Source organism: Eubalaena glacialis, chromosome 2 (genome assembly GCF_028564815.1).
Source record: "Eubalaena glacialis isolate mEubGla1 chromosome 2, mEubGla1.1.hap2.+ XY, whole genome shotgun sequence".
Taxonomy (NCBI): Eukaryota; Metazoa; Chordata; class Mammalia; order Artiodactyla; family Balaenidae; genus Eubalaena; species Eubalaena glacialis.
The window spans coordinates 183,822,904-183,951,801 of record NC_083717.1 but is presented as its reverse complement, the minus strand read 5'-3'; the positions used below and the strand labels follow the sequence as shown (position 1 = coordinate 183,951,801).

Below are 128,898 nucleotides of genomic sequence, written 5' to 3'. Positions count from 1 at the left end.
ATCTAAGCTCCTCTGAGGGCACAGGCTGCCTGCCTTGCCTTTGTTTCCCTTGGCCCAGTGTCCCACATGGGGTGGTACTCACCGTGGGTTTGTGAAAGACATTTAAAAGTAGCACTCTCTCCATGTAGTGGAATATTATGCGGCCACATAAAGGATGAAGCACTGTTACAGCTCCAGCATTTAGCCAAGGGAAAGAAGCCAGTCACACAAGACCCTGTATTATACGATTCGACTTGTATCTAATGTCCAGAATAAGCAAATCTATAGAAACAGAAAGTGGATGAGTGATGCCGGGAACCAGGGAGAGAGGGAAATAGGGAAATAGTGACTGCTAATGGGCATGAGGATTCTTTTGGGGCTGATGAAAATGTTCGGAAACCGATCATGATGATGGTTGTAAAACTCTGAATGTACTAAATAAAACCCAGTGACTTGTACACATCAAATGGAATTATGTAGTTTGCTAATTATGTTTCAGTAACGTTCTTTTTAAAAATAAGCCATATACCTAGATGACTGTTTAAATAGAGAGCAAAGAAAAAAGGAACACTAAACCACGACACTTGTGACCACCTGTCTTTATGTAGTGAAACCTGTCTTTTTTAGCAGTGGTTGACGCCTTTAAAGTTTGGAGGTACGGACTGGAAGTTGAGATACTGGCAAAGAGGGTTATTTATATCTGTGACAGATTCAAGGGTGATACTTTTGTTTCTAATGGGCCCATTTTTAATCAGTTTATCCTTTCTCCATGAGGTTGTCCTAATACATCCAATCACGTGACCAGGATAAAGAACTCTTATTGTCCTACAGATCTGGGAGAGCTTTAGGGATTTAAGTAACAAGTACAAGAAGCGTAAGAATGGGCAGCCCTGAGGGCCGGCTGATGTTCAACGAAATGCAAATACTGACAAGTAGAATATTTAAAAGGAGTCTCTTAAAAGGCCTCAATGTTCAGGTGGTAAAAATTCTGTTCTTCTGTTTTCTAGAACTGTTAATTAACTACTTTGTGACCCTGCTTCTCTCATTATTTGTCCTCCCTGTAGAACAAAAATATCCTTAACTATTTAACAAGTGCAGTAACTTGAATGTTCATGGTTCTAAAGGTTAAAAGCAGCTTGTTCATTTCTCAAATAAATGACAGTTTCATAAGTAAGTCACACTGCCTTGACTTTTCTTTCTCCTCATGTGGTTCATAGGCCCCCAGCAGACATGGCTTTCCATCCCTCGTATTAAGCCATTTTCTATTAGATTTCTGATAAGGGTGACCTTTCTATGTGTATCACAACTAGGACCAGCATTTTTTCCCTAGTTATAGCCAAAATGTACAGACATGTTCTGTCATAAGAGGTACATAGTACAGAAACTTTCAGAGTAAAACGTGGCCAACCCTTTTCTTCCCCAGAAATCCCAAATGTCAGTTTGTGTTCATCATTAGAATGCCCTTTCTACATATTTACATACCTATATACAAATAATACTTTTTTGCCTTTTCATTATAAAGTAAAAACAGATATAGAAAACCATACAAAACAAGTGTAATGCTTAGTGAATTATAAGATGAACATCCTTGTGACTACCACCCAAGTCAAGAAATAGAACTTTACCAGATGTATTAGTCAAGATTCTCCTGAGAAATAGAACCAGTTGGATGTGTATACATATAGAGAGAGACATTGATCTGAAGGAATCAGCTCACATGATTGCGGACACCTGGTGAGTCCAAAATTGCAAGCCGGAGACCCAGGGGAGGAATTGCAATCCAGGCCAAAGGCCACCTGCTAGCAGAATCCCTTCTTGCTCAGGGAAGGTCAGTCTTTGCTCTCCTAAGGCCTTCAGCTGATTGGATGGGGTCCACCCACATTGTGGAGGGTCATCTGCTTTGCTCAGAGTCTACTCATTTAAATGTTAACATCATCCAAAAAGTCCACAACATCCAGAATAATATTTGACTAAGTAAGCACCGTGGCCCAAACGGACACATAAAATTAACCATCACACCAGCCACCCTGGAAGCCCGTGCTTGTGCTCTATCCCAGTCACAGAACCCCCGCAGCCAACCCCCCACAAAAAGTAACCACTCTCCTTGTGTTCTTTGTGGTTTTATCACAAGTGTGTATCCCTAGACACTCGTTTTAGTCTTTATTCTGCAGGTTTCCTCATCCTTTTTTTTCCTTCCAATTTCTGTTGAAGAGTCCAGGCTGTGGATCGGTAGAGTTTCTCAGTCTGGACTTTGCTGATTGCATATTCAAGCTGCTGTTCAGCACGTTTTTCTGACGTCCAGCTCTCTGACAGATCAGCAGCAGGATCCAGAGGCCTTGTACGTGTCTAATGGGTTTCAATCCATTGTACTTCTGTACTGAAGCTCAAATTGTCCATTTTTGGCTGATGGAATCTTAAAGGTGGGCTCCCAAGCCCTTTTGACATGACCCTAGGAAATTTCCATAGCTTCCTTCGTATCTGGTGTATCAAGATGTTTCATTCTACATTTCCTGTCCCAAAGCTGAGATCAGCTATTTCTCCAGGAAAAGCTGGTTTCTTTTCATGAGACATAGTCTTTCAAGACAGCAGTCTGACTGCTAGGAGTGCTCACTGCTCCTGCCTCCAGGCTGGCCCCCTCCAGTTCTGTTCTACGTGGGTGGAGAATTTCCAGACTCCCTGTGCTGCCAAACAGGGCCATTCAAGGACCTGGCCAGCTGCCCCTCATCCTCACCTTCCACTACTCTTTGCCTCAGGCTTTATGTACAAGCGATCTGGAAATGACTGGTGACCCTGCATACAGCACACTCCTATTTCATTTTTCTGTGATTTTTCACTTTCTTTGATCTTCCTTGTCAGAAACTGTCAAGAGCCAGAGATTTTACCCCACTTGCACGTTAACAAGGTCACCTGCCACAGTTTCACAGGTGCTGGCAGGAGACTCCTGGGACCATGACAAGGGACTTCATCACCCCTGGCAACCAGGCGCACGTGCTTCATATTTGCTTCGACTCCTCTTGCCTGCCGAGTGCCCTGAGGGGGATGTGGAGGTGGGCCCTGGTAGAGGCTATGCACACAGTAAGTCTGGGTCAGGCTGAGAAAACTCGAGCTGAGGAAGAAGGCTGTGAGCAGACCTGTGCCGCTTTTACCCTGCGGGGAGACACTCTCTTCCAAAGTGAGAGACATTATTTTATCATCTTGGTCAGGAAAAAAAAATCTGCCCTCTTCCCAGAAGGGAGAAACTATCTTTATCCTCCAAGGCTAGTCAAATACTCTTAAGAAGATAGTCTTGGGCTTCCCTGGTGGCGCAGTGGTTAAGAATCCGCCTGCCAATGCAGGGGACACGGGTTCGAGCCCTGGTCCGGGAAGATCCCACATGCCGCGGAGCAACTAAGCCCGTGCGCCACAACTACCGAGCCTGTGTGCCACAACTACAGAGCCCGTGCGCCTAGAGCCCTTGCTCCACAACAAGAGAAGCCACTGTGATGAAAAGCCCGCGCACCACAACACAGAGCAGCCCCCGCTCGCCGCAACTAGAGAAAAAGCCCACGCGCAGAAACAGAGACCCAATGCAGCCAAAAATAAATAAATAAGTAAATTTTAAAAATTAAAAAAAAAAAAAGAAAAAAAGAAGATAGTCTGGAATAAAAGCTGTCAGTGAGTCTTCACCAGACATGCAAGAGATCCGTGGAGAATTCCAGCAATCTTCAGGTGTTCTTCAATTCCCTTCTGCTTTTGGCCAACTCTTTATCCTTCAAGACCGAGCTCAGGCATCCCTGTCTGCAGGGAAGCCCTCTGCTTCCTCCAGGTGGGTTACATGCCCTCCCCTCCCTCAGGACCCCATCACATCCCGTGCTGACTGTTGTCATCACACTGCTCACATTAAACTGAAAATATGTGCATGGCTCGGTAGCCCCCAGGCTTGAGTTCACCTGGACTCCCCATAGACTATTTAATGCCATCATGTGGAAAAGGTGTCCCTTTCTCTGGGTGGACACAGTCCTGTGCCAGGGTGACAAGTGGAGCCCAGACTGGATTTCAACCCCACTTGTCCCCTCAGCCGTGCAGCCTTGGCCGTGAACGACTTCCCTGCCCTCATGTGCTAGCTCTGAATTTATTTCCCTTTTCTGAAAGATCTAAGGCTTTGCTTGCCCCAACCCGGGAGCTTGTCTGATCCCCGCGACAAGCCTGGGAGATCAGGGCATAAGCATTCTTAAGAATGGGGACACTGAGGCACAGAGATGTTGAGCATCTTGCCGAGGGCTCGCAGCTGGCCTGGAGCCCAGGTCTCCTGACTACGAGTGGAGTTCTTCCCACCTTCCAGCTGAGCAGTTTCTCCGACTTTGAAGCCAGATTTCAGAGTTCCCTTTTGGTTGAGGGCTGCGTCAGCAGCAAAGAGGTTTCCTGGAGGGCATTCCTGGGAAACTGCTGTCTTGCAGCAAATAGCTGACAGCTGGGGAAGAGGAAAAGCCGCAGCCACTGTGAATCAGCGCTTTTCTCCCCGAAGCCCTGCTCCACGTGACCTTCCTGCGAAGGAAGGGCCCAGTTCCTGCCCCAGCTGCTCCCCCGCTTCCCCGCCCCAGATGACCCTGCAGAGCAGGGGGTGGCCAGTTCCTGGATTCCGGCCAGCTGAGTGCACACACAGCGACCGCATCTGCAAACAGGTGCCGTGCCTTCCAGATACAGCCTCAGCCGCCAAGTGGGGATGACAGGCTGGTCTGTGGGTGGGGGAGGGAGGCGTCTCCACTGCACCCAGAGGACCCTCCCCTCCTCCCTCTGTCCCTCCTCCCACTCAGGGCCTCTGCTCTTCTCTGCCCACCTCCCTTGCAGGTCCATCCCTTGTCCCCCAGCAGAAACTTGCTCATACTAGGGAGACCTGGATTCAACACATTAAGGTGTTGTGAGGCCATCGTGGGCCAGGTGTCTGCAGGGGCAGTTTGGGACTTCTCATGATGGGCAGGGCTTTGCACCCAGCTGTCACTGGTAGGCCCCGGGGACGGAGGAGCAGCAGGGCCTGGGCATGCCCTGGTCTCTTCAGAAGCCCTCGTAGCTTCTCCCAGCACCGCTGGCTCCAGTCCCAGCCTCAGGCCAGGGGGCGGGGGAGGGGGCCAGTGAAAGCAGAGGGAAGGAGGGAGCCAGCCGGCCAAGGGGGGAGGGGACAAACGCTAGGGAGGACACACAGCCGAGCCCCGGTCCTACGTCCCAGCCTGTGGCCCCATCACCCTTGGACACAATGACCCCCTGCTCGGGGCCTGTGGGGAATCCAGGCCGCTTCACTTGCGTCTTGGGCCTCTGGATCAGGTCAGCCCTGCGATGCTCACCACGGCCTCAGGCAAGTTCACCCAGAGCGGGCCTGGCGGGCAAGGCTCATCTGACTTTGGTTTCCTACCAACAGGTCACTTGGGATGCTGCACCCGGTAGAAAAGAGAGCCCTGAATTTGGGGGTAGGTTAGCCCTGAGTTCAAACCTCACTTTGGCCTCTAACCAGCTGTGTGACCTTGGGCAAGTCATCCCTTGTTACGGGCCGAGTTGTGATCCCTCCAAGTTCATGTGTTGAAGCCCTAACCTCTAGCATCTCAGAATGTGACTGTGTTTGGAGACAGGGCCTTAAAGGGTTAATTAAGGTAGAATGAGGTCATATGGCTGCGCCCTAATCCAATAGGACCTGTGTTCTCAGAAGAGGAGGAGACCAGGGCTGCTCAGGCCCAGAGAAAAGGCTGTGTGAGGACACAGCGGGAAGGCAGCCGTCTGCAAGCCAAGGAGAAACCAGCCCTGATCTGTGACTTCCAGCCTCCAGAACTGTGAGAAAATAAATGTCTGTTGTCTAAGCTGCCCCATCAGTGGTATTTTGTTAAGGCCGCCCAAGTAGACTAACTAATTCTCCCCCTTCCTTTGAGCCTCCGCGTCCTCATCCATAAATACCTCCCACAAGGGGCTGGTGTGTGGATTAAATAAAATCACACAGGGCAGCCACTAACCAGCGCCAGGCACCCCCGAGAGGGCTCAGTACATGCGAGGATGTTTCTGCGCCCTGAATCGGGCCCCTGCATCTCCCCGGGGGGAGAAGGCATCCAGAAGACAGGGGTCCAGGTAACCCCACCCCTCCTGCTCTCTGGCCTCTCCTGATGGGAGAGGCCCCAGGACGGTGGGCCCAGTACATATGCTTGTGCACACACACGCACGCACACACACACACACACACACACACACAGTGCTCTTACAGTGGTCCCCGGTCCAGATCACTGGCTGGACAGAAGACTCCCAGGGCTGGGCTGGCGTCTGATCCAAGCTCTGAATTCCAACCCCACCCCAAGTTTGGGCCCCACTTGGCCAAGAGGGTGCTTGGGTAAATGGACCCGCCTCTGACGTTCCCCACCAGCCTCAGGCCTAGTGGGAGGCGGTGGGCACTTTGCCGTACAGCTGTGGGCACGAGGCTGTATGGCCAGCTCAGCTCAGGGCTGCAGGGAGCATTGGAAGCTCAGGAAGGGAACAGTGTCTGCACTGGGTGGTGGGTAGGGGGATGGGGAAGGAAAGGGCAACCTGGGATCAGAACCGGCTACCCTCAGCTTCTGATCTGAGGGTAGCCTCAGATCAGAAGCTGTTTGCCTGTTTTGTCATGTCTGTTATACTGAGCCCCGGCCTGGAAAGTCCTCCAGGGCTGGCTGGCTGCATCCTGGAGCAATCCCTGCATCTCACACAGGGCTGGCCTGGAGCCAGAGTTCGACAGATGTTTGTTGACTGGCTGAATGAGCTGGTTGCTGCCCAGGAGTATAATCCAGGTAAGTCCAGCCGACCTGCCCTGGGTGCACCACTCACTGCTGTTCACACTGGGGCTCCACGTGAACTTCGTCTGTTTTGTTCTCTGCTGTTTCCCAGGGCCTAGAAGAGTGCTGACATTTAACAGGCACTCAACAAACACATATTTTAATCAATGCTGAGGACACAGACATGAAGGGTCCAAATGTGGTGGAGAAAGCAGAAATATCAACAGACAAATGCAATTTGATGAGCTATCTCTTGTGAGAGAGATGATCCGAGGGGGCTGGGGGACATAGACAAGGACTATCTGGCCAGCCTAGGAAGTCAGAGAAGGCTGACTTCCTCCAGGGGGAGGAGACGGGCTTTGAAGGATAAAGAGGAGTTTGACCGTGCAAAGACTATATGGAACGGTATTCCTGGGCTAGGCGGCAGAGGCAGGAATGATGGGAACCATGGTGGGGGAGGAGACAGTAGATGACCAGGCTGAGGGGCAGACAGGGGCCAGGGCCCTACGGGTTGAGAGTATGCTGCAGATTCTGTCAAAACATAGGGCCCTCGGTGGAAAGGAGGTGGTCTTCTGTACTCCACCTGGGAAGGGGATTAGGCTGTTAATGGGGGGCCTGGCTGGCTGAGCAGAGCTCTAGCCCGAGAAAAGGAGACGCCTTTTCAAAAGGGCTTTTATTAAACACTCCCCACACAGTGCCTCTTGCCACAGGTGCCACAGCCCTGGGGTGCCCCCCAAGGCAACGGCCCTGTCAATGTCCCCCGTGGCCGAGGCTGGGCTCACCCACGTAGCCATGGAGCTGGCTTCACTTGGAGGTCCCAGTGCATGTCTGGCTGCTCCTGGAGGGGCTTGGGAGCTGCAGCGGGGCTGTGGGTGCTGAGAGCCGAGCGCAGGCTCTTATGCAGGGGTCGGGGGAGGGCTGTCTCCTCACACACCCTGAGATGCTCCTGAGATGCTGGGAGGGTCCAGAGCATCCCAGCTCCATCCTGTGGGAAGAGGGGCGTGGGAGCAGCTGGGGCCAGGCCACTCCTCCTGAGGACAGTCCTGGGGAAACGGGAAGCCCTCCCCGGGAAAGACTGAGGATCGGGTGGGCATGGGGGGCAGGGGCAAAGGGACTGGCCTGAGGGGCTGTGTGTGAACAGGGGCCGGGCTTGGGCTCTGTTTGCTTCAGGGGGCTGGAGAGTCCCTTCTCTCTCTGAGCCTGTTTCCCTTTCTGCCTAATGAAGAACGTGGCCTCTAGGGGGCTATGACTCTCCTTCAGGAAGCACGCTGGGGGCCACTGATCACGTTGCTTAAGTGCCACGTTGGTCTACGCGCGCTCAGTGGGTTGCGAGCACGTGTGACGTGTGGGCATCCCTGTTGGGAGAGTGTGTGCGTGTGTGTGTGTGTGTGCGCGCGTGTGTGGTTGCGGCTGAGTGTGAGTGTGTGGGGTGAGGGCGCGGGCCGGGTCTTCTGACGGCTTCGCCGCCTGGGTGAACACTGCCTTTGGAGGGGCTGCCGCCCCGGCCTCACAGGAAGTTGGGCTCCCGCACCACGAGGCAGGGCGGGCCCCCGCTGCCACCGCCGCCGTCCAGGGGCCGGTACACGAAGTGGAAGTCGCGCTTGGGCTCGCTCCGCAGCAGGTAGCCCTTGATGCGGTGCGGCAGCGCCTCGTCGGCCAGCTGGAAGCAGCGCCCGTCCACCAGCACGAAGAGCCGGTGGTCCTGGGGCTGCACCACCTCGAACTTCTCCGCGCACTGAGCGCACAGCGCCTCGGCCAGTGTGTCCGCCCGCGACGCCAGCGTCCGCGACTGCTGCTCGGGCTCCAGGTATGACACGCAGATGAAGTCCTACGGGGCGAGATGGAGGGGGCGTGGGTCACCGGCGGGGCCAGGCCGGCGTCGGGTCTCACCCCCGACCCGATGCTGGGAGCTTGGACAGGAGTGAGGAGCTGCGTGGTCTTGAACAAGTCCTTTGTCCTCTCTGTAGAGAGCGGATGGATGGCAGGAGGGGTCGTGAGGCTGGCAGTCGGGGCACCTGCAGCTGACCCTGCTGTGTGATCTCAGGCAAGGGCCTTCCCTCTCTGAGCCTCAGCTCTCGATGGGGCCGACCATTCCAGGTCAGTCGGTTGGCTTGCAGTCTCGGCAATGAGTGACAGCGCCCGCCCCCTGGTGGCCAGTCCACGGGCTCCCCATCATTTACTCATCTGTCACTCTCTCATCTCTTTTTCCCTGAGCCCCTCATCGTCCCAGGCGCTATGCTGGGCACGCAGGGCAGCATAAATAAAACCAGAGGTTCAGACCCACCCCCAGCATCCCATGGCTCAGCTGGGGCAGCTAAGGCAGGCAGAACAGTTCAGGCCTTAGGGCTGGAAGAGCCTGGGGGTGAGAAGCGTGGTGTTCTGAGGGGGAGCAGGCAGGCAGGGAAGGGCGGGGGAGAAGACTTAGGGGAAAGGGACTGGGGAGCTGGGCCTGAAGGATGGGGGCTTTAGGACAGGTGGAGGAGTTGCACCTCATAAGCTATGTGGGCAAGGGTGAGGCGACGCCTGCGAGGCTGGGGATGGGAGCTTTCGCACAGAACAGCACACTCACACCTTCCTCCACTAGAGAGGGTGGAAGGAGTCCCTGCCTGGCTTTGAATCTGCTCCCCCTGTGTGACCTACACCTCTCTGAGTCTCCATGTCCTCAACTGTAAACTGGGGATAAAACCAGTCCTTACTCCGTGGCTGTGAGGAAGCACATAAAACTTGCTCAGGCTTCCCTGGTGGCGCAGTGGTTGAGAGTCTGCCTGCCAATGCAGGGGACATGGGTTCGAGCCCTGGTCTGGGAGGATCCCACATGCCGCGGAGCAACTGGGCCCGTGAGCCACAATTGCTGAGCCTGCGCGTCTGGAGCCTGTGCTCCGCAACAAGAGAGGCCTCGATAGTGAGAGGCCCGCGCACCGCGATGAAGAGTGGCCCCCACTTGCCGCAACTAGAGAAAGCCCTCGCACAGAAACGAAGACCCAACACAGCCATAAATAAATAAAAAAAAAAAAAAAAAAAAAAACTAGCTCAGAGCCTGGAAGAGTCCCCTCTCCCCCAAGGACCCAGAGAACGGGTAGGAAGTGGTGTGTGCAGGGTTGCCCCCTTGTGGAAGGATGGTGACAGTACAGCCGTCTCCTGATGAGGAGGAGGATGACGACTATGAGGGCGATGACCACTTCAGAATGGTGGTAATTATGGCTGCAGAGCAGTGAGTGCATGTGAAGGGCAGGCTCTGTGTCAAGGGTCCCTGGGATCACTCCTTTCTTCCGGGAGAGGAAAGCCCACCCACTTCCTTGGGTCTCAGTGGCTGCCTGTGCTCTCCTTGTCCCCCATTAGGCCTCGCAAGGGCCCTTTACACCTGATGACTGTCAAGCTCTGGGCTTTCACTCCCAGGGGAGGGATTTAGGGCATGGGGTGCAGAGGAGGCACTGGGGGAGAAGGAAGGGGGTGGTGACCTACCCATACCCCAGAAAGAGTGCTGAGAAGACTCCTCATCCCAAGCCTCTTCCTGAGCTTTGCCTCCCTAAGTGGGAGGCACTGATGCTCTGCCTGGCTCAGCGCTGGGAATCCACAGGGCGGAAGCAAGAAGTAAGGAATGCCCGGCTCAGGCTTGGACCAAGAGTGTCCATATTCCAAGATCTGGTGGAGGGACAGCTGTCCCAGGAGGCGGTGGGGAGTGGTGGTGTGCTGGAGCTGGCACTTGCCAACTCATGCTGGCTCATACCCGCTTCCCAACTCCAAGTTCAGTGATGCCAAGATAGTAGCTTGAAATCAGCCATGGTGGGAGCATTTATACCATGGAAATCGACAGAAGCTGAGATCAGAGGGTTTTTCTTTTTTTTCCTCCCCAGAGAACCAGTTACTAAACATTATCAAGATACCATTGATTAGAGGAGGGGGGACATCAGCTTGGCCGCCTAGAACAGGTACTGGGGAGGCAGAGCTCAAATAGTCCAGAGTCCCCCTGTGCTGACAGGAAAACTGAGTCCCAGAGAGGGCAGACACTGCTCGGGGTCACACAGCAAGCTAGTACAGAGCTGGGTCCATACCTTGAGCCTCTTGCCTCCCAGGCCTGGGCTCTGCTGGTTACAGAAGGGCCATCTGGAAAGCCAGGCGTGGGGTTCAGGTCCAGTGAGCTCTGGGTGCCAGGTAAGTGAGTCTGTAGAGCTATTTACAGCTCTGGATTGCAGCCTGGCTCACTGTCCTAACTCTGGCCATTCTGCATGCACCCCAGTCTCACTCTGTCCCAGGCCCTGGGCTTGGGATCCCTAAGACACGTGAGCAATGGGCCCTGCTCTCTCAGGGTGATAGCTTCACGCATAGATGGTTACAATACAGTATCTATGTGCTGTAAAGGGCGAAGGAGCCCCAGGAAGCACAGAGGAGGGCATCTAACCCAGGCCATAGGGAATGAGGGGCCGGAGGGGGTGTCAGGGAAGGCTTCTCAGAGGAGGGGCTATTGGAGAAACTGAGGATGGGCAGTGGCAGCCGGTGAAGAAGGGGAGATGGACCAGTATGGGCAGAGGCTAAGCCCGAGGGAGTTGAGCACAGTGTGTTCAGGGAATTAGACGTAGCTGATTTGATGCAGCCTGGGGGTGTGTGGGATAATGGGGGGGGGGAGGAGTCTGGCCACCAATGGCTTGAATACTGAGTTTGTATAGAGAGAGGTGGGGAAGGACGGGTGGCTGGATTGGAGGGGGCAGGCTTGGAGCAGGGGGACCCCTGGCAGCTGCTGCATTTGTCCAGGCACAAGGGGGCAAGGCTGTAGATCAGCTCGTGGGCTTCTCACTGGGACGACTTACTGTTCACATCTCCAGCCCTAACAGCCTGCTGGGACATCATAGGTGCTAAGGAAGAGTGGATAAATGTCTCATATCCCTACCATGTTTGCCCACCGAGGCCTGCTGATACTTTTGTAGTCTCCACCCCTTAACTTCCACTCCCATCCCCCAACCGCCACTGGGCTGGGCACACGCTGGCAGGCGAGAGCCGGTGCCTTTGCCTCCCACGTGAACGCCCCTGGGGGCTGGGCTGGCTGGCCAGAGCAGCCAGTCGGCGTCAGGCTTGTTAGCCGGCGGGCAGTAGGGATGGTCTGGGGACAAGGTCCGCCGGCCCCCTCCCACCCTCGGTCCCAGGCGTCACCTGCACGGAGGAGCGGGAGGCCCGGGCCTTGTTGAGCGTGCGCCGGCGCTCCCAGCGGTGGATGGAGTCCTGCACCTCCACGCTCAGCTGCCGGGTCACCGTGACCTTGTCGTAGTTCTTCATGTGCTCCAGGGCCCCGTAGGTGGTGGTCAGATAGTAGGAACCTGCGAGGGGAAAAGGATGTGGAGGCTGAGCCAGGACCGCCTCCGCCCACCCCCAAAGGGAGGGGGCTGGTCCCAGCTCGGCCCGCCCCGCCCACCTCTCTAAGCCCCACCCATAGCCGCTGCCAGGAGGCGCCTGCCGCCCCGTTGGTCACCGGCCCAACTTCAGCTCTGTGCCCACCGCAGCCTCACAAGCTCCCTCAAGTCCAGCCCTGATCTGTACGCCCCTGATCAGAGCTTGTTCCTTTTGGGACGTAACTCTTGCTTATATTTAAGTGATGTTTTAAAATGAGTTTTTAGTTTTACAATGAGTTTTACAATGTAAAGATACACAAGAACCACGGATGTCTTTAGGGTGGGGAAAGGGGTGCCTTGGAGACATGGGTGGGTGGGAGACTCCTCATTGTATGTGTCATATATACCCTATTTTACAAAACGACTTAAAAATATGTGGAGAAAATTTTAATTACGGTCATACTATCACACACTATTTTTTAAAGATTTAAAGAAAGTAAAAACTTTGATTCGTTTATTTCTCCATTTCTTTTTACCTTAAGTTAATTCACACATATTCCTAATACCTAATGTTTCCTAATTTAAGCTTTGAAATAGTTCAGACTACAAAAGTTACATGAAGTTTTCAGATAAAAGATAATAATTTGCACAGATGCTTACAAGTTTACTCTCCTTGGCTTGTTGGAGGCTTTGGTTAAAATGTTTGAGAAGCACTAGCCTTGTTTCACCCCTCACTCTAGAGGGGGCAGGGTGACTTGGCCAAGGTCTTGCAGTGCTTCCCTGGGCCTCCTTCCCACTCACCAAGCCTCTCCCCAGCCCTTTGGGTACCAGGGCAATGAGTTTTGACATGAGGCCCATCTGCTAGTGAGCCACCCAAATCCCATCTTCTCTTTCTTCCTAATTAACTGAACTCTACTTTTGTGGGGTAAAGCAACACTCAACTGAAAATGCTCACTTCCTAGATTCTCTTGTAGTTCAGGGTACAGGGCAGGAGACCCCGTTCTGGCTACTTAGATGTAAGTGGAAGTCCCTGAGTGGCGCTTCCAGGAAAGCCTTTTGCAAGGGACAGACTCAGTGTATCCCGTCTGGTTTTTGCCTGTCCCCCTTCCTCTTTTCTGGAACACAGAGGTGAGCCTGGAGGCACAGCAGCTGTTTGTGATCAGAGGTGATAGGCACAAAGACAAAAGTTCACATCCTAAAGAGCAATGGAAAGAGCTGGGTCTACGATTTCCTGATGGTGGGGCTAAAAACTGCCATCATTATCAGCTGCTTACCCCAGGACTTCTTGATGCAAGAGACAAACCAGTCCCTCACTCTGATTTAAACCATTATTAGTTACATCGTGAATTATTTGCAGCCCAAAGCATTCCTAACTGCTCCATTGGATGAAGCTGTCTACATATTCCTACAAATTTCACAACCAGTATGGGAAAAGTTCACACCCTGACTGGGTTGGGTGGGGGATGAGATAAAGGGGTTTATTGCCACAGGATCACTCGCCCTTTCATGGCAGTGTAGGAAGGAGACAGTTTTTGAAATAGGTATATCAAGGCCAACATGGAACTTGGCTTGGTGTCCCTTATCAGAGAAGGGCCAGCAGACCTCTCATGGGTCTCCTTTTCCAGCCCAGCTCAAAGCCTGTGTGTGCAAGAAGCCTTCCTTGGTGCCTCCAGCCCTCGCTGGCAGAGAGCCCTGTCCTCTAGTTGGCATTCCCCCGTGGTCCTGTTTGCCATCGTGATCACAGCCCCCTGGGTGGGAAGGGAGGAGCTGAGTGCAGTGCGCTGACTGAGAATGGTCAATTTTGGAGTCAGAGAGCAGGGTTTAGGTCTCAGCCTTCGGCAGAGAGCCCTGTGCTCTCAGGTGAGTTAGTGTCCTCTATGCTTCCGTTTCCTCATCTGCAAAATCCATAATGTTGTGGAAAGTAAATGGGATGAATACACATAAAGTGCAGTGCTCGGTAACATGTGAGTATTGCACGGTGGTTAGGTGACCTAAGGGAGCTGCTCTGGAGGTTCCCCACCCTCTTGGGCAAAGGAGAGGAACTCTAAGCCCTGCCACTGCACTCCTGCCTGCTCAAGCCCTGCTTTTTTTACAGCCTCCTGGCTCTCCCAGTAGACTTCCCTTGGACTTGGGTCCTGCAGTTCCTGCCATGACCACTAGGTGGCAGGCAACTCCTCGCACTGTGAGTTTTGGAGTCGAGGGTTCTCTTCAGGGAGAGTGTGCTGTCCATTGCTGGGAAAACCTCATTACCTCTCTTAAGATATTACTAGCCCAGGATGGCCAGCTGTCAGCCAGGGTGCAGAGGGGATGTGGGTAAAGGAATCTATGAGGGTGCTTCTGGAGAGGTTTGTATTTTGAGCTGGCTCCAGCCAGGTGCCCAGCAGCTGCCTGGGTCTCCCATCTGCCCTGTAATTGCCCAGAGTGGTGGGAGCTGCAGAGAGAGGGGTAGAAAGGGGTCAGGGTCCCATCAGCCCAGTGTTCAGGTCCTCTCTACTTCTTACAGGAAGTCCCTGATCGCTCACTCTCCAGAAGCCTGCTGCAAAAAAGTGGGACCCAGTCACAATCTTTGCCAAATTCCAGCACGTGGAACCAGTTGAAAGAATGTGACGGTCTTGCAGGCTTTTTGGTGAATGCAGATCTGTTTGTTCAGACTGTGAAACACAAGAAGGCAGAGGCCCACTCAAGCTCTCAACTTTCCCCCAGCTGCCTCTGCAGAAGGTACCCAGATGGTCTGAAAACCCCAAATCTAGCCCAATGCCTTCCCTGTTCCAAGCCAGAGAGGTTAAGTGACTTGCCCAAGGTCTCCAGCCAATCAGAGGCAGAACTGGGACCAAATCCAGCCTCCAAACTGCTCTTTTTTCTACACCCTGTGTTAATTCTCCTCTTAGGATGGAGTAACTTAAGTTCTCAAGAGCAGGGACTCCCCAGGGGCCTGCCCTTGTCCCGGGCATGTCTGACTCTGCAGAGCACCAGGGGCGGGGACTGGCCAGCAGGGGCTCTGCTTCTCCCCCCCCCAACCCCCACCTCCCAGGCAAGCCCCTCTTTTCACTGCACCTCAGAGGCTTTGGTGACGGAGCACCCTGTGGGCCACCACCCAGCAGAGACAGGAGGGTGAAGCTGGGGAAACTGAGGAACACTGCCCCCCTGGTGCTCTGTCCTCCTGCTCTTGGGCCCAGATAGGTCTAGATGGAGGTCTACCAGCTGGCAGACTTGGGTGGAAGCTCCTGCCCATGCTGGAGACCCCCAAGTCATCCTTCTGTCGGAGTCCAACGCCTGTGAGGCTGGGCTGTCCCGGCCGCTGTGACCTCCCACCCTGGCTGTGGGTGCAGGAAGAGAGAGAGGCGCCCGTGCCACCCAGCCCACCTGCTGGTGAGTGCAGCATGGTCCTCAGAGCTGCCCTGGGCAGGGTCTGCTGGGAGGGGCGGTATGTGGTGGCATGTGAGGCTCTGCCCTGCCATCTTTTCTTCCAGCAAACACCCCATAGATTCCTTAGAAATTTCCCCACAGGTCCAGAGGTGGGGCGGGGGCTCTGACCCTTAAGTCTAAAAGGGGTAGGCTGCAGGGTATTCAGGCAGCTTTGGGTCAGAAAGTGTGAAATGTTTAAGATCTTTATGTATTCATTTGTACTTGGCTTGCCTCAAAAATACTTATGTAGCCCTACACATAAAATAGATAGGCAACAAGGATTTACTGTGTAGCACAGGGAACTATATTCAATATCTTGTAATAACCTATAATGGAAAATAATCTGAAAAACATATATATATAACTGAATCACTTTGCTGTCCACCTGAAACTAACACAATCTTGTAAATCAACCATACTTCAATTTTAAAAAATACTTAATGTAGCCCCCAACAGACTAGCTCTCCTGCCTGCAGGACCTCAGCTTTCCCACCCGAACCCCCTGTGGGTTTCGGGAACAGGAAGAAGGATCGCAGGAGGTTATGGCAGATTTGGGGTGGGGGGCTTCAGGTCCATAAGGAGAGGGTAGTTGGGCCAAGGATGTCCCTGTCCTGTCCCTATTCGCCACTGCGCCTGGCCTGGAGTCCCGTCTGGCAGCAAGGATGCAGGCTGTGGATGGAACAGGAGCCACGGCGGTCAGGGCAGGGCTGACCACTGCCAGAGAGCCGGCCAGTGCTGAGATCAAGTGCAGAGCCCCACAGCCTCGCTCCATCCTTCCACCCGCCAAAGGGCTTTTTCCCTGACACTCTCTATGACCCTACAACAATCCACGGGGGCGGGCCAGTCCTGCATGGCTTTACACGCTCCCCTGAGCTTCCAAGAACTCACAGAACCAGCCACGTCATACTGTCCCCCCCAGAGACCGACACAGTCTAAAAATGCAAACAGATGCAAAGAGGGCCAGCTTATCTCAAGAACCACAAAGCCCAAAGGGGCCACTGGGGGCCTAAGAGTCTCTCCACCCTTTTGGGGGTAGTGTCTCAGAGGGAGCCTGGGGCTCCCTCAGAACCGCTATCTGGGCTGGCTGCACCTCAGGGATTCTTGGAGGAGGGGTGGCCGAGGCTAAGTGTATGGGACGAAGTGGTAGGAAGGAGGAAAGGGAAGGGAAGATGAGGGTGGGACAAATTACACCCCTGCCATCATCTTACAGGAGAGTGCATGGCCTCTTGCCCACACCACAGCATGACCCTCCTCCCACTGACGGGTACCTGGCCCAGATCTGGATGAGCAGGGGGCTGAGTCCCCAGGGCCACCCCTAAGAGCTGACCATTGTTCCCTTATCCTGTACACTGCCAGCAACTGCTGTTCCCTCTGCAAAGACTGCCTCTCCCCCTTCTTTATCTGACTGGCCCCTATTTATCCTTCAATGCCCAGCTCAGGCATCATCTCCTCCAGGAAGCCTTCCCTGATTGCACAGCCTGAGTAACGTGCTCTGGTACTCTCTGGGCCTCCCTTGTCTAGCATAGGTGACAAGGTCTCTTTACTGGCCCAGCTGCCCTGCTAGTCTTTGAGTCCCCCAGGACAGGGGCTGTGTCAGGTACTGTTGTGTCCCAGGGCTTAGTGGAGTCTGGCATCCAGGAGGTGCTTGCTGGGCCCTCCAGCGAGCCCTTGGTGTGGCTGGGTCGTGAGTGGGCGATGGGCCCCAGGGTTCCGGAGATGAGCCTGGGGTGGTGACTCACCCTCCCCCAGCTGCAGGGCAGGGTCCATGAGCTCCATCATGTACTCCACGTTGAGAAGCATCTCCGTGAGATTGCTGCGGGCCAGCACGTACATCAGCACCGGCAAGAAGTCGTCTGCCCCGTAGGACTTCCCTGGGAGAGGAAGGAGGCAGAAGGTGGTGAGTGCGAGGCTCTCCTTGTGAGCCGCTCCCTGCCCAGGGCAAGGGGACAGTGGTTTGCTGGGTCGGGGGTGGTCACCCCTGGAAGAGGAACCTTCCTGTTTTCTCCTGACTCTCATGATAGGGGGCGACCCTGGGATCAGCCTGGTCGGGAGGCCTGAGACACAGTCTGGGTTTAGGAAGAAGGAACCGAGAAAAGTGCCCTCTGCTGGGTGGGCAAGACCCAGCCCCTTCCCCTTTCCCAGCTCTTCCCCTGCAACACCTTCAGGCAAGTTCACGTCACACTTATTCATGGACCCAGAAGCAGCTGTCTGTCTAACACTGACATCTTTTGGGAACAACACATCTCTCTCTCCACTTGCAAAAGTGAAGCCCTCCCTCGACCAGATGCTACCAGGCCTAAAGTTTCCCCTCCAACCTTCATTCTTTTGGGTCAAGCAGTGCCCTTTCCCTAGGGTTTCTTCTAAAACGTAAATACCTCTGAAAGGAATAACTTATCACTACTGCTTTTGTGGGAGATGTTCCCGGGGCTCAGAGCCTCTTGACAGTAATAGATACCTTGGGGAAGGAGGGGGGTGGAGGTGGGCCTAAAAGATGCCCTGACGGCCTTTCACGGTTTTTGAGAGAATGAAATGAGAAAAAGAATACGAAAGTGATTCGGTACCCATGGAGTGCAATGGAAAAGTGAGCTATTATTGACATCTCCGTTCTGCTTTTTCAGGCAGCCTCAGTTTTTCCACCAGTAAAATGAATCAGCTGATGGGGTTGGTAACACACAGCACTGAAAAGCAGAGTCAGACCCGGACTCCTTACCAGCTATAAGACCGTGGGCTAAGTGTTCTACCTCTCTGAGCCTGCATTTCTAGACACATGTGAACTGACACAGATAGCATGACATCCTATGGGGTTTTGGTGAGAATTCTAGGAAATGATTTACAGCGGAGTGCTCCTATACCGCCTCCACGGAAATGCCCACTAAGGAAGGACGTCGTTCCTCTTACTCCAGCTCTGTGTTCTGAGCTCTCTGATCATTTCTTTCAAGGTTCTTGTGCCTCTGTGCACAGAATTAGTCAGTTTTGGAGAACATCTTCCATAAACCTTTATGAGCCTGAGACACGACTAAAGAGCCCCTGGGGAAAGATTATTTTGTGCCTGCAGTTGTCTTCCATGTTGATAATTTAATCTTTAGAATTCTGGCACACGGGAGATTCTTTTCTTGTTTGATTTATGAATTAGGGAACAAGGCATGTCCGGCAGCATGGATGTGAAACAGTTCTGTGCCTTTTGGAATTCACCTATAACTCATGCATTGGTTAAGAGCTGATTGAATTTTTACTCCGCCTCCAAGAATACCAATTTTTTCTTGGTATTGTATTAATAGCTCACCCAAAAATACAATCAGGCAAGTTCATTTGCTTTTGAGCAGTAGTTCTCAACTAGGGTGATTTTGCCCTTTGGGGGCCATTTGGCAACGTCTGGAATTGCTTTTGCTACTGGCATACAGGCCAGGGATGCTGCCAAACATCCTGCAGCGCACAGGACAGCCCTCCATAAAGATGAATTACTCAGTCCCCACACGTCTGTAGTGCTAAGGTGAGAAACCCTGCTTGAAGGGACAGTGACGTTCAGCCAGAAGGATGTCCAGCTCCAGCCCAAGGTCTGAGGACTTAGAGAGATGGGGAAGGAAGCCCTCTGGACTGCGGCTCTGTGCGCGGTGGGGATGGAAAGTGCTTTGCCCTTTTCTTCTTCTCCCCAAGCCCTTCTTGAGAATCTCGGCTGATTCTCAGGAAGGGCTTTGGGGCCCATCTCCTTGGTTCCATGACACTGCGTTCAGCTAGCCCACTGCAGGGGACTCCTTCGACCTCATGTCTGTCCCTCCAACTACCGGTGAGCACTTCCTCTCCGTCTCCCCAGTACACAGAGCACGCACGGCAGAGGTGGTGCTGGGTGAGGGAATGAATGAATGCTGAGCTCCCAGCAAGAGCTCAGAGCCCGGGCCTGGCGCTGACTCGGATGGGCCTCTACACAGACTCCAGGAGTCCTTCCCCCATTAGGGGGAACTCAGAACGACAACTTCCAACTCAGAATGGCCTCACTTTTCTTATCTGCAAACCAGAGGTAATAACAAAACTCAGTCTGTTACTCAGAGCCCTTGTGAGCGTCGAACAAGTGGCTGGATTAAAAATAAAGTTTTGTCTTCTAGGAAGCATTTTCTACAAGAGGGGTTGGCAAATTTTTTCCGTAAAGGGCTGGATAGTAAATATTTTTAGTTTCATGGGCCACATGGTCTCTGTCCCAACTATTCGACTCAGCCATTGTACAAAAGCAGCCAGAGACACTGTGTAAATGAATGAACGTGGCTGTTTCAATAAAAATTTATTTACGAAATCAGGTGGCAGGCCAGAGTTGGCCTGCAGACCCCGATCTAGAGGAAAGAATCTATCATCTTATCATAACTGCCCCTTGGAATGTGCTGACTGGGCTCTTACTGAAAGTGGGTGTGGCTGGTGCAACGATCCTGGGGCAGCACATGGCTCACGACTGTGATCTGCTTTGGCCCTAATGCTCCGCCACGATTCCCACCTGAAGCCACTTCCTTCCTGCAGGAAGTTTTAACCCAAGACCCCCACTCCCCACCAGCTAGGTTCAGCGCCCTTGTAACGGGTTTCCCTGGGCTTGTCATTGAAGAATGGAAAAACAAATACATGTTAACTCAGAGAGGCCTCCCCTGACCTCCCAACCCAGAACAGCAAACTCCTTCACACTCCCCAGACCGCTTAGCCTGTTTTATTCATTCTAGTGGCCTGTTTCAGCATCTGATGATATATTTTGTATTTCTGTTTCCTTGTTTATTAGCTGTCTCTCCCCAGGTAATGAAAGCTTTATGAGGGCAGGGACTTTATCGTGCTCACTGTTTATATCCAATGCCTCAACACTAGTAGGTGTTTAATAAATATACTTGCTAAATGAATGAATGAATACCATTTATCTCACTGCAGGGTTGTCGCCTGTTGAATGCTCTGTTTTTCCACTTGAATTGTGACCATCCTAAAAACAGGGGCTGGGTTTTTCTGTTAACATCCATACTGTCAATAAATGTTTGTTGAACTGTTGAATGAACGAACTTATCTGATAAAAACACAGGATGGCAAGAAGTAGAAAGCCTCTAGAACAGGAGGTTTTAAATTGACTTTTGCAGTGGAATCCTTTCGTTAAGGGGTATCTGATACAGAACTTGGCTGCTCTGGTTGATCAGAGTCGGACAGCAGGGCTGGTTTGCTGTTTCCCCTCCTCCCCCCTTCCCCTTGCAAGATGTCCCCAGTCCCTCGAGAGTTCTCTGGGAGCAGTTGGAAAACCACTAGTCTAGTTTGAACTCCCAGCTGCACAGATGAAAGAGCTGGAGCCCGAGGGAGGGAGGTTCCCTGTAGTCTGTGGCTGATGTGAGACGAGAAGCCAGCCTCTCTCCCACTGAGCTTCCCAAAGTGACCCTGTTGGGTTGTTTGTGCTTTTTGCAGATGCTGCTTAAGTCTCAGTTCTGCTTTGAGCAACACTGGATCCCTGAGGAAATCACTCCAGCTCCCTGGGTTCCTCTTCGGAGAGCTCAGCCCACAAGCCAGTCAGCCACACAGGCTGTGGGTGCAGAGACCAGAAGCCAAAAGTCCCAGCCTGGCTGGAAAACGTGTGAAGCCACTGTGATCGGGCCTGGCCTCCCTGAGGTCATCTCTGACCCCAGGGTACCCTAGAGAGGCAGGAGAACACAGCAATCCAGCACAGGACCTGGATCCAAGTCCCAGGGCCACCATTCACCTGCTCAGGTGTGACCCTGAGCTTGCTGCTTCACCTTGCCAAGCCTCAGTTTCCTTGGCTGTAAAATGGGGATAACAACAGTGTCCACACCTCGTGGGGGTGGTTGTGATGTTTCAGTGACGAGACAGATAGAAAGTGATTAACATGGTGGCTTCTGGGTTATTGGACTGTGAGAAATGTTACAGATGGTTATTATGCAAGACAGGAGGGTAACGTGGCTTCTAATCCTCAGAACATGACATCTTAGAGGTCCTGAACCCCATTTCTGTTGTGGGCATAAAAACAAGGTTATGCTTTGCTTCCAGGCCTGGCACATATGTTCTCTGTCTGTCTCTCTCTGTCACCTGCATGTCAATGCCCAGGGGGACTTAGAAAGCCTCCCTCAGCCTGGATCCCTGGATGACTATATAGAGCAGAGCCCACTCCCCGCTCCCCAACCCTCCTCCATCCAATTGGACTTACATGCGTGAGAAATAAATTTGTACTGAGTTAGAGACTGCAGGGTTTATCTGTTATAGCAGAAAGTATTTCCTTAACTAAGTAGCTATTTACCTACCTATGTCTATTTCAAAGAGACCAGATAGAAATCTACCACAATACTAATCATCTTTTTCTACAATAAACATTAGTGACTTTTGTCATCAGAAATCAGTTTAGATTTTTTAACATCGATTTTTAGAAAACAACAGACTGACCTCCCTCTCTGTCCTGTCTACCCTCAGTCAATGTCATAGGCCTGTCGATCCCTGCACCTGGGGTCTCCCAACCCCCGCCTCTGCCCCTGCCTGAGCCAGCTACACAGACTCTGGAAGGAAGAGAAGAAAGCAGCCCGCTGGCCTTCACTGCCCTCTCGGATGTTGCCTGCTCTTTATTCTTTTAGAAAGAGTCCCACATTTGCGTGAGCTGCATTCTTCTTTCCTTCCCCCAACTCCTATCTTATGGAGGAGTTCTTGGGCTTGAAGCTATTTCTCCCCAACAGCAGGGCCAGCCCTGAATGCTGGGTCTTAGACACTGAAGAGGTGGCAATAGCTTGTTTGTCAAAGTAATGGGAGAGATGATTCTAGAAGTTCTAACTGCTCTCACCGAGCCTCATGCGGTCTGCTCATCCAGTCTGCTCCTGGCTGCAGGACAGAGGGCCAGGTCTATCCAAAGCCATTTGTCTCCGTGAACTCCCCACTGTACCTGACACAGGCCCCTAAACCTGCTATAGAGGAGGAAGCACTTGATCAGGATTCGGGAACTTTGGGATCTGTTCCCAGGCTGGCTGCTTGGTACAGTGATGGAAGCACAGGCTCTGGAGTAAGGATATCCTAGCTTTGAATCCTGGCCCATCTGTATCATGGGCATTAACAGCAACTACCTTTCTGGAAAAGATAGCCTGGCCCGTTACCTCAGGCTTTGTGTCTCCAAGTTCTGCCTTTCCCACTGTCCCGGCCGGTGTCGCCAGCAGCCAGGCCGTGTGGATACCAGTTACTATTGCCAGCATCGTGCAATGGGAGAGACGGGCCGGTGGAGCTTCTTTCCTGGACTTGAGGGGCTGGGGCAGGGCGGGTGGGGGGGAAGGGCAGTTTTCTGCGTCGAGTGGGTCAGCGGTGGAGGCCGACGGCAGCCAAGCCGGCGCTGTGTCCTCCACGGCGGGGCTGGGGACCACACTCAGAGTAGCAAAGCGCTGGAAGCGTCTGGTGGGTGAGGGGGTGAGGGTGCGGGAGGGGAGCGGGGCCGGGTGGCCGGACGTTGTGAGCTGAAGGCCTGGTCCTAAGGTCACTGCATGTCAAAGTCAGAAGAGAATTTAACAGTCAGTCCGGATCTGGCTGAAAATGCCTAACCTCAGTCTAATCATGCGGAAACATCTGACAAACACGAAATGAGGAACTTTCGTGACAAAGAAAAGATGGGGAGGGGGCAGGGAGGGAAACCTGTATTCCTTAAAGATGCTAATGCCATAAAAGACAAAGAAAGGCTGTAACGTTCCAGATTAAAGGAGGCAACTAAATGCGATACCTGACCTTGGATTGGACCCTGAACTGGAGGAGGAAATGCTAATAAGAGCCTTGTTACATCAGTGACCACCTGGAATACAGGCAGTGCAGTGGAGAAAAATAGTGTATTGATGTAAATTTACGAAGCAGGCAACTTTAATGTGGTTATGTGAGGGAATATCCCTATTCTCAGAAGTATTTAGGGGTAAAGGGCCACGATGTATGTAACTTGCCCTTATATGATTCAGGAAAAAATTACATATGCACAGAGAGAGTATAAATGATAAAGCAAATGACGTAAGATATTAACAGTCCACAAGGGGTAAGTGGATCTTCCTATTTTGATGTACTGTTCCTATTCTTGAAGTTTCTGAAGTCTGAAATGTTTTCCAAGTGAAAGGTTTTCTCAAAAAGCCAAAAAATTCAGCAGCAGAACTGGTTATTTCAAACAAAATCCCAGGTGGAACCCTGCGTGTAAAACAGGGACAAGCAGGGTTGTCTGGGGTCAAGCCCAGTCCTGTGTCCCTCTGGTGGCCCCTGGGGTGCCTCCTGGAACCCAGCTTGGAAACCGCTGAGTGGTTGCATCCTCCACATTTGGAGCAGCCATTCCTGCATCCTCACATCTACTGGACACTCACCCACACATCTGGTCGCATCTGAGCCTCGCCACAGCCCCGAGAGAGGTGTTCCCAGCCTCTTTTTGAACGGGGCTAGAAACCAGAGGCTCTGGAAGATTAGTACCTCCTTGGGGCCACGCAGCCCAGGTGTTTTCTATGTGCTCCCCCCACCTCTACCCTGCACGGCAACCTGCAAGGCAGGTCTTATCATCCCCATCTTACACACAAGCAGAGGCCCCATGAGATTCAAGTCTAAGGCTACAGCACTGAAGCTAGGTTCAAACCCATGTCCTTGAACGAACCCTCAAATCCCTGCTCTTCTTGGCAGAACTGCTTCCTCTCAGGTGAAGAGGCTGAGGCTCCGAGTGGGGCAGCCCAGGCCTGCTCGGGGCACAGGTGAGACTGGAAGCCACTGGGTTCACAGGCCGGTGCGCGCTCAGCAGTGGGAGGGGAACCCGCTCTCTGGCTCTTGCCAAGAAACCCATCTGCTCCTGGTGGGTCTGTTCCTGGTGGGGAATCTTCACACGGAGCCTTGATCCTGCCCTGAATTTCTGGGCTCAGATCTCCCTGCCTGGAGCTGGCTTCTGAATCAGCAGAGAGGTTCCTGTCTCCCTGCCCCCACGCTCCTGCCCCCCACCCCCCACCCCCAGCCAAGGACAAGGAAACTATGAGCGTCCTTGTTCTGTTCAGTGTTTCACGGGCTGAGCTCCGGCAGTGCCTCTCTGTCTTTCTTTTCCCTCAGGTTTAGCCATTCCCTCCCCCATTCCCTGCTCGCTGCTAAGTTTTTAGTAAGTAAATTCACTGTCCGCAAAACTCACAGTGTTTGAAGCCACTGCCAAGACACTGAGTGTTTAAAAGAACTGCAGGCTTCTGAGTAAACGGGGACTCGCTGAGGATGCAATTGCCCATTTCAGGCCCAAAGCTGCCTCCCTGATAACGGCTCAGGGTCTGTAGAGCCCTGGGCCCTGACTTTGCCCCGAGCCCCCGCCAAGGCAGGGAGAATGACTGCCCAAACGAGAAGTTCAGAAGGGGAAGGTAACTGTCCTCGTTAAGTGCCAGCCACTGGGCTGGATGCAAACTGCAGACTCATCTCAGTCTCACAACAGCCCTGTAACGTGGGTGTAGCTGTGCTGACTTAACACAGGCGAAACTGAGGCTCAGAGCACCGAAGTAACCTGAACACAATCACATAGCTGGGAAGGAAACCTGTATCTCTCTCTTCCACACTCCTCCAAGGTCCCAGGCCCGCCTGTCTGTTCTCGCTGAGGCTGCTCCCAGCGACGGGTCCTACGGGGCTTTGTCTCTTTTCCTGCCTTGATCCAGTTGCTTCCTCTACACACCACGCAGGACACCCCCTGAGCCTGCCTCCCCCCCCGCTGCTGATCTGGGGCTGCCTCGCTCTGAGAAGGTCTGAGAAGGTTCCTGGCCAGCCCTCTGCCACGCCACAATGGGGACTTAACCTCCAGCCTCACACCGCTGCTGTGGGCTCCTGGACAGCTTCCCGGGTTCCACACCCCTGGGACAGAGCAGGTCCACCTCTGAGAGCTCTGGGGGGTGCAGGCTGCTTGCTGACCCCCTCCTTACTTCCTTGGAGATTTCTGAGGCGGTTTCTCAGCTGTGGAGCTCATACGCTGGCCTGTTCTCTGGACTCTACACCGCATGGGACACCCCATCTCGAGGTCTAACTTCCACCCCATGAAGAAAACCCTCCACTTCAGCATCCCATCTCCACTGCTACAACCCTCTCTCTTCCAATCACATTTCCAATATTGTGATAAAGGGTTAATGTGCAGCTGTAACTCAGGGTGGCATCTGCTTACGGGGAACAGTATTCATTCTCACAATTGACTGTCGGACCCAAGTCAGTTTAATCCAAAAGAGTGACTCCAACCTGGAACTGTGGCCTGTTCCAGGCCTGTGAGGAAGTTTTTCTAGGGTGAGGGGACCTTGCACCATCCCCCAATCACACACTAACAGATGTTTTCTGTTGGCCTGTGGCCACACTGGCCTGCCCTTCTCCAAGGCAGATGGAGAATCCCTCCCCTAAAACAGCCACCACTGGTCGAGCCTGCTAGGCACCATGCATTGAGGTTGACATTTTACATATGCTGTTTCCAATATTCACAAGTGACCAAGCGTGGCTTCTGAACCATTAGGGGTCTTAGTTTTGCCTCTTTGTAAAACAGCTTCCTCAGATGAGGAAACTGGGTCTTATGGGGTTAAGTAAATCATTCAAGGTCACACAGGTAGTAAGTGACAGATCAGGAATTTGAACCTAAGTCTGTATGGCTACAGAGGTAACAATCCTTCCACTCTCCATTACCATGGCTGTCATGTACAGTTACGCAGGTTGCTTACTGCACAGAGACATCCAGCTGAAGGGGTAGTCAGGGGATGAAATCCAGCCAGCATTCTGTTCAGTAAGGTGTGCACCACGGTGCAGTGATGCCTGTGCTTGTCTGCTTGGAGGAGCGCTGGGGTAAACTGATTATAAATGGTCCTCATGATTCCCTTCCCTACATCTGCAGCCCTTGCTATGTGCCTTTGCAGCTCTTCTCATCAAGAAGGGTAGTCTGGTTCCTCACCCCTTAAATCTCGGCTAGTCTTGTGACTAAACGAGTCAGTGAAATGTGTCAGACTGGCGTTGTGCCAGTTCAAGTCCATACCGAGAGGCCTTGCAGGCCGTACTTGCCCACTTGGACCCCAACTACCGCCATGGGTACAAGCTTGGGCTAACCTGCTGGAGAATGAGAAACACGTGGCCCAGTCACCCCCATCCCAGACCAGTCAATAGCCAATCAACCACCCAACACATAAGCAAGGCCATCCTAGCCCAGCCAGCCTCCAAACGACCCCCTCTGACCACGGACCCTCGAATCAGCCCAGCCAAGCTCAGGCATACCTGACCAGATCAGCGTAACTGCCCCACTGACCTCTGTAACTGATTTATGTGGCCATTATGGGTTGAATTGTGTCCTTCCAAAATTCATATGTTGAAGTCCTAGCCCTCAGTACCTCGAAATGTGACCTCATTGGGACATTAGGTCTTTGCCGATATAATTAGCTAAGATGAGGTCATACTGTTGTAGGGTGGGCCCCTAATCCAATATGACTGACATCCTTATAAAAAGGGGAAGTTTGGACACAGACACGTACACAGAGAACACACCATGCAAAGACTGGAGTGATGCTGCCACAAGCCAAGGAACTCCCAGAAGCTAGAAGAGAGGCCTGGAACACCTCCTTCCTTACAGCCTTTAGAGGGAGTAGGGCCCTGCTGACACCTTGATCTCAAACTGCCAGCCTCCAGAACTGTGAGACAATAAATTTCTGTTGTCACCAGTTTGTGGAACTTTGTTACGGCAGCCCTAGGAAATGAACGTAGCACCTTTTCCTAATTCATACAAAGGCACAGTATGGGCTGGCTTCCTTGGCTGCTTCCAGTGTGGCAGCCAACCATGGCTCTCCTCCCGGCCCCCAGGGAACCCACCGTGGCTGCTCCTGCCCCAACAGCCTTCTGAATCTGGGAAGGCTTCTCCAGTGCTTTCCAAGGGCTCTGGAGTTGTTGAGGGGAAGGGGTCACAGCCTCATATGATATCGCTGCTCCAGGGATCCGGAGAGCGCCCCCAGCCCGGGTCCCTCCCGGCTGCCCACCTACCTGGGTTGCCGAGGGCCATGGAGTCGTAGATGAGCTTACAGGTCTTGAGCAGGGTGGAGATCTTCTTCTCAGGCGAGTAGGCCTTGTGCATGCTGGCAAACTTCTGCAGGATCTTCTCCATGATGGGCACCTCTGGCACGCTAGTGGTCACGCCCAGGTCGGTGGTCGTGGTGGCTAGGATCACCAGCTGGTTCTCCTTGAGCTGCTGCAGCGAGCCGTCCTTGCTGTGGATCTCATGCAGGCATGAGTTGATGGCTTCCTTCAGGGGCTTCAGGACACACTTGTACAAGGCAGACTCCACAATGGCTTCTGCAGGTGGGCGAGAGCAGGAGGGTGAGGAAACCAGCTGCAGGGATCCTGCCCCCACGTCTTGTTGCCCGGCAGTGTGGCTATCCCCATCCCATGTCCCTGGAAGGACATACTCACAGCCCCGGCAGGTACAGCCCACAGTTCTGACAGGTGAGACAGTGTAGTACATTCAACAGAAAGCCACACTGCCAAGGGCACAGGAGCCACACATGGTATCTAATGCCTTTCACAGGGCCTGGCACAGATTAAACTCTCACAGGGCTGCTTACTAGTACACCACCTCAGAGAGCACTATGCACGTGGGAGTTGTGCAGTATACAACCTGTGCAGCTGTACCTGGAGGGCCTGGGTGCCCAATAAATGTTTGGTAGAGTTATTCTTGATGTGTCTCTTTCAATTACCAGATCCATTTGAATCTAGTCTCAAGAATACAGTATAGCCAGAACCTGACTTCTTACCATTTCCACGGCTACCACCTTGACCTAGGCTGTCATCATCTCTTACCTGAGTTATGTTAATAGCCTCTTGCCCTGGCTTCTTTTAGTCCATTCTCAACACAGCAACCAGCATAATCTTGTTATACCACGTTTGATCATGACATTCCTGTGCTCAGAACCCTGTAATGGCTCCCGTCTCATGCACAATAGAAGCTGAAGTCTTTCCCGTGGCCACAAGCGCCCTCTGTGACCTGCCCCCGTGACCTCGCTCACTCATCAACTTGTTTGCTCCCTGTGCTCATGCTGCTCCAGCTACCTTGGCCTTCTTGCTGTTCTGCCAACCAGCCAGGCTTGCTCCTACCTCAGGGCCTTTGCACTTGCCGTTCCCTTTGCCTGGAGAAATGCACATGGCTATCCACATGGCTTATTCCTTCATTGTTCAAATGTCATCTTATCCCAGAGGTGTCCTGATCAGCTAGTGGAATGAGAATTAGGCATCTCTGATCTCACAGCAACTGTGCAACATACATGCCATAATCCCCACTCTACAGATGGACCAACTCAGGCTCTGCTGGTGCAGGTCACACAGCTAGTTGGGGCCTGAACAAGGATTTAAACCCATGTCAACTTGACACCAAGGCAATGTTCAGCATTGGTTGACAGTAGGGAAATATTCTTGGAAAGTCTTTTTGGCTCCACCCAATCCCCAGGGTCTCAGCTATTGGCCCAGTAGGGGAGGTCCCAAGTCCTGTCCCTGTAGGGAAGACACCTGAGCTGCTCTATCCCTGGGAGGTGAGGGAGGGGCCCATGTCCCCATGGCTGAGTCTCAGTAGAGGCCAAGATAACCCTTCCCCGCCACGTACGCCTAGGGTTGGCCCACGTCTGGGGCTGGGGCTGGGGCTGGTCCTGGCTGTCTTGGTCCTCTTCCTGCCGCCTCCCTCTTCCCCTTTGCTTCTCCAGCCTCTTCAACAGGACGACACACGGCTGCCCTTGCCTCCGTCACCCCACTCCTGTCTATCCTTCCAGGCCCTCAGAGCCTCTGCAGCTAGAGGCGTGGTGACCCGGAGGCAGGGACCTGCGGTCAGCTTCCCCACCGCCCCTGGCTCCCATGTAACCTTGGCCAAGTCCATTCCCCTTCCCGGGCCTTTTTCCTCATCTACAGAATGAGGGTCCATGCCCTCTAGGGTCCCTACATCTCTGCGGCCACCAGATCTCCTGCAGGGACTGACTCTGACCCTCAGCAGCCATGCATGTTAGTGCTTTTTTTTTTTTTGCCGCTAATCGCTCCTGGTGACTTGTCTCCCTAACAAAACCAGGAGCATCCTGAGGGTGGGGGTCCTGCCCAGCTCTCAGGTGGTTGAGATTCTGCCATCTAACTGGGCCCATGGGCCGAACTCGGTTGGAAGAGACAGAACAGCAGAGGGGTTAGTTCACGGAAAGGGAGGATCATCTGGGATTATCCCTGGCTCCCACCCGCTCCCAGCCCCTGCCCAGGATGGGGACCGACCTAGCTCCTCCTCGGAGTGCAGGGCGGGGTCCACCAGGGCCTTGAGCTCGGTGCTCTGCAGCAGGTAGCTCTTGAGCTGGGTCATCATGGTGCGGATCTCCTGCAGCATCTCCATACTGGAGGTCTGGTGCGCCATCATCTCCAGGCTGTACACTTTGTAGTCCTGCACCAGGTTGCCGAAGTACGAGGCCTTGTCCTGGGCCAGCTCCACCACCTTCTTGTATAGCTTGCGGTTGTTGGAGAGGAAGGCACTGAAGACGCTGGTGAAGCTCACGAAGCTCAGGCGGTGGCGGGCCTTGCCCAGGATCATCGACGACTTCTTCTTCACGCCGGGGCTGCTGAACTGCTCCAGCTCCTCCTCCGTGCTGCTGGTCGAGTAGGAGTCCTGGTCTGTGGCCGAGGAGGGCACTCCCAAGCTGTCTGAGAGGGAGGCCAGGGAGCCCTTGAACTCCGGGGTGCTCTGGGGCCGGGCCCCGGCCCGGGCATGCAGGCTCTGAGTGCCAGCTGTGGGGGCAGGACCTTGGCCTTCTCCGGGTGGACCGGGCGTGGGGTTCTCGGGGACCTCCCCGTCCGTGGAAAGCTCGGCAGTCTCCAGGGGAATTGGGAGGACCGAGGCCAGCTGCCGGGAGAGCCGTTTCTTCCTGGGAGGTGGGACTGGGGGTTGTCGAATCTTCCTCGGAGGCTCTGGCAGGCTGCCCAGATCGCCGGCTTTGGCCACTGCTTCCTGGCCTTGCTCTGTGGTTCTCTGAGGCCTGTCCCCAGGGCTGTCTGAGGTCCCCTCGGGAGGCAGGCGGAGCGGGGATGCCCTGGAAAGACCCACCGGATCCCCCTCTGCTGTCGCCCCCCTGTCCGCCTTCCCTGCGCTCTGGTCCTCCAGGGAGACCTTCTCCGCGATGCGGCGTCTGGGAGGGGCGGCGGGGAGGCTCTTCTTCGTGGGCACTGGAGGGACGGGGCCCTGCAAGGGGCTGGGGGCTGCCCCCGGCTTCATTTCTTTCTCCCTGAGGGGGCCCAGGCCTGCGAGGGGACGTGGGAGCCTCTCACAGGCTGTCATGGGTGGCTGGCTTGGAAGCTCCGGGGGGCCTGGGGTGTGGGGTGCCAGGCGAGGGGCAGACGCTGGGGGTGAGGGAGGAAGGGCCTCCGGATGCAGATGCGGGGTAGCACCCGCAGAGGGAGAACTGGGCAGAGGGCAGGCCGGAGGGGGGGCAGGGGGAGGAGGCCGGCTGGAGCCGAGGGGATGGAGAGGGAGCAGCGGGGGAGGGGGTGCTGGGCGGCGAGGGGCCCACCTGGAGGTGGGTGAGGTAGCGTCGGAGGTGGGAGGCGACGGGCGCAAGGGGCAGCTTCCTGGGGGTGGCTGGTCAGCCGGCAGGGAGCTGCCGCAGTCCTCGATGAAGATTGGATTCACAAACCACAGGCGGCCGTTTCCTAAGGACAGCTCGATTTCACACGAGCAGTTTTCGTAATGGGCAGATGACCTGAGAATGGAGGCGGGGGGCGCTCCCGGGGCTGGGTCTCTCGGGGCCTCCACTGGGCTCCCACCTCCTCGCCGGGGGTTCAGCGAGGAGTCCCAGAAGCCTGTCGAGATGAGGGAGGGAGAGGCGGTCAGTCCTGAAGCCGGGCCCCAGCCTGGCCGGGGCGGTGTCTGTGGGCTGCGCGGGGGACAGGGCGAGGGAAGGCCGTGCAGTGCTTGCTTCACTGCTCCGAAGGTTGGTTTCCCCTCTTGGACTGTTTTAAACCTCTCCCACTACTTCCTGCCTTGAGAGGGGAAGCCCCACGCCATCCTCCCCTGCGGTGCCGGGCTGGGGCCTGGACGGCGCTGGTGACAGGCTCAGCTTCAGTCCTGTCCCCTGGCGTGTGAGACCCCACCGGGGGGGGCACCCATGCCCCGGGGTGCAGGTACGTATGGGGATGGAGGGGACAGAACCCCAGTCCCGATGCTGACCGGCTGGGTGCTCTGGGGCAGGTCACCGGACCTTTCTAGATCTCCATCTAGTCATCCCTAGAATGGGGTCCTGACAGAGAAGTTGCTTTGGGCCTGTTTGGGCCACTGCAGTTGTCACAGCGGGAAGAATGAACTATGGATTGTAGCCAGTGAGCTCAGACCTGACCATCCAAGTGGGGGAATGCTTGCCCTCTGCAAAATGATTCTGCCTCTGGCCAATATCAGTGTTAAAACAGGAAGCTGCCCTGTGCCCCCAGCTCAGAGAGCTGGAGCTCCTGCACTGCTGAGTTAAGTCCCAGCACATGCCTTGCTCTTGACTTAGCCCTTAGCTGTGGCCACCAAAGCAGGCCTGCACTGATGGTCAGCTCCAGGCTCGTTCTGGGTAATGGGCATGGGACGTCCAAACTGAAAGGGCGCTGGGGCTTGACTAGCTCAGAGGAGTTCTTGACCTCTCGGTACCAGGCCCTATGGAGAATATGACAAAAGCTCGGGATGCTCCCAAAAGGCCACAGGAGTACATTTTGAGAACAAGGTCACTTGGCTGGCAGGTCACTGCAAGCTCACTCAAGCAGCTCCTTTTGGAGGAGTATGGAACCCAGGCCTTGTTCCACGTGTTCATTTTAGAGATCGATAGTGCAAATTCCTTGTTAATGATTGGGCCAGGCCTCCAGCCTCTCACCCAGGGCTCTTTACCTCTGGGAGGGAGTCATCAGTAAGAAAACTACCAAAAACAGCATCAAAGACAATACCAGGAACAAACGTGCATTGCGTTCTGGCTGTGTGGATTCCTTGCTCTACAGGGACCATCTCACCGATCCCTGACCACAGGCCTCTGGTGTAAGTCCTCATGTTGTCCCCGTATGGCAGATGAAGATGAGAAAGCCAGGGAGATGAACGGTCACTGGGTTGGTGAGTGAAGGAGCTGGAATTTGAACTAGGTCACACTAGCTCTAAAGCTGAGAGTGGCATGGACATATATACACTACCAAATGTAAAATAGATAGCTAGTGGGAAGCAGCTGCATAGCACAGGGCGATCAGCTCGGTGCTTTGTGACCACCTAGAGGGGTGGGATAGGGAGGGTGGGAGGGAGATGCAAGAGGGAGGGGATATGGGGATACATGTATATGTATAGCTGATTCACTTTGTTACACAGCAGAAACTAACACACCATTGTAAAGCAATTATACTCCAATAAAGATGTTAAAAAATAATAATAAATAAATAAATAAATAAATAAAGCCGTGTGCTGGGCCGCCGTGTTATGCAGCTGCCCTTCATAGGAACTTGCGACACTTCCCATCCTGGTTGCTCTCCTGGCGTGAGTGAGTAGCGGGGTGGTGAGCACCCCAGAACGGGGCATGTGGTAAGAACACAACAGGCTCTTGACATCGAAAGAAAGGAGATGTTGCAAGATGGCCAAGGGCAGCCGTGCATGTGTGTGCACGTGTGCGTGCCCGCCCTAAGGGATGGGCACTCTCGGGGTTGTGGGTGTTTGCCACCTTGCTGGCCAAAGGGGTCAGAAACCCAATCAAGGTGAGCAAGGTGGAATCCCAGGACGGTGGGGCTGCCGAGAAACTGACTGAAAGAGAGCCGTGTGCATCCACAGGGGAGCAGAGCGGGACTCATGGTTCAGCCCTGTCCTGGGCAGAGACTCCCAAGCCTGGAAGTGCTGTGGCCGGCTGTCCCCACAGCATCAAAGATGACAAATTTTCGTGTGACTTTCTGACACGCCAGGCTCTGTGCCCATGCCAGCCACCACCTGAGGACGTGGAGAGCCTGGAGGGGGAGGGTGCGTCTCCAGACTCTCCCTAGATCCAGGCGGGTTGTTCCTGAGGGCCGCCTGGGCCCTGTGCTTCACTTTCTTGGGCAGCTATGACCCCTCCATGACCGGTCCATTCTCCTGGGTACTTCGCATGGTCTCCTTGGAAGGCTTCCTAGCAAGGAGCAGTAGGCGGCCAGTCTAAGGTGACTGGGCTGCAGCCCCATAGGTGAGCTGAGGCCCCCGAGGCTCACCTCCAAGTTCTCGTAAGACCCTTCCTTTGGGAGAAGGTGCAAGTTATGGGGTAGACGATCAAGAGAACTGCCCACCCATGCTCGGACACTCCCATTACCGCTCACCTAGATCGTGGCCATAGGCTGCCTCCATGCCCCCCACCCCGCCCCCAATCCATTCTACTCCTTGTGGCTCTATGCTGGGCGTAGGGTGGGCCCTTGATTGCTATTTGCCCAGAATCGCTTCCAAACCTTTAGCCTGGCAGTCAAGGCCTGTGGGATCTGGCCCTGTACACCTTTCCAGCACTGCCTACTGAATCTCCACCCCACTCTCTCTACTGCTCACTTCTTCCCGAACACGCCACGGGCTGCCACACCTTCAGGTCTTGGCTAATGTTGTTCCCTCTGCTTGGAATGCTTTTCCCACCCTCTCCACCTGGCAAACTCCTACTCATCCTCCAACACTCAGGTCAAATGTCACCTGTTTGGTGGAGCCTTCCTGACACATTCAGGCCTCGCCTACACTCCCCTGGGCTCCCCAGTCCTGGTGCACACTGCCGGGAGAGACCAACCCTAGGACTGTACGTCTCTGGTTTCATCCTGAACCATGGGAAGAGGTCTAAAGACAAGAAGAGAAGAAGTGAGAAAATGAGAAGAGGGAGGCAAAAAGGAGGGCAAAGAACTCCATAAGTGATGGACCACCCGCTGGACTGCCCGCCTCAGGATAGCAGGGGGTCCATCATGCACAGAAAAAAAGAAGACATTTTCCACCGCTCAGATTCGTATTCCTACAAGAGTGGAACAGACAGCGGGGTTCAGGGAAATGGGCCTGGGGCCTGGGTGATTAGGAACCGCTCCCCTGCCCCTAAGATAGGCCTGGTGGCTGTACCTCGCAGGGCAGAGGCCCCAAAGTGAATGCCGCTCTGAGGGGTGGGGAAGCTGGGACCTGAGGAGCTGCACCCTGGGGTCTGAGGGCCTATTAGGGAACTCAGCGGCAGTGTAGGTCTTTATGCTTAAAAACAAGGAAGTAGGTAACTTTCTCTGCAGCCTACACAATGCCAAGGCCAGGGGAGAAGCGGAACGCTGTCATGCAAGCCTAGTGGTTGGCCCGGCCGTGGGCATCTGTACCCACCGGCACTGGGCCAAGCTCAGCTCAGTGGTCGCGGTTCCCCTAAGGGCCTGTGCCCTCACTGCCTCTGTGCTGCCCTCGGACTGAGGCAGATGTTTTGCTGGCCCTGTGGCCTCCTGTGTCTCAGCTGGGGATGCCTTCTGCCAGGCGTCCACTCCTACAATCCTCAGAGGTCCCGGGCCAGGCCAGGTACTGGGCTGTAGATCCTGAAGGCAAAGGTGACAAAGGTTTCACACTTGAGGAGCCCTGGGCTACCGGCAGAACAAAGAGGGGATGAGTAAATGAAGCCAAGTATTCCAGATGCCGTGGAAACAGCTAGAAAGTCTGGTGAGATCAGTGGGTGAATGTTTTTGTGGCACCCTAAAGACGGGCTTGTTGGACAGCCGTTCAATCTGGAGTTTTCAATGAATTTTTAATAAGTAGGAAAATTCTCATTATATAATGTAAAGGAAAAAGCAAGTTACAGGCCAACTTGGAAGCACTATAGAACATTCGCTTTTTCTAAACATATTTTTAAAATATTAAACATATACATACTGCAAATATGTCTGAGAACCTCTGCAAATCTAACCCCTATCTATCACTGCTTTCTCTAGATTCCTTTTGCACTTAGAATCAACTGCATGCAGTTTAGAGCTGAACTGCTCCCTATGTTAGTTTTGTGGGCCCAAGCTTATACCTACATAGACCTTTTGAACGTTGGCTTTTCCAAGGCCAAACTCAGACTTTCTTACATCAGCTCACGAGCAAACATTCTGGGCGATCACGTGGTGCTGAGCCTGTAGGTCAATAGCCCCGTTTCAGCAACATCATTCCTGTCTGAACAGCAGGGCTTGTGCAATGATTTGGAAATTTATGACATTCTATTCATTTTGTAAAAAGTGAGTAGAGTGCCAGAAAAAGAACCATTGCTGACACTAGTGATAGAAAACACATATGCCTCATAAACTTATTCCAACTATGAGATCATCAGGTGGGGATGTGGGTCGGGAGTCAGAGCCTGGCCGGTGGAGGGTCAGGAGCGGGAACCAGGGGTTAAGGAGAGGCTGAGCTGTGTGCAGAGATAAGTGTCTGCTGCCTGCAAAGCCCGGCTGACCTTCTGCTCCTATCACGGAGATTCCCCGGCATCCTTTCACTAAATCCCCTTTTATCTAAGCTCGTTTGAGTGGGTTTCACTTCTCTGCCACAGGAGTGCCTGGCCTAGAACAACGTGTGATGCGCTGGGCACAATGCCTGGTGTGTCCGGGCCCTTGGCAAGTGCTGTTCTTTGCATATTTATCATCACAACCGCAGGTGAAGGTCAGGGAGGTCTGCACATCCCAGAGCCAGGGCCTCTGGCCTCTGACAGGACGTGCCCTTTCAGCTCCGGGTCTCCATCCATTCTGGGGATGGACTGAAAAGTTAACCCTTCCTCGGCTCCAGGGAAAACCTATTCTGGTAAACCTCGCTTCTGACCTTCAGCCCTTGGGGACACCAGGCCTGATCAGAACCCTCCGGTTCTTGGGATTTCCCTGGCAGTCCAGTGGTTAAGACTCCGTGCTTCCAATGCAGGGGGCGCGGGTTCGATCCCTGGTCGGGGAACTAAGATACCACATGCCACGTGGCATGGCCAAAAAATTAAAAAAAAAAAAAAGAACCCTGATTCCTAAGCTTCAATGCACTCAGATTTCATTTAAATCCCCCTCCCAAGGAAGTGAATGCTGACATACAATCTAACTACCGCCTGCTTCCCAGAGGGCACCTCCCCTCTCACTTCCTCAACGTGCCCGAGGTGAAGCTCACCCAGGATAGAAGGGCTTGACTATTCCAGAAAGGAATGTGCTTCTCCCCAGAGGAGCAGCTTGTCTTTCATACAGCCATTCCTAGGGCTTAGGGGCAGCCCCGCCCCCGCCCCCCCAGGTAAGAGGAAACTGCGGGTCCCTGGGGCAGTGGGTCTTAGGGATGCCTGCCTCAACCTACCCACAGTGAGGCTGCTAACCGACCCTCCTCTCAGAGGTAAGCCTCTCCGGATGGAGCTCATGCATCTCACTTGCCCTCCCAACTGGGCCTCAAAACTGGCAGCTGACTGCTCGTTGCAGAAAAACTGGGAAGGTCATGAGGTGCAGCTGAGGGGCAGTGGAGGGGCTGAGCTGGGAGTCAGAAGCCCCTGGCACACACCCCAGCTTTGCTCTTGCCTGCCTGGAGCATCTTGGACAAGTTTCTCAGCTGTGCTAAGAACTGACTTTCTATCTTTAAAATGGGGATGCAAGGATTACACAAGATAGTGCCAAGGGCGCGGCAATGAGCGCGTCACCTGTGCCATTTTAGACCTTAGGAGGGGTGTCACTTGGACTGTATGAGTTACCAGACTCTCACCTGTCCCACATGAAGCTTCTGGAAGGGTAAGAGCCCAACAACTATAACATCTGGGGCCCAAGTTCAGTGTTTATTCCCAATATCAACTGAAAACTGGCCCTGAAGTTTATAAACTGGGTCAACCAGACCTAGCAGAGCCTGGATAAGGAGTCAAGGGGCAGCACAAGCTAGTGGGTGAGGGCTGGAGCCCAGCTGCCCACCCCTCCATGGACCCTGTGACACTGGACATGTCACTCAACCCCTCGTGTCTGTTTCTTCTGCCATAAAGTGGGGATCACAATAACAGAACCTGCTTTACAGGGTTGTTTGAGGATCTGATGAATCAATGCAGATAAAGAGGTCAGTGCTCATTAAATGCAGACATCCGAAGGGCCTGGACTCCTCCTACTTCCTGGCCTTTGACCATGAGCTGCCTGTGGCATCTCTTGCATTGTTGTCTAGAGGCCTCTCTGGGTGGTGAACAGTGGCTGGCCTGGGAACCAGGGGGTATCGCCTCTGATCCCAGGTCTGCCTCTAACTTCCTCTGCACCCTGGGCCTGCCCTCTCCATCACCCTCTCCTCCATTCAACCAGCACTGGTGAAAATGTACTGCCGTGTTCAGTAACGTGTGGTGCAGGTTCCTGGGCACGGTTTAGACTTTTTTTAATAAAAAAATCGAGGTATAGTTGACTTACAATATTATGTTAGTTTCAGATGCACGATACAGTGATTCAAAATTTTAATAGATGATACTCCATTTAAAGTTACTATAAAATCTTGGCTATATTCCCTGTATGGTTTAGTCTTGATGAGGACTTATTAACTGCTTTGTTCATAACGAGACCTGACCTCTGCCTAGGATTGGGGGCCCGCAGAGGTGGCTGGCTTGGCTTCCTGGCAGCTCCAGACTTGGTGAGCTTGGGCTCCCTGAGGGTTAGCATGGTGAGGCCATGTCAGAGGTTGGCACTGGCTCAGCGAAGCCCATTACATGGAAAGGGCCCAGTAAACATGAGCTCTTCTTACTATTATGTGGAAGGGCTGGGATCAGAAACGCTCTTGTCTTTTACTCTCCCCTCGTCATCCCTCAAAAGGTCAGAAGGGTAAGGGGCAGGGTGGGTGTGCTGAATCAGGTGGTTGGGCAGGGGCAGGCCAAGGGAGTGGGGGCACACTCCAGCTCATCATCACGTTCACGCTGCGTTTCCTTCTGACAAGGGTGGGGCTGGGGGCCAGGGCTGTGGCAGCTGCTGGCACCCAGGTTCCTGGCCATCGCTGAGAAGTCCCCTGGCGTTTGGTCCAGCTTCTCCCGGGCCACGCCCCGCCACCAGGTCAGCCTGTGTGGGTCCTGACCAGACCCAGCTCCCTCAGACCCAGCAAGGCTGTGCATCAGACCTCCTGACAGCTGTTAAAGGCGCCACTCTGAAAAGAGGGAGAATCTCCCTGCTACAGGGGCTCAGCACCTGGGGCAGGGGTGCAGGTGGTCCCGTGGGAGCTGGGACTCAGGATCCAGCTTGGGGTCAGCCTGAGGAGCCGTCCATCTGCACAGGCGGTCAGTGGGGGGCAATCCAGGGGCTCCATTTCCTAAGGCCCAGCCACCTCCCCTGACCCCAGAGGGGACTTACTTACCCAGGCCCAGGTTGGAGATGGTCTTGAGGTCTGTGAAGCTGCTGGCCTCAAGGATGGCCTGGGGCAGCCTCAGCTTGAAGGGCAGTAAATCTCTGTGGAGACACGAGGGGTCGGAGGTCAAGTCCGGGGAGGGGCCTGTGTGTCCATTCTCGGCCCCCACCGCCCCCAAATCCTCAGCCCATAAAGGAAGAACCCCGGCAACCCCGCTGGCGGCTGGGATCGCCACACAGACTGGAAACTTCCCTGGGGCCGAGGGGCGGAGTCCTGAGGCTGAGGGAGCAACCCGTCAGATCCGGGTCCTGTGCCTGCACTGGCCCCAGAGATGCTAAGACCCTCCTTGGGCATGGAGGGGGTGGGGGGAGAGGCTTTATCCCCAGTTTTCTTGGCCCTGGAAGTCCAGGCAGCTTCTTCTAAAGGTGCCATTCTGGGTAAGGCGAGTGACCCACCCCCTCCAGTCCTCTGACCCTCGCTGCTGCACGCTGAGATGTGCAGCGGGCGCACAGCCAGACTCCCCTGGTGAACCTACCGCCAGGTACCCCCTGGCGAGCACACAGACAGACAGACACCCCGACGACACAGTCAGCCAGCTCTATCTGCTGCCTTTGGTCTGAATGGGGATCTTTTCAGCGATCTCTCCAGAGATCTCCCAGAAGGGATCTAGACACCCTCCCCCTTTATTGTACAGATGGGGAAACTGAGGCCCAGAGAGGGAAAGGAAGATGTCCAGGCCTGGACACACGGTGGGTGGAGGGCAGAGTGTGCTGAGCCCCAGGCCTCCTGACTTCAAGCCCAGGGCTGTTCCGTGGGGCAGGAAGGGGAGTGTGGCCCTGCAGGGGCCCCAGGATGGCTGGTCCCAATTCTACATCTCAGCCTGGCATTCAAGGCCCATCACAGTCTGACCCCCTTTTCCAGCTGTATCCCCAGCTCTGTCAACCTTCTCCCCAAACCCTGATTCCAGTCATTGAAATCCCATCCGTCCAGGCCCACTGACAGCCTTGCGTGATGGCCGTCCGTCCCCGGGGGTCTTCATGGCCTTACTGTCTATACCGCACCCTCCGTCTCCTCCCTGTGAACTACGTGAGAGCCCTGGAAGTTCCTGGAAGGGGCGGGCAGCTTTTCACATCTCTGATGCCCCCAGAGCCCTCAGCACACACCACAGAGGCTCAGAGAGTGTTTGCCGAATGGACCCGTCTAAACTTTGGGAACTGGATTGGGGGAGAGCAGGGCAGAGGCCGCCTGGGATGCGGGTCGCCGGGAAGATCCCAGACCACCTCTGCCCATCAATACAGGCTGTGCTGCTCCGCGGGGTGCCCCCACCCCTTCATAGGAAGTGTTTTCACGGGGGAAAAACACTCTGCTTATGGAATAGCAGGATGGCAAAGGTGGGAAAAGATTCTGGGCCCTTTTTTGAGTTCCTGGGTTGTGGCCTTTGGCTTCTCCCTTGTCAATGGGGTGGGCGTGGCCCGTCGATCTTTGCTTCATTGTCATAGTTGTGTGATTCTGAGCATCTGAGGCCGTCTGCGGGCCCCCTGTCAGCCCTTCCAGCCAGGCCAGGCCTGGACCCAGAGCGGACGGGCCCTCAGTGCTCCATCCCCACCTCAGGCCCTGCCCGGTCACCACTACCCCACTCTCTGATTTTGAAGGGTGGCAGATTTCATCCCGGTGTTGCCTGTCTACCTGGTTGGCTGTCTGGCCTGCCACTGGGGTTTCCAAAGGTTCCTGGGCCACTGCATATATTGAAATGACCAGCAGAATCGCTCGGCTCATCTGGCACCCACCCCCAACCACCAGGGCAACCTCTGACACCCCCTCCCCACCTCCTCTGTGTACTGCTCAAGATGCTGCAGTGGTGCCCGCCGATCACACCCCAGCCTGGGACTCCGGCGTCCAGGGCCTGCCCCAGCCTGCTCCCCGCCTCCTGCCCACCACAGAGCCTTCCCTTGCACTCGGGGCCTCCTGGCTGCCTCCCAAAATGTCATTTTCCTACAGTGAATGTCCCCTGCTCATTCCCACCTCTGAGCTCTGCATGGAGGGAACGCCCCCCTCGTCCCTTCCACCTATGTCTACTTAGATTCTACACATTCTTCAAGGCCACACCATGGACCTCCTCCTTCTCCATAACCCAGTATTGTTCAAGGATTTCATGCACGTCTGCCATCCCACCCCCATCATCCAGTTCAGCACTTCATCCAGGGGCCACCTCTTCTGATCCAAGGAAATGCATACACAGGATGGGGGGTTCGCTGAGCATCTACTATGTGCCAAGTATCGGGCTGGGTGTTACCCAGTTTGGGCCTTATATCACATCATGTTATTATTATTACTACTACTGTAACACAGCAACACTATGGACAGGCATTAATACTTTTGTATTAGTTAATTCTGGATCAGCTCCTGGGGGAGCCACTAAGATGCGGATTCTCAGATCCTCGCCCAGGGGTTCTCAGTGTTGAGTCTCAGTGTGGGTCAGAAATCCACATTTTTAAACAGCTCTCAAGTAGATCCTGATGACCACAGCCTTGGGTGGGAATCAGGGCCCCCAAAGCAAAAATAAAAATTAAGCACTTCTCCAGATATATAATATATATATATGTACATATATATATACACCTTACAAACTATTAAGTCCTTAAAATGCATTCACAAAAGTAGAAATTTGAAAAATAAGATTTTTAGAATAAGCGTTCTAACATTTGCCCCCGCGTTCTGGTGGATCAGCTTGTGTAGCTCGTAGAGTGCAAACATCCCTCTCTAGAGGCCTCTGTCCTAGCTGGTGATGTTCAAACTTTGTTGACCATGACCGTCAGTAAGAAACACATTTGGCATCTTGATGTTATGTACACACACACACACACACACACACACAACTAAAGAGTTTAGCAAAACAAGACTTATTCCAACAACATGAGACACATTCTGATATTTTCCTGTCTAGTTTAACTTTTCATTAAAAAAAAAAGAGCCCGTCATGATCCCCTAAGCTGACTTTATGATCCCCTCTGGGGTGTTTTCTAACCTCAACAACTAATTCTCCAATTCTCTGGAGGCCAATGGGATGTCCCACAAGTTAATGCTGACACTAACTGCCTGTAGTCAGCACGGACCCACAGGTTAAGGACTCAGTCCCACCACTTCAGATGCCCGTTGCAAGTCTCAGGCCACCTGGACTTCTGACCGGCTGGCTATAAATCAGGGGTTCTCATGACCGCCTCCTCAGGTTTGAGAGTTTGCCAGCTCGGCTCACAGTACTCAGGAAAACCCTTTACTTACATTTACTGGCGTATTATACGGATACAACTCAGGAACAGCCAGATGGGAGAGGCGCGTAGGCAAGCTTTAGGGGACGGGGCTCCCTTCCACGCCTCTCTGGGTGCACCGCCCTCCCAGCACCTCAACGTGTCCCTCAGCTGGGAGGTTGGTGGGTGGGGCTGAAAGTTCCAGCCCTTTGATCACCTGTCTTCCCGGTGACTGGCCCCATCCTGAGGCTGTCTAGGGGCCCCACCTGTTTACGGGTTAGCATAAACCCAGGTGTGACTGAAAGGGGCTCATTAGGAATAACAAAAGACACCCCTGTCATTCAGGAAATTCCAGGGCGTTAGGAGCTCTGTGTCCAGAAGCTGGACAAAGGCCAAATATATTTTCGTACCGATATACTGTTACCTCCTAGTGGGCTGTGACCCACAGATTAAAAGCCCCATGCTCCACGTATATTATCTCATTAGTTCTTTCACACAGGCTAGCTTTCTCTTCCCCTCAGGGGCGTGGCTCCCCCCGCCCCACCCAAGGTCCTATAAAGCTTTGGGGTGACCTGGGGAGTGCTTCCAGCGTGGAAGGCCCAGGCCTATGAAACCATATCTGCACCCCCTCGATGCCCCACGGCTCGTCTGCTCACAGATCCTGGGTGACCTCTGTGGTTTTCAGAGTCAACCACTGCAGAGGGAAAAGCACGACTTCCTTTCAGTTAAAAGAATTTTAATTTTTTTTTAAGTGAGGGAGAGGCAGAAAGACAGGAAAAACCAGCATGAACTTTGGAATCGAGGGCCCTGGTAAACCCCTAGCTCTGCCATTCCTGGCTGGGTGTCATTTCCTTGTCTGGGTCTGACAGTGGACAGGACGCCCTCTTACGGGGTTACTATAGAAACCACGCAGCACAGCAGGGGAGCACCTACTGGGAGCTTGTTCGTTTCCTCCCCTGCTGGGAGCTCGGGTCATGGGTGCTTCTTGCGGGCCTCTGAGCAGTGCGGTCAGGCTCCTTCCCTCTGCCCCCCTAACCAGGACCATCCAAAGGCAAGACTGTGGCTCCTGGTCAAGGTGGCTGGGAAGGCAGCTCCAGACATAGTGATAACAGCTTCCTTCGAAGGAGAAGAGGCCCAGCCCGCCTCCCCCTCCTGCCAGGAGGACGGTGGCAGCCCAGTCACAATGCTGGGTGCCTGGCCACCTCCTAGAGAGGGCAGGCCCAAGGGGCCCCTCCTTTCTTTCCTCATTTCGGTTAATGGCACCCATTTCACAAGGCTACTGACTCCTGACCCCAGGCTGTGCCGAGGATCAGACCTCACCATCCCTGAAAGGGGCTTAGCAGAGTGCCTGGCGTGTAGGAAGTGCTCCAGGAATGGCCAAGCGTGTTCACGCTCCTGTACCCAGGATAGGAGCCCTGACATCTCCCCAGGCTTCCCCTACTGCCCCGACCCCTCCCTGCAGTGACTGCCCCCACCCTGCTTGGTTCCCCATCCCCTGCCCCGGCGGGGGCCCGGATGGCTGCGGCGCCTGGCTGCGGCCACGTGGCTCTGCTCGAGTGCAATCTGTCCGTTAGCAGCAGCGAGCTCCCAGCACCCGAGGAAGGAAGTGTCCGCACACAGCTCCTGGGCACGGCGTTCCAGGCCTTCCAGGCCTTATCCCCCCACCCATGTGTCCAGCTCTCCCCCGAAGCCATTCCCAAGCTGCCCGCAGCTTGCCTGCTGCCAGGCCTTTGCCCGTGCTGTGTCCTCTAGCTGAATTCTCTTCCTGTCTTTCTTTGCCTGGCCTCCAGTGTCACCCTTCCCACCAAGAGGGCCTGGACTCGCCCCGCACGGGGAAGGGGAGGAACTGTCGCTGGAGGGGAAGCAGCACAGGCGTCCTCTAGGTGCAGAACTGAGCTGTGTGACCTGAGGCAGGTCAACTCCAGCTGCAGCTTCTTCATTTACCGATAGAACAGCAATAAGAGTACGCTTGATCCTTTCTGGAGGATTCACTCTGTGCCAGACGCTCTGCTGAATAAGCCCCTTGCAAGGATCTCGCGTCTGGTCCTCGGCACGACCTGGGGCAGGGGTCGAGAGCCACATGAAGTGGGTCTGCAGTGATAACACCTCCCCAGCAGCACCATGCAGGGTTAGAAAGAGCTCTGTGGGCAGCGTGCAGCACAAGCCCGACTCAACACAGACGCCCGGTCCACAGAGCTGGTTGTAGCAGTCACTGCCACAGTCCCACCCGGACCCCTTGGATGCCTTTCACCAGCTCTGCACACCCATAGCCCAGCCTTGGAGGGGTTTGCTCCTGAGGGCCAGCACCCGTGACCCTCAGAGGCTTGTCCTGACACACTGGAGCCTCACTGCCTGCCCCAGTGGCCCTACAGAGAGCCACAGATGCCTGGGTGTGCTGGCTTGGGGGTACAGAAGCCCAGCCCCGTGGCTTTATAGTGGACCCCGAGGTCTGCTTTAGGCTCCAGAGCTGCTGGAGGGATCTGGCTGAGGCTGGGACGGCCCCTGCAGTGGACTCTTGCTGGGCTTCTCTCTGGTCCCTGTCCTGCGCCCCACTCCCTTGTCGCTTCCTCCTTGGGGGCAGGTCCTTCAGCGCCCCCTGCACATGGATCCTCCTTTCCAAGTGTGCCCCTAGGAGACCCCCAGCTAAGCTGTTACTATCATTTTCTTAGAAGCAGTTCCCAAACCCTGGTCTGCAGAGAGCCTTGTTATAAATGCAGATTGTCTGTCCCTTGATCTTACTTCTTCCTCCAGCATCTACGGCATGGGTATTATCGTTCCCATTTTACCAAAGAGGTAGTTGAGAGATTAAGATTAGCTCAAATTCTGGGCTCTGCAATTATGTCATCATTCATTCGTTCATTCACTCACTCGAAGCACCTAGCATGGGCCAAACACTAGGCTAGTGCCTTCTACTAAGGTAGAGCTTCTCGGAATAGGAAAGGGCCTGACTCTGAGAGCTTGACATGTCATAACGTACAAAGGGTCAGGGAGCCGCTGATGCTTTGCTTTGTGGGCCTAGAAGGATATGCTAGGTCATCAGAATCATCGTGGAGCGTACACAGTGGGGCGGCTGTAGAAAAGATCATGGACCTTGGAGCTCTATCTACTTTGAATCCCCACGCTGCCGTTTACCAGGTGCGCGACCTTGAGCAACTTCTCTCAGTCTCGGCTTCCTCATCTGTAAAATGGGACTAACAAGGGCACTTACCGGGTGGAATTGTTTGCAAGATTTAAAAAGATAATGGATATAGAACTCTAGCACCATGCTGGGTACCTGGAGAGCCCTCAACAGGCAGCAGCTTATTATCAGCGTCACCTGTTCTGCCCACGGGGTCCAGGAGGGTCCTGGTAGATGGGGGTGGTGGTGTTCTGGGTTGAGTGTGGCTTTCACCAGAGGCAACATGAATGGTCTCTTTGAAGCAGGGGGAGGTGAGCCTGGGGCCCTGGACCCCAAGACATCTTGCCCAGCTCTGCTTAAGTCCCTGTAGCTTAAGCCATTGGTTTTTGGCACCAAAATGTATTTTTCAATTCCTGTTGACCTGCGACCGGTTCTGAAAAAATAGAGCAGCTCTGAGGGTGGTTACCAGACACTCTCTCCACCCAGCAGCTGCTTCACAATCACAAGCCCTCTCCCACGGAGGGAGGGTATCAGCCCTTCCTGCTGTTCCTACAGGAAGCTCCTTCTATAACTCCTCCAACGGGGCGGGTCAGGTCCGCACAGGACTCCAAGCTGTCCTGGAAGCCGGAACACAGGAAGCTGGTATGACGGGCAGTGAGCCCAGGGGGCAGGTGGTGGTGAGGGAGGGGACTTTACCGGCCAGTCCAAGCAAGCAGCAGAGCCAGCACCCCCCTTCACAGTTACCAGGGTGAAGCCGGGGGACTGTCCCCTCTCTCTGCATCCTGTGGGCTGCACACTTCCCTCTGGGGGCTTCCCTGTGACAGCCCCGTCCCCACCCAAGGTTGAATGGACATCTATTGCCATCAGATGCCCTCCTGGGGGCCTGGGCTACTCACCTACTGACACAGTAGAATGCGATCAGTCTGAAGATGTCCTCAAACACAAGAACCGAGCCTTCCAGGTACAATACTGAGGAGAGAGGACAGAGGCCTTGGATGAGTGTCCCTGTCAAAGGGGAGGAAGGTCCCTGGGGAGGGCGTGTCTGCTCTGTGTTCACTGTAGGTTGCAGCACCTGCTGCAGCACCCGGCCTGCTGCGGCCGCATGTACATCAGCTGCCCAGTGGACCACAGGGAGGTGAGAAATGAACTTCTGTGGTGTTAACCCACTGAGATGTCAGGGGCCTTTCTATTGTCGCAGATCGTGTTACCTAAACTAATACAAGCTCCTCATATTGAGCGCAATAACACAGAAGACTCTAGATTGTAAAAGCAGAATTTAAAAACGTCTTGAGGGAATTCTCTGGCGGTCCGGTGGTTAGGACTCGGCGCTTTCACTGCTGAGGGAGCAGGTTCAATCCCTGGTCTGGGAACTAAGATCCCGCAAGCTGCACAGCACGGTCAAAAAAAAAAAAAAAAGTCTTGAATTAAACTTTCAAGGTCATCTCCACTTGCCAATTCTGAGGGCTGTGACAGGCCAGCAGGAGGACAGTTTCCCTGTTCTGCTGTGGCCTGCAGGAGGTTCATTGGTCCAGGGGTGCTGGACTGGGGCCACTGGCCTTTTACCCAAGAACCCCAGGGCCTGTTAGAACCTCACTTGATTTGGCTGCACATGTAATCCAAGAGTGAGGGTGACCCCAATATTTTTCAGCTGTGACAAGGAAGAGGGATCAAAGCATTTGCCCAAGAGCCCATCCCAGGGTGGATATGGCTGCTCGGAGGGGCAGGGCGCCGGGGTATGGCAGTCAGTGCCCGAAGCTGGGGCGGACTGCCCAGGGGAAAGCGTGGCACCACACCGTGCACTGCTGCAGAGCCCCAGGGCAAGGGGCCCAGACCACCTGAGTGAGCCACTCATCAGGGGTCTCAGCAGCCGTCCATCCGCACACCTCCTGACTCTCATCCCAGGGCTCCATATGCCCAACAGGCGATGCTCCCTGCACGTGGGACCCCACAGTGTACTTTCTTGGGCCTCAGAGGGGCCAAGAAATATGTGTGCATCACACTTCAGTTCCAATTTCCTGAGGTTCTTCCAGCGTCCATGGGGCAGAGGGGGAAGGCAGGACCCGGGTTCCAGGCCTGGCTCCAACCCTGGGATCAACAGTGTGACTCTGGGTACACCCCTCCCCCTCTCAGCACCTCAGATCCGCCACCTGCAAAGGGAAGGAGCCCTTCCAACCCTAAGCACTCGCGCATCTAGGTGACAGCAGCCTGCTGTCCTATTTTCAAAGCCTAGGACAGCTTTCCGCTGCATTGGTGATCTGCGAGATGGTTACAGGGGACACATGAACCAACACGTTTTGTTCTAATAGCTTTATTTTAATACATTCCTTCCTTCTAATACTATTGCACTGTTCTACACAGTTAACATGATTTTTTAAAAGATTACATTCATCATTTATTTATGGCAAAGAGACCATGGTATCCCACTAGGATAGTTATAAAAATTTAAAAGGGAGTTTAAAGAAAAATATTAGATAGATTACAGTACTCGGAGGTACTGGGAAGATGCCCATAAAGGACAAGTCTGAGAAACATCAGTGCATGGAATTACCACCCTCTATGAGTTAACGGCCATGAGGCAGCCCATGGCGCCACCTAGTGGCACATTACTGCATCGCCCACTCTCTCCACAGGAAGCCGCACAAACTGGCCAAAAGATCTCCGGTAGTTGGGAGAGGTAACGAGAACGCTCCAACTGCAAAATAGGAATGTAAAGACCTTTCCCAAGAATCCTTCAAGGGGGATTAGTGGTGTTGCACGCAAAAAGCCTAGCGTCCTATGCTGGGCCTGCTCAACAATTAGCAGGTTTTCTTCATCATTGAGACATGGTCTGACCTCTGCAGACGCACATTAAACCCTTAAGATAGTCAGTCCCTCCCTCTCCTGTGCCCCTGGCACTTTCTATAAAGCCTGCAGCTCCTTTAGACTTAGTTTACCTCACTCTGGTCCTCTCCTCGGGTGCAGGGACCAGGGCTCATTCATTTTTGTAGCTGGGGCCAAGCAAACTTCTAGTGACCCAATCACATTTTTACTGTGAAAACTGTAGATTTGTCAAAGCACAAGCAATGGTCAAGGCTCACGTTCGTTTCTTTGTAACCAGGTCTCTTCTGCCCCAGCCCCCTGCTCGTACCTCCCCGTCCTGCTCGTGGGAATAGCATCCCTGCACACCAAGGACACACCCGGGGGAGCTCCTGTATGCCGGGGCCAGGGCTTTGCCCACATTTGAGTCTCCCTCGGTGCCCAGCACAGTGTGTGGCATGCGGTTTGGGAGATAATAAATGTCTGCTAAAAGTCTGTCTGGGAGGGAGACCCCAGAGGAGTAGAGGCCCCCAGGGGCGTCTGGTTAGAGTCTCAGACCTCACACTGTGTAGATCATGGTCCTCCCTGCAGGGGCCCAAAGGGACACCTGGGACTTGAGGGAGTCCCGACAGGCAGCCTCACACTGTTCTGGAGCAGAGGTGAATGCAAACCGTAAGAGTTAGACAATCCTTTGTTCCAGTGGGTGGTGGTAGAGCTCAGCTTCCAGGACCGCCCTGTGTCCTGCACTGGCCTCGCGGTTGTATGCAGGCACCCAGGCCAAATAGCCCGAGTGTGAACGTGTCTCCAGCACATTACTGCTTATCCTCCCTGCACCTCGGTTTCTTCTGTATAACAAGGATAGTAAAGTACCCACATGTTGTGGGTTGAATTGTGTCCCCCAAAAAGATACGTTTCAATCCTAACCCCATGAATGTGACCTTATTTGGAAAGAGGGTCTTGTCGGGTGGAATCAAGTTAACACAAGGTCAGAATGCATGGGGTGGGCCCTAAATCCAATGATTGGTGTCCTTATAAGGAGACAGGTAGGACTTCCCTAGTGGCACAGTGGTTAAGAATCCACCTGCCAATGCAGGGGACACGGGTTCGAGCCCTGGTCCGGGAAGATCCCACATGCCGCGGAGCAACTAAGCCCGTGCGCCACAACTGCTGAGCCTGTGCTCTCGAGCCCGCGAGCCACACTACTGAGCCCATGTGCCACAACTACTAAAGCCCGCGAGTCACAGCTACTGAAGCCCGTGTGCCTAGAGCCCGTGCTCCCCAACAAGAGAAGCCACCACAATGAGAAGCCCGTGCACTGCAACGAAGAGTAGCCCCTGCTCGCCGCAACTAGAGAAAGCCTGCGCGCAGCAACAAAGACCCAACACAGCCAAAAATAAATAATAAATTAATTAATTAAAAAAAAAAAAAAGAAGAAGACAGGTAAAGACCTGGGACACAGACACAGAGAGGAAAAGACCATGTGAATGGAGGCAGACACTGGAATACAGCTACGAGCCAAGGATTGCTGGCTGTCACCAGAAGCCAGGAGAGTGCCTTGAACAGATTCTCCCTGGTCTCCAGAAGGAGCCAACCCTGCCAACCTCGACTTGGGATTGCTGGCCTCCGGGCCTTTGCTCATGCTGTCTCCTCGTGCACGGAGGATCCAGCTTCCCCCTTCCCTGCCTTGAGGGATCAGCTCCAGGTCCACTTTCTGCCTCAAAGCCTTGCTGGTACTCCGACCTCTCCCACAGGAAAGCCACACGCAGGAGGTACTGTCCAAATCACACATTCTTGGCTCAGGAAGCAGGGTATATGTGCTCACATTGTGATGTGAGCCGAGGGTTCTCAGATGGTGAGACTGAGAACAGGAACGGGTCTCACTTTGCCCATCACCAGCACTGTGCCCAGCCCTGCGCCTGGCACGCAGGGAAGGCTCTGAGGAGGACAGCTGGGCTGACTAGGCCTCCTGGTGTCGGAATCAAGAGTGGACCAAATCTCCAGTGATAGAAAGTACATCCGTGGTTGCTTAGGGCTGGAGGGGAAAGGGGACAGGGGACACGGGATGGAGTTTCTTTTTTTTTAATTGTGCTAAACTATGAAAAACATAAAGTTTAGCACTGAAACCATTTTTAAGTGTACGGTTCAGTGGCATTAAGTACATTCACACTGGGCAACACGGGGCTTCTTTTCTGAGGTGTTGAAAATGTTCTCAGATTGACCTTGGTGAGGGCTAGACAACTGAATACACCAAAAGCCACTGAATCGTACACTTTAAATGGGTAAATTGTATGATACTGAATACATGGAATACATACATCTCAATAAAGCCATTATTAAAAAAAAGAAAATGCATACATACAGAGTGGACTGAATTTCACTTCCTGTGTTATGTTTTTCTGGGATTTTTATAATGAGCATGTATGACTTCTGTAAGTAGAGAAGCTATAAAGATTCTCTAAATTTTTCTTGAATTTCCTAAATCTCTCTGTAAATTTTTCTCAGAAGCCGATGGGTTTCCAGAGTCCTCTCACTCATGCCGCTTCGGTGCCCCTCACAGCACTGCGGGCACAGCTGACAAGCTCCCCGCGTCAGCCACTGCCGGCTGGGTCCTCCCAACAAAGATGCTGGCAACCTCTGCTCACCTTTGAATCCTTGAGCAGCAACTCCTCCGCTGTATACAGCTTCCAGCCTCCTCAGCAGAAACTGCTGTGGGAATACGCCAGACCTTGTCTAAACCAACCCGCTTTCAAAGAGTGAGGACAGAGAATGGGCACCAGCCAGACCCACCTGCTGTGTCCCAAGGTGACAACAGGTGACAACACTGGGGCTCTGCCCCTGCCTAGAGAAAAGGAAACTTTTCACCTCATGACTCACCATCAAGGCTGAATCGGGACAAGGTGGAGACTCCGGGTCTACACACGCCGTCCTGGCTTCTAGCATTTACAATCTCAACGTCAGTTATCCATGAAGAACCGAAAGCCGTTAGAAGATTTTTTGTTTTAAGAAATTCCAGGGGGCTTCCCTGGTGGCGCAGTGGTTGAGAATCTGCCTGCCAATGCAGGGGACACGGGTTCGAGCCCTGGTCTGGGAAGATCCCACATGCCGCGGAGCAGCTGGGCCCGTGAGCCACAACTACTGAGCCTGCGCTCCGCAACAAGAGAGGCCATGATAGTGAGAGGCCCGCGCACTGCGATGAAGAGTGGCCCCCGCCTGCCGCAACTGGAGAAAGCCCTCGCACAGAAACGAAGACCCAACACAGTCAAAAATAAATTAATTAATTAACAAAACAAAACAAAACACTCAGTTGGATCTGACAGCCAGGTTCTATGGAAATATAAAACTTGGTGCTGAAGAAACTTTAAAAAAAAAAAGAAATTCCATCTTATCACTCAATAATACAAATGAACTGCCAAGGCAGGAACTGTGTATGTATCTTTTGTTCTCCATGGTATCCCCAGCACCAGGCATGGCGCTTTTAGCAAATTGCTCCATCTCTGTGATTACATTATTGAATGTCGTAAATGGAGTCATGCAGTACATATTCTTTGAGATGGGCGTTTCCCACTCTGCATAATTTCCTCGAGGGTCATCCAAGTTATTGAGTGAATCAATATCCTGTTCCTTTTTAGTGCTGAGTAGTAATCTATGGTCTGGATGTACCATAGTTTCCTTGGTCATTCACCCACTGAAGGACATCTGGGAATTTCCGGTTTTTGGTTATTATGCACAAAGCTGCTGTGGAACATTTATGTACATGCTTCTGCATGAAAATATGTTTTCCTTTCTCTGGGATATATGCCCAAGAGTGCAACTGCTGGGTCACATGGTAAGTCTACCCTTCATTTTCAAAGGAAGGGCCAAACTGCTCTCCCGAGTGGCTGTACCATTTTACGTCCCACCAACGATGAAGGAGTGATTCAATTTCTCCCCATCCTCGCCAGCTGGGTGTTGTCACTATTTTTTATTTTTGCCATTCCACTAGATGTAGAGTGATATCTCATTGTGGTTTTAATTTGCATTTCTCTAATTTGCATTTCAAAAAGGTGTTGAATGCCCTTTCGTGTGTAAATCCTCTTGGCTCAAGTGTCTATTCATGTCTTTTCCTATTTTCTAATTGGACAGTTTCTTTTGATGTTGAATTTTTCAAAAACGTTGTATTAAGATATCTTTCACACACTATACAATTCACCAATTTAAAGTGCATGATGGTCTTAGTATATTCACAGTTGTGCAACCATCATCACAATCAATTTTAGAACATTTTCATTAGCCCCCAAAACAAACCCTCTACCCATTAGCAGTCACTTTCCATCTCTCCCTCCTCCTAGCTTTTGGAAGCCACTAATCTACTTCCTGTCTCTATGGATTTGCCTGTTCTGGACTTTTCATATACATGGAATCATACAGTATGTTGCCCTGTGGGTCTGGCTTCTTTCATTTAGCATCATGCTAAATGTTCATCCATGTTCGTCCATGTCCGTGTTGCAGCAGGGGTCAGCACTTCATTCCTCTTTATGGCTGAATAATATTCTGTTAGATGGATACACCACATTTTGTTTATCCATTCATCACTGATGGATATTTGGGTTGTTTCCACTCTTTGGCTACTACAAAGAATACTGCATTGAACATTTGTGTACAAATTTTTATGTGGACATATGTTTTCATTTTTCTTGGGTATATTCCTAGAGGTGGAATTGCTGGGTCCTACAGTAACTCTACATGTTTAAGAAACCGCCGGACTGTTTTTCAAAGCAACTGCACCATTTTACATTCCCACTAGCAATGGATGAGGTTCCGCTTTCTCCACACCTTTGCCAGTACTTTGTCTGTCTTATTGATTCGAGTCATCCTAGTGGGTGTGAAGTGGTATCTCCTTGTGGTTTTGATTTCCATTTCCCTAAGGATTAGTGATGTCAAGTATATTTTCATGTGCTTATTGGCTATTTGTATATATACTTCGGAAAATTGTCTATTCAGATCCTTTGCTCATTTTTATTTGGGTTGCTTGCTTTTAATTTTGAGTTTTGAGAGTTCTTTATGTTATAGTTACAAAGCCTTTGTCAGATGTGTGATTTGCAAATATTTTCTCCCAGCTATAGCTTGTCTTTTCATCCGTGAACAGGGTCTTTCAAATTTTATGTTAAGAATGAAAAAAATGGGACTTCCCTGGTGGCACAGTGGTTAAGACTCTGTGCTCCCAACGCAGGGGGCCCAGGTTCGATCCCTGGTCCGGGAACTAGATCCCACATGCATGCTGCAACTAAGAGTTCACATGCCGCGACTAAGAAGCCAGTGAGCCACAACTAAGGAGCCCACCTGCCACAACTAAGCAGCCCGCCTGACGCAACTAAGACCCAACGCAACCAAATAAATAAATAAAAATAAAAAAAAAAAAGAATGAAAAAAATGAATACTGTCCAAGTTTGCGAAATAGTAAGCACTCGACTGGTGCTGCATAAATGATTCAGTAGGGATATTTCCAACCTGCTTTAACGAACAGTCAACTCTTCTTTGCACTTGGCAGTATCTATTGTTATAATTAATGTACGAGGGATCTTTAACCAGTTATTATCCTTATCCAGACCAAAGTCCCCTGTGCAATCTTACTGACACTATTAAGTCCCTCTGCAGACATTTTCTTCATAGTTGGTCCAAAGGTAAAGTTTAGCCAAGCCTGGCTTAATTACCACACATTCCTAGTGACTGAGGTGAGTGAAATCGACAAGTGAGACGTTCTACGTCATGTTCATTTTAAGCAGAGAATGGCTATTGGCATGTGCCTTCTTTAGGGTCTGATTTGTCTTTACTAACAAGTGAAGGATGAGCATCTGTTCACCTAAGCCTGACCCTGGGCTTCGATGAGGAAAAGATGGTCACACGACAACGCAGAGTGAAGCTACGCCTTGCCAACAGTTATTAAAATTGTGAAGTGTACAGATTACTCAAGAAACGCAAACCGTCTTCCTTGTTGGCAGACGCCCTTGTTAACCTGAGAGATCTCTGTTCAAACACAGTTCGGTTGACAACAGGAGTTATAAATAAATCTCCAGGTATGACCCTCATTTGAAAGGCTGGGTCAGAGTTACTCTTTAGCTAGGACATTATGTATTCAACCCCTGACAAATATTTATGTGCTCATAGTCTGTAGGAATAAGGGGAAACGGATTTAGAAATCGAGAGGAAGCCCCACGGTGAGCAGGGTGACAGGCAACTGGCCAATGATTTTGGCCACAGGACCCAGCTGAAGCTCCTTCCCGAGGGGCAGAGATTCGAAACAACCCGCTCATTCTCTTTTATGATTGAAAATTTGGTTGGGTGAGGGTGGGAGAGATGTTCATTGATTTTTATCTAAGAAAAAACCCTGTACTTAGCAAGGCCTCAGTATGTGCGTTCATGGAATGGGCCCCGGATGGATGGGAACTGCCCGGGAAGGACAGCGTCCCCAGAGGGACACAGGAAGGACCGGTGTTGGCCGAAGAGGCGGGGTCTCGGGCCTCTCAGAAAAGGCCGTCACACCTGGCCGGGGGAAGTCTGGGTGGGCCCAGCAAGTGGCCTCACTCCAGAGCCTTATGTGACACTGTCGAGCCAACTGTCTCTAAAACGGATCACCCAGAATGGGTTGGAAGACAGATCCTAATGGATTCTGATCCCACTTCCTAAAAGGGGCCCTAGGTCACCAAGCTGGGTCCCTGACAGCAAAGGCCAGGAGTGCAGAGCCTGAGGATAAAAAGCCAATGTGACCAGAGGCTGGGGAGTGGTTCACAGCTGGAGCAGGAGGTGGGGGGGTCACCTGCGGGCCGGACAGGTGAGGCCAGGCCCATTCTTCCAGGTGTCCCTCCCATGCCCCCTCAGCTCCTTCCCCACTTGGAAGGTCACAGTTGCCTTCTGGCTTGTGGGACCCACCGCTGCCTGGCAACACCATGGTTGCCACGGGAACCACCACCTGGACAGTTTGTGGCTGAGGAGGAAAAAGGACTGTTTGCTGCTATCATCAGTCCCAATTTTCTGTGACAGATGAAAACTACTTGCCTTGTTCCCAGGGGTGGAAGTGGGGAGAGTGACAATTTCTCTGGAGTCCAGGGGACCCCGTGGTTCCAGGCCCAGCTCTGGCACCACTTACTTCAGGACGCTGCTGCAGTGCAGCTGGGTCACCTGTGAAATGGGAGAATGGCTCTACCCCCTCCAGAAGGAAGGGTGCTGCTGGACTAGGGCTTCTGGAAGCTCTGGCTCCAGCAGAAGGAGAGTTGCCAGGAGAAGTGAAAACAAACAGGCCAGCGCCAGGCAGCAGATCTCCTGTGCTCTCGGAGCTGACTTGCTGCCCCGCCATACAACGACTGGAGCTCGGAGTGGGGCAAACTCCTGTTCCCGTTCCAGGCAAAGCCCAAACCCGGACGGTACTGACCGGGCATGGGCTCCTGGTTCCATCCCCCACAAGCCCGGAGACCAAAGCCTTCAAGTCTCTGCGACTTGACTTCTCTAACGGCCAAGTGAGGATACGAGTAACTGAGGCCCTCCCGGGCCCTGCCGCTGTCTGTGCAGAGGCTGAGTGGTACCCCACAGGCAGGCCCTGAGTGAGGAACAGCAGCCCCTCCACCAAAGAGGACACAGAGGTCTGGAAGGTCTGGGGTGGGGAGTGGAGGGCAGGGGGGCGAGTTAGAGCTCAGGGACCTGGGAGAGGATGCTGATCTGCAAATGTGCTGAAAGCAGTTCCCTTTCTCTGTCCCTGGCTGTTACTGATGGTCCAGGGTGGGCATCTTGGCCCTTGGTTCACTGGCTGGCCCTGGAGTCCCTTCCCTGTCTATTTACCAGTCTGTCCTTTGTAAATCCCGCACACCCCCAACAGCCCTGAAACCTCTCAGTGTACATTATCCCTCCTTAGCCCTCAGTCTCCCCCATCAACCATTGGCCCCTGGGGGCAGGACTTGCTGCAGGGCCTTCTGTTCAGAGTTGGGGCACGGCAAGCCTTTGCCCCATGTACCTTTGACTAGAGGCCAATGGGAAAGGAACAGGGGAGGACCTAGCAGCCATGGCCAGGGGTCCAAGCAGGGGGCCACTTCCACATGCTCCCAGTGCCCCGTTACAGGGCTTGGCAAGGGAGCAAAGAGGTGGCTGCAGCCCTGCACAAAACTGCACAACTTGACGAGCAGAACGCCAGCTGGATTTAATCCTACCAGGCAGTTTTGAGCAGTGCACAAGCTGGGCAACTGTCCATGGCAGCCCTGGGTATGAGTCATGGCCATCTATGCTGGTTGTTCTCGGCATAAGGAGCAATCTCCTCTTGATTTCATCTTAAGAATTTTAGGACGTAAAAGACAGCAATGTCTTCTTACTGAGTTCTCCACCACACCCCAAATTTGCCCAGACTAGATCCAAGCACACTCAACTATGCCTCCCAGTGGATGGGGAACTATTGAAAGTCAGAATGAAAGGGCCCTTAGAGACAGCTCTGGTTCAAACTCCCTCACTGCACAGATGGGGAAACTGAAGTCCAGAGAAGGTGCAGCGTCATCCAGTGAAAGAGGATTAGCCTGGGTGTTTTCCAGAGCTTGATTCTGGTGATTTCCGGAATCTAGATTCTGAGCCTGGACTACTGTTGTTCTGCCCCCTTCTTCCAACTTCGCAGTGTGGGCTTTGTTCAGATTTGAGCCTCTTGATTAGTAATAGAGGGTTATCATTTTCAAAGTTTTAACAACAACAACAATAATAATATCATCTACCGTTTACCAAGTGCCTACTGTGTTCTAGCCTCTGTATTTCTAATCATCATGACAACTCCATTATCCTCATAAGCAAGGAAACTGAGGCTCAGAGAGTTTAAGTAACTGGCCCGAGGGCACAGCCAGTCATGACCAGGTGCCACCAGCCTGGGAGCTTGGAGCACGAGGCACCTTTTGTTCAGCGGAGGTGGCGTGGCACAGAGGGAGGGCAACCCAGTGCTTCATACCCGAATGCGCTCAGTGTGACTCCCTCACCTGTCAGCTAACAGAGACGCCTTCCCATGGGTCACACACCTCCTCAGTCACCAGGCAGGCCCCGTGTTACCCTCAGAGAGGGCTTCCTGGGCAGAACTATGCTCCCTTCCCTCTGGCCCCAGCACTGGACACACACTCCAATTTAGAGCATGACTACACCACATCATGACTCTGGCCCAGAATGAAGATCCCGGAAAGCAAGGGCCAGTCCTTTCTTCTTTCCCAGATCCAGGGCCTCGCCTGGATCACCCCATACGTGTAACGGGTCTTGCCACTATTGAAAGCATTATCTCTGAATCCACCTTGGCAGCCACATCTGCAGCCACTGCCACCACACTGTCCAAGCTGTAATAAAAGATTCCTTTTCTTGGATGGTGCACTTCCGTATTTAGCAACCGTGTAGATGAGGATTTTGGTCTGGGAAAAAGAATACAGAACGAATTGTCACAACGCAGATGGGACTTTGCCTGGGAACTATTTATAGGTTCAGATGCCGAAACAGAAGGGGAGACATTGGACAGATGTGCGAATTGCCAAATGGCAGGGAAGACTAAATAAAGAGTAAGCAACAGGGAGGTGTTTGGGGAGAAGGAACAGGGAGGGGTGGAGGAGAGATGCTGAGCAGAGGCCCGCCATCCCAGGGCTTGAATTACCCACAGGGAACGAGCTGCAAGGCTGGGAAAGCAATCCGCCAGCTCCTCTACTCAGATTGTAGGGGCAGGGAGGCATCTTTGATTGTACCCATCATGAGAAAACATGGCTCTCTCTGGGAGCCGAAAGGACCGGCGGAAAGGGAGGTGGCCCAGGGCACCACCCTGATGGCGAGAACAGCCCCGAGGGCCACGGGAGGACCCATCGAGAAACTACCCCACCCAGAAAACAACCCAGCTTCAACTTCAGGAGCTTATAAAGTTCATCCCACCTCAGAGTTTCGGAACTTTTATCTGTGGTCTCGAAGAAAGTGACTGCCACTTATGAGAGCTGTGAGACCCAGAGAGGTTAAGTGACTCACCAAAGGTCACAGAGCTGGGAAGTGGTACCAGGATGTGACCTGCAGTGAGCCTGACTCTGCAGCCCGTGACCTCACCCAGCACACCGGGCCGCTGGCTCTCTAGACCCTGTTGTCCAGTAGAAATATGATTCGAGTCACGTGTGCAATTTAAAATTTGCTCATAGTCATGTTAATAATGGTAAACAGAAACAAGTAAATAGTAAAATTCATCTTAATAATATATTCTATTTAACGCAACGTATTCAAAATAGTATCATTTCAACAGACCATGAATATAAAAAAATTACTGAGACACATCACATTCTATTTTTCATACGAAGTGTTCAAAATCTGGCGTGTGTTTTACACTTACAGCTAATCTCAATTCAGACTCGCCACATCTGTAGTGTTCAGTAGTCTCCTGTGGCTCATGGTTGCCGAACTAGACGGCTGTGCTTGACCAGGAGCAAATCTACCCCCCAGGGCACATTTGGCAGTGCATGGACACATCTTAGGTTGTTGGGGGGAACGGGGAGGGGTTGGTACTACAGACGTCTAGCGGGCAGAGGCCCGGGATGCTGCTAAACATACTATAGCTCACAGGACAGCCCCTCACGGCAAAGAATGATCCAGCTCCAAATGTCGAGTGCTGAGTTTCAGAAACCCAGCACCAGAGGGAGAAGCAGCTTGTGCTCCTAGGACAACCGGCAGGACCCCAGGGGCCCTGTGGATGCCGACACCTAGAGCTGCCTGCACGTGGTGGGTGCCCGACATCAGTGCTGGAACGGAGCTGAATGCAAGAGCGGAGTGTCCACTAGGACTCAGAATCCACGACCTCAGCCTCACAGGAATCACATTCCAGTCCTCTTCACCAGCAGCGCAGAGCCACTGAGTGTGGAATCAAGAACAAGGGACCAGTCTCAAGTCAACTGACATTTCACTCGCTTTGAGATGCTACTGAAACACCTGCTGGTAAAGACCCAGCCAGCTGGGCTCAGGACGCAGCTTTCTTCTCGCCGGCCCTGGTGGAAGCGCCCTGGGGCAGGCTTGGCCCTTACCAGGGGGAGGTCTGCGGTTCCAGGGAACAAATTCCATGAGGGGCGTGATGCTAGGGCACTTGAATTCAGCTGGAGGTCAAACTGCTTCCTTCAAATCAGTCCATCAGTAGGAAAGCTGATGTTCTGACCCTTTATTTCCTCACTGGCTCTGCACGCAGGAGTGGAAGAAAGGGGTGTTATTTATAGAACCGCCCCCATTCCCCAAATCCCCGGCAGGCATAGGGCTGGAAGCTCTCCTGAATCACCATAAATGCCCCTGGACAGGGAAAGGGACACCACTGCTGCCGCCGCAAGAAGCATCTCTGTGGGCACAGGGACGTTCCCGTGACCTACTGGGGGTCAGGGCTTCCGGCAATTAGATTCAGAGTCTTAGGTTTCTCTAGCCCGTCATCTAATTCAAGTTCCCCTTTAACTACCACATGGCACTTTTACCGCCCAGTAAGAAGAGTGGACTTATCTCTAAGCACAGAGGTGGAAACGGGCCTCTTGAACCCACAGGACATGACCACCACAGAGGGACAATGCAGGCTTAGCATCTCACCCCCTGGAGACTCTCAGATCTCTACCCCAGACTCTGCCCTCCCTCCAGAGGCCTGGACCCAGGGGTTTATTCAATTTCCATTCATCAAATATTTACTGAGCACCTACTATGTGCCAGGCACTGCTCCAGGCACCGGGGTGATGGTGGTGGGTTTCTTTCTCCCTGGCACGGTGGCTCCCCGTGTTCCTTGCTGTCACCCCCTCCAACCACCCTTCCCCTGGATCTGGGGTGACGCTGCCACAGGTCCCCGACACGTAGGCTCCTCTTCCTTCCTCAACCAGTTCTGCCAACTGGGCTGTCAGTCTTCCTCCTGGATATCTCTGGCCGGGGCCCCTCCTCTCCACGTCCCACATGCTGCCCCTAAATGGTTGCCGAGTCCCCTCTGGTGTTCGCCCCCCGGGGGTCTCCCCTGCATTCCAGCCTCCATGCTGCCCCCAGTGGCACGGGACTTCTGTTTAAAAGGAGCGTCAGATCTCCTCCCCACGCCCCCCCAGCCCGGCCCCATTCTCTGTGGTCATTTAGATAAAGGCTGAGCGGCAAGACCTGGGTGCACGCCACCCTGTGATCAGCTCTGGCCAGTGGTCCCATTCTCTGCCTGTCCCTCCCTCCGCATGCCTTACATTCCAGCTGACACCACGTCCCTTGGACGGACCCCAACATCCTGAAACTCCAAGTCCTTGCACATCCCGTCCCACCACTTCGTATGTTCTTCCTCCCTCATCCAAACGGGACGGTTCTATTCATCCTTCAAGACACAGCTCACATGTCCTCACTCCCCAGAGGTGTCCCCCTGCGGTCTCACTCACCCTCCAGCGTTGGGGGGCAGTCCTTCCTCTGAGTGCAGTAAAATCCTAACATTTTCTTAATATCATCACCTCTGTATCCCTAGGGTCTAGTGTTCTTAAATTGAGTAAAAGAATAAGTGAAATGTCTCACGCGATTCTCTAATTATGTAGTGTGTGTGATCCTTGCACCCCAAGGTAGATAGAAGTTTCCCTGTGAGCGGAGCCATGTTTTCAACTCAAGAGCAAGTAGTATGACACAGTGCCAAGAACGTGCTGGGGAGCCAGGCTGCCGGGGTTTAAATCCTGGCCCCGCCACTTACTAGTGTGTGACCATGAGCAAGCCACTTAGCCTCTCTTTGCCTCAGTTTCCTCATCTGTAAAATAGGATAGTACTTGTTCTGGTATCTACTGCTGTGCAGTAAACTACTTGCAAAATTTAGTGGCATAAAGCAACCACCATCTTATTGTAGCTCATGATTTCCTGGGTCAGGAATTTGGGCAGGGCTCTGCTGGAAGATTCTTCTGCTCCTCCTAGCACTGACTAGGTCACTTGCTGATACTCAGCAGGGGACTGGTCTGGTCCAGAGGGTCCAAGAAGCCTTTACTCATGCCCGTGCCTTGGCAGGCATAGCTGGAAGGCTAGACTCAGCAGGCCTTCTTGGGCCTCTCTCCCTGTCCATATGATCTCTGGGCCTCTCCAGTATGGTGGTCTCAGAGTCATCAGACTTCTTACATGGCAACTCAGGGCTCCCAGAGTCCAAGCAGAAGCTGCCAGTTCTCTAAAAAGCTGCACATGGAACTGGCATAGTGTCACTTTGGCCTTATTCTATTGCCCAAAGCAGTCCCAGCCTGACTCAGATTCAAGGGGAGGAGCCATAGCCTCCCACCTCTTGATGGGAGGAGTGTCAAAAAAAGCACAGCTATTTTTAATCTGCCCCATGATAGTGTTTGTATCCTAGAGCTGATATACAGATTAAATGAGTTAATTCTTATAAAGGGCTCAGGGAATGGATGGGCTCAGGGAATGGATGCCCTCAGCGTCCTACTTCCTTAGAATCTCTCACTGTACCCAGCAAAGTTCTCAATAAATATTCCGTGTCATAACTCAGTAGAGGAAGAGGCACAGGGAGAACATTCTAGGTCGGGCTGCATAGAGGGAGCTTCCTGTACCAACCCCTGAGCTACATTCCGCAAACCAGGGGTCCACCTGGAATCCTAAGACGGTGTTGTGAAAACGGAGTTCTGAGGGAGCCCGGGAGAGAGCGGAACCAACACAAATTCAACATACGGTCCAGGGGTGCCAAGACCCACAAGCCCCTCTCCACGGGTCTCCCCAAACCCATATGTCACAGATGAGGAAACCGAGCTCAAAAAGGCTCTGGAGCTTGCCCAGGTTCAACCAGCTAGTAAGCGACAAAGCAGCCTTTACATCCAGGGCTGCCTGTGTGTCGGCTCTTTCAAAACCACAGCCACTGCCACTGCCACAGCCACAAAGAAAACTGTGGACTCCACCATGTCTTCTCAATGACTGACAGGGCTGTGGTCCTTGGAACCCTGAAGCCAGTACGAAGGAGCCCCTCAGGCTTCCACTAGAGACAACCTCATGATCTCAAATGTTATCCCAGGATCGGTTTACAGTCTCACATTACTCCCAATTCCTCTGGGAATTTATGCCACACCTGCTGTACCACTCCCTGGTTCCAACTTATTTCCTGTTTCTGCAAAGATACAGCCCCACCCCTTTTTAAAGAGACAGCTTTTTGTGTAAGAATTACAACAAACTACATAAAATACACACATCATAGCTACACACACACACACATCATGCTTTAGTCTGCAAAATGCTCACACATACATCCCCTCCCAATGGTTCCATGAGGTGGGCACTCCTGTCCCCATTTTGTAGATGAGGAAACTGAGCAGTGGTGTGCTGGTAATGTTTAACAACCGGCTCTCCAGGGAAAGAAAGCCCCAATTTTATGGCCCTTGCCAATTTCCATGATGTGAATAGTCCCACCATGTTGATTTCAAGCGCAGAGTTGGGAAGAGCGCTCTCACGGGCTGGAACGATCGGGCTCTGGTGCGCCACCAAAACCGCGGCTCAGAGACAAACCCACCTGCGGATGGTCATCAAGAGGGTGAACTGTTAAGAGGCCTGGAACTCAGGTGACCCCACTGATTCTTCTCCATGGCTGTCCTTATTGAAGCCGTCCAGCCCCTGTCTGCCCCTTTCTCTCCAGCTCTGGTTCTGTGCAATAAACATAAAGCTCTCGGGTATCATCTCAGCTTAGGCCTCAGACTCTGAAGGCGATTCCAAAGTCCTTACATATACTTGGTGATGTTCTGCTCGATCTCCCTCTGGGCACCCCCCCACCACTCCCTGACCTGGAGAACCACGAGCGTGAGGACCACGAGAGGCAAGACAAGAAACAACCTGGCCCAGATGAAGCCGCTCTGAACGTGGAGTCGACGGCCCGGGTTCAATCCCTGTTCCATCCTTGGGCACAATTCCCTCAGCTGCAAAATAGGGGTCTAGCACCTGCTTCCTAGGGCCATGGTGAAGACAAGAGGAACAGCTGCCATGAATGCCCACCTTGTGCCTGGTACACAGCGAGTCTGGTACAGGGCCTGCTACACAGGGAGTTTCCCCAATAACTGGGGGCCAAAGGCTATAAGATTTCAAGGGTAGGGCCTAGAATTGAGGAACTGGGTCTCACCTGGGGACTGCCCAGGGCAGCCTTGGACTGGGAACAATGACTACATTTAAGGAACATCCCCAAGACGGGAAGTTCCCTGAAAGTTTCCGCTGTGAAAACCAAGGCTGAGACAGCAATAAGCACAACAGAATGTATGCAACAGGCTCAGTACTGCCAATAAAAGCAGTGCAAACTATTCGCTGCTTCTTAACAGATCCAGGGAGACGGACACACAAAAAAACACTGAAGTCATAAGTCCATTTCTACAGAACTTTCCAGAAGGTCTCACCTCTGACTGCTTCCTTAAATAGTTTGGGCAGAAAGGAGAAGTTGGTGCGACAGGCATTATACTGTGGCTTCCCAAGTGGCCAGCTGGGCTGCATGGGACACTGAACAACATGTATTTTCCTCCACTATGGTGAGGATTTATATCCAAGTGCTTGGGATGTCTGGGGCCAGGCAAACCATGAACAGCGCCTTCTCTCTGTGTGGGGCTTCATCCTTCCAAGGCATTTTATATCCATTTCTTGCCCGGTGAGGTCAGGGGTCCCTTTTCACAGGAGGCCCAGAGACACTGAGTGACTTGCTAAAGGTCACACAGCAAGTTACTGGGGGAGCCAGATTAGAACCCTATTTATTGACACTTGCCATGGCTTTGCACACGTTCACACCAATGCTGCCACTGTTCCTGGTGCTGAAGCTGTCTGGGAGCTTCCAGAGCCAAGCAAATCTGGGAAGTGCTTCAGAAGTGCTCAGAGGTGACAGTTAGCTTTCCCTTTTGGGAAAAACCCCAAAGCTGAGTCCCCCAGGAACATCTCCCTAGGAGTCCTGAATATGGGGCGCCCCTCCCAGAGCAAGCCTCTGCACAGGAATGCCGTGAGAACTACAAAGCACTCGCGAAAGCACTTTGCCTTGTTTCTTCCACTCTTGCCTCAACCCACTCAGCTACCCAAGTGACCCTTTTAAGAGCAGAATTTGGTCTTATCTGAGCTTAGGGCTCAATAGATGCTAGCTATGTATACATGTGAATGAATAGATGCAGTAGTATACAGCTCACTCTTGCATCTCTGCAAGGTTTTAGATATGTTTGAATATGTTTTCTTGAGACTGGGTTCAAGATGGCAGAGTAGAAAGATGTGCACTCACTCCTTCTTGCGAGAGCACCAGAATCACAACTAACTGCTGAACAACCATTGACAGGGAGACACTGGAGATGACCAAAAAAGATACGCCACATCCAAAGACAAAGGAGAAGCTGCAATGAGATGGGGGTGGGGTGTGCAATCACGATAAAATTAAATCCCATAACCGCTGGGTGGGCGATTCACAAACTGGAGAACAATTATACCACAGAAGTCCACCCACTGGAGTGAAGGTTCTGAGCCCCACATCAGACTTCCCAACCTGGGGGTCCGGCAACGGGAGGAGGAATTCCTAGAGAATCAGACTTTGAAGGGCAGCAGGATTTGACTGCAGGACTTCGACAGGACTGGGGGAAACAGACACTCCACTCTTGGAGGGCACACACAAAGTAGTGTGTGCGTCGGGACCCAGGGGAAAGGAGCAGTGACCCCAAAGGAGACTGAACCAGACCTACCTGCTAGTGTTGGAGGGTCTCCTGCAGAGGCAGGCGGTGGCTGTGGCTCACCGTGGGGACAAGGACACTGGCAGCAGCAGTTCTGGGAAGCACTCCTTGGCGTGAGCCCTCCCAGAGTACACCATTAGCCCCAACAAAGAGCCTGTAGGTTCCAGTGCTGGGTCGCCTCAGGCCAAACAACCAACAAGGTCCACCCATCAGTGGACAAGCCGATTTACTGAGCTCTGCCCACCACCAGTCCCTCCCATCAGGAAGCTTGCACAAGCCTCTTAGATAGCCTCATCCACCAGAGGGCAGACAGCAGAAGCAAGAACTACAATCCTGCAGCCTGAGGAACGAAAACCACAATCACAGAAGACAGACAAAATGAAAAGGCAGAGGATTATGTCCCAGATGAAGGAACAAGATAAAACCCCAGAGAAACAACTAAATGAAGTGGAGATAGGCAACCTTCCAGAAAAAGAATTCAGAATAATGATAGTGAAGATGATCCAGGACATTGGAAAAAGAATGGAGGCAAGGATCAAGAAGATGCAAGAAATGTTTAACAAAGACCTAGAAGAATTAAAGAACAATCAAACAAAGGTAAACAATACAGTAACTGAAATGAGAAATATACTAGAAGGAATCAATAGCAGAATAACTGAGGCAGAAGAACGGATAAGTGACCTGGAAGACAGAATGGTGGAAATCATTGCCGTGGAACAGAATAAAGAAAAAAGAATGAAAAGAAATGAAGACAGCCTAAGAGACCTCTGGGACAACATTTAACGCACCAACATTCGCATTATAGGGGTCCCAGAAGGAGAAGAGAGAGAGAAAGGACCCAAGAAAATATTTGAAGAGATTATAGTCGAAAACTTCCCTGCCACCCAAGCCAGGAAGTGCAGGGAGTCCCAGGCAGGATAAACCCAAGGAGGAACATGCCAAGACACATAGTAATCAAATTGACAAATATGTTTTCTTGTCTATTCCTCGTAACAATTTCCTTGGAGGCATCTTTAACCCTATTTGTGGTTGATGGAAGTGAGGCCCAGGAGTCAAACACCTTGCTTGAGTTCCCACAGCTAGTTAAGCAGAAGAACTGAATGCAAATCCAGGTTTTCTGACCCCAAGACCTATGCCAAGGGGGAAGGTGGGCAGTCAGAGAAGGGGAAGAGGCAATTAACTTTTTATGAGCACTTACTGTATGCAGTTCCAATTAGTCATCACTACAGTTATGAAGCCATTTCACGGTTGAGAAAACCAAGGCTTAGTGAGGTAGAGGATTGAGCAGTGTTGCCAAGACCTGACGGCTGATGAAAGCAAAGGGGTGGGTTTCAATTTGGGTCCATTGGGTTCAAAGCCCACTCTCTCAGTCTTTCCAGACCGGGCCGTCTCTCTGCACAAGTGTGAGGTGTGATTAACCAGCTGAGCGGTGGCCCTGCCCTCTGTTAGGCTATGGGGACCACGGATATCATATCAGACACAAGCTCTACCCTCAGCCAGCTAGGGAAATAAGACATGAAAATATGAAATGGATGACAAAGAATGATGAGAAGACCTGACAGGCCCAGAGGAGTGGGCTTCGAGCCCCTGAGAACAGCACAGAGGTGGGGTGACACGGTGAGTGCAGAGGCGGAGAAGAGAAAGGGGGCAGGTGGTGCCAGATGGGGATGCAGGCATTACTCCTCTTCTGGGAAGGAGGGGCCTCCATGTGGAGATAACCTAGGAGAGACTGCCCCGAACAGGCAAGATCAGGCAAGAGACGCATCATGAAACTTCACCGTCAACCTAAGTAGTCTCAGGGAGTCAGCCAGCCTGGGTGGGTGGTGGGCGTGGGGAGGATGCTGGCGGCCAGATGAGCCTTAACTAGAGCAGGTGCCCCCGGCTCTGCTGTTTCAGGACAGCCAGGACAAACTAACCCCCCTCTGCTGGCTGACGCCATCAATCCTCCAACAGCTGTGTTGCAGGTGTTCCCATTTTGCAGATGAGGAAACCGAAGCACAGAGACGTTAAGTAACTAACCCCCCTCTGCTGGCTGATGCCTGGTGCTCCACCCCTGTAACACCAGTACAATAACTTTATTCCGACTGCGATGCACACCCTCATGGCCGGGGGCACTACTTCACGGTGGTGGTAGTCTTTCACGTGTCAGCATAAACCTGTTTATTGGCTAGAGAATTTCCAGAGAGCAGCTATTCATGGAGGGTGGCAGAAGGAGGCAGAAACAGCTGGAAAGGAAGGTGGGAACTCCAGACACAAATATTAATAATCCACACGCAGAGCTTTCCTGTGACAGGAAGCCCAGGACGTGCCTGACCCCTCTGTAGCCACCCTTAAAAGAGGAGTAGGGCTTCCTTGGTGGCGCAGTGGTTGAGAATCTGCCTGCCAATGCAGGGGACACGGGTTCGAGCTCTGGTCTGGGAAGATCCCACATGCCGCGGAGCAGCTAGGCCCGTGAGCCACAACTACTGAGCCTGCGCGTCTGGAGCCTGTGCTCCGCAACAAGAGAGGCCGCGATAGTGTGAGGCCTGCGCACCGCGATGAAGAGTGGCCCCCACTTGCCGCAACTAGAGAAAGCCCTCGCACAGAAACGAAGACCCAACACAGCCATAAATAAATAAATAAATAAAAGGAAACTTCTTAAAAAAGAAAGTGGGAAATACAATATGCTTTAAAAAAAAAAAAAAAAAAGAGGGGTAGCTGTGCAGAGGCCCCCGGCTCTCTGAAACAGTTGAGTTGGACTCTTTTCCCTTAGACACACTTTCTGAAGCTGCAAAGCCCCTGAAGGTGGCAGTCACTGTACACACAGGCCAAGGCCACTCACTAGGGCCTGGTGCCGGGATGACACCTCCCCTCCCCACTCAACCCATTTCCCTCTTCTCTTGCCTCCAAGGCCATGCGTCCTAGATCTTTCTCCCACCTCTGTCAAAACCTCCCCCTGTGTTCCACTGTCTCAGAGCAAGACAAACTCCTGGTGCCCTCAAAGTGCACACTTACATTCTAGCGCTTATGACTGTCTGACTTGCATTTCTGGTTAAATGCGTGTGTGTCTGTCTCACCATTGGGCCAATGTCAGGGGCCATGTCTTACAGAGCCTTCGTAAGTGTCATTCAGCACGTAGTTCATTGGATAGAAAGTCTTTGAAATGTTTAATGACACAGAGAAAGCTCATAATAAAATGTTTAAGTGAAAAAAGGAAGGCTAAAAAATATATGCAGGGCTTCCCTGGTGGCACAGTGGTTGGGAATCCGCCTGCCGATGCAGGGGACCTGGGCTCGAGCCCTGGTCCGGGAAGATCCCGCATGCCGCGGAGCAACTAAGCCCGTGCGCCACAACTACTGAGCCTGTGCTCGAGGGCCCACGAGCCACAACTGCTGAGCCCACGTGCCACAACTACTGAAGCCCACACGCCTAGAGCCCATGCTCTGCAACAAGAGAGGCCACTGCAACGAGATGTCCGCGCACCACAACGAAGAGTAGCCCCCTCTCACTGCAACTAGAGAAAAGCCCCCGCAGGGCAACGAAGACCCAGTGCAGACAAAAATAAATAAATAAATAATTTAAAAAAATATATATATATGCACCACTATGATTCAAAATCTATTTTCAAAAACACAGAAACAAATTCACCAAAGTTTTACAATCAGGTTCTTGGAGTTAAACTAGTTGATGATGTAATTTTTTCCTGGGCCAACCCCAATTTTGGAGGCTGAAAAGGGAATTACTGAAAACAGAAAGATACAAACTGCGGTTAGTTTTTTTGTTTTTTTTTTTACCAAAACCTCCATGGGAAATAACCAATGTGAGATAAGCAGAATGAATTAACTTCTTAGAGGAGCCCTGCAGGAGCAAGGTGCTGAAGGAAGTGATGGTTCTGAGGTCTGAGCTGCCTGTTACTCGACCTCCACAGCTAATTATAACTGCTAGTATTTACTGAGTGCTTACTACACTCAGACACTGTGATAGCTTTTCCCCATAAATGTCTTCATTTTGTCCAGGAGACAACACTAGGATGTTAGAGTTACTTCCATCCTGACATCAATCCCAATGTCTATTTTTTCCACACCACCAAGCAATTCTCCAACACCAGCTGGGTGTCCTACAATTGAACTCAATTCTGACCCTATGTACCCGGAGACAGTGTCAGATCCCACGGATTAAGGGCTCAGTCCCACAAGACTCTCCCCCTACCGGCTCCGCCCCCGACTTCAGACACTAATCACAAGTCCAGGTTGTCACCTGTGCCTGTGACCAGTCGGCTACAGACTGGAGGTTCCAACCACTTGGGTTCAATTAATTTGCTACAGTGAGTCGCAGAACTCAGGAAACCCACTGACTCACAAGATCAGTGGTTTATATAAAAGGTCATAACTCAGGAACAGCCAGATGGAAAGGATGCATAGGACAAGGTACGCAGGAAGGGGTGCAGAGCTTCCGTGCTCTCTGAGCGCATCAGTCTCCCCAGTCTCCATGTGTTCACCAACAGGAAGCTCTCTGAATCCAGTCCTTTTGGGTTTTTTATAGCGGCTTCATTACACAGACATGACTGATCAAATCACTGGCCATCAGTGATTGACTCAACCTCTAGCCCCTCTCCCCTTCCCAGAGGTTGGGGGTGGGACCGAAAGTTCCAACACTCCAATCGTAGGGTTGGTCTCCCTGGCAGCCAGCCCCCATCCTTAGGCACTTTCCAAAAGTCACCACAGGGACATGAACTCAGGTGTGGTTGAAAGGGCTTGTTTTGAATCTCAAGACACAGTTATGGCTCTTGTCACTTAGGAAATTTCAAAGGTTTTAGGAGCTCTGTGCCAGGGAATGAAGACCAAGGATATATTTCTTATTTTAAGTCACAATAGCACGATGCTGAGTGCTTCCTCTGTGCCAGGCAACACTGTCCCACGTCCCTACCTGAGTTGACTCATCAATCCTCCAACAGCTGTGTTGCAGGTGTTCCCATTTTGCAGATGAGGAAACCGAAGCACAGAGACGTTAAGTAACTTGCCTGATGTTGGAAGGTGACAGGGACAGAATAAAAACCTAGAACTGTCAGCCTTTCCAAAGCTCACGCTCTCAAAAGAGGTTTGCATTGACAACAGCACAAGACTCACTCACGAGGCAATACTTGCTCCCTGATAAAATATCAAGAGCTTGCCTTCTGCACACCAACCCTGACTTTAATAATAATCATTCCTTACCTTTTTATGGACTTAATACATTTTGGTCCAAATACAGGTTAAATCTCATTCTAGGATAATGGGTCAGTTGGTGAAAGGGTCAAACCCAAGAGCACAGAAAGCAAATCTCCCGTGTGGACCTCAAAGGCAATTTGGGTGACCCTCTGCCCTCCTATACATACAGATCTCTACTGCCCAGGAGGACTCATCTAGAATTTCTCCCCTCCTTAGTTTAAAAGGTCCCCCCGTCCAGCGGTGATAATCATCAGCACCAATCAGCACAACATTCACCGCGTGAGCCCACGAGGTGGGCCCCGTTCCCAAGTGCAAGTGTATCTATCCGATTCAACTACTTGGCCTAAAACCTCAGCCCTGAGAGTGGGAGATTGGCTCAGGGCAAGAAGAAATCCTAACTGAGTTCGACAGGCCAGCCTTTCTAAAGCCAGGGGTCAGTCCGGCATAGGGAATAGGCAGGGAGTGAAGTGGGGCTGCCCCCCGAAACTCGGCCAAGTGGCTCAGGCCAAGTACCAGGCAGTCACTTCCTGCAGGGGCCAGACCACACCATCTGCCGCTGTCTCACAGCTCCTCTTCTACAGATGGGGCCAACCGGTTTTCTGTTATTTGGCGGCCAGCAGAAAAATGCCATCCCATGAATGTGTCATTGCCACCATCTTCAAGGGTGCAGATTAATGAAGAAGTAGCTAGTGTCCCCCAGCCAGGTGGCTAATTTCAGCCATAAAGGGGCAGGGCTGAGCCTGGAGGCGGGACTAGCCTCCATCTACCCCATGTCCCGCTCCTTCGTCTCCTGTATCTCCTGAGCCAATGTCTCTTCTGCCGGTTCTCTGCCCCCACCCGCCAGACACACATCTGGCCTCTGAGGGTCCCTGATGAAGCTAAGTGGTGACCCAGACAGCGCAAAGCCTTCTTGTCACCTTGGTGCAGCACAGAAGGGAATCGGGGATGCAGTAGATGGTAATAGTTGTTCAAAATAGTCGCTACCCCTCCCTGCTAGTCACATGCTGGCGGGAGGATCATACTTTCCATCCCATTGAGTCTGACCTGGCCATCTGACCTGACCTGAAATGTGATGGGAAGTGACACCTGCCACCTCTGAGTAAACCCTTTCGGCTCTCCCATCCTGGAATTCTGCCCTCTCTCTCCCTTCCCTCTGCCCCCAGCTGGGGGCTGCTCTTTCAGCCCGGATTGCAGAGTGAAATGTTTTTGTAGAGAGCTTCAGCTGACAGGTGGCGTGAGTGAGAAATACACTCACATCACTGTGTGTGCACAACCCACTGCAGGGCAGGGCTGTTTGTCACCGCAGCATAACTAGGCTGAGCTGACTGGTTCAGGGTTTTGCCAAGAAACTCTTCACAAGGAACTAGAGGGTGACCCGAGCACACAGAAGCACAGAGGTGGTCCACGCGGGTCTTCCCCTTTCAGAGCAAACGGAGTGGGGTCACAGATGAGGCTGACCACCCACTTTGGGGGATCCCCTTGTCTCCTTCCTTCACCACAGCTCTGTGTGGGGAACCCCAGCAAAAGGTCCCGGTTCCAGGCTCTGGGCCTTTCGCTTGCCCGCTTCCTCCTCAGGCCATCCCCCCACTGCAGCTACCATGGCCACAGGAGGACCCAGGAAGTTGGTGGCTCCTTCCTCCCATGAGGGACTAGGAGGCAGGCCCCACATGCTGGGCTGCGATTTACCCAGAGCCTTGGAACCCTGTGTGTAGGCTTCTTGCGCTCCTCCTTTTGCTTTAGTCCTGCAGGAGGCTCAATAATAACAGCAATAACAACAACAACACAATTATAACCCTCTATGGTGCTCTGGGTACCACCCTAAGCACTTCAGACACACTAACTCCTCCTTGCAGCACCCTGCGAGGCGGGCACCATTGTCACCCCCATCTTAGAGGCCTGGAGAGGTTAAGCAAGGTGCCCAAGGCCACACAAGTGGTAAAAGGCGGAGCTCGGATCCGACACAGGCTGTGTGGCTTCCACGGTCCATGCTCAAACACCATGTTAAGGAGGCAGGTACTGAACAGAAAGGCAGCACAAAGGTTGAAGCAGCGAAGCAACATGGCAAAGAAACACACGATCTGCTGCTTTCTTGCTGTTGTCTGGTTTCTCTGGGGGCAGATCTCAGGGGTCTGAGGTTTGGGGAGCAGTGGAGTAAAATAAAAAAAGCGAAATGAAACACATGCAAACTTACGGCATCTGTGCAGTCACAGTGAATGGACACGAATCGTGATTTGGAACAGTTATGTTTCACGAAGGATGTTTGGTTTGCTCTTTTCAGCTAAGCTGAGCATAAATTTTTAAAGGTTTAAAAATGAAAAATGGAAAATGGGATTCTACCACATGGGAGGAAGACATGAAACCAGGGAAGGAAGCTTCCTCCATCCCGAACACCTTGGTTTATTCCTTGGGCTCCTAATCAGAAATGAGACACATAACCAGACATGACATCCTGGTTCCATGGGGTAGATAGAGCTTGTGCATGCTTCCTGACCAAGTTCCAAAAGCCTGGGGCAGCCAGGTTGTCGTTGGGTTGGGCAGACCTAGAAGAGATTACCCTGGAGATGGGGCAGGGAGGTGGAGAAAGCAGCACGGGGCAAAGGAGGAAAGCAGAACTTCCAGACGTTCCGTCAGTCCAGCCCAACTCCCTTTTCCTCCAGGAAGCCTCCCTGGTCAGCCTGCCCTTGAAGCAACGCTCCCTCCTCCCACTTCCAGAGCACGTGCTGGCGTGCAACAGGCTCGGCACAGTGCTACTCCCCACTTGCAGCTACTTTCCTAATGTAAGTGTTGAAGTTCAAGAGCACAACTGGCTCCTGGACTTCTAAAGGATTGTTGACACCTGGTGTCTGGGCAGCCAAGTCCCCGAGAGCCTGGCTACTCTCAATAAGTAGCAGGACTGCACAAGACCAGAAGCAGACAGGCTGATGGCTGTCTCTTCTCCCAGGAGATCAAAAGCACACCCAGGGTCTGTGCAGCCCCAGGTGCCCCAAACAACCTCACCCCTTCTGCAGTCATCAGAGGGCGCTACATATTTGATCTGGGGAAACTGTAACACTCTCCTTCCTCTCTGAGATCCCTACATTGTCTTCCCTGCTGGATGCTGTAGGGCAGGAGTCATTAAGGGTTGCTGTATAAATTAACAACCCCACACGCTCCTTACGCCTTACCCAGAGAGCAGACTCCGAGCAGTTCACCAAGATTCAGGCCCTCTGCGCCTCCCTGGATAGGTGTCTGGACCACATTTCCCAGTCTCCCTTGCAGTTGGGTGTGGCCATGTGAGCAAGTTCTAGCCAATGGAATGTGAGCACAAGTGACACACCTACTTCCAGGCATTGAGGTAAGACTCGCCCACAAGCCTCCTCTTTCGCCTTCCAGCCTATGGCATGGAGTCAACCACAGGAAACTGGGGGCTGCGTGCTCCAGATGGGGTCCCTGAATGAGCCTTCCCCACTGACCAGGAATCTTGCACATGATTGGGAAACTAGCCCCTTCTGGGTTTAACCCATTACATTTTTTGTTGTTATTGCAACAGCTGGCTAATCTTCCCACTTATATGTTCTCTATAGCATGACTCTCCACACTTGTTTATTGCCTCCTCTCTCAGGGGCAGGGACTGTGTTTTGTTCCCTGCTGTGTCCCCAGTGGTAGAACAGCTCCTGAGACACAGAGCAGACACTTAAAAATCAACTGTTGAATACACGAATGAGTGAACTGTTTCACCCATTCAGTGTATGGCAAGAACAGGAAACTGCCCCTGCTTTTGCTTTCTCCTCCACCTCTGGAGCTAGAAAAGCAGCATTTAATTGAACTAATATCCTCACCCTTCCGGAGCCATCCTGTATTCCCTGCTCTTTGACACCCTCCCGGAATCCTTCCCACCATGGTCTGCATCCTCTGTGCCCCTCGGCCAGAGGTCCCTGTGCAGTTACATCTGTCACACTGCACAGCAAGTGTTGAGGTCTGTGTCTCTCCCACCCACCTTGCCCCCCACCCTCCAACTACACTGGGAGAGCCTTGAGGCCAGAGCTCTGTCTTTTTCATCTTTGCATCTTCCCAGTGTCGGGCACAAGTGTCTCTTGAGAAACAAGCACCCTAAAATATTTAATAAATATTTAAAAAATATTTATTATATTTATATAACATTTAATTATGCAAATATATGATTAAAGTATATGTTTCTATTATATACTTATAATATTTATAAGATACTTAAATATTTTACCTTCTTTAAATGTTGTCACTCTGCTGCTAACCAAGAGTAAAAAGCTTCTGACACCCCTGGATCCATTTGTAAGAGGATCTAAGCCGGTGCTTGGAATAGTCTACAGATTCTTCCAACAAGCTTTTTGGATCTTAATACCTGGCTTGGCTCACGAGAGGAGGGGGAAGCCCAAACCCTTTCAATTGCGTACAAACCCACCCTTGTTTGGAGGTCCCCAAACATTTTTCCACGGAGGCTCAAGCCTGCTCCTGGCAGCCCTGGGCACACACAGGATTTTTGTCTTTCAAAGTGCTTGCCCATTTGACCCTCACAAAGGCCCTGTGATACAGACAGGAAGTGACTATTATATCCATTTGACAGATGAGAAAACCGAGGCTCAGAGAGGTTCAGTGACTTGTCCAAGATCATGGTCTGAGTGTGTGCTGAACTGTCACTAGGACCCAGGGGCCCAGACATGTCCTCTCTTTTTCTTCCCTTTCTGCACCATGACCTAACAAGAGGAAACTTCATAGAGGCCTTGAGGAAGCAAAGCCATCAAGCTGTGACATGGGTGAGTGGAAACTCGCATTGACTTTGAGTGATAAACCGAGTTCAAAACAAACCGGGCCAAATAACTTCAGCGGATGAAAGCTTTCCCCCTTCTTCTAATTTTAGACCCTTCTGGCCTGGGAGGAGTGTCTGTGGTTACAGGGTGTAGCACCTGCCGCTGCCGTGTGGCTGCAGGCAGAACGGGGACATGGTACTCACTCGATTTTTCTTCTTTAATGGTGTATTCCAGCACCGCAGATGAGCTCTCATTTGGGGAAGGGAAGTGGACACAGAGCACCAGGTGCTTCAAGCTGCTGTCCCGGCGGACCAGGAACGTCTGCAATGGAGGAAGGGGGAACTCCATGAGTCAAAGATTTGGGGGGGAGGTTATTTAGAAGGACAAGAGTGAGATGGAAGTCATCTGGAATGTTCCAGAAACAAAAAGGCAAGGTGGGGGAGTCTAGCATCCCGAGGTAGAACTAGGGGTTCTGCCCCAAGAGCCATGTGTCACGTGGCCCATGTGCCCTGGCTCCTTGAGTCTCAACTTCTCATTTGTCCATTGAGGGGGGTCAACTAAATCAGTGCAGATTCCTGAGTCCCGCCCCTTGAGATGCTGGTTAGTTGGGGGAGGGGAGCGGGTCTGGAATCAGCTGAATCTGATACAGGCAGTGATCCAGGGTCACGCTTGGAGAAGCTCAAATGGACGGGTTGAATTTCAACTCACACGCCAGCACGTATGCCCTGGGGGAGGCTGCTGGAAACGATCATAGATATTAGTCAATTCACACTATTTTTCCCCCATGGAAACAAAAATAACTAATAACTAATATACACAGCTTTCTCTGTGACAGGAACTGTTATGAATACCTTGCATATATTCACTTGCTTGGTCCTCTCAATAACCCTGTGACGTGAGTTTTGCTGTTATCCCCACTTCACAGATGAAGAAACTGAGGCGCTCTCTGACCTTAACAGGACCTGGCTCTTCGGGCTGGTGTGAGGATCAACTGAGGAAATACCCATATGGGCTTGGCCCCTAGGACATACCCTGGAGGCTCTGCCTGGCCAAGGCCACACAGCTGAAAGGGGCAGAGCTGGGATTCAGCCCTGGATGCTGGTGTCCATGCTCCAGACCCCACGCTATGCAGCCCCTCTCTGTTCTATACATCCTGCCCAGGGAGGGACTTGCCCTTTCTTCTCCTGTGGGTTTACTCTAGTCGAAAATGATGCTTCTGGGACTTCCCTGGTGGTGCAGTGGTTAAGAATCCGCCTGCCAATGCAGGGGGCACAGGTTCGAGCCCTGGTCCGGGAAGATCCCACATGCCGCGGAGCAACTAAGCCCGTGCGCCACAACTACTGAGCCTGCACTCTAGAGCCCGTGAGCCACAACTACTGAGCCTGTGCTCTAGAGCCCAAGAGCCACAACTACTGAGCCCTCGTGCCACGACTACTGAAGCCCGCGCACCTAGAGCCTGTGCTCTGCAACAAGAGAAGCCACTGCAAGGAGAGGCCCACACAATGCAACAAAGAGTAGCCCCCGCTCGCCGCAACTAGGGAAAGCCCACGTGCAACAACGAAGACCCAACACAGCCAAAAATAAACAAATTAAAAACAAAAACAAAAACAAAACGATGCTTCTGAGCCCCAGGGACCTATCTGTGCTCTAGTAACCCAGCACTACCCGAAGTCTAAACCAGAGCCAGGGCGTTTATAGACGCTTCACTTTTACTTCTCCTGCTCTGGACGATGGTTCTGCTCGGTTACGGGGACTGTGACTCTGAAGTTTTCCACTGTTACACCCACAGCAGCCCCGGGGCAGCGCCCTCCCCACGGCCATCAGGGGGAGGGGACCCCTGATCCCTTTCACAGACTCTGTGGTTTTAAAAGGTTCTTTTTAGTCTCCACTGGCCCCACCCAGGCTCGTCCCTTCTTCTGGGTGATGACAGACACCTTCTGGAATCTCCCCAGCCTCCTGGGGCACAGCTCCCCCTGGGGAAGAGGAAGAGGGTTGGTCCTCCCCCCAGGAAGGGTCACTCCTTCTTTTCCTGAGAAAGGACTTGGTCACGGTGTCCCCCCTCCCCTCCACCCTCATCCCCACGAGGGGTCTAAGCCGTTCCCACTCAGGCTCCAAGAGCCCGGTCTAGAGTTTGGAAGACCGGAAGTCTGGCCAAAGATGCTGAGAGAAGATTGGGGAGCAGGGCCACTGGGGCCTCCAGAGGATGTGGCCCCAAGCGTGAGAGGCTCTGGAGAAGCACAGAGATGGCGCTTCTCCCCTTCCCCCGCCAAGGCACACTGTCCTGCCACCCCTTGGGTGATGCTCCGAATTCCCCGCCATTGTTATTGATTACTATTATTATTATGATATTGCTATAGTATTGTAATTGTTAATACAATGTCATTATAATTGTCAATAAAACATTATAATAATATTGTTATTATTGACTAGTAGCAGCTAACACATATTGCTTCCCTCCTCTACCCAAGCCTTAACCCCAGTTCATTAGATTCCATGATCTTACTTAACTCTCATATGAGAGGGGCTGCTGTTATTATCCCCATCTTACAGATGAGGAAACTGAGGTACAGAGAGGCAGGTAATGCCCAGGACGACAGGGCTAGTAAGTGCTGGAGCTGGGATCTGAGCTCAGGCCCTTCAGCTCTAGATCCTGAGCCCTCGGCTGCCCTGCAGCCAGCCCACAGAGGGCAGTCTCTTGGATTAAGCTTCTGCTCTCCGTGAGAGTGCCTCTTGGGAGCAGGGACACAACGCACCCATCAGCCATTGAACGGTGGTCAGAAATGAGTTTGCCAGTCCCTCTCCTCGTGCAGGGCAGGGTGGAGAGAGCCTGAGAACCCAGTGGATAGAGGAAGGCGGGAGAGAGGCTTCTGGGGCAGAAATGCGAGCTGGGCGGGGGTGCTGGTGCCCCACCTGGAAGGACGGCCCTCCTAGGGGACCCAGCGGGAGGCCAGCTCTCCTCTAGATGCTTCTCTGCACTCCCGGCACAGCCTCGCCCGCTGTGTGCGGCAGCGTCACTGAGCTGATGCGTCCACCTGGACCCGGACGGCCCCCAGGAACGCGTCTTTCCAAGAAAAGAGGTCACTTTGGCTCCTCTTCAGAGATCCAAGGCCGAGCTGCCTCCTACCCATCAGGTCCATGGGACCCAGCACGTGTGAGGGAGTGTGTGTGTGTGTGAGAATAAGCCTGTGGGTGCTATAAAAAATACAGCTGGTCTTTGTCCCTGGCTCCTGGCACAGAGTTTCAAAAACCCTTGGATTTTCCTGAGTGATGGGGGTCTTTAGTAATTCATACAGAGCCCCTTTGGGCCATACCTGAATTTATGCTAACAGGCGGCTCAAGTGGGACCTTAAAGGAGGGGCTGCCCCAGAAAGACAGTCGCATAATTCTAGAGGGTTGGAACCCGAAGCCCCACCCTGACCTCTGGAAAGGGGAGAGGGACTGCAGACTGAGTTCAGGCACCGGGCACTGATTTAATCTCCTGGTTGGTGAACACACTGACACGTGGGGAGGGTGCGTGCCCGGTTTCCATCGGGAGAGGGTATTGGAGCTCCGTGTCCCCCTCCCCAGCCCAGACCTCACCCCCGTGTGTCTCACATTCAGCTGCTCTTGAGTTGTATCCTTTATAATCAAACTGTCAGCATAAGCATAGTGCTTTCAGTGAGTTTTCTGGGTCTTCCTAGAAAATTATCAAACCTAAAGAGGGGTCATGTTTGTGGCCAAGTCAGACAGAAGTGTGGGGAGCCTAGGGACCCCACTTGTGTCTGGCATGTGCAGTGAGAGCAGTCTTTTGGGGACCTTCCCTTTAACTTATGGGGTCTGTGTTCGCTTCGGGTAGTCATGTCAGAATTGAATGGAATTGCAGGACATCCAACCGCTATCAGAGAACTGTTGTCAGGAGCATAGTGAGTGTGTGTGCAAGTGTGTGAACGTGTGTGAGTGAACATGTGTGGGAGTGAGCGTGGAATAAGGGAACTCTGGGCTGCCGCCGGGGTCCCCCCTGCTGGAACTCTGGGAAGCCGGGCACAGGGAGCGAGGCCCAAGCGGGAGCCGGTGGTGCCCCTGGGAAGGCAGACAGCAAAGTTGGATCCTTGACCCTGACCGGGAAGGAGCTGAGGCTGGCACTCTCCTGAACTGAAACTAAACTGGGAGTGTCTGTCTCTGTAGGGCGCATGTGTGAGGGACACAAGCCAGGTCACTGGTTCAGAAGCACATGCACATAGCAGAGTGGCCCCTCGCCGCCCTGAGTGTCAGGAATGGCACAGGAAGGAAGACAGCGTTTTTCAAACTGTGGGTCACGACCCATTAAGGCAAAGGCCACCAACCATTTATTTTTCCAAAAGAAAATACAAGAGAATAAAAGAAGACAATAAGGATACCTATCATAAGGATGGACTTTTTGTCAGAGAGATCGAGTGAGAGAGAGACGAGTGGAGGGCCAGGGCCGCAGTACAACATAGACTGCCTACTCTACTGATAGTCAACTTCTTCCTGGACTATTTGACCCCCACTGATCTCTCTCTAGGGTGACTGAAATGACAAATCACGGTTGCCGGCCTCAACTGGGACCTCCAGCAACGCCGCCTTGCAGTCTAATTGGCTCTTTCACACCCAGCACGTAACTATTTCTGGACTTCTTCACTCCGCTGAGACATGGACCCCGTTCTCCACCCTCCCGTTCCACAGAGAGAAAGAAAGGTGATAAGAGCCCTCGGACAGGAACTCCTCCAGCTGCGGGGAGAGTCACAGTCTGTCACAATCTGCATTTCTTCTTGGGCTCCCAGAGGGCCCAGAGCAGCCAGCTATGAGCTCTGTGGCCCTGGGTAATTCCGTGGCTTCTCTGAGCCTCAGTGTTCTGATCTGTAAGTGGGGATAACACCCACGACCACCCAGCAGAAACAAGAAATGAAACCAAAGCCCCGCGCCTCCGTGTCGGAAGGGTAAATGAGACGTTGCATAGGAAGGCACCCAATGGGATACACGCATCTCCACCGATGCTCACTAAGGATTAATTCTCCATCTGCTTCCACCCTCCTCCCCCACGGCTGGTTGATATTCCTTGGTCTCCCAGTCTCGGGCTCCATCTAGAACTGGGGATCACTCTACCACATGTGTTTCTTGTGAAAAAAACTCAGAAGGGATTTCCTTGAGAGTGTGGTTCAGTGGAGGGTAAGGAGCCAGAAGCTGAAAACAGCGGCTGACGTCTGCGCTCCGGGCCAAGTACCTTACGCTTGGCATCACCCAGCTCTCCCCGCGGCCCCATGAAGCAGGCACTATTACCATTCCTTCTGATGGATGAAGACTCAGGGCACAGGGAGGTTAAATAAACCCAAGGCCACGCAAACAGGAAGTGCAGAAGCATGATGCAGACCCAGGTGTCGCCAAGAACATCTCACTTATCTCTTGCCATCAAGTCTGTGTTATCTACTCACTGCAGGCCAGGGGTACAGACAGGGGTGGAAAGTCCCCCAGGCTGGGCTCAGGTTCCCAGTTCTGAGCATCCAACACCCACCCTTTCAGCATGGCCACAAAGCCTCCTGTAGCACTTCCTTCTGCTGTGGCCAAGTCCTGGGGCTCTTACCTGAAAAGCCAAGATAAGGTGCTGGGTCGGGGGTTTGGGGGGCTGAGTTAGTGGGGGAGGAGCAGGGAGGGAGGCTAGAGGAGTCCTCTGACCTTTCCCGCCCAGATGGCAGTCGGGGAGCGGGCACTGACAGGTGCCTGCTATGGGCAGAACCCCGGTCAGTGGTCGGCCTTGGCCACTGTCCTTCGGAATAAGATGGTCTGTTCCGCGTTCCCCTTTGGGGAGGTTTAGCACCTCAGCTAGTCACAGGGTCCCTTCTAGGAAGTAGCCACAGACAGCACCTCAAAAACAGTGTCGCTGTACGGCTCCCTGCAAGAACGTATGCAGAGCGGTAACTCCTACAAAGCGTTCTAGGTTAAGGTGCGTCTCCCATGCTTAAACCCAGCAGGGTTCAGCCAAAGCCAGTGCCAGGAGAAGGGCATCTGAGTGAACTGCCTGTGGCCCCATCACACCGCTACCCTCACCAGGTGTCCACTGCTTATCCTCTCAGGAGATGTTGCCCGTGATGGTTGTTGCAGGTGAGTACCCAGGGGGCGAAAGGGCTGGGTGTGCCACCCAGAGCTCCTTCTCCAGCACCCTTGGGGGGTCCATGTGCAAATTCTCCAAGCCCCTCTTACTTCTCTTTCTACCCCCCTGCAGCCTACTTTTTTGAGTTGCAGGGGTACTTGAATCTCAGCTCTGCTCCTTACCAGCTGTGGGTCTGCAGGCAAGTTACTTTTACTCCTCTGGTCTTGATTTCCTCGTCTGAGCCTGAGACTAATAATATCCACCTTTCAGGGTTGCTGTGAGAATTGCTGGTCATATATATAAATGCCTGGCATAGAGCATGCACTTAATGATACTTATTATTATTATAGACTGTTACCATTTACTGAGCACTAAACCAGATGCTAAGATTTTTATCTGCATAATCTTGTTTGACAAATAAATGATAACTATTAATACGATTATTATTATGTATCTTTTTTCCAAACAAAGAGATAGGAAAACGGACTCAAAGATCATTCACCTATGCGGTAGATTAAAATGGCCACAAATTCTTTGCAGCTCCTCCCATCAAGAGGTGGAGTCTATTTCCCTGCACCTGGAAGGGTGGTCTTAGGATTTGCTTTAACCAAAAGAATGTATCGGGGACTTCCCTGGTGGCACAGTGGTTAAGACTCCGTGCTCCCAATGCAAGGGGCCTGGGTTCGAGCCCTGGTCAGGGAACTAGATCCCACATGCATGCTGCAACTAAGAGTTCACATGCCACAACCAAGGAGCCCGCATGCTGCAACTAAGGAGTTGGTGAGCTGCAGCTAAAGAGCCCTCGAGCCACAACTAAGGAGCCCTCGATCCGCAACTAAGGAGCCCGTCTGCTGCAACTAAAAGACCCAGTGCAACCAAATAAATAAATAAATATTAAAAAAAAAAAAGAATGTAGCAGAAGTGACTCTGTGGAGTGCTAAGCCTAGGCCTTAAGAGGCATGTCTGCTTCCATGCTCACCCTGTTGGACCACAGCTGTCATGTGAAGAAGGCTGAGTGAGCCCGCTGGAGTCGTGAGGCCCAGCCCACAGCTGGCACTAACCGCCAGACAGGTGAGCAAGGCCATCTCTGGCCAGCCAGCCAGATGACTGCAGCTGCTTGACTGACCCCAGGAGAGACCAGCAGAAGAACCACTCAGCAGAACCCAGCCCAAACTGCTGACCCACAGAATCCTGAGAAAGTTGAACACTGACTGTTTTAAGCCACTGGATTTTGGAGTGGTTCGTTATGCCACAGTAGGTAATGCTATAGCTGTGGGTTATGTGGAGGTGGGACCTCATCCTTTGGGTAGCCCCCTCCTCTCTTCCTTCTGTGAGGTGCTGTTGAGGGGTCCCCAGAGCTTGGCGGGGAAGTTTGAAAGCCACGGGTATCTCCAGCTCCTCACTCTACAACCAAAGAAACCAAGACCCAGAAATGCAAAAAGACGTCCTGAGGTCACATTATTTGTTCGTGGCAGAGCCAGGACACGAACACAAGGCCAGTGACCTTCAGATCAGGGTTGTGACCATTATAGTACATGTCCTCCAACCCAGCCAACCCACCAACTGAGCATGTGTTCTATGCCAGGCACCTGGTTAGAGGTTTTAGATACCTTGTAGCAACTCCCTCCCTGGCGTTTAGAATATTTTACCCCTTGTCCAGATGAGAAAACAGTGTAGGAAGAGGACTGGCAAAGAGAGAGGGAAAGGGGAAGGTCCAGAGCATCGGGCCTTGGGGCCCTTCTGTGTAAGACTTTACCCCATGATCTCTGGAGCCAGACTCTCAGAGTTCAGTCCTTAGTTGGCTACTCTTGAGCTGTGTGACTGCTCTGGGGCTGCTTCTTCCTCTGCAAAATGGGATCATGATCGTTCCTGCCTGTGACGGTCGCTATGAGTTAGCCCCCTGAGAACCAGTCCCCTCCCTCTCCTTGCTAACTGACCACAATTCTGGCCTGGGAGCAGTGCATTCTGCCTCAGGAGATGAATCCTGTTTGGTCAAAGCCAATCGTGGCTATTCTGTTCCCCTCTGCCACTCACCCCCTTCCCTAGCCTGCCTCACAGTCAGAGGGAGCCAATAAGGTATCTGGAAAAACATCTGTTCCCTGACAAAAAGGCTGAGCCTAAGAGAAGAAAGCCTTTTGCCTATGACCTCCTGCTTTTAAATGGGTGAGATGGCTGGAGCTGCAGCCGCTATTCTGTAACCATGAGGTGACAAACAGAGGACAAAAGCCAACCTTGAAGATGGAGACACAGAAAGGTGGAAAGGACCTGGGTCTTGAAGACATCACTGAACTGCTAAACCAGCCCTAGACCCCAAACCTCCATATTTCTCATTTGGTAAACAACAGTAGCCTTATGGCTGAAGCTACCATAGGCCCAGTGCCTCAAAGGATTATTGAAAGAACTGCCCAGGTGACTTCAGTAGAGTGCCTTCTATATAATAAGCACCCAATATATGGTGTCTCTACCGGCCTCAGAGCCCCCTGCTGTACGGAGGAAGTGTTTCCATCCTCCTGTTCATGGATGGCTCTATGATTCAGAAAGGCAAGATGGTGGGGCACCAGGCACCCTGGACACGGAAAGACACCCTCACTAGCAGCTCCAGACTTCAGGTCTCAGCCCCGAGTGAAAGGATGAGCTCAAGGTGAGCAGTGAGGGAATGTGAGGTGACAAGTCCAGGCACCGGGTCCTTCTCTGTCCACCTCCAGGACCCTCGCCTGTGGGCTGCCTGGGGTTATTAGGAATGGAGCAACTCACCCTCCTGCTCCCAGCTCACACCAGGACCCTCCCTGAGCCACTGCTCCCGAAAGCCTTCCCCGATTAACCGGGCCACCTACAAAGCGCGCTGTGCCCCAGTGTCCTCACTCAACGTCTCTCCTCTATGGGAACAAGCGTCGTCCGGTGCCTTGTTGAGCTGACATCTGAGTCACCCACTCCTTCTGTTCTCTCTTTATTTTTTTCCCCTTTTGTCAGCTCCCCCAATATACTGGATTAGGAACTCGCCAAAAGCAGAAGAATCCTCTTTCCCCAACTGTACAAACTGACGGGCGACATGCCCACTCTGAGGGTCCAGTTTTCTTTGAAGAGCTAGGATTCCCCTACCCCCACCCCCTGAAACAACAGTGGGTTCATGGTCAGATCCCTGGGCTGTGAGGAAGGACACCGTGTCCCTCTTAGTGCTGACCCTGGCTTGCTGTGCCCTTCGGCAAGTCACTTCCCCTCTCTGAGCTGGCTTTTCCAGTCTAGTGAAGGAGGGGGACTAAAGGGTCCAGGACTCCTTCCTTCTAGAAGATTCTCTCCCAGCATCAGTGTCCTGGGGTCTTTCCCAAACCCCAAGAGGCTTACATGAGGGTTAGTTTCACAGGTAAATTACTGCAATCCAGGAGGTTCGAGCCCCTGGCTGGGTTGGAGCCCTTCCGTATCCACCTTCAGCCAGAGGGGTTTTGGAAAGACCAACTGACTTCAGTCACAGCTGGGACAGAAATACGCTTAGGGAGAGAATTATGCAGCCACTGCATTCCCCTCCTCCTCTTCAAATAAATACATAAAAACCCAAAGCTAAATACACTATAAATGGTTTTGTTTTTACTATCCCTTTTTTGGCCTGGACAATCCAGAGCTGTCTGCTTTTCTACTTTTGTTATTTTAGGACTATTTTCCAGTTGCTTGGGGAAATTTTCCAATCACGCTCTTTAGGGCTGGAACAGCAATGGCTGGTTCTTCCCAAGCACCACAAGTGCCCGTGGAGGTCAGGGGTCCAGTGGCCGAAGACCCCTCTGGACACACGTGGCCCACCTTTCCCATTACTTATAACGAGGCTGTAGCCTGGCATGGAGCGGAGTTTCTCAATCCTGGCTGCACATCAGAATCACCCAAGGAGCTTTAAAACCATGCTGATGGCTGAGCCCTACTCTAAACCAAAGAAATCAGCATTTCTGGGGATGAGGCTGAGACACTGTGGTTTTTAAAAAAAAAAGTCTTTGAAAGCAGTCAGTTGGTGGGTTCAAATCACCCTCTATCACTTAGTGGCCATGTTACTCAGGGCAGGCTCCTTACTGCCCGAGTTGGGTTTCCTCACTTATAAAATAGAGAGCCTGCCCCCTGTTCTGCAGGGCTGTTGGAAAGATGAGAGATGGTGCTCGGCACACAGCAGACCTGCTGACTGTGCCTTCTTCCCTGGCCCTGGCACCCTGAAGGGGCAGGAAAGGGGTTTCACCGATGCTTTCGCCAAACTATATTGGACGTAACTGGTACTCCTTGGTCTCACAGCAGGGGAAGATGCCTTGAACGTGGGCTGGTCCATATTGCAACTCAGGGTTACTGCAACTCTTGAGCTAACTCCTCACTACAAAAAACAATCTTACAAGAGGTTTCTTTCACTAAAAGACCACCTCTTGGCCTAGAAGCAATGACACTTCACTAGCAATGAACACACATAGCGCCAGATCTTGGTTTCTAATATTATTCTCCAATAAAAGGAACAAGGGTTCCTTGGAGAAATGGTTGATCCTAGGACTGAGGCAAGAAATATACAAGACAATCTGGAGCATCTTTTAGTGTAAGAAAGTAAGGAAGTGCTCTGAACAAACAAATAATCAAAACACACACACAATGATGGGGTTATGTCAAAGGGACACAGGAGCCAACTGAAAGAGCTCCCGGTGGCCAAAGTTGGAACAATTTGAGCAATAAAATAATTATGGTAGTATTGGATTATAACTCAAAGCATAAAATAAGTGTCTATGAGTCTATATCGATATTAGTAAGTGGTCGAATAAATAAATAAATGGGGGAGAAGAGACAAATCTCTTGTGCGTAAGAATTTCAAGTAGTTTGTGTAGACGCTCCGCCCTCAAGTAGGTGGAGCATGAATCCCCACTCCCTGAGTGTGGGCTGCGCGGAGTGACTTCCTTCCGAAGCGAACTGTATGAAAGGGGGAGGAGAAGGAGTAACTTTCCAGTGGAAACTGACAGGTGATCAAGGTCAACATCAACAGTGATGTCATGTTGACAGTATGAACCTTTGTCATGATGTGATGAGAATGGCGCTTTGCCTATGGGATCTTCCTCCCCAAAACTCATACCCCCAGTCTAACCATCTGACAAATCCCAGGTGAGGGACATTCTACAAAACACCTGACCAGTGCTCCTCAAAACCATCAAGGTCATCAAAAGCAAAGAAAGTTTGAGAAACTTGCAGCCAAGAGGAGCCTAAGGAGACCTATGACTATATGTGATGTGGTGCCCTGGATGGGATCCTGGAACAGAAAAAGACATTAGGTAAAAGCTAAGGAAATCTGAATAAAGTATGGGCATTAGTTAATACTAATGTATCAATACTGGTTCATTAATTGTGACAAATGTACCATACTCATGTTAGACGTTAACAGTGGGAGAAATTGGGTGAGAAGTACATAAGGGAACTCTCTGTACTGTCCTTGCAACTTTTCTATAAATCAAAAACTTCTAAAATAAAACTAAAAGAAAAAACACCCCACCATTTGGGTGCAGAATGAATAAAGATGGTTTTTGATTGCCTTGCTCTGGATACACGCAAATAAAAAATGGGCCAATATGTTTCCAGAACCTTATCAGAGAAGCAGGCTGCAGGAGATGGGGAGTAGTAGAGGGGGTGGGACATGGTCAAGGTCATACAGATATTTGGGACAAAGGGGCTGGATCTACAGTCTCCTGACCACTGGCCCCAGACATGATGAAGCACTGTCTCTCACTGGTGCCATAAGGGGTGGGTCCAGGTTATCTCTGAGGACCCTCTGAACTCTCACAGCCTGGGGGCTACCCAGTGTCTATATCTTAAAAACGATGAAGCCATTGCACTGATGGAATTTCAGACAGTTCCATGAGAGTGATATTATGCAGCAAAGGGCCTTCCCAGCATCTCCTGAAGATCACACTATGCAGACTCTGCTCTTACTAGCTGTGTGACTTCAGGCAAGTGACTTAACTTCTCTGTGCCTTCATTTCCTTATCTGGAAATGGGGACACTAATAACACCAACCAGATAGAAGTCGCTGTGAGGGTCAATAAGATCACGCAAAGAACAACTTTGGGTAAAAGTTGGCCAGTCTTTTATCAGAGCATGAGCTTCAGGGCTTTGCTTTCTGCTTGAAAATACAGAAGCTCACGGGGAGGAGTGGGGTGTGAGGGCAGAGAATTGAACAGAAGGTGCATCTCCTCCAATTTTGTTGTCCTCGGGGCTGACCCAGTCCCTGTGGCCTCAGAGGGAGAGTAAGGGGGCAACAGCGGGAAGGGCCCGGCTGACCTCTTTTAGCCCATCACCTTCGGTCTTAACAGTAGCCTGTGGTCTCATTCCTGGGATTAGATTCAAGGCTCTGGACAAGGGTGTCACTTCAGGACCCACCCTGAAGCTTTCTGTTTTCTATACTCAGCCCCTGAGTTATAAAATAGCGACCTGGGTACCTCCACCTACTTGGGGTGAAGAGGGTCTGGGCCTCTTGCAGCCACAGAACCTGGGATGAAGGCTTAAAGCCTTGTGTGATGTGTGCTCACCTGGGAAGTAAACACAGCCACGTGACCTTTGTCCCTCACTGCAGGCAGGCCCTGAGCAACTGGCCCGGCTTTGCCAGCTCCCCAGAACCAGTCCCATCCTCCCTGCCATCCTTCATTCACTTGTTCTAACGAACACCCAAAGCCAGACATACTCTGCACCCAAGCCTGAGCCAGAGGCTGGCATTGCAAGGCAATGAATGCATCTTGGTGCTGCCCTCCAGCGACTCCAGTTGGCTCCAATACCTGCAGTCATGCTCTCTTCCTTCCCCGTGTGCCCCAGCCCAGCTCATGCCCACTTCTGGGGCTCAGCCTGTGCTGTTCCATCACCCATCCACCCACTCAGCTCCCCCATCCCAGTCCTGCCCATCCATCCTGCATGGCCCAGCTCAGCATCTGTCTCCTCCAGGAAGTCTGCCCGGATCAGCCCACCTGGACAGGCTCCCTGCCTCCTCTAGGTCACTCGCTGTCCTGCCTTTTACCCAGCACTGAGACATCCCCTCCCCAGGCCTTCCCATTCATATCCGTGCATGAAGCCCCCACCAGACCCTCTGAGAGGACAGTGGTAAGATCAGATTTTATCCATCTTTATAAACGTGTCTTATACCCAAACCCATCTAGTATTGACTGACCTCAAAACATTACTTCTTTTTCTTTCCGGCTACTAACCTTCACCCTTGTGAGGGGTGTGCTTTGGCTTAGCCAAGACTGGGATCAAATCTCAGCCCTGTAACTCACTAGCTGTGTGACCCTGGGCGGGTGACTTCACTCCCAGGCTGCTGGGGCCCTGCCCACTCTTTTTAGTGGACCCCAGTCCTGCTTCCAACAGCCAGCTTGGCATCACTTTGCTCACCGGCTGTTTCTGGCCAGAGTCAGATCTTCTCATACTGAGAGCAGAGAGGTGGTGCTGGAACATGAATCCTCATCCCCCATCGCCTGGAACCAATGGCTATCAGCAGCCAGTGGATAATATCAGCTCCCTCAGCCCTCTGGGCAGAATGACCTTGAGATGTGTGCTCTACCCTGGCTCCCAAAGTGCCCCAGCAGAAGCCAGCTCCACTGCCCCCAGGGGTAACCTGCATCAACACATACCTTTTATTAGCTGCCTTCCCTTCCTTGTCTTATTTCCCCCACTGGTGTCCCCTGGGGTCACCTCCCAGATCCTCAGCTCGGGGTCTGCTTCTGGGAAGCCCAAGGGCGCTCCTCTTAGCCACAGTTTCATCATCAGTAAAATGAGGATAACGGCAGAGCCCACCTCACAGGATTATCGCGAGGATTAAATGAGATGACACCCACACAACACTTGGTACAGGGCCTGCCATTAATAAGCATTCTCCACACACAAGCACTACTGTTGTTTTGAGTTGGGCTTATCGTAAACTTTTTGAAGAGAGTATTGAACCTTTGGACAAAGTGGGCATGACTTACACCCTGTGGAGCTCACCTTGGAGACCCACTTGCCATCTCCCGGGACGGTCCTTACTGTCTGGTCCACCCCCATCTACATGCATGCCTGGACACACCTCTCCTGATGACCAAGTAAGGTCCAGAAAATGGCCATTCCTCAGCACCACAGCCTTGCACTTGGGCCTGTTTCTCAGCTGCATCCTCCCAAGAAGGGTGGGACGCTAATCCCCTCAGATCCTAATAGGGGAGTGGACGACCAGCTGGGGCTGCAGCCTGGGAATGCCGCCTGGAACACCTGCAGGTATGAATCCCTGATTTTATTTTCTATGCAGTTTCATAATCTGCTCTAAAGCCTTAGGCAGTTTGAAACTGAAAGCCTTTAGGTGGGGAGGAATGAAACAACAGATCTTGTTTCCTTGAGGATGCGGTCTCCCTGCCTCCCTGCCCACCCCGCCCCCCCCCCCCCAACCCTCTCCCAGGCTGACCCTGGGGCCGAGGTGGGGCTGGGCTGGTCCACAGGGCGCCTGCCTCCACACCCGGGGGAGGCCTCCCCTGGCCCCGGAGGGATTCAGCTGGGTCTTTAGGTCTCTACGGTCCCCACTCACTATGGCAGGAGCCTCTGTGGGACTTTGTGGGACTTTGCTGGAGGCCCCATGAGTTCCAGTAATTCCAAAGTTCAGGTACAACTGCTGACTTGATGGATTTTATCTAGTCCAAGATGAATTAGTCTGCTAACTACCTGAGCCCCCTGTGTTTAGGAGCTTGGACTATTCCCCGGACACAGTGTAGCGATACATACCACACTGAAGGTAAGAACAGCAAAAAATGGCTATAAGATGCAATTCCATCTCGGTCAAATACAACCTGTGTGTATGATACAGCACGGGAGCTCCCCGACTGCCTGGGTTCAAAAGCCAGCTCAGGCACTCGATTGCTGTGTCCCCTGGGGGAGGTCACTTAACTGCTTTGTATCTCAGTTACTTCCTCTGTGAAATGGGTATATTAGTATTACCTACCTCAGAGGGCTGCTGTGAGGATAAACTGTGCTAATACACGTGACAGTGCCCAGAACACAATAAAGTGCTTGGTGAATGCTAGCTGTTAACAGATGTGGGTGTCTGCACGGAAGATGAATGGACAGATACGCCACACATGCCCAGCAGAAATGACTTCTGGAAGCAGACCGCTGGCTACCAGGGGCCAGGGGAAGAAGGAATGGGGAGTAACTGCTTAATGGATACGGGGTTTTATCTTGGAGTGATGAAATGTTTTGGAACTAGATAGAGGTGGTGCTTGAACAACCTTGTGAATGTACTAAATTGTGCACTTAAAAAATGGCTAATTTTGCGTTATGTGAATTTCACCTCAATTTTAAAAAAGCCCCAAACAAAAAAAGACTTCTGGGAAATAGGTTAGGTGAAAAAGAGTGGGTGGCAGAGACCTTTATCAGACACTTTACTTCTTACTTTATCACTTCTGTCCAGCTTGATATGTTTTTTACAGTAAATATTTATATGTATCACTTTAAAAATTAAACAAATTAAAAAAAAATTTAAAGGAAGTAGCACGTAAGAGAAAATGCATGGTGCGTGGCATCTATCTTCCTCTGTAATGCTTACACCACGAGGAGGAAAATACTATTAATGGCCCCATTTCAAAGTGAGAAAAGTGAGGCTCAGAAAATTTAAGCCACTTCCCAACTCACTGAGCTTGACTCCAAAACAAAACAAAACAAAACACTTTCGATTCCATCACACAGCCCCTCATATTCACATGTAAAATAAGGGGGTGTAAAATGATTTCTCAGTTCCCTCCGGCTCGGATACTCTCTGGTCCCTGGATGCCTGGCTGAGTTCTCAAAGTGCCAGTCCTGCCGCGGGCACCCATATGCCCAGAGAGGCCCCGCCAGCCGTACATCCCCAGTGGGACACCTGCTCCCCAGAGCAGAAACCAGACCTCCCACCAGTCCCTTGCTCCTGAGTTCTGGTCGCAAAGCTGATAAAACCTAAGAAAAGAGAGCAAATGCGCAGCTGTCCAGAGGGCAGCTACTTCCGTGGGAGCCCGAGCAGCTCCTGACAGCCGTGCCCGCCTAGCGGCCATGAGGAGGAGAGACCCCGACTCACCCCGGCCGCCTCCCGGTGCAGGATCCTGGTCGCCTCTGCCCGGCCCAGACCCAGATGCAGCCACACCGGGCAGGTCTTGACGAGCTTCTCCAGTACGCTGATGCCCCGGAGAGGAAGGCAGTTCCTTGGAGTGACTGGCAGGCAAGGCCCCACGCCATCTTCCTCCTCCTCTTCCTGTGCCTTTCCTTTGCCAACATCTGGAATAGGACTGAGAACAGAATCAAATGACCAGCCCGTCCTGCCGCCAGCCCAGAGAGGGGTTTACAACAAACGGGGATTCAGTTCAACCATGCTTATTTATTCAGCATCTACGTAGCCAGGGGCCCTTTGGGGAATTAAAAAATGAACAAACCGTGATCTTCGCCTTAAGGCGCTTATGATAAAATGAGTAAGACATACACAGAAAAAACCAGCTGTAGCACAAGATTGGAATAAATATAACAGGAGCACAGTGCAACGGAAGTAGCTAATTCCAACCCAGGGTGGGTTCGGGAAAACAATGGCATTTGAGCAGAGCCCTGAAGAGGATTTTTAAAAAACTTTTTAATTGAAGTGTAATTTATACACAGTGAAATGCGCTAGTCTTTAGTATACAGTTAGACAAAGTTTTACATATGTCTACACCCGTGTAACTACCACCCAGATCAAGAGAGAGAGCTGTGCTACCCAATACCATAGCCACTAGCCACATCAGCTCTTAAAAGTGAGTTGTCTGGGGGCTTCCCTGGTGGCGCAGTGGTTGAGAATCTGCCTGCCAATGCAGGGGACACGGGTTCGAGCCCTGGTTAGGGAGGATCCCACGTGCCGCGGAGCAACTAGGCCTGTGAGCCACAACTACTAAGCCTGCGCGTCTGGAGCCTGTGCTCCGCAACAAGAGAGGCCGCGATAGTGAGAGGCCCGCGCACCGCGATGAAGAGTGGCCCCCGCTCGCCGCAACGAGAGAAAGCCCTCGCACAGAAACGAAGACCCAACACAGCCATGAATAAATAAATAAAAATTAAAAAAAAAAAAAGTGAGTTGTCTGAACTGAGACGTGCTGTAAGTGTAAAATACACACAGGATCTCAAAGACTTGGTATGAAAAAAAAAAGACCACAAAATAGTTCATTAATAATATTTTACATTGATTGTATATTGAAAGGATAATTTTTGGATATATATATTGAGATAAGTAAAACATTATTAAAATTAATTTCACCTATTTCCTTTTACTTTAGGTGTGGCTACTAGAAAATTTAAAACCAAATATGTGCCTTGCATTATATTTCTTTTAGATATGCTGATACAGACATTTCCAGAAGGCTTTCTTGTGCCCCTCCCAGTCAACACTCCCTGACCCCCAAGCTGAGGATGTAAAACGTCAGGGTCCCCGGGGAAAGGAGGAGAATCACAGGCCTGAGAAATGGCAAGACAAAGTAGAGGTCCAGTCTAAGCGATTCCAGACCTTCCCAACACGCTCCCTCCACCCGACCCCCTACACACTGGCATGTGAGTTTTGATTCCAGAAAAGGAGGAACAGCATCTTGGTGCCTCAAATCCTGAGTTGGGTGGGTTGTGTGGTCTGTTTGCCTTCTACCTGAGGAACGAAATCTCAGGATACCTGCAGTGGTGAAAACCTTAGTCAGACAGAAGGGGCCAGTTATAAAGCCAGGAAGGTGTGGCTGGTGCCTCTCCTTTCCTCCATGTCCCTGTGATGTGGCCCACGGGCACCAGAGATAAAGCTGGCTGGTAAGGAGCTGCCGGGGGGCGGGGTGGGAGGAGGCCAGGAAGAGCCCTGTTAGAGGCACAGAAAGGTGGAACCATTTGCTGAGGTCAGAGGGCAGCGGGAGCCAGGAGTCCTGATGAGGGGACGAGCATTTCCTCAAGGGGAGGGCAAGGGTCCTGGTGGTTCCCCGGGTGGTGGGGAGGCTGGGAAGTGTGGGATTAAACAGGTCTTGTGGTGTTGGGTTTTGCAGAGACCAGACTAGAAAGATATGTGGTGATGAGAGATCCGGCAATGTCAGTGTGCTAAAAATTCCCTCCCCTGACGCCTCCACGCCTAAACCTTCCGCGGAGCCCTCCCTCCCTGGATGCTGCGTGTGCCGTGGGTTCGTATGGATTTCCCCTCTGGGTCCACACAGAAGAGTGTGCCACGTCACCAGGCCAACAGGAGTGTCCCAGGCAGCTGCAGGCGTCATGGGTCTGGAAGGGGCAGCAGGGCAGCCCCATGGGTGTCCACAGGCTGTGGAAGTGGGTCTCATTTGGAGCTCAAGGTCAGGGCGGCCCAGCTCATATTGATGTGACCTCTTCCCAAGCCCTGAAATGTGGTCCAGCATCTCCTCCGGGAAAGCAGTGAAAACAGTGGAGGCCAGAATTACCCAGAAATAAGCATTCGGGGCCTGTTAGGTTCTTCCAACCTCCCGTGGAAACACAAAATCATCCTCTGGCACCAAAAGGCTTTATAATCATCCTAAAACCTTCTCGCTTGGCCCAGGGCTTCCCCCAGAGGCCAGTTAGGGCTCTAACAGCAGCTGGAGTGAGAGCAATTGGCTCCCATTTCCTCTCTGCCACTAACTAGGCTTAGGTAGCTTAGTTAAGTCCATGGGTAAGTCTGTTCCCTCTTAGGGTCTCAGTTTCTGCATCTGTCTGCTTCTCAGACTAAACCACTCAAGAGGCCAAAGGCTCTTAAGATATTGCTTTCCAGGAACTGTCCAAGTCTTTCAGTGTTCTCCTTTCCCTCTGGGTATGCCAGGGCAGAAGTCACAAGGGCTTGCTCAGGGCCCCCTAAGTGGTGACTCGGCAGGACCTGAGGCTTGGAGTGGAACCTGTAAGTGTCAAAGGCCGCAGCAAGGTCTAGACGTTAGAGAAGGAGCAGCTGAGGCTAGGGGAGGTTTGGGCCTTGCACCAGGTCACAGGAGCAGCAGAGCCCTGAATGGACAGAGTGACATGGACACCTGCTTTGATCAAGCCAAAGAATGGTAACGGGGCCAGGAAGTTGCCTTCTAATCTCTGAGTCTCTGCTGACCTTGGGCCTCGTGTCACTTGAGCTCTCTGGATGCCCACTTGCGACTATTAAATGCTGGTGCTGATGCTGGGGTTCCAGGCTGGACTCTCGGGCTCGAGCAGGATGGCAGAGATGTGAACGTCCTGAGCCGGCACCAGAGCAGGCTGCTTCCCTGCCATGATTACTGTTATTAAACAGCTTGGCCACACCAGCTCTAACTGCCAGGGACCATCACTGAGCCCACATCAGATACGTCATCTGCTGGCACGGTCGGCCACCCCAGCACCCATGCCCCCCCTCTCACCAGCCAAGCTCCAGCTGAGGGCCCTGCAAAGGCAGCCACGGGAGCCCCGGGTAATTAATGGCACTGTTAGTGCAAAATAATGAGCCTAGAAACTTTACAGCAATTCCACTGGAAAGAGAAATCATGCCATGACTGGTTTTCCTTCTGCTTGCTCACGGGAAGTAGAGCAATTAGCTCTAATCAGCAGTCCTAACAGCCTTCCGATTCAAGGGGCGGGTTGGCCGTGGACACCCAGACGCAGTGTGGTCAGACACCAGGGAAACCCTTGCCCTGGGCCACAGGGACAAGGCCTGGGCTCAGCATCCTGGCCTTAGCTCCCAAGGGAAGGAGTGACCTGGCGTGGTATGTCCACACTCCCTGGCGTGGTGCTGCATCCGGTCACCGGCCTATGAAACCTGGGTGAGGCGGAGAGGAGAGCTCTGCTCTGGGGTGGAGAGGCCGCCCGAGGGGGCCACCCAGGTGGTGTGGGGTCAGCTCGGGGTGCAGCATCCTGGCTGGATGCTGCCTGTATGGAAAAAGGCCCCGCCGTTTCCCAGCTCATGAGGGCGCCAGCTTCGGGCTGCCTGTGTGGGTCCCGGGGAAGCAGCTCAGAAAGTTCCAATGACGCCTCATTGTAAGGAGAACTGAGGCCCCCTTGTGCAGACTTGGCCGGAACTTGGGGGGAGTGTGGGATGGAAGGGGAGGACCAGGAAAAGGCCGTCTCCATCCCACCCACGATCCTGACCTCAGGCAGGCCTCACCCCAGCTTCAAGGCCAAGTGGCTGTATTGAGATAAAGAGACCTGGTCCCAACAATCAATGTTATGGGACGGCCCGATCACTCTGTGCAAGGTGCATGAGTACACAAATGACACGGAGGGCCAGGGTAGGAGGGGCCCTGGTAATGCCAATCAGGGCAGCAGTGTGCCTCTTCACCCATAAGTAGCCCACAGCACACAATCATCCTCACACCTACTGGAGTGAGCTGCACTGTGTCCCCCAAAGAGATACGCCCAAATCCTAACACCTGGCACCTGTGAATGTGACCTTATTCGGAAAAAGGCTCTTTGTAGATGTAATTAAGTTACAGATGACATCATTCTGGATTTAGAGTGGGCCCTAAATTCAATGAGAGACAGAGGAATTCCCTGGAGGTCCAGTGGTTAGGGCTCCACGCTTCCACTGCAGTGGGCACGGGTTCGATCCCTGGTCAGGGAACTAAGATGTCACAATCCACGTGGCGTGGCCAAAAAAAAAAAAAAAAAAAAGACACAGAGATACAAGAAAGCCATGTGAAGGCAGAGGAAGAGAGTGGAGTTATGAGTTTTGAACACCAAGGATTGATGGTCACCACCAGAGGCTAGGAGAAAGGCATGGAATATAGTCTCTCTCTGAGCCTCCATATGGAACCAGCTCTGCTGACAGCTTGATCTTGAACTTCTGGCCTCCAAAACTGTGAGAAAATAAAATTCTATTGTTATTAGCTGCAGAGTTTGTGATAACTTGCTGCTGCAGCCCTAGGAAACTAATATACCTACCCTATACCTGATAGTCCCATGTAAAGACAAGGACAGGGCTTTCCTGGTGGCGTAGTGGTTTAGAATGCGCCTGCCAATGCAGGGGACACGGGTTCGAGCCCTGGTCTGGGAAGGTCCCACATGCCGTGGAGCAACTAAGCCCGTGCGCCACAACTACAGAGCCTGCGCTCTAGAGCCCGTGACCCACAACTACTGAGCCTGCGCTCTAGAGCCCGTGTTCCGCAACAAGAGAAGCCACTGCAATGAGAAGCGCGAGCACTGCAACGAAGAGTAGCCCCCGCTCTCCGCAACTAGAGAAAGCCCGTGCCCAGCAACGAAGACCCAATGCAGCCAAAAATAAATAAATAAAATAAATAAATTTTTTAAAATAAAATAAAATAAAAAAATAAAGACGAGGATACTGAGGCACAGAGAGGCTGAATAGTTCATCCAAGGTCACACAGCCTATAAGCGGCAGAGCTGGCATTCAAATCCAGACAATCTGGATCCAGAGTCTGTGTTTACAACCTCTACACTATTCTAGTTCTTGAAGAAATTTTAAAAATTTCCTATGTATATGTATCCTTGCAGTACCTGGCAAAGAAAGAGTGTTCATTAATGTTTGTTATCCCATTTGGAATATATACAAATACACACTGAGACATAGAAATATAACTATACACAAAAATAATTTCCTGAAGGCTCTGTGAGACATCATTAAGGACAGTTATTTCTGAGAAGTGCAGGGGAGTTGTTTCAAATTTGTATGCTAATTATGCATTACTTATAGGATTAAAACTCATTTTAAATAAATATGTGAAAATACATCTGTTTGTCACAAAAATGCATGCAGGGTGGAGACCTGGTGGCTTTGGGGCCTCCCGAGCCCGCGTGTTATCCCAGCTCTGCACTGACTTGCTAAGGGGCTTAACTGCCTATCTAACCACGCTGACTCCAGTTTCCTCTTCTGTAAAATGGGAAGTAAAACCAGCGGAGAGGGTTTCTCTTGGGCATAAATGAGATGAGAGGGCACACCGTGCATGATGATTATCTCTGGAGTGATTAAGAGTAAACCTCTATTGGGGAGGGGGAGGGGTGAGATGTGACAGGGTGAGAGAGTGTCATGGACATATATACACTACCAAAAGTAAAATAGATAGCTAGTGGGAAGCAGCCGCATAGCACAGGGAGATCAGCTCGGTGCTTTGTGACCACCTAGAGGGGTGGGATAGGGAGGGTGGGAGGGAGGGAGATGCAAGAGGGAAGAGATATGGGAACATATGTATACGTATAACTGATTCACTGTGTTATAAAGCAGAAACTAACACACCATTGTAAAGCAATTATACTTCAATAAAGATGTTTAAAAAAAAAAAAAAAAGAGTAAACCTCTAAGAGCTGCAACTGAATTGCCTGGTGGGGCTCCTGTGCTCACCGTGAGCTGCCAGAAGCCCAAAGCCTTCCTCCTTTTGAAATGGCGCCGACTTCTCGAGCTGGGGCTAGACTGTCCAGAAGCCCCAGAGGGGAGTTTTCTCTGTCTCTGACCTTGGAGGCCCGGAGAACCAGCCGTGCCTTCACACTCCCAGGGTGAGGGAGGACAGTCACTCATTGCTGTCCCCCACTCCCCATCCTCTCCCTTCTCCTCCATGCTGACTGCTCTTAAATGAAATGACTCCCTCTGTACAGAGAGGAAGGGACCAGATGACAGGGACAGGCGTGTAGGGGTGTGGGGGGAGGTGGGATGTTGCAGGAAGAGGCATCAACCTCTCAGTGGACCCCTCTCACGACAAACTCACAATCAGAGATGCGGTGGTCATTTCACACACTCTGCATAGCCTGAAGATGAGGAACTAGGACTCACACAGCCTCGGTCCCAATCCCTGCCATATCTGGCCGTGGGACCTAGGGCAAGGTATTTAACCTCTATGGGCCTCAGTTTTCTCATCTGTGCAATGGAGCTGGTAATACCTGCCACATGTAATATGCATCAAGCATCATCTGGTACACGAGAACACCTCAAATAGATCATTATTCTACCTGGGGTAACCACGCACATGGTCATGCCCTGCTTCTCTTACGAACACCAGCAACATGAGAAATGGCCTAAGATAGGTGAGAGCCCATTGCTCAGCCCCTAAATGCCACCAGAGCACCAACGGGGTAAAACACTCCATGAGAATGAAAACAGTTGCACCTGCTCTGAAAATGATTTCCAAAATCTAAAAGAGACGGAGGTGCCGTAGCCCAGGCCCCAGCAGCCCCACTCCCAGGACGCACACGGTATAAGGAGATGATTGATAATGGAAGCATTTATACTGAGAGAAAATGGGAACAACCAAAATCCGTCCATGAGATAACGATAAATAAGTTGTGATTCGTCCACCCTGGACTATCGCACAGCTGCTGAAAGGTAGGAACCAATTGCTACAAGGTTAAATCTCAAAATCCTGTCAACTGCATGAATATTAATTCCCTGATCTTGATTCTTGTGCTGCGGTTAGGTAAGAGAATGTCCATGTTTGGGAAATACCCACTGAAATATATGGGCGTAAAGAGGCACAATGTCTGCAAATTACTCTCACAAGGTTCAAAAAAAAATGAAGGAGACAGAGAGAACCAGCAGATGTGACAAAATGTTGATAACTGGTAAATCTGAATGAAGACTGTACTACAGGAATTCATTGTACTAACCCTGTAACTTTTCTGGGAGTCTGAAATTATTTCAAAAGAAAAAGTTAACGAGTTTTTAAAGTCAAACAAACCAAATCCCCAATGTTGAGTGAAGAAAGCAAATTACAGAAGGAATGAAAATATTTCTATAAAGTGTAAAAACGTACACAACAGTTCTGCGTCTTGTTTGTGGATACACATGCACACCAAATTCAGGATAATGGTGACCTCTGAGGGGCTGGAAGAAAATGGGATCAGGGAACTGTGTGAAGGAGGCTTCAGCCCATTCTGTAATGATTTGTTTGCTTTTAAAACATCTGAAGCAAATATGGCAAAAGGGTAGGATTTAACAAAGCTGAATTATGGGTGATCAGGGCATTGCTATGTTTTTCTCTAGATTTCGCTACCTTCGAAACATTTAATTAAAAAACAAAACAAAAACCCCACATGCACACAACTTCTCCCAAGGTCCCAAAGCATGTCACAAACCGAGGCGATATAGAGCGGGGGTCTCCGAACACCTAAGCCTGTTCTTTCCGCCAGGGCAATTTCCCTGGGATTGACTCCCGCTATTTTTTCCTGGCATTTTAAAGTCAGTTCTGGAGGCTTGAGGGCCTGTGTTGAAAGGTAATCAAGATGAGTCCATTCAAAGAATCAGGCCCCAGGGGACATGTAGGAAAATCCTCTGACAGCTGCCACAAGGTCACCAGAGCAGAAGCCAGAGAAGGTCACTGGGGCTGTTTCTCTGCACTGTGGTGGCACAAGACTTGGGCCAAAGAGCAGCAGCTGATGCCAGAGGGAGTAACAGCTTGGAGTTCCAACTACAGGTGAAGATGCCAACAGTAACAGTCCAGCATGGGCGGCAGGCATCTGGGGCTGGGAGCCACCTCCTCCGGAGGCTCTGATATGATGAACAAACACCCATCCTGGGCTCAGTCTCCCCCACTGTAAACAGGGAGACTATGCCACCGAGAAAATAAAATTCATATTTTATGGCAAGACGAGAAAATTTAAACATAAAATTTTTCTTTGCCGGTTTGGGCCTCCTCCCTCCTCTTTGGTGTGTGCTGTGCCTCTGCATTAACCAGACCTCCTTAGGAGATAACATTCCTTCTTAATCTTGTAAGGGGCCACGATGACCCATGACCCACTGCGTGCTTTGTAATGTAGATCTGGATTGTGTAAACTGTCAATTATATGTCATTTGAGTATAGCCCTTTGTCTCAAAAACTTATATACCTGTGTTTTGACCTCTAAAGGGTGGAACAGTTTTCAGAGCTTTCTGAAAGACTGTCTCCTGGGTTATAATGCTCAGGTTGGCTCAAACAAAATTTTCCATTTCTTTCCAGATCAACTACTGATTAACTCTTTCATCTACACCCCTTACCTCAAAGGTTGTGTGAGGGTCAAATGGAACAGCATAAGGAAGAACCCAGCCACAGCGGACACTTAAGTGGTAACTCCTAGATGAGATGGAGAGCTCAAGACAGTTCATGGAGGAAGTCAAGGCTCATCAGACCCTGGGGCAGAGCAGGGAAGGGGTTCCTGCTGGTAAAGGAGAAGGATCTGGGAACTTTAGGGGTGGGTGAGCCCCCCTGGAACCGAGTTCCCCTGCCAAGTTTATGATTAACCTCTCAATCCAAAACTTTATTCCCTTTCTTGTCCCGCCCCTGTTCCCCTCAGGATTGAGGTGTATCAAAGAAAAGTGGAAATTAAAACTGAGTAGGGCACTTTGGGGCCTTCCTGGATACAAAAGCCCCTTGTTGTCCCTTGTTTCTTGTTTGTAGAAAAAGGCTTTGGTCTCCTAGGCCTTCCTTGAGTTCCAAAGAGCAGATTCAAGCAGTTACTAATTAGGGAAGAGAAAGAATGAAGAAACAAAGGGAAAGTAGTCAATCAAGAAAAGTAAAGACAGCTTAAACAATAGTCCAGTGATAAAACAGAGTCCTAGTTCCTCCTCAAGGGAGATACATAACAATCGTTCTGCAGAAACTAAGACAAGCCATCCAGGTGGAGGATGGTGACTACATGCTGACCATAATAAGCAGTAGACCCCAGACTGGCTGGAACCAGGTTGATGCTTAAGATTCCCAAAACACCACCCTGATGCCTCACCACCAACGAATCAGAAGATCCCTGAGCTGCAACCCTCACCCCAAATGTTGCCTTTAAAAATCCTTCCCTGAGCTTCCCTGGTGGTGCAGTGGTTAAGAATCCACCTGCCAATGCAGGGGACAAGGGTTCGATCCCTGGTCCGGGAAGATCCCACATGCCGCGGAGCAACTAAGCCCGTGCGCCACAACTACTGAGCCTGCGCTCTAGAGCCCGCGAGCCACAACTACTGAGCCTGCGTGCCACAACTACTGAAGCCCGTGCCTAGAGCCCGTGCTCCGCAACAAGAGAAGCCACCGCAATGAGAAGCCCACGCACCGCAACAAAGAGTAGCCCCCACTCGCTGCAACTAGAGAAAGCCCACGCACAGCAACGAAGACCCAAGGCAGACAAAAATAAATTAATTAATTAAAACAAAAACAAACACAAAAAACCCTTCCCTGAAAGCCACTGGGGAGTTCGGGTCTTTCTTTTGAGCATGAGCTGCCCATTCTCTTTGCTCGACACCTACAGTAAACGCTGTACTTTCCTTCACTACAACCTGGTGTCAGTAGACTGGCTTTGCTGCATGTGGGTGAGTCGACCCAAGTTCTGTTGAGTAACAAGCATACCAAAAGGCCTGTTGGAGCAGTTGGTCTGGATCAGTGTTGTGCTGGTAAGCACTGGTCTAGGACAAAAAAAAAAAAAAGTCCTGATACGTAGTGAATGCTGATTGCCATTGTAAGTACTCCCACCATTGCTGATAACAAGCTATCAATGGTTTACCAATTAGCTTAAAGTTCCTAAATATTGAACAATAGGCCTTTGTGAACCTATCAGCTGCAGCACACCCACTGGAATTTTAACACTGTCCTCTACCTCAGATGTTCCCCTAACACTGGAGTCCTTTCTGTACCATCCCAGCACGTAGTTGTATCTGTTTGAAGACCTCTAATGACGGGGTGCTCACTACCTCACTGGGCAACCCATTCCGAGAAGCAATCCTCAATTTCTATTGAGATGAAATCTGCTCCTCTGAAGTTTCTCCTTTTGTTTCTTTTTCTACACTTTTTAAGGCCACAGGGACAACTCACCCCACCCCCACACAGCCCTTCAACTATGTGGAGAAGGCCAGCACATCTCCTCCCCCCACCCCTAGTGTCATCTCTTCTCCAGGTTGAAGAGCCCCCCTCTTCCATGTGGTACCCAGAGGTAACATTTACCAGCTTTTCCCCTGTGGCTGACACTGAGCCACACAGTGGTTTACACACATTGTCTCCATGAATTTGCATACGGAGTGGTTTGCTTTTTAATAATATTTTAAGGTGTACAATGCAATGGTTTTTAGTATAATCACAGAATTATGCAACTATCACTACAATCAGTTTTAGGACGTTTTCACCACCCCAGCAAGGAATCCTGTCCTCATTAGCTGTCATTCCTCATTTCCTCCTAATGCCCCAGCTGGTGTCAACCACTTATCCATTTTCTGTCTTAATAGGTTTGTCTTCTGATATTTCATATATGGAATCATACAATATGTGGTCTTCTATGTTTGGTTTCTTTCACTTGGCGTAATGTTTTTAAGGTTCACCCCTGTGGTCACAGCTCACTGAATGCATCAGTGCTTCATTTCTTTTTATTCCCAAATAATATTCCATTGTATGGACATACCACATTGTACGTATCCATCAGTTGATGGACATTTGGGTTATTTCCAATTTTTGGCCATTATGAATAATGCTGCTGATATTCATGTATGAGTTTTTGTACAGACATTGTTTTCAATTCTCGTGGGTACATACCTAAGATTAGAATTGCTGGGTCATATGGTAACTCTATACTTAGCATGTGAGGAACTGCCAGCCTGTTTTCCAAAATGGCTAAATAACTTACAACCCCACTGGCCGTTCAGGATGGTCCCAATTTCTCCACATTCTCATCAACACCTATTATTACCTATCTTTATAATTATAGCCATCCTAGCAGGTATAAAGTTGTATCTCATTGTGCTTTTTTTTCTTCCAATTTTACTGAGATATAATTGACATACAACACTGTATAAGTTTGAGGTGTACAGCATAATGATTTGGCTTACATACATCATGAGAAGATCGCCACAATAAATTTAGTGAATACCTCATTGTGATTTTGATTTGCATTTCTCTGATGTGTAAGTACGTTGAGAATCTTTTAATTATTGGCCATTTGTATACATTCTCTAGAAAAATTTATTCAGATTCTTTGCCTGTTTTAGAATTAGATTATTTATCTTTTTATTATTAAGTTGTTAAGTTCTTTATATATCCCAGATTCAAGGGCCTTATAAGGTGTTTGGTTTGCAAATATTTTCTCCCATTCTGTGTATTGTCTTCTAATTTTCTTGATGAAAAGGTGAAGGTGTCGTTTGAAACACAAGTTTTTAATTTTGGTGAAGTCCAATTTATCTATTTTCTCTTTTGTTGCTTGTACTTTTGGTGTCATACCTAAGAAATCAACACCTAATTCAAGATCATGAAGATTTACCCCTGTTTTCGTCTAAGACCTTTTACACTTAGGTCTTTGTTCCATTTTGAATTAACTTTTGTGCATGGTGTGAGGTAGGGTCCAACCTCCTTCTTTTGCATTTGGATATCCTGTTGTCCCAGAGTCATCTGTTGAAAAGACTATTTTTTTCCCCATTGAATTTTCTTCACACCCTTGTTGAGAATCAGTTGATCATAAATTATGGAGTGGTTTTGAGTCCCCTCATCTGCACCGTTTTTATCCTTCTGAGTATCCACTGTTGTATCATTCTGTCTTTCTCCATCTGAAATGTCGAGCCTCGAGCAGGGAAAGGATTCCCCAGGTGTGCCTTGAGCAGCTCAGAAAGGAGCATGACCATCACCTCCCTCAATCTACATAGTTTACTCCTATTAACATGACCTAAGACAGCATCAGCTTTTCTGCAGCTACATATATAACATTCTTGGGGAACTATGGGAAATTTTTTTGGATTCTGAGGTTGTGGTCACCTTGTGGAAAGGAAGGGAGATAACAAGAGTTTAGGAGATGAGTAGTTACATGCAAATCCTGTATTCATCAGGAGAATGGGTATGATATAAAGGAAATGGCACTGAGCTCAGACTCAAGAGACCACGGTCTGGTTGTGTTGTTCACTCTGTGACCTTGGGTAACTCACTTCCCCTCTCTAGGCTCAGCGGCCTCTTCAGTAAAATGAGAAGACTAGACTAGGTCTGGAATGGTAAGTAGGTTGGATTTCCCTGTGAACCCCAGTTGATAGGCAGCAGCTGCCTGGACTGTTACGCTAAAGGCTCAGCCGAGAAAGACTGCTAGGATCTCCTAGTGAGGTCTGCCACGGGCTCTGTCCTGGGCTATGCATTGTCTGAGCACGGACGAGACCCAGGACTGGGGTTCCTTCCAGCACTATGCATTCCATGATCCTGTGACTCAACTGACCCCTGGCCCGGTGCCACTGGAAGGCACTCTGCCGAGCCAGGCTGGCTCTGGCCCTGCAGACAGCCTGAGAGAAGGCAGGCAGCCAGGCCAGCTTCTCTGTGGCTTCCGTTCCACCAAGCGCTTTGTCCTGGACGTGTGGAAGCTGAGCTACAGCTGCCGCCTGGCTGCACCTCTGGCCCAGCCTTTGGAGGACACAGAACCGACAACGCGGCTCCAGGATGACCAGAGAGGTCACATGGAGATGGAAGAGAGGCAGCCGGTTTCAGAATCAGCATCTCTCACATGTATAATGTGCAAACGCTCGGCCAATGCTTCCAGCCCAGTTCCACAGGCCAAATAACTGCATGAGGCCCTAGCGGGTTCCCACAGACGCCTGAGGCTCCAAGGACTGTGCTTGGAAACCTGTTGTGAGAAACCACCCTACGTGTCTCCTCACCCCGAGACAAAAGGCCTTCCAAGGCGAGGTGGAGCACGGGTGCAGCTTGAGCCCCCGACCCTCGGTGGGTCACCCCAGGGAAGCCGGGACTTCTCGGCAGGCCCCTGCCCAGAGCCTCGCAGAGGGGAAGTCAGCTCAAGCAGGTCTTCCGGGCCCCGGAAGTGCTGAGAACAGGTCTGGCTGTCTCAGTTCGCACGTCACAGCCCACATCAAGGGGTCGAGTGGGTCAAAGGCCTTCAAACTTTCCACACCTGTGTGCTGCAGGACTCTGCCACCCAGCGTGTGCCAGGCAGTGCCCGGCTCGCAGCCCCGCCTCCCAGGCTGCCCGCTGGGTGCTCTGCTGTCCTCCTGTCCAGTGGGGCCTGGGTGGAGCCCGCGGGAGGCACCTGGCTTCAGTGCTGAGGCCCTTCCGGTGGCTGTTCCCAGACCCCGTTTCTCAGATGCTCTGACTGCTGGCTCACAGCTTCCCTCCGCCCGGCCTCTAGCCCTGGATGCCCACGGCCTTCCCGGAACTGGGGCTGAGTTCCTCCGCCCTCCCTCTGTAACCTTCTTTGGCTCACGGGTCCCAGTCCCTTTCCCGATCCCAGCCAGGCCCTTGAATCCAGCCTAACGTGACCCAGCCTGCTTGTCCTGCTGACCTCCCCTCCCCCAGTGCCAGGCCTAGGTTAGGACTGTCCACTCCCATCAGGACCCGGTTCATAGATGACGGTACCAATTCTGTCCCCAGTGCTGTGTGCAATTAGGCCTTGAGTGGTATGTCGACTAGCAGTTTAAGTATGGGCTCGGGAACCAGACAGCCTGGGTTAGAATCCCAGCTTAGTGGCCTTGGCAAGTCACTAAACCTCTCTTGCCTCCATTTCCTCATATTTAAAATAGGAAACATAAGCATCACTACATTATGGAATTGTTGTAAGAGTTCAAGATAGTGCCCGGCATATAGCAAACATTCAATGATGTTATTATCATACATTCATTCATCCAGTAAGTACTTACTGAGCATCTACTATGGACCCACACCATTCGAGACTTATCATAATAATACTTACAGTAATAGTCACACATAGTAAAAGAGCACTGACGTTCCCTCCCCCGCCCCCAACCCTGAAAATCCTTGGAAATTTCACTGAACATGGAGATGGTTACTGGAGAAGACAGAATTTGGGGGACCAATTTCCTGGCTTAGACTGAAGCTGGAGGCAGTGGGGACACAAGAACCCAGGTCACCAAGGGCAATCGGCAGGCCCCGTGCATCTTTATGATACATGCACATTAAGATGCGCTGAGGCATCTCCAAGGAGACAGGGGAGGGTAATCAAGCGATGCCCCCGGTGGGGGGGGGGAGAGGGAGGGGACTGGGAGATGAGCAGACAGGGATGGGAGGGGAGGCACTGCCCCATACATCCTTTTGTGTCTTTTGGATTTGAACCATGTGATTATATCACCTATTCGAAAAATAAGTAAAACAGTTCGTAACTTTGAAAAAGAAAAGTTCTCGTCAAGGGGGTTTCAGACGTGGAACTGAGCTGAGTTCTGTACAAGGAGCGCTAGAGAGCTCTGCTTTCTTGTTTTGGTGAAAACTGCACAGTGTAGGTCATGCCCCTTCTAGAATCTGTCTCAAAGAGATATTTTTAAAATGCAGATAAAGCTTAATGGACAAAGATGTTCACTGGAACGTGACTTACAGTCGTCAAAAACTGGAAACAATCAAAAGCTAAACGATACTGCTTGCTACATGCCCGTCTCCTCCCCTCCCCAAACTCTGTGTTCTGGTGTCGGGCACATCTACCGCTGTGTGTCCAGGCTCAGCATGGAATAGGTGCTCAATAAAAATTTTTAAATGACTGAGTGGTTAAGGAAATATTAGTACTATATGAAATTGGCAACATTCCACCATTTTTGACCTACAGAGAAAGTGATTTTAGATATTGAACCTAATACAAACACTGGAATAATACATCTGTAAAGACAGAGTTGCACATGTGCAAAATGATGCTTGGACAGAGATACTCATTGGATTCATTGGAGTATTGTATGTAATGGAGAAAAGACTGGAAACGATCTAATGTCCATCATAAAGGGACAGGTAAATCAATGAATACAATGCCTCTGTAAATACTATGCAACTGTAAAAAAAGAAGAAACCAAAAAAACAAGGAAGCTCTCTGTGTACTGACATGGAAAGGTTTCCAGTATATGTGGTTAAGTGACAAAAGCAAAGTACAGAACAGTATGTAGACTGTGCTCCCTTGTTGGGAAAAAAAAAAGAAGAACTTTTTGTATTTGCATAAAGTCGCTCTGAAGCAAAACAGAAGAAACTAATAATTAGTGGGGCAGGTATGTGAACGGCCACATGGGGGATAAGGTTGGTGGGAAGACTATCTCACTGTATGTCTTTTTTTTAATACATTTTTATTTTGAATCTTGCGAATGTATTACCTACTCAAAAATAAATTAGTAATGTTTCCAGAGATTTCTGTGTGCCAGGCATTGCTCTAACTGCTTCACATATATTAACTAAGTTAACCTTTTCAAACAACCCTAAAAGGGACTTCCTTGGCAGTCCATTGGTTAAGACTCTGTGCTCCCAATGCAGCGGGCACGGGTTCGATCCCTGGTCGGGGAACTAACTCCCACATGCCACACAGAGTGGCCAAAAACAAAACAAAACAAAACAAACAACCCTACAAGGTAACTCTGGTTATCGTTCCCATTTTACAGAGGGGGACACTGAGACACAGAGAAGTTAAGCAACACACAGAGAAGTTAAGCAACTCACTGAGGCTGTGGAATGTGGCAGGGTTGGGATTTGAACCCTGGCCTTCTCTAAGTCTATAGTCCATGTACTTAACCACTCTGCCAGATCCCTCCAGGCTCCTACTCACAATGTAAGGTTAAATATTAATCATTATAATACAATACAAGAAAGAGATGGAGGGTAGATCTTGTCCACAGAGTGGAAGACTTAATACTCTCACGGTATGAATTATACACAAACTGACCGAAAGAATTGGTGCACTCCCAAATAGAACCCCAAAGGTGTTCTGTGAAAAGGCACATGAGATGCAAAGGGCCAAGAACATCCAAGACACGCTTGAAGAAAAGGGTAGGATTGGTCAGCTGGATATCAAGACTTATGATGGAGCTACAGTGATTAAGAAGGTGTGGTACTGGTGCAGAGACAGACACGTAGGTCAGTGGACTAGAGGAGTCCAGAAATAGACACCACCCACACAGTCACTTGATGTACATATGGTCACAGTAGAATGTTGAGGAAAGGACAGTCTTTGCAACAAACTGTGCTGAGACAACTGGGTATCCACATGGGAAAAAGACAGAAACGTGACCCCTTATTCACAGCTCATACAAAAATCAGTTCCACAAAGACTCTTCTGACTTAAATGTAAAAAGCAAAACAAAAAAGCTTCTAGAAGGAAATAAAGAATACCTTCATAATCTGATGGAAGAGAGAGACTTCTTAAACAGTACACACACACACACACACACCCCCACCTTAAATAAATTGTTAAATTTGACTGCATTAAAGGACTTCTCTGGTGGTCCAGCAGCTACAACTCCGCGGTCCCAATGCAGGGGGCCCGGGTTCGATCCCTGGTCAGGGAACTAGATCCCACGTGCTGCAACTAAAAGATCCCGCGCGCAGCAACGAAGATCCCTCGTGCCACAACTAAGACTCAGCACAGCCAAATAAATAAGTAAATAAATGATTTTAAAAATTGACTGCATTAAAATGAAGACTTTCTGTTCATCAAGACACCATCAAGAGAGTGAAATTTAAGCCCTGCGTGGGAGAAGACATTTGTAACACAAAGGGCTCAGAACTAGATTATACACAGAACTTTGACACATCAATAATGAAAAGACAAGACAAATAAAAACGAGTATAACAGAAAAGTGGGCAAGAGGCTTGAGCTGGTACTTCACACAAAGCCTATCCAAATGGCCAACAAAGGTCTGAAAAGCTTCTCAACAGCCTGAGGAATCAGGGAATCTGGAATTTAAACTACAAGAGCCCATGAGAACGGTTATCATGAGGCAGACCTACATGACAGGGCTGTGGAGGAACCGGACCGCTCCTGCTCTACCGGCGGGAGTATAAGCTGGTCCACGAGCGAGCGGCTGTTAATCCTGGGATTAAGTGATTTCTGTCTCCTTCTTGACACTTTTTTTTGCACATTCCAAACTTTTACACTGAGTGTGTATTACTATGAAAATCAGAAAATAACAGGCGAACATTTCAGGGGACACAATTAAAATGGAAGAATAGACGCCCCGGAGAGAGTCTTCCTGGAAGATCAACGTGCTTGTCTGGCCTCTCCTTCACATACAACTGAGTGAAATGTGCAGGGATGTGAAAAGATTGCTGTAGGCCCTGCCTGGCTGCACCTCGGTCACCTGGACACACCAAGGGAAGGGCCTCTGACCCTAGGGAACAAACCCATTCTGACCCTCCCCTTGCCTGTGGCCCATTTACCTTCTCTGAGCCTCAGTTCCTCTTTTGCAAAAAAAAAAAAAAAAAGAGAGAGAGAGAGAGAAATATCATTCTCATACTCATAGGGCCAAGTAGCTGGGCGGATCAGACAGAATTGCGGATGGGAAGGCTAGACACCCAGACATAAGTAAATACATAAAACAGGTCCAAAGGAACCAAACTGATTCCAGAAATTATTTTTCAGTTGGTAGGGTTTTCCCCGTTCGTGGTCTAGCCAGAGCTGCCCCAAAGAACTTCGTGCAGTGATGGAAATGTCCTATGTCTGCACCGTCCAGTATGGTCACCATCAGCTGCCTGTGGCTATGGAGCATTTGCAATACAGCCAGTGCGACTGTTACCTCATTTTAATTAATTTAATTTGTAAAATAGCTACGTGTGGCTAGTGGCTATTGTATTGGACAATGCAGGTCTAGACTTTTCTATTGTTTAAATCTTTTCAGTGTGTGTGAATTCATGTACTGTGTGTGGGATTTGTTTTTAATTAGAAAGAAATAAAAAAGAAAGAAGATAAAAAAGACAACGATATGCATGTCAATGTTATTACCATTAGCCATTACCTTACTTGGAAAGTTCTTCGGGAAAGGAGACGGTGCCCTCGGTCATTTGTTCCAGCGTTTAAGGCCCCCTTCTCTCAGGAGCTGCCCCCGCGGCTGGTTGCAGACAAGGCCCCTTTTGCACATGGTTCCCAGCCCAGGCCTCCCCAGGCCTGTCCCTGCAGAGCTGCCAGAGTCCTTGCCCACCCTCCTTCCGCTGCCTTCTCCTCCCCAGATGAGCCAGGCTTGGAAAACAGGAGGCCTTGACAGCTCTGGGGAGGCCCTCCCTTTGCCCCTGCCAGCCTCCCTCCAGGAGCGCCCACACCAGGTGGCAGCCCACAAGTCACACCGTGACCTTGGTCTCTGGCCCGGCCTGGGCTTACTCAGCGGCTCCCCATCATCTGGGGGAAACGGGAAGGAGATCACAGCCCTCCCCTCCCGGGCTTGACAGTGGGGCTGAGGAGGGGGAGGCAAGAGGAGGGAGTAGCAGCCCCATGGCAGACAGGACTCAGCCCGGAAGGGGAGCCGAGGGCCCTCCACGCCCTCACCCAGGCCCCCACCCCCAACCCCACTGGACCTCTGCTGGCGTTTCTCTTTGCCTCACCCTTAGCGTCCGGGGCTTGACAGAATTCCGCTCTGAGACTGGCCTTTCAAGGTCTGTGAAATGAGACTGACAACTGTACAGACCCCATAAGGCTGCTGTAGGGACAAAACAGCCGACTGCATCTGGAGCTTCACAATGGCTCCGTCGATGGTTGCTGTGGACACTTCTCGTGCTGCACAGCTCTGAGTGGTGCAGAAAATGCTTTGCCCTGGAAAGGGAGCCGGGCTCTATTCTAGCCTCTGCTACAGACTTGCTGTGTGTCCTTGGGCAAGCCTCCCCCCCACTCTGGGCCTCAGTTCTCTCAGTAGTGAAACAAGTGAAAGGATACCCAACCCCCACCCCCACCCCCGCTCTTTCAGAGGTTGCCAGAAGGGTGAAACATGACCACAGAGCAAGAGGGATGTGCTTTGACAAAGTGAACCCCCATTTCTAAACTGGAAGTGGGGTCAGGTCCAGGGTCGGCCCGGGGCTCGGGGTCGAATGCAATGCTGACGCCCGACAGCTGCCCTCCTGCGGGCACTGCCCACACCCCGAGGACGCAGGCTGTGGACACCAGGCCCCGAGCTGCACCTTGCAGGAAGCTGCTACAGCACCACATTCCTCCACCCTCTGGCAACACTGAGTCACCCTGCGGCCCACCTCACACTTGTCGTGACCACACTTCCTCGGCTGGGCCATGAGCACGCCCCAGCCTTGCTGGTCCTGATGTTTCTTGGCAGTGTGCCTCCTGGGCCCGGGCCCACCTCACAAAACTAAATGGACGCCCCACCTCCCGCCTGAAATCCCACCCTCAGGGCTGCATCCTTTCTAGGGTTTTGGTACCCGGCCCCCCCCCCCGCCCCGCCCCCCCCGGCAGACTTTACAGTGTGCATGGTCCCTCGTGCCTTAGCATAAGGGAAGTTACTGGTGGTGAGTTTTCAAGAGTGGGAGGTGGAGGAAGCCGAGGCCACTGGCTCATTACCTTGGGGACCATCGGGAGGCACTGGGGCGGGGAGAGAGGAAGGTGCACTGAGGAGGAACACGCCATCCCTCCGGGTTAAAGTGTTTCCCAGCGACTCCAAGGACGGGGGTTATAGGGTGTGACTTGGTCAGTGGATGACAAGGGAGAGGCTGGCGGGTGGGGTCGGTGCCCCTTTCTGCACCTCCAAGGTTCTCCATCTGGCCCATCATACACAGCCAACTCGGGGAGGGGGCTAGGAGGTCACCCCCTCCGTGGGGCTCAGAAGGCTGGGGGGAGTTCCAGCAGCATCCCTCCCAGGATCCAGGCACACCTGGATCTAGGGGAGGCAGCAGGGTCTTGGAATCTTGGGATGCAGCACAGGGATGCAGGGAGTTCAGGGGTGAAGGCCAGAGGCTCTGGACTCGGACAAACCTGGATTCGGGTCCTGGCTCTGCCATGGATTGCCAAGGGCTTCCATTGAGTCACTTGCTGTGCCTCAGTTTCCTCGCCTGTAAATTGGGCACTGCAACCCCAGCCTCACAGGGCTATGACAATTAACTGAGAAACAGCTTTTAGCAAAGCGGTCTGACATAATCGCTGTAATATTAGTGTCAAATCTGTGAATGCCAAGGATCCCCGATTTTTATGCCTTGATGGATACTCTGCTCCCTACAAAGACGCGTCTGTGAGAATCACAGAATGTGACATACTGGCACTGACTGCTCCCCTCCTTGGAAACTGTCCTTTCCAAGCCATGAATTTCACTGGTGGGAGAGAGGACCAAAGTCCAGGGACAGAAGGGATGGTGCCTCTCTCAAGGACTTGTGCATCTTAAAAACAGACCACGCACAAGTCAGGCACTTCTTAATTCAGAGGAATGAACTGCTGATAGTGACGTGCAGACAGTTTAGCGGAGATCTTCGGGGCTGACTTATCTATACGACGTACATACAGTCCATTCTCAGCATTTGTACTGGGTATGTTTTACAAAGTCGCCACGGACTCTGAGTTAGCGGGAACAGAACCATTGCTTCTGGGGGAAACACACGGGTAGGTTCCTGCAAGCTGCCGGTCACAACATTTTCATCAACTGATCAAGATCTATCTTATTTTATGTGTGTTTCTGTTTAAAGACACCTTATTTAATACATATCGTTGATTCATTAACCTTGAACTTCCGGCCAACAGCGCTACCATTCATGCCTGAGCGAAGCTTTTCTAAGACCCGTATTTTCTCCACGGGGCCCGTCACAGCCTTCTCGCCCTTAGGAACCCTAGACAGCACTGCAGCACTACGCCTGGGGGACATTTTAAACAGTGAAAGCATCGGCCAAAAGCATGAAAATTCGAAAAACATAACAGACCACGATGAGGACACTTGTTTGAAGTATGAGAACGGAAACTAGAAGGCAGATTCGCCTTGTTCGGCGCCTCAGGTGGGAACATGTGTGTCAGAAGATTTTTCATCACTCTGTGCGTGGCTGCAAATGGCTTCCAAAGCACTATGATCTGGGGGTTACGAATAAATCTCAGCAAGTAGGCCAATTTGCAAATACAGAATCTGTGAATCATGAGGATTGACCGTAAACGTCCCTTCGTTAGGCTGGCACCAACTGTGGCCAACCTGGATACGAACCCCGGTCACAGTGTAGGGCCCGGCAGACCCTGGCAGCTGCCGTGGCGCCTGAACTGGGACCCAGCACACCTCTCGCCCCGGAGCGCAGGCCAGGCCCCAGCTCGACACCCATCCTGTAGCTGCTGAGCCTGCTGGCCTGCCACCGTGGTCAGTTCCCGTCCGAGGTAGAGGACAGATCTGGGAGAAAAAGGGGAGGACGGTATTAGTGGCGGCTGCAGGGGAGCCTCTGGCGCCTCTGGCTGCACTCTTCCCCTCTCAACGTCCTCACGTCCGGACAGCCATGCTGGGCCACGACTGTCACTGTCTCCTGCAGAGGTGGAGGGCGGGCTGGTGGGAGATAATAAAGGTGGCCTCCTGGCCTCAGGGGTGCAAACTCAGTCCAGCACCAGGTTCCATCCTAGATACACACCAGTAGGCTCCTATCCCCCCGTCCCCACTGCCGAGAGCCTGGTCCAGGCCTCCATCACTGCTCGCCCCGACCCCTACAGTACCATCCTTCTGGCCTCTCCATGGGCTCCTCCCCCAAACCCCATGCCCTTCTTCACACAGCAGCCGATGCAAGCGGCCATGTGATTCCTGTGCAAAAACCTATACCTCATACGCAAACGTTTGCAGCAGCTTTATTTGCAATTGCCCCAAATTGGAAACAACCCCAATGTGGCACAGGACGTGAATGAATAAACAAACTGTGATACATCCATGCAATGAAATACTCTCAACAATAAAAAGGAACTCAGTACTGAGACACACAACACGGACGGGTCTCCAATGCCTTCCGCCAAGTGAAAGAAGCCAGACTCGCGAGGCAGCATTCACATGACGTTCTCGAAACAGCAAAACTCAAGGATGGAGAAGCGATGAGTGATGCCAGAGTTTGGGGCGGAGGAGGGGCTGACTACAAAAGGGCAGAGGGGAATTTTGGAGGGTGACAGAACTGTTCTATATCTTGATTGTGATGGAGGTTACCCGACTCTCTACGTTTGCCAAAATGTATAGAAAAGTACACAGAAAAGGGTGAATTTTACTCTATATAACTTTTACCTTGTTATGGGGTTGAAGTGTGTCCCCCCAAAAGATATGTTGAAGTCCTAATCGCCAGGACCTCAGAATGTGACCTTATGTGGAAATAGGGTCGTTGCAGATGTAATTAGTTAAGATGAGGTCACACTGGAGCAGGGGTGAGGGCCCTAATCCGATATGACTGACATCCTTATAAGAAGAGGAGACACAAGGACACGGACACACAGAAAGGAGATGGCCCTGTGACCAGGCAGAGAATGGAGGGATGCAGCTGCAGGCCAAGGGACCCCAAGGACTGCCGGGGCCACCAGAAGCTGAGAAGAGGCAGGAAGAGTCTACCCAGAGTCTCAGAGGGAGCACAGCCCTGCTGTCACCTTGATTTCAGAATGCTCCAGAATTGCGAAAACAAATTTCCATTGTTTTAAGCCACCCAGTTTCTGCTACTTTGTCACAGCAGCCCTAGGAAACCAATACACAGCCCAACTTTAAAAATGGGGGGACAAGCCTGTCTCAACCTCCATGGCCTTCAGGATCCAGCCTAAGAGCCTCTGCTGCCTGGTCCCCTCTCCTGCGCAGGCCACCCTGCGTCCACGTGGAGAGCAAACGCCAGGCACACTGGGCCCGCGGCACCCGCAAGAGGGCCACGCTGGGTGCCCCCTCCCACCCACCCCCCGCCCAGGTTTACCTGGGAAACTCCTAGACGTCACTCAGCTCGGCTCTTACCTCCCTGGGAAAGCTCCCCCAGACGCACCCTAGTCTGAGCAGGACATCCCTGAGCCAGCTGGGGACCCCAGCACTCCAAGGGACCATCCTGCACCCTGCAGGCACAGCACTGCCTGTCACTGCTGTGGCCCACAAGACTGGGGATCCTGGGACAAGGCTGAGTTGTCGGGTACCTGCTGGACCAGCACCGTACAGGCCGGAGAGGGTGGGAATCTAAGGGCTGGGGAGGAGCTGGGGGGCTTTGGCAACTACCCACACTGTGCCCCGCTCGGCCCTGGCCCTGCAGAGTGGAGCAGGGGCGAGGCCAGGTGTGTCTCTGGTTTCTCCGGCCACAGCTTCTGCTCTCGGGGCCTCCCGCCCAGAGTTGAGCGCGACGCCCTGCCCAGTCACCCCCTCACTCTGCTGCCCAGGCTTGCACAGCCCACGCCCCCTCTGCAAGCTCCTGGCTGGCCCCTTCCCGTCTCTCAGAGGCCCTCTATCCTGGTCAATCCCTCCTCACCTCTCTCCTGGGCAGTAACCTGCCATGTATGCACTCGACAAACATCTTCCAAGCCTGTGCGGGACACTCCTCTCCAGCCCTTACAACTCTTGCTCAGCACGGCGTTCTCTGAGTCAAGTGCTCTGTGCCCAGCACAGGGCTGATCTGACAATGATACGTGCCAGGAGGAGTCACTGTCTCTGCCCTTGAGAGCTTACAGGCTAGCGGGGCCACAGACAGAGAATACGCCGCGACAGGCATGAGGAGCGAGGCTCTGACGGTGCCAATGGGTCTTCTGCTGGCCCAGTTGTTGTTTAAGCCACACTGGTGTCCCCAGTAGCCTATGCGGCACCTCTGTGCAAATTAGGAAAAGATGCTCGTTGCTCCCCATGGATGCAGGCAACCCCACCTCCACTCCCACACACACACCTGACTCACACAGGGCTTGGCAAGAGGATGAAATTTCAGTGCCCCCTTGTTTCTCTCTCAGCAGGTGCCTGTGGGCAGCGAACAACCTGCAATGACTGTATGCAACAGCCCTAGAGGCTTGAGAGCCTGGAAGGCTTTTGCAGGAGGTTGGAGGTGGGGAGTGTATGCTTAGTCCCTGAGGCAGGAAAGAGCTCAGCACTTTCCAGAGGCTGGAGGGAGAGGCAACCAGTGAAGGCTGATGTGTCTGTCCCCACCCCGTCACCCATCTCTAGGGCCTCATGCAAAGGAGCAGCCTAGGCACCTGCACAGAGCCTTGGAAAAAGGCTGGGTGCAGCTGAGAGAATTTGGGGTGACCACTTTCCCTCTCTGAGCCTTATTTGTAAGCGGGGGCTGGATTAGCGGGTCACCAGAGCCACACTGAGCTCTGATGCCTGACGATGCTAGAGCCAGGGATGGGGTCTGCTTTGGCACGTGGAAAGAAGCCCCCTGCCTGCCTGTCAAACTACTTCAAAGGCACTTGCCCAGCCTTTCAAGACAGCCCACCCTGCTCAATCTCAGGTCTCTCACATGTGGCCTCTCAGGCAAAGCCCTGAGGCCCTCCTCATGCCCGGGGGCAGGGAGGGGTGATTCTGGGCTGTGGGATGGCAGCTCGGAGCAGGGTCTTACAGGCTCCAAATGAGCCTGTGCTGTCCCTGGAAAAGGGAAGGCCAGTCCTAGCCATCTCAGGACAAACCTTTCTCAAGGCTGAGCAGAGAGGTGAGGTGACCACTCAAGACCCCTGGTGGCCAGTGGTCAGCACAAACCCAGCCTGGCACCCAGCAAGTGGTCAATAAAGAAGCAGTGAAAGAAAGAAAGAATGAATGAATGAATGAACGAATAGCAGCAGCCAGCAAGGATACAGGCACTGAATCAGAATGCGCCCCGGCTTTTCTTATGCTGGTGCAATGGGAGAACCGATATCAGAACGTCAGCACAAGGAGGGTTAACCTAGGAGAGTTCTCCGTCTAAAGCACGGATGAAGAAACTGAGGCTGAGGGAAGCGACGTGGCTGCCTTGCTCAGCAATATTTAGCCCTGTCAAAGCACAGAGTTTGGGAGTCAGAATTGAAACCAGAATAACTAGTCTGAAGCTTCTGGTGAAATCTAAAACTCACGAACACTCAATATGAAAAAAGAAAAATGTTTGCAATGTAGTCCTTGAAATAAGAGGCTTAGTTGATGCAAAACGCCTCTCCCCTCTCCTCCTTTTCCTCCTTCCCACCTCCGCTAGGAAATAAAGATTTGCAGGTAGTCCTGCAAAGCAGCTTTAGTATTTCTGGCATATACTCTGTTGCTATGTGACAAAAGATAATTGTGTGTGTGTGTCAGTTAGGATTGTTTGTTTGTGATAGAAAATCTAAAATAACAGTGATTTAAATAAGGTAGATATGTATTCCTCTCTCATATACAAGTCTGGGTAAGTAGTACAAAGCTGGGATGATGCGTCAACATGTCTGACACCCTTATTATATTATATATTATATTGTTGCTCTACTCGGCATAGCTTCCATTCTCAAGTTCACCTCAGAGTCCAAGATGGCTGCTTCAACTCCAGCCATTACATTCCAACCAAGAGGAAAGAAGACAGAAAGCATGACCCTTCTCTTTGAGGACATCACCAAGCAAATTTTACACCCCACATATTTTACCTTCCAAACTTAATCACATAGCCACACCTAACTGCAAGGAAACTGGGAAGTGTTTAGCTTAAATTTATACCCAACTAAAATTCAGGGGGGGCCAATCAACAGGCTCTGCTTCACCCCTGAACTCAAATACCCAAGATGGTGATAGATCTCAAAGAAATGGTCCCCAAACCCTAGACCCACATAAGTTTTCAGGGGCTTCATTTAAAACAGAGGGGACTTGGGGCTTCCCTGGTGGCGCAGTGGTTGAGAATCTGCCTGCCAATGCAGGGGACATGGGTTCGAGCCCTGGTCTGGGAAGATCCCACATGCCGCAGAGCAACTAGGCCCGTGAGCCACAACTACTGGGCCCGCGTGTCTGGAGCCTGTGCTCTGCAACAAGAGAGGCCGCGATAGTGAGAGGCCCGTGCACCGCGATGAAGAGTGGCCCCCGCTCGCCGCAACTAGAGAAAGCCCTCGCACAGAAACGAAGACCCAACACAGCCAAAAATAAATAAATTAATTAATTAATTTAAAAAAACAAAAACAAAAAAAACAGAGGGGACTTGGAAAAAAGGTGACATGTCTATGCCAACTCCAACCATTAAAATGATTATAATATGATAAGGCCATCAAAGATGATAGGTAGGCAACATATGTCCACAGCACGGCATGTAGAAATATGCACAGGAAATAACACTCAGTGAAAAAAGAGGAACACAAATCAACATATACACACAGCTCAAAACTGTGCACCAAAGATCGAAATTAAGTAAACATGCACTTGGACTGGTGCAGCCTCAAAAAGATGAAGTGTTTGATACTTTAAATTTCACTATTTGTGTGTCTGTGTGTGAACTTTTTCAGGCATAAAATAAAATATTTTTTTGAAAATCAACAGCACACACACACACACACACACACACACACACACCCACCCCATATACAGAGAGGTAGCAGCCCCCAACTGGTCTCACAGCCCAAATAAGTAAGAACAGCCTCTCATGTAACAACCCTGTGAGGTAGGGATCACTGCTTTACTTGGCAGAGGAGGAAGAGGGAGATGTCCTGGCAGGTATAGGTCAGTGACTTGCCCAGCACTGCCCAGCTCTAAGAGGGAGAGCAGACTGTGGTCTTCATCACCGTGGTAAAATCCAACTCTTCCACCTGTAGCCAAGTGGGCCCCAACTCCCCTTCTATGCCCATTGCACAAAGAACCCTTCTTCCCTGCCCCCAAACCAAGCTCTTTAGGGCTCCCGCATACAACTTGTCCTTTCCCATTTTCCCGCTTCATGCTTTTCTCCTGTCTAAGACACCCTTCCCTGCATAAGCCCGATTTCAGTTAAAATCCTACTCATCCTTCAAGCCCCAATCCAGATGCCACCTCTGCCAGGGAGTCCTTCCTGCTCACCCCAGCCTAGTGTAATAGAGCCCCGGCAATTTTTAATACAGTGCCCTGTACTTTTATTGTGTGCATATTTCTCTTATTTTCCCTAGTAGATAAACTGGAAACTCCTAGATGTACAACAAATGTTTGATAAATGGAGTAGATGAATGGATGGGTGTGTGCATGGGGGAACAGATGGGTGGATAAATGGATGGAGAGCTGGAGAACTGGATGTATGGATGGATAGGTGAGGATGGATGTGGAAGACATTCATTGGGAAAAGAATCCCTGAATATATTTTAGATGGATGCTCTGTCAAAATGTCAAGAACAGAAAGAGCAAGCATAATAAATGCTGTCATCAAGCGTCATTGGTAGAGAGTTAAGCCCTTGCTTGGAACTGCAATATCCCTAGAGAAATTTATAGTATCCATCTCTGACACTGACTGAGATTAAGGAGGCTGGGGCCATGGTGGTTGGGGAAACAGATCCCCATTGCATTCCTTCTTGAGAGCTTTCCCCTTTAGCCAGAGATCGTCAAATTGTGAATTTCAGATGCAAAGCCCTTTATTTCTCTGGTCCCTGGAGGTGGGTGAAGATGCACATTTATCAACCCAGGGAACAACCCAGCCCTGGGAAACCCTGTGCAGGAGGGAATGCATCTCTGCTACCAGTGGGGTCTCCTCTCCTTCTTGTGGGCTGTCCCTCTCCACCCCCTTTTCTCTTCTTTCTTTCTAGGGAAAACAGGCTCTTTCATCAGCCCTGACACCTCATACTGAATGGTAGTCAAGGAGCTGAGGTGGGGTCTGGCATTTGAAGTCCCATCTCTTAACTAGGGAATACAAAGTTGAGATGCCAGAGTCAGTGATGAAATGGGGGCCACGTTCATGGGGGAAAGTGTCCCCTAAGAGAGCCCCTCAAGGCCAGCCCCTCACCACCCTGGCCTCCCTCTCCTGGAATCCTGGGCCCTACACCCACCCCCCACCCCCCGGCTCCAGGTTGGAGGGTGGAGCCAGGTTCTGGGGGAGCTCTCACCCTGCCTGGTCCCAGGATGGAGGACGCAAGCGGCCTTGTCCTCGGGCTGGCGCCGTTGCCCCGTAGGATGTGGCCTGAGCGTGCGCTGCTGCCGCTGCACCTATGGCAGCAACAGGCCTTGACCACAACCACTCTGTAGGCCGCTTCTTCTAAAAGGGAACTGACATTTCATAGCAGGCTGGGTGGGTCTTTCAAACACGGACAGATTGGGGTAGGGGCACCCCCAGGAGCTACTGGCAAGATGGGGCAAGGGGCGCTGCCACCACTTTGGATGCTCCTGACGACCAGAGCTGTTCCAGCCACGGGGGACAGCTTCCTCGAAGCCCAGCCCTAGAGAGGAGACGGGCCCGAGGCTGCTCGGGGGCCTCGCTGGCAGGTGGGGGAGACAGAGGCGGCGGCCATGATGGCAGCTTCCAGATCCTTCTATCAGAGGCCTGAGGCTGACAGCCACACGGGAATGGAGTCAGTAAGGCCCTCCCCACTGCCCTGTGGACACCCCGGCTGAGGGAAGGGCTCCTCTGGACCTGCCCACTTCCTTTCTTCTCCTTCAAGGCCACGCTGGCAGGAGGGAAAGAGCTGGTTTCACTGTGTAACTGTGTGTGTGTGTGTGTGTGTGTGTGTGTGTGTGCGTGTGTAGCGGGTTGGGGGGAGGGCAGCGGGCACACTGTGTCCTCGGCCCACCTCCCCGCCGCGCAGGGACGGGCTGGCCCTGCCAGGGCAGCACTGGGTGTGTGTGGGGAGACCCGGCCTGCCTGGCAGGGAGCCCCTTCCCTCAGACCTCGCCCCTCTCAAACCCCGACGGGAGCAGCCTTCCCAGCCAGGGACCCGGCGACAGCAGGCCACCACCACCTCCTCCGCATCCCCACGGCTCCCGCGCCAGCCGGCCAGAGCAGGCGCCACTCACGGATCCAAGTCACACTCAGGCCACTCCAAGGAACCTTCCCAACTTGCCGACCAGGCCGCACACGCTACCAGGAAGCCAGGGGCCCTTCCCCAAAGTGGGCTCCCAAAAGACACGCACTGTTTGCAACGCCAGTTTTTCAAAAATCACCCCACAGCAGTGAAGACATTTTCTTCCAGGAACTTGATCAGGGTGATGACCCAGAAGTCTCCATTCTGGGTCTTTGTTTCTTATGAAAGTATGTTCTAGACTGTTCTATCAGAGGAAAGAGCTGTCTCATCTCCGACTGGCACTCCAATATCACTCCAAGACACCTGTTGGCCAGTAATTCAGGGAATCACTGAGTGTCAGAAAGAGCAGGGTCCTTAGAGATCACTGAGTTTATTTCTCAGATGGGAAAACTGAGGCCAAGGGAGAGTAAGGGACTTGCTCCCTAGAGTATAATCCCAAATCACCAGAAGGCACAGGACCCTAGGATAACCTCCAGCCCTACTGATGTTCTACAGCATGCAAGTCCCCAAGCATCTTCCAAATCAGCAAAGGACAGTATAACTAGGTCGACTCTCTGATTGCCAGGTGTGGCAGGGACAGGAGAGGGGGTGAAGGGGACACAAAATAGATAAATTCCGCTGAAGCAGCTTGAGCAGTGTTTCTGACTTTCCTCTAACAACTTTTTATTTTGCCCAAAGGACATTAAAATCTAACAACCACCATCAACGTGCCCAATCATTTCATAAAAGAAAGGAAGCTTAATACGGCAAAAAGACCTAACCTCAGAATGAGGAACAGTTCTGCCCAAGAAAAGATAGCTTGGCAACCTTGGCTGATACACATACACACACACATACACACAGACACACACACACACACACAACACAACAACACCTTATTTTCCCAGTTTCTCAGTGGACCACAGACCTTCATTTGGGACTCACTGAGCAGCCAGGGTCCCCCCAGATCCTGTACACCCAGCTGACTCCATTCTTTTGGTTGAGGATGCATGTCTATCTGTGATCCAGAGCTGCCTTCACCTTCTCCCAGCCTCTCTCCCACAGAAGTGAGGGATACAGACAGGGAGGATAAAATGAAGGGAGTGGGGTCCCTACTCAATTCCCTGGGTGGCCAGCCCCCTCCTCGTTCCAGACTGGGGGAGGGGTGTGGTGGCCTCGGCCTCACCTCTTGCTGCAGAAGGGGAGTTGGGTTCCTCACCTCCCTGATCTGGATCTTCCTACCCCTGAGGTCTGGGCCGCCTTGCAAATAGTTCCAGAAGTTCAGGTGCTTCAGGACACAAAAGAGAAAGCTGCGAGGCGATTTTTAGAATCCTGCTCAGTATATCATCGTCTTCAAGCATCTATTGAGTGACAACCGTGGGCAGGACACAAAGATATGGAACGGTTCTGATCCCTTTTAATTGGAGGTTTATAATCTAAATAGGAAGACATAATATTTTAAAGGGGTTTTGGCTTCTCTAAAATCTCCAGCTGGCATGGATGGAAGGCTGCATGGAGGAGGTGGCAGCGTCCCAAGAATAAGATGATTCCTGGCCCCTCGCTCACTTCTAAAGGGGACTCCCGGGACTTCCCTGGTGGCACAGGGGTTAAGAATCCGCCTGCCAATGCAGAGGACAAGGGCTCCATCGCTGGTCCGGGAAGATCCCACATGTCGCAGAGCAACTAAGCCCGTGCACCACAATAATGAGCCTGCACTCTAAAGCCCGCGAGCCACAACTACTGAGCCCACGTACCACAACTGCTGAAGCCCGCACGCCTAGAGCCCGTGCTCAGCAACAAGAGAAGCCACCGCAATGAGAAGCCCGTGCACCGCAACGAAGAGTAGCCCCCGCTCGCCGCAACTAGAGAAAGCCCGCGCACAGCAACGAAGACCCAACGCAACCAAAAATAAATAAATAAAAGGAAAAAAGAGGGCTGCCTTTATAAAAATAAATAAATAAAGGGGACTCTCTAATGGAAGGTAGATAGCAAGGGACAAACAGGAAGTTTGGGTCTTTTCTGAGTCACCTCCCCCGTGTTGGGGTTCTTTCTGGGCATACAGGTGCCCCGAACTCCTAGAGTAACCTGGGATGAGGATGGGTCCCCGTGGGCAGTCCCCTTCACACTCCTTGCCCCTTTCCATCAATCTCTCTCTGGCCAAAACTTGCCTTCCTTGTTCCCTGGATCCCCACTATCTGATAACCAGGGGGTAGACTCCCTCCCTCCCGAGTCCCACTCTACACTGTCCCACCTCCAAGCCTTTGCTCAGGCCCTTCCCTCCTCTGAACCTGCCCCTCCCCACCCCCTTCATTGCTGCTCATTTGTCACTGCCTGGATGACACAACCTAGGGGACGACTCTCACTCAGGAGAGAACCTCGCCATGACAGATGGAATCTGTGAGGGGCCGGAAGGATGGAATTTGTGGTTGTCTGGCACCCGTTCTCCCCTTCCCTCTGCTCTGGCCCATGGCTGGGAGGCACTGCAGGCCCGCTCAGACTCCCGTCTATAAAAGGGAGCTCCTGGGAGGCCTGAGAGGGCAGCCAGGGCCCGGGGTGGGTGCCCCCTTCAAATATCACACCCATTCCTGGCTGGTTTCCGATTTGATTTCCTGATCTCCTAGATTAAAACGCAGGCGTCCTTGTATTTTAACACTTGCTGCTTCAGTAAAGACCACAGTATAGGCCTTTCTCACCTTCTGAGATGCCCACACTCTGTCTGTGGACTGTGTTTCTCCCTTCTTACCTATCACTTTGTCTCACTGAATCCTTTCTGCGATGAGACATCAAGAACCTGAGCTTCATTAAGTCCTGAGACCAGGTGTGCGATCTCAGTTGGAAGACTGGGGGTTTTGGCTGGGTTCTAGTCTCGGCCATCTGGGTTCAAGTCCCAGTCTGGGTTTTGGCTGGGTTTGAATCCTGGCACCTGGGTTCAAGTTCCAATCTGATGTGCACGGTTTCAGAATGACATATAAAACAGACTATCACAGTATTTTGCTATATTCTCAAATTTTCTACAAAGAACATGTGTTGTTACTTGTATAATTTTGTTTTTTAAAGCAGTAAATGACAAAACCACCATGAGATACCACTTTGCACCTACGAGGCTAGTTAAAAAATAAAAGACAAGAGGATGGGCTTCCCTGGTGGCGCAGTGTTTAAGAATCCGCCTGCCAACGCAGGAGACACGGGTTCAAGCCCTGGGCCGGAAAGATCCCACATGCCGCGGAGCAACTAAGCCCGTGCGCCACAACTACCAAGCCTGCGCTCTAGAGCCCGCGAGCCACAACTACTGAGCCCGCATGCCACAACTACTGAAGCCCGCGCGCCTAGAGCCCGTGCTCTGCAACAAGAGAAGCCACTGCTATGAAAAGCCTGTGCACCACAACAAAGAGTAGCCCCCGCTCAGCGCAACTAGAGAAAGCCCGCGTGCAGCAACGAAGACCCAACGCAGCCAAAAATAAATAAATTTATTTTAAAAAATTAAAAAAATAAAAAAAGACCACAGTATAGGGACCGAGGCCCAGGATAAGCCCTGTCAAGTGGTAGGGGAGATGGGAAGGGGGCCATGGGCAAATGTGCTGAGACTCCCCTATCCCAAGCAGCTCCCGTGCCCCCATCCCCTGCACTCCTACTTGCTTCCCAGGGGTGCACTGGGGCTTCTCAGGGCCTGAACTGAAGCCTTAAGCTGGTGAGGTACCTTTTGCTTCCTGTGGGCCAGAGTCTCTTTTAGGGTCTGGAAGGGGGTCGGTATCCCAGCTGAGTACCAGCCAGAACCACCTGGGAGCATTAGCCCCTGACAGCAAAGAAACCCGGGGCAGTGAGCAGAGCGGTAGCTGGGACCCTGAATTCATCACTGGATCCTGTTCTGGGTGGGTCTTGCCCAGGAAGAGTCCCCATTTTAGAGCTGGGAGTGGCTGAGGGGCTCCTCAAGGGGACTTGCAGGCCCCCTGTATTATGTCAGGCATGAGGCAGAAAGCCAGGGTTCTCGCAAGCCCTGGGGCCTTGTGCAGGCAGCCCCTTGCAGGCCCAAGGCTCAGGACACCCGAGTCCTAGGCCCAGCTCCCCGGACCTTGGGTAAGGCACTTCCTCTTTCTGGGTCTCCGTTTCCTTGTCATCATTATTAGGGCATTGGATGAGGTCTGTAATGGCCACATTTTTTCCAAGAGTGGAATCCTTTTTCAAATAAAATCTTAAACAGACCCTCAACTGATCAAACATATGAAAGTGCATGGGCTCTGAGCACACACATCCGCAGGACCCTGCCGTTCAGTTCGGCGTCTGGCCGCCCGGCAGTCACAGCTTCACCCGCATCATCGCGACGCCTCTGTCTCCCACCTCACCTCCAATCCACCAGCGCATCCTGTGGCTCCAGCTTCTCACGTCTCCACTGCCCGCTCCACCCGGGGCCCCAGCCCTCTCTCCCGGCCACCACAGGGGCCCCCCCGGCTTTTGTTCCTGTTTCCCCCTACGGCCTGTCCTCAACACAGTCCAAATCCAAATCAGGTCACCTCTCTGTGCAAACCCCACCCGTGGCCCCTGCTCACTCAGAGCACCCTCCAGAGCCTCTACCCACCGACCAGCCTTCTTGTGGCCTCTTCTCCCTCACTCCACTCCAGGCTCTCTGTGTCCGACACACAGACCATGCCCCACACCCCCCAGGGGCTTGACTCACTCTCCCCACTTCCTTCAGGCCTCGGCTAAACACCGTCTTCTTGGAGTGGCCTTCCCTGACCACCTGCTCCAGAACAGCCCCTAACCCTGACTTTCTGTCTTCTGGGAAAGTCAGCTGCAAGCCGCCAGGGGCTTGGTTTAATGCTGGGCCCCCGCGTCCACCTAATGCAGATACTATTTGTTGAACGAACTTGAATGAATGGAGGGAGAAAAGTGTCTTCGTCCAGAGTACTGGGCAGCCTGTCGGCATTTTCTTTCTCCCCAGACGGCGTTTTCAACAAGAAGTAGACAGAGAGCTTGCTTGCCAAGATCCTCATACTCCTATTCCAGGGGGCTAGCTTCCAAGCGACCCCCACCCAGCCCCTGGGTGTGGGGTGGGAGGCGTTCCCCTAGCTGTCTGGACATCCATTTTCTGCCAGCGAGGAGGAGGCGGCTTCGGGAGCCAGGTGGAAAGATGAGCTCTGATGAGGACTCAGGACCCAGCCCTGAGTGGTGGGCAAGCTCTGTGGGTGGCCTGGGGGTGAGGGGTCATAGATGATTGCTCCTCATCATCTTGGGCACTGCGACACAGGTAGATGTGCAGCCCAGGGAACAGAGGATGCAGGGGTGCGCCTGAGAACTGCCTTCTAGTATTTGAGAGTCAAGAAAGATTGGGCTCCTCTGAACAGGGTTTCTAATGGTAGAAGTTAGAAGAAGGCAGGCTTTCTTCGATATCTGCCTGTCAGAAAGGCTACCACAGTGGTGGCAAGTTCTCCATCACTGGAGGTATGCAAGTACCTTTCAGGAATGTTGTCAAAGGGATTCCTGTACTGGGTGCAAGGTTAAATGAGATACTATCTCATTTAACTCTTCCAACCCCAAAGGTCCTCTTAAATAAAGTGACGTTTTTAGCAACAAACCAATATTCATCTAATATTTAGGATATGCCAGACACTGTTCTAAGCAGGCTTGTGTTGGTGTGTTAACCCTTAGCTGCCTGTGGACAGCTACTTAAATATTAACTCATCCAGTCCTCATAACCAATCTTAAGAAGTAGGTGTTATTATTATCCCCATTTTACAGACCTGGCCAAGGACAGTTAAACAGTCGGCAAACAGATGGGTTACACTCAACAAACGATAATAGTTGTAATAATAATAACTATTAAAAGTTTGCCCATGGGCCCATGTGCAAAACTTCTTATGCATTATTTCATTTAATCCTCAAAACAACTCTAAAGGCTAGTGACTATTACTTATCTTCATTTTCTAGATAAGTATTGAGGCACGGAGGGGTTAAGTAACTGGCCCAGTAATGGACAAAGAAAGGCAAGAGGAAGTGGGTAAGGAGAGGTCATCCTGGGGGAAATACGGGAAGTCAGAGAGATCAGGACCCTGGCCCCTCACCTCCCCTTCCTTCCTGGGAAACTCCTGCTAGCTCCACCCATCAGTATTGGGTGTGGTAGATACTTGCCCCTGGGGGGGGGCCCCCTCCCCCAGGGGCCCCCCCTCCCCAACAGAATTTCCAGTTCCTCCAGCGGATGGCATTTGTCTTTCCACTTCCAGGGGAAAGCATCCAGGCAGGGCTTCCCAGCTGGGGCGGAAATGGGGGAGCGGGGACGAGGGAGACATTCAGATCTAGTTGCATCACAGGCCCCTCTGAGACACTCCTCCCACTAGCGTGGGGGCCAGTCACCTCCAGCTGCCCCCCAATTTGGGACTGCACAAGAAGAGCTCACCCCTCCGTTTTACACAGCAGAGAACCGAGGCCCTGGGAGCCGAGGTCAGGAGCTAGGCCAGCGAGCAGCTGGCTGTCCATCACAGCAGTAGCCCGGGACTTTTAAACCAAAAAGCCAGGACTGGCTCCCCCGGGGGCGCCCATCAACCTTAGCCCCCAGAAAGGTTCTAAGAGGCTTTCCCAGGAATCTGCCTCTGAACTGGAGCCTCCTCCACCCCCTGAAGCTTCCCGGGACGTTGGCTGGGCTGGGCGGCACGAGGGAACCTACTTCGGGAGCCCAGCCCTGAGCAATGTCCAGAAGTCCGAGATTGTGAGCTGGGGGGTGAGGGACATGAAACTAACTAGACGCCGGAGACCCCCTCTCGAAAGCTAGTTCCCAAACCGGTTCGGCTTCAGGCATTCCAAGCTGTGCCTTCTCCCGGTGTGTGTGTGTGAGGGGGAGATCCCGGAGGCCACACGCAGTTCGTGCACCCTGGACCCTCCCCAAGCCCCGGGTTTCGCAAAGGCCGGTCCGAAGGTCACTGTCCTTAGACCCGCAAGAGGGGTGGGGGAGGGGATCCCGGTGGGTCCTCGGTGTAGGCGGGCTGGTCAGCTGTTAGGCCGCGGGCGTCCAAACTTACGGGGACCCGGGTCCGCCGCCCCTTGCCCTACCGAGCTCCGGCACCCGAGGACGCGCACGGGGCAAAGGCGGATCGGGGGGTGCGGGAGGATGGCGGGGCCCGGACCGCGAGTGACTGCATCTAAAGTTCAGGCGGGACCAGAGCCCGGGGAGGGGCCGCGTCCACACAGCCCCTCCGCTTCGGCTCTGACTGGTAGAGGCGCCCCTCTGGCACCCACCAACCTAGCCGCCGAACGTGCCGGCTGGTTTTCCGGCGAGCGACATCTGGGCTTAAAAGTTTAGCCAAGTCTCGGGGTACGGCAGAGGCACCAGGGCCGCCCCCTTCCGCGAAGAACCGGGACACCGGCCTTGGCCGTGGCCAGGGGTTCGGTCTCAGTCCGACACCCCGAGGTCCCGCAGCCGGGTCTACTCCGGAGCTCCGAGCACCCTCGGGGGCGGGGAGGGGCAGTTGGGCGGGAGGGACGCGGGCCGAGCGGGGCCCTGGGGCACCGAGGGAGGAGGGGGCGCCGGCCCCGGACTCACCCCGCGGGGTCCGCGCACTCGGGCGCCCCGGCCCGTCGGATCATGCCGCCAGCAGCTCCGGGACGGTGAACGCAGGGGCTCAGGCACCGGGCGGCACGGGCCGCGGGGCCCCGGGCGCCCGCATGCCCCTGGCGCCGCCCTGGGGAAGGGCCCGCGCGGGTACCGCCGCCAGCCCCGCGCGCAGTCGGGAAGCCACAGCCGCCGCGACCGCCACGCTCTGGGGCGCTCGCTCCCTCTACTTCCTGTATCGGAGCGAGCGGGGCTTTCAGGAAGAGGCTGGCCTTGGTGGTCAAGAGGTTTTTTTGTCAAAAGGCTTTCGGCGGCGGCTCGCAGCCCGGAGCCCCCCTGGGGCACACGGAAACCACGGCAGCCGCGCCCGCGGGGCCGGACCTGGCGGCGGGTGGTGTCGTGCCGGGCGCCGGGCGCGGACGCCCAGCCGCGCGGTGCTGCCTCCGCCGCTCCGGCGGCTCCCGGAGACCCGGGAGGAAAACTTAAGAGAAAAGTTTCCAGCTTGGCGAAGCGTCGCGTGGGAAGGAAGGCGCTCCCGCTCCGGCCCGGCAGGTGGGGAAGCCAAGAGCTTTACGCAGGGCACTCTCCCGCTTTACCTCCTGCCTGAAGAAGCCTCGAAATCGCCACTAGACAGCCTCAGACCATAGGCAGGGAGCCTCTTCCACATCTCTGACAGGTGGCCATGCTGCCTTCTCTTGGATGCCTCCACTGACGATGAACTCACTACCTCACAAAGCAGTCTGTTCCTCCACCAAGCCAGGCGTCTAATTCACCTATCCTGGGTACCACACCTAGATGGAAGCAGAGGGAGAAAGTCAGTCAGTTTACACAAATACAACTACAGCAACTCTGGTGGGACCAGGAGGCCTCTCCTCTAAATGCCTGGGCACTAAAAAATGCCTCCTGAGCCCGGGCTGCCCTCAGAACACTTCACAGTAGTGGTCAGCACTGCACCCTACAGGGTGACCTCAGTCTAATGCAGGGTTTCTCAGCTTTGGCACTATTGATATTTGGGGCCAGATAATGCTTTATTGTTGGAGCTTGTAGGATGTTTAGCAGCATCCATGGCCTCTGCCCACTCTGCCAGTAGCATCACCCTCTTCTTGTAACAACCAAAAATATCTCCAGACATTGCCACATGTCCCTGGGGGCCAAAATCATCCCGGTTGAGACCCACTTGTCTAACTCCTTTATTTTATAGATAAGGAAACTGAGACCTAAAGAGAGGAGGTGACTTGCCCCAGGCCACACAGCAAGTTGAGGTGCAGACAGGGCTGACACCCAGGGCTCTGGTAAAGGCATCCAGAGGCCTCTTTGCCCTCCATACCCCTGCTTGTTTACCTGCAAAAGTGATAGTAGAAATAGGGCAGCACTCCAGAGTGCCATTATTAGTCCTTTGCTGTTCCTAAAACAAGTCTGTAGGCTACTCCCAGGGCTCCCTGGGCCCCAGGGACGAGGTCCATCTAACTCTCACACCTAGAGTAGTCTTTCAGGTCCTTCTAGGCTGATCTGGA

The 128,898-nt window shown here is 52.0% G+C and overlaps 1 protein-coding gene across 1 annotated transcript; it reads right to left on the bottom strand.

Moving 5' to 3' along the window:
* Nucleotides 1-7,398: 7,398 nt before the first annotated feature.
* On the bottom strand, nucleotides 7,399-127,710 carry RIN3 (Ras and Rab interactor 3). Its single transcript, XM_061181196.1, has 10 exons — nucleotides 127,376-127,710; nucleotides 90,566-90,773; nucleotides 74,630-74,747; nucleotides 45,947-46,019; nucleotides 38,697-38,788; nucleotides 29,678-31,249; nucleotides 27,425-27,733; nucleotides 17,206-17,337; nucleotides 11,886-12,049; nucleotides 7,399-8,568 (listed from the first exon to the last, which is right to left on the bottom strand). The coding sequence occupies exons 1-10, from the start codon at nucleotides 127,417-127,419 to the stop codon at nucleotides 8,248-8,250; spliced, it is 3,033 nt and encodes a 1,010-aa protein (XP_061037179.1). The 5' UTR covers nucleotides 127,420-127,710; the 3' UTR covers nucleotides 7,399-8,247.
* Between the last annotated feature and the right edge of the window lie 1,188 nt (nucleotides 127,711-128,898).

Bases quoted from the DNA above. Each gene is read 5' to 3' on its own strand.
- RIN3 (XM_061181196.1), bottom strand. From the start codon at position 127,419: ATGATCCGACGGGCCGGGGCGCCCGAGTGCGCGGACCCCGCGGG. The intron at 27,734-29,677 runs GTCGGTCCCCAT...GCCCACCTGCAG, and splicing joins GCACTCCGAGGAGGAGCTAG to AAGCCATTGTGGAGTCTGCC. The intron at 8,569-11,885 runs GTGACGCCTGGG...CTCGCCCCGTAG, and splicing joins CCTCCCGCTCCTCCGTGCAG to GACTTCATCTGCGTGTCATA.